This window comes from Spermophilus citellus (genome assembly GCF_964194105.1).
Source record: "Spermophilus citellus genome assembly, chromosome: 6".
Lineage (NCBI taxonomy): Eukaryota > Metazoa > Chordata > Mammalia > Rodentia > Sciuridae > Spermophilus > Spermophilus citellus.
The window spans coordinates 95,142,078-95,286,256 of NC_138187.1; the positions used below are offsets into that span (position 1 = coordinate 95,142,078).

The window sequence follows — 144,179 nt, forward strand, 5'->3', positions numbered from 1 at the left end:
TCTAACAAGTGTTTGCTGTGTAAGCACCTGTCACAGCTAAGCCGCTGACACGGCAGGGACTTGCCTGGGACATGGCTTCTTAGGATGCTGTTCATGGGTAGCCACTGGCCACAGGGGAGGGAGCGCGGCTACTCTAATAGAGATGTGCTAAATTTGGAAAATTTACTATAAAACAATGTAAGTTGCTGTTAATAGCTTTAATTACGTGTGGGAATGATATTCAGATATATAAGGTTAAGATAATTTCCTGTTTCTTTTCACTTTTTTAATATGGAAATTAGAAAATTACATACATGCCTCACACTGTATATTCTCATTTAACAGCAGCATTGCTTCATGGGGTGTGTAACTCGGTGATTTAGTACTTCTGTAAACTTACACCCCTTTAGGGCCTTGCCTCTCACTTGTGGTCTCTGGTCAGCACAATCAATATCACCTGGAAGCCTGTGGGTGACGCCACAGATTCAGATCCTGCATTCTAGCAAGGTCTGCTGGGGGTTGGGTGGGGGTGGGGGGAATCTGCGTGCAGGACGCTTGAGCCGGCTGATGTAGATTATGGTGACTCTTTTTCCTACCCATATTTTTGCTTCACCAATTCCACTGACCAAGGATTCTTAACCTGAGGGTCGAGATCATTCTGGGCCTCAGGAACCTACTGCACTGTGCAATTTTCTTGTGCACATATACACATGTACCTCTTTTCAGGAAAGTGTCCTTTGCTTTTTTCCCTCTAGGATGGCAGCACTTTGGAACCTGTTTGCAATGCAAATGATGGAGGTGGACCTGGCGATGCTTTAGCCTCCCCACCCCTCGCTCTGTGGTCCTGATGTCAAGTTGGTGAACCCCTGAATTAGAGACTGGAGCAACTCACAGCACGGTGGTCTAGTCAGGTGACCAGAATGTGATGTGCCCCGCAATGAAGCTGGCATCATTCAAACTGGCTGCAGAGGTGACGTGAGGGAAAGATGGTAAAATTAACTCTAGAAATGTTGAACTCAATGACATTGGCAAATTGCAAATGTTTCAAATAATCTAACATCAAGGATTTTAAGAAAATAATGAGTTTGCAGTGAGACCAGCCTGAGTTGGAGACAGCTCTGCCACTTACCAATCCAGCAGGTCTGGCCAGTCATTAATCAGTGGCGATTTACCTGCTGTCCCATCCTGTTGAGAGGTCACTGCTTTGCTGTACTAGTTGCAAGATTTTCTTTCTTATTACAAGACTGCTTCACACAAGAATCCTATTTCCAGTTGTTTTTCATATTAAATATTGGAAAGTGGCTGGCCGCTCCCTCGTCTCTAGCCACCGGCCTCACCTGTCCAGTCTGGTCTGCCCCTCTCCACTCCCACCAGTCCACGTCTTCCTGGAGCCCTCTTCCCTCAGCCTGGGGTCAAACACTGTTTAGTGATTCCCATGCAGATATGGGTCATTGCTTGTCGGAGTCTTTTTTTTCCTGGAAAAGCTGTTTTGAACACAATTATTATGCTAAGGCCCAGAATCAGAGTTGGTATCACACAGAGATTTCTAAATGAGGACCATGGATTGAGGAGAAGAAAAAAAAAGACAGCAAAGTGAGGGTGACAAGAATATCCTAGTATCACTGTTGGAAACATACAGATCCTGCTGCAAATGGGACTGCAATATTCAGGCCTGAGCCAGCTGAGCCCAGCTGTGGTACACAAAAAGGATATCCACTGATACCTGAACAGAGGACTCCTACTGCAAACTCATGCCTGCTGACCACACCAGGGAACAGAGAGGGCAGAGAGAGGCTTGGCTGACATGCAGGCACCGCTGTCACCAACACACACTGATCAGCCTCTCCTGCCCTTGTGAGAACTGGTCAGGGAAAATTCAATCAAGTGTCCAACAGTCAACTTAATACAGAGTTATACAGTCAGCCACGACCGCCCACAGCATCTGGTCAATACAGAAAGTGAGCTGCGTTTAGTCTTGGGGTCTGGACTAAATCAACTTATTAAGCCAGTTGTGTTTTGTTTTTTAAATACATTTATTAACCAATGTTAACACATTAAATGAATCTATATATTGCTAGTCAGAGCAGCTTACAAAATGCCAGAATGCATCATAGAACTGGACAGCCACAATGGATAATTACAATGTGCATAGTGGCTAAGCTCAACACCTTGATATAGCTTTATGATTTGCAGAAAATTTTTAATAATGATTCCTAAAACAATCAATTGTAATTTTACCTAAAACTTTTACAAAACCAGGCCACAATCTTTTTTTAATTTTTTTGTTTTTTGTTTTTTTTTTTTTAAACACACAGTTTTCACACTGTAGTAACTGGGAAATGTGCAACCGTGTCAACAGAGACAAAAAAGCCAAAGTAACACGAATCTCACGTTCATGCAGCTATCAGTTAAATATTACATACTCTGGAATGATCTTACACCAAAAATATTTCCACAATAACTTGCTCTCATAGGGGTGGATCGAAGTCTCAAAACTTGAAAACCAACCAAAGAAGGGTAAGCGTGCTTGGTTATGCCATCTCTGTCCGCGCCATGGCAACACCGACCAATTACACAGCAACGGGGAGGGAACCAGGACGCCGAGTTACTGCGTAATGTAAGTCCATCGCGCGCAGTGGGGCTACTGAGTGGTCTGTACGAATCCTGTGCACCATGTGGCAGTAGTTCGTTGATTACCTTGTGTCACCACCATCCGCAACGGCATGGAGACCGGATGGCTGTTTCACAGAAGGCCCGCTGACGTTTCCATCTTTAGAGTGACCCTGACAAACCTGGAGGAAACTTTTTCAAAGGCTTTTCTCCAGATTCTTCCACTTCCATTGTGAGTAATTGCTTTAATAAATATCAAAGGTCTAAATAAATATTTACAAATTATTTCTCTAACCTCAAAAAATAGCTAAATGATAAACGGGAATTTGACTTGGTCTAAAATCAGTCTTGGAAAAGAACATAAATTGTGAGTTTTTTTTTTTTTAAAGAAAAGTAATTTAAGATTTCCTGGCTGTATTTTATATATCTATGTATAAAAAAAATCATTATTCAACTATCGATCCATTCCTATTGGTAATGCTTCTTAATCCAGACATTCCGCAAAATACAGACTTTTTACAAATCACGGCATCTTTAATACAAGAAAATTAACATGCATTATTCTTCATTCTGTATACAATGATGAGTTCATTAGTAGGCAGAGACCCACTACCACAAACATGACTTAGGCTTCTGTGAAACTAAGTGCTTTCTCTCCCTTGTTAACTTACAGACACGAGGTGACACCAGATAATAGGCAGTTAGGACGGCACTGGGGAGGGGAGGGAAGTAGAAAGGAATTTGTATGCCTCGTCTATAATTTCACGTATGGATAAAGGTAGTTTTTGGTTTTTTATTTTTGTTTGTTACAAGCACTCATGTTAGGACAAAGATGAAATGTGCAAACTTTAAAATTTAAATATTCATTTTCTCTAAGATCCAGCTCAGTAAAAGATTACCCCAGTTCCCTGCAATTTTAAACTACAAGATCAAAGCTAATAATTTGTTATAAAAGTTATATATTGAAAAGAAATAATGAAAAACACAATTGGGAAATATTTAAGAAAAAATACGCAGGACTAGCCCTGCTGTGTCAACCCTGTTCCCTAAATTTAATCACATACCCACTGGCATAACCAACAGATAATGCCTTTGAACAGTAAATCAAGCTGAACAAAACCAGCTCAACAAGGTTAAGAAATAAACGTCACATCAAGGTAGTATGTTTTATTTCTGAAACAGTTCTGTAGTTCTTACATTCAGATCTATTCTAAATGTTTCTTTGTTAAACTCACTTGTATTCACCTGTTGTTTTTTAAAGATCTGTTGTTTAAAGGTTAAAATCTCTGTAAAACCTAAAAATGTTTTAAAATTTGCTGAAAATGCAACATATTCTCAATTAAAATTCAGTTAAAATAATACCCTCCACTGATGTTACTTTAACCCCCTGAAAAACTCCGGAGGAGCATTAACAAAAAATTTAAACTACTGTGCAAAATTTCTTCACGAAAAGTGTTTAAAGGCTGGTGCAAAATGGGAAGCAAATTCTAAACAATTTTGGCTTCTTGGAAACAAAAACCGCTGTGTCTGAGGAGTGGCCGTCGGGGCGCTCTGGGAAGGGCCGGCTTCATCTTTTCCGGCGACAGGTGCGCTTGTGTTCTGCGTGCCAGTGCTCCTGCTGACACTTGATGGAGCAGTAGGACGTGTTCCAGCAACAGTGGTACATGGCCTCCTCTTCACAGTTGTAGCACTGCAGACGGGAAGCAAGGCGATGCGTGAGATTCGTGGCCGGGTAAGAAATGGGCCCAGACTGCAGGCCTTTACAGCTGGTTTAAAGCTCTTTATGGCTCAAACTTAAACAGCATCACCAGGATGCTGGAACTGGAATGTGTCCTTTTCATCAACCAGGGGAAGGAAACCTAGGGGATGATGCAAACTCCTGCTCACCTGCAAAGCATCAGCTTTTGTTCCTGTCTACAGGGCCCTTCCGCCAGCACACAGGGGCTATTATCTTTTCTTTTAAAAGCTTCTGCCTTCGCATACCTTTCTAGCTACAACCTATTATTTTGCTCCTCCCAAACTCTGTGAAACAATTGCCTGACTTCCGGTTTCCCTTTATTTCCAATGCTGTCTTGCAACCTTCCAGGCCATTCAGTTTGCTATCATCAAGATCACACTGACCTTGAATCTCGTGGTCAAGTGTCAGTCTTCATCTTACTTGACAATTCCTACTTGACAGTGTATGGAGTATTGTTTTCTTTTCTTTTTGGTGTCATGTCTGATCAAACCCTGGGCCTCCAGCATGCCAGGCAAGAGCTGACCCCAGGCTCATCCATAGGCCTGGAGACCCTTTCAGCTGTCATAGCTCCAGGGGAGAGGCATCGGGATCGAGAGGCCCAGATGCTGCTTGACATCCTACAGTGCACAGCCCTGTTCCCCAACAGCGGAGCACACCCACACGCTCAGCACTGAGGCTAGACTGTGGAAGAAGAAACCATGTGAGAGTAAAAGCTCAGGTTTCAGGCTGGAGTAATATCATAGATAGTCACCCTGTTGAGAAGGAACAGGAATGACCTGGAAGATGAGAGGCTAGCTTTGGATGCAAACCTTGCTGGTGGGTCAGCGGAGACATGCAAAGACTTCGGAGAGATTCATACAGGTACACACACCATGAGATGCAGGCTTGGGGGTTCTGGGAGAAGAGCTCACATTTGGTTGTAAAATTTCCACCCTCTAACTTTGTTCTTGAGTGTATATTTATTTTTTTCAATACTGGGGATTGAACCTAGAAGCACTTTACCACGGAGCTATCTCCCCACCCTTTTTTTACTTTAAGACAGGGTCCTGCTATACTGCTGAGGTTAAACTCAAACTTGAGATCCTCCTGCCTCAGCCTCCTGAGTCACTGGAATTACAAGCATGTGCCACTGCACCTGGCTAATATTTTGAGACACTTTGTGACCTTGTTATGTCAGCAGCTGCAATTTCATTAAGATGCTGTTAGAAAGGTAGAGCACACTTAATTTCAGAAACCGCTCGGATGAATCACATGGTTTGGGATTAGAATATGGGCCTGTACCAATAACTGGCCATGTGACGTCAGTCTGTATTTGGTTAACTTCTATCTTAGCTTGCCTTCACATAACACTTTAAACAGCACCATCCCTTCTCCTGTCTCCCAGGTGTCCTAGTAACTCATGTGCTTGTGCATTTCTGCTTCTCTGTGGATGCCCTCAGACACCATCACGACTCACGCACTCATCTCAGCACCCGTGCTGTGTATCTGGCACACCACACGCTTTCTGTCCTGTGATCCTGTTCTACTTGCACAATAATGTAAAATACAATTTGATAAGCAGAAAAGATTGGGATTTGGAGTTCCAGCTCACGAAGATGAGCTCCAGCTCTACTTAGTTTTAAAATCACTGTGCTGTCCTAAGCCTTGATGCCTCATGGTAAGAAAAAAAAGTATTAATATCAACGTCAGGGGCTGGGGATGTGGCTCAAGCAGTAGCGCGCTTGCCTGGCATATGCAGGACACTGGGTTCAATCCTCAGCACCACATAAAAAAAAATAAAAATAAAGATGTTAAAAAAAAAATCAATGTCAGCTGTTTTACAAATGGCAAAATGCTTAAAATAATAATAATAATAATAATAATGGTAGTATCATAATTCCTTACTACAGCCTCCTCTTCCCATTCCTCTGGCCTTCTGTGGACTCATGGGGGTTTCTTTTCATGGGCATCTAGTGACTGCTTTCCTGCTTTCTGCCTGCATGAAGACATACTATCACAGACCTGGTCTCTGGGCCTTGTTCTGTTATTACCTTGGGCACACCTTAATTCTCCATCTGGTGATATTTACTCCATTGTTCACCAGTCTTTCCTAATAAGTTATCTCTGCATATTCATCTAAATTATATGCCATTTCCTCTTGCCAAATCCTTGTCACAACTTTTAAAATGTTTAATTATTTAATGGAAAGTTTATTTATAAAGAATAATGCAGTCTGGATAAGATGAAGAATTAAAAGTAAACTGTCATAAAACACCACACATAAAGTCATTAAAATTGAAAACACACTAAGAGCACTTCTCCCCACTCAGTGTTGAGGGGGTGTAGGAAGAGCACATGGTCCTGGTGCCTTCTGGAGCTTCCACTGCAGCAAGGACAAGACTGACACCTCCAGTCAGGTTTAAGGGAGTGTAGTTAGAGACCAGTGAGATGCTTTACTATAAAAAGAAAGTAATTAATTTCTTTAAAAAACTCTAATGCATAAATGGCAGGGACAGGGGAATCCGAAAATCTCTATTGCTGTGATACTTATATTCACAATTTGGATACTGTGTCTTAGAAGTCACCAGGTAAAAAAAGTCAGGGCCAGGCCATTTGCCCAAACAAAATACTTGCATAGATGCCAGAAGATACATAAGTTAATTATACTCAACATGTTACGTACTAACATGTTTCACAAAATGACCCTGAGTAGGGGTCTGTAGGTGAGAGATTACAGGACTTTTAATAAAAACGTTAAAGTCAACAATTACATAGTTGATATTCTTTCAGTAATATGCACCACGTATTTGCATATGCCACATATCATTTCTGAGTGTGTTTGTCAAATGGGCAGCACATTTTCAGAGAGAAGGTTCTTTAAAAAAAAAAAAAGTGATATTTACCCACTGCTTCTTCTTGGTCTGAGAAATTAGTTGTTTGTGCTGTGTTGCTAGTTTCTTGATTTCTTCTACAAATTCTTCTTTACACTTTTCCTTTACTTGCTTACATTTTCTGTCCATCTCACCCTGCATGTTGGCTACAGCTTTATTTACAGCTTGTCTTTTTTCTTCTTCCATTTCAGAACGCAGCTGAAAGAAAAGAGTCAACCCCTGCTGCTTTACTTCAATCTTACACACTCAAAAACTCAACCCGCAGTTTCTACTGAAATACGTGCCTTTTCCCTTGATTTCACTAAGGTGTGTAAATGATTTTGGTGAGAAAGTTACTATTATTAATTAAAATATTGTAAAGAATGTTGGTTTGCTACCAGTTTTAACAGCCTCTGTGGGAAACAACTGGTTTCAGCCTGACAACAAACAGCTTTACCTTTTCCAGAGCTTCTCGGACAACTCTCTCGGTCTCTCGCTTGTGGTCTGACTTCATCCGGTCTTTAAAGTCATTGAAAATTTTGGTGTATTTGTCATGGCACATGCTCTGGCAGATGCCATCACTGGTGGTCTGGGTACTTCGATGCAGCATCCTTGGGGAAGAGGCACTTAACTTCTTGGTCTGAGTTGACACCGATACTCTCTCAATTGGCTGAGGCATCGTGGGAATTTCTTGGCTAGAACTTACTGCTTCTGTCTCAGGCTCTGGTTCCTAAAGGGTGAAAAAAGTGTTCAGAGGCAAAATAGGGCAATATAATTCACTAGTTCAAGAACAACTCTAGGAGGATAAAAATTCATAGCTAATAAGCTGCTATTAAAAACATGTAATAAGAGGAGCTCCTGTTGAGTGTATTTTTCCAGTTTAAAATAAATCCCCCCGAACCAACCAATTAATGAAAAAAATGCAGTTAATAGCTATAATAATTCTAAAATAAATATCATTTAAAATTGTATTATGTTAACACTGTGCATTTTGCTTTTATTTTATTTTTTTGCAGTGCTGGGGATTGAACCAAGGATCTTGTGCATTCGAGGAAAGCACTCTACTGACTGAGCCACATCCCCACCCCTGTGCATTTTGTTTTTAAAATAAACAAAAAATTTTGTTAGATAGGATATAAAATCATCACCAACTTACAATCACTTCTTTGGACAAGATTAATAAATTTCCTAAAATCCTAAACCACTTCTCACTGAATATATGGGTGGAATGTACCCAGACTTACACAGCTTTAAAATATGAATAGCTTCATTATAGTTCAATTTTTAACGGTTGCCATAAGTGACTTCCTGGGTAAGTGCTTTGTCTTCAATAGTGTTCTGAAAACCCGCCAGATTCCCAGGACAGGCAGCAATGTGCCCTTCCCACTTAGCAAACCCACCCAGGCTGCTCTAGGAGAACCGGGCTCTGAGCTGGAGTGTGCCAGGATAGTGGCAGAAGACAGGGAGGGAGTCAGAAGCATGGGCTTGAGCTTGATGGATATTATTTGGTGACCATGGAGTTTACGACCAGCTACCAGAAGTGACTGTCCTGACCACCACACTTTGGAAATCTCCCTTTCAATTGCCTGGACAATTGCAAGGTTGGCCACTTACTTCCTTTTTGGGCTCCACACTTTGATTACGGCGCCCTTTCTTTGCTCTTGGTTCTTGAGTGACCTTCAGCTGTGGGCAGTATAAAAGTAACAGCATATTAATCAAGACACCAAAATACCTCTGCTGCAGAAGCCTGTGGAGGACCCCTACAGGGCAACAGCACACCCCCCTTTCTGCCTCTGCTCCTTCAGAAGGCTGAAGGCTGCAGAGGGCCAAGATGCCCTCGAGGACGAGCCTCTACCTTCGCTCCTCGATCAGCTCAAGGTCACTGATGTTTACATCTACTTGTTTATTTGAACTGGTTTCTGTTCTCTCGTGCACAGCACTTTATAAATGTTCGTGTGAAAAGGAAAGAAAAATGTCAAAATCTGTTTACCATAGTGAAGCAAGCACAGACCCGCCCCTACGTAGAAGAACAAACACACAGCGCTCACCCAGGCCAGACCCACCTGCTCATTACTGGTAGAGGAGATGCTGGATTCTGCCTCTTCCTCACCCCGGTCCTCGTTCTTAGACTTCCAGAACCTTCCTTCACGAAGGAAACGCTGGTGCAGCTCCAGCTCATCACAGGCCTTTTTCCAGCCCATGCTGCGCTTAACATGCAGCCGATGCACGTTGACCGTGATGTCTTGGATGTTTTCAGAAGGAATCCAGGCCCTTCAAACAGCATTTGAAGGCAGGTATGGTTAGGAACGCCCACAATGTGGGGCCATGTGAGGAGGCGGGGATGGTGTGGGGTGGGGGTGTCCTGCCTGCTATAAAGCACCGGCTGCTGAGGCTGTGGGCCGGGGCTTGACAGGCCCTTACCACGCAGGAAGGAGGGAGGTGGCATTCTTTTTCTACACATTCAAAGTCATCAGAATTGGAGTGGTTCACAAACCACTCCGTTGGCCCCATTTGATCAGCTTAGCTTGTCATGGTTTACATGTACCTTCTTCACAAATCCTCTTAAAAAGTTGCCTCTTTCTGTTTTTAATACTGTAAGCTAGTAGGACCCAAGCAGCTGTTTTCAAATTAGCACTACAGAATCATCTAAAAATGCACAGAAATTTTCATGAGATATACATGTTATTCCATATAAGATGAGGGTATCTAAAAATTATTACTCAGTTATTTATGCTGTTAATCAATTAAAAAATGGAGAAATGTGTATATTGCTTACCAACAATGTACTTAGTCATGAACACAATTTGAAGTGCCTCTGAATGATGTGTAATATAGATGGTAAACTAAAGAATGGAAAACTATATTTGGTTCTTTTGGGAAGAATGCTCAAACTCAAGAAAAAGTACCTGGCTATTAATCTCTTGCCTGGACTTGAATTACTACCCATGTAGAATGTGGGATCAATTCAAGAGGTACACTGTGCACCAGGGGCAGGCCCCAGGAGTAAAAGGGCTTGACAACGTTGGTTTGGACAGCCAGAGATGTTGCTCACAGGAGGTTAAGGGTAAACCATTAACTAGTGGCAGGAGTCCAGTGAGGTCTGGGGTCTCCTGATGACTGCGATGACACTTCATATACTGTCTCTGTCCTTAAGGAGGCTACAATCTAGCCAGAGAGAGCAAGAAATGATACAATGCAGCACAAGGTAAAGGAGGGGAAGAGGTTGCCACCTGCTTGTGAAAAATCAAAACCTCCGACTTGAGCTCCACCTTGCACGATGAGGGAGAGGTCCCAGACATGGCACAGGAGACAGGAAGCCTGCGGACACCTTGTTGCCCACCAGGTGTTTCCTAGGCAGATACAAGCTGGGACTTGGCCCTGCAAACACACAGAGCCTTGCTCTTCTCAGTGTTCTCCTTCCAGAAATGTAAAGGGTGTCACGAGTTTCATCCTAGGCCTCTAATGATGGAGTTCCAGAAATAAGGGCCATTCTGCAGGAATCTCTTGAAGAGTGATGGCCACAGGTGCCTTGGCCATAAATAAAGACTTCTAATGTGTGCATACAAGCTAAGCTATGTGCTTTGTAATTTAAGAGCACTTTAAAAATAGTAATAAGCTATACTGTTAGATACTAGCAATAGTTAAAATTGTTGCATTTCCATAATGTTCTTTATAAATACTATAAACTTTATATTTATAATACTTTATAAATACTATATCAACACTGCTTCATCTGTTGTGTGGTTTGTTAAAAACTTTAAAGCATACTACATTTTTTTTTTTTAATATTTTTATTTTTTAGTTCTCGGCGGACACAACATCTTTGTTGGTATGTGGTGCTGAGGATCGAACCCGGGCCGCACGCATGCCAGGCGAACACGCTACAGCTTGAGCCACATCCCCAGCCCAAGCATACTACATTTTGAAAAACTTTAATGCAGAACACAATTATGTTTGTGGAAGAGCTCCTTGCCATTGGATTTTGAATTAGTATTAAATTCACTTTTATTTAATGAATATTTTTTTTTGAGCTCCCATTACATAATAGGCAATTAGCAAAAGTGTTTTTGTTCACTTTTTTAAGGTGCACTCTTTTTTTTTTTTTTTGGGTACTAGGGATTGAACTCAGGGTTGCTTAACCACTGAACCACATCCCCAGCCCTTTTTTTATGTTATATTTTTGAGACAGAGTTGTGCTAAGTCCTTGGGGCCTAACTAAGTTTCTGAGGTTGACCTTGAACTTGCTATTCTCCTGCCTCAGCCTCCTGAGTCGCTGAGATTACAGGCATGCACCAACATGCCTGGCCATGGGTTGCTTTTGAGAGAGAATTCTGTTAATAAGTAGTGCTCCCCCTGGAATGAACTTGTAACTTATGAGGGTATTTTTTCCTCTTAAATTAAACCATCTGTTGAATATAATAAAACTGATTCACATCTGCTCTTAAGTCTCAGCGCAGTTCGTAATACACTTCTACTCTCTTTCATTCAATCCCATTACTATGGACAGACTTCAGTTTTACAAAGAATAATGGTTTTTAAGTACCACAAAAAAGAGGTGTAATGGTGCTGTCTATGTATGTGTCAATCCTGAATGCTCTGAACCTATATGCAGAATGAAATGGTCCAATGATCTGAAGTTAAAAGAACCTGAAATGTTCTACCTCCTTGCCTGTTCCTGACTTCCTGGCCCCGGCCTTCCCAGCCTTCAGCTACTTGTGGCAAAGGACTCAGGTTTCTTTAGGCAGTGAGATCTTACCAGGTGCTTTTTTTCTCTCTGGCAGACAAAAATATGCAAATTCGACAAAAATCCCACCAAAGCAACTTGTGTGTGAGTGCAATGGCAGGCAACTTTCATGTTGGAGGCTTAACGACCTGCCCACTCCAGGAAGCAGCAGCATCAGAACTTACAACAGGTGGCTCTTTCTGAGTCCTATTTTTTTGGTGCGTGGAATTACTTAAGCAAGTAAAAATTCATGATTACAATTTCACGTTTGTTTTCAATAAATCAAACATTCTGATAGAATTTTTAATATATGACCTTACCAATCACTGACTTCAAATACTTTATTGGTCATATTGTATCCAGGAAAAGCAAGAAAACTGTTTATACAGTGAAATTGTAGAATTTTTATTTTCTAAAAGTAAAAACTTTAGAGTCTCATCAATGCAGAACTGTTTAGGCAAAATTTTGCAGGAAATAAGAAGCTTGGGGGAAAAAGCCAATGGCAATGCATTTCAGTGCTTTAATTCTCTCTTCAGCTGACAACCTTATACAAAAGGTCTGAGTACACTAGCTCAGATGTTCTTTGAAGATATTCTCTGGATAGTACATGTAAATTAACTCAGGTTATTAAGAAAATGTCATTTATATTGAAAGATATTATAAAGCTACTTGTAAATTGGCAAAAAATAAAAATAAAGAAAAGAAAAATATATAGGTAAAAAAATTCTGATTATCAGATCGTTCTTACCTAGTAATATAGCTTTAACAATTAACTGTGAAGTTTTAGTTTTTATAAGTCATCTGTGTCGTACTGAATGAATTTTTTAAAAAACTAAAGCAAGTCACCCCTCTCCCTCACGTATTTGTGTCGTAAGAGCTGCCCTTGGGGGGTATTCACTCCGTGCCAGATGCTATGCCCATGTCCTTACATATTACACTTTCTTCTACCCTTACAGAAACTCTTCTGAGGTGGGTGCTGTAGAGGTCTGCATGTTACCAATCCTCAGAGCCGATGGGTATGTCCTGGGAGGGCAGAGGTTGGCGAAGTCAGGACACAAACCCAGGGGGCACTGCCCAGCCATTTGTGAGCATGCGCTGCTTCCCTGTGTTGGTGAGAACTCGAAATCAACGAACAGGCTGTACTAAACATGGTAAAACTACTATCTACTCATCAAAGACCAAAATGTCCATGTGTATTGTATTGTTTTATTGTCGCAGTGTTAGCTGGGTATGTATCTATCTATGAAAGAACAAAGAAATTTAAAGTATTGCAAGTTTTTGTCACCTAACTTAAATTAAAGGAAAAGTAAGTAAAAACTCATGATGGGGAGAATAAGGCCTTTCATTTTGTAGATTCTCTGACAACAATGACCAGTACACAGGAACCTCACTCACCTGGCATGACAGGACACACTAAGGGGCTATTGATTTAAATTCTTTTAGATAATGTAGATGCTTTTTTTCACCTTCCCCCTTATTTTAATATATTTGAGTTTTATGAACCAAAAAACTTGATGTGAATTCTTCTGGCGGGGGGGATGCTAGGGATTGAATTCAGGGGCACTCAATCACTGAGCCACATCCCCAGTCCTATTTTGTATTTTATCTAGAGACAGAGTCTGACTGAGTTGCTTAGGGCCTCACTTTTGCTAAGGCTGGCTTTGAACTCACAATCCTCCTGCCTCAGCCTCTAAGATTACAGGTGTGCACCACCATGCCCAGCTTGATGTGAATTCTTGAATCTTTTTGTGGCTTCATTAGGACTCATCAATCTCTTGAGTCCTGGGATAGTCACCAGAGACACTCTAAAATGTGAGTCACTACTAGTGACAACATTAATATGTCAATATTTTAGACTTCCTAAATGTCAATGTTCAATAGTACTAATGCCCTAGTTCACAAAGAAGGAGGTATTGTAATTTCATCGGACAATAGTTCAGCATACTTTGTATATGATACTTGGACTAGGCAAAATAATTTTATGCTAATAAGATGATTTCTACTCTTGGGGTCTATGTGTGTTTACATTATAAATATATAAATTTAAGTTTTGCCATACTCATCTCCCAGAAGGAATATTGTGCAGATATGTATACACCACCCACAGGCACACTTAACACATTAGTACACGTTCCCAAGGTGTAAGATCCACAAGCTCTAATCCCAAACTGACTACTGTTGTCTGAGGTTTAACAGGGTCTTGAAGATAGCTGAAATAGTAATATCTTCACAAAATTGTGAATTAGAAAATCTAAGGACTCTTCCACCCTACTGCACTATTAATCTTATTGCTAATATGCCTCTAAGGATCAATGGCATCAACTATTGAGAATGCCCTATTTAGCAAAGAACATCTGAAAATTATCTGCAAATATAATTTAGAGAACTTATTACTAGCTGCACAGTCAAGTGCTGATTTTATTTATTCCATTTAAGGAAAAGCTTCACACTGTCCCTCACAGAGAAGCCACCAGCCTCAGAAGCACAGCTTAATCAGGGCACATGGTTCCCATATTACCTCTGGTGGTGGTGGCCAAAGAAGCGAACGTCAACTTGATTGTCCTCTTTTTGCATGACTTTGGCTGGCCAAAACCCAAAACCTTTCATTTTAGCCCAAACCAACTCATGATTAGGTATCTGAAAATTGAGGAAAAAAAATAATATTACTAAGGTAAAACATTTTAGGCTTAAATGTAAGTACATATTAATATTTAACTACTTAGTATGATCCATTATTTTTAAAGTATATCTTTTTTACCTTTAAGAAAAACCCAAAATTTGGATTGCATAAGAGTGGCGATATAAACCTTATTTCTCAGAAAGAGCAGGAACAGCCAAGGACGATGGGAACAAGAGCGGCAAATAGAATGCCCTAACTCTGCTTCAAAGAGAGTAGCCTGGGGTCGGCAGCATCAGCATCACCTGGGAATTTATTAGAAATGGGAGGATTTCAGGCCCTGTGCAGATCTACCAAACCAGAAATCTCCATTTTCATAAGCTGCACAGTGACAGGTTTGCACAGTAGTGTCTTAGAAGAGTGGCTGCTAAGGCAGCCTCAGAGGCCAGTGTCACTGGGGAGCTGACCCTGAACGCTTGAGGCTCTTGGGCAAATGCTTGCTGGATTTACACAATCCCAAGCCGACCTCGCATCCTCCACTTTACCATCTGCTGAGGAACAGGATGTCTAGTCTTACTAAGTACCTCATTTTAAATTGAAAAATAAAGAATGATCCATTATTTACCCCATATTTCAGTTCACACTCATGAAAGCTATATGTAGTATGAAACAAAAATATTCATAAAGGATTATATTCTTTAAGCAAACCAGAAATACACTTCCTTAGAGAATCATGTTACACACTTAAGTAAAATGACAAAATTTCACATACGCAAGGGTAGCAGAACCAATTGTCAGGACGAGCATTGGATAAATAGAAGCAGTTCTTGCAAAGTTGTAGTTCATCCAGCTGAAAAAGAAGAGCAGCTATTTCAGTTTACATAAAATGTACTCCCACAAACATTCCCATTTATATACATAAACAGACATCAACTTTGTTCTTTATGTAATCATTGATCAGGTTTTTAAATCTGCAGTAGGTAATAGAAGACCCTGTCACTCTCCTGCTAGAACCAGCCCCATGGTCTTAGATGGCAGGCACATAAAGGGAAAAGAAAGGCCCTGAGAGGCAGGCGGGGTCTGACCCAGAGTTGTGCCCAACTCTCATCAAGGGCATTTCCTCAGAGGGGTCTTCCCAGGATGCCCCTCCTGTTGGTCCCTGGCTGCTTTTGTAGCCTTTCTTTTACAACTTGTGACCGAATGTGTTTTCTCAGTTTCTTGTTCCAGTCTCTGTCTTTAGAAGATAGCTGCTCCCTGAGTAGGAAGCCTTAGCCCTAGTCACCATTTTATTCCTCCTACCATATTGCCTGGTACACAGAAGGCAGTCAATAATCATTGTTTGAATGAATAAAAAACAAACATCAAATTTGAAATCAAGAAATAAAACTTCTTATATGAATTGATGAACTTTTGCAGAGGTAATATGGTTAGAGGTAAGTGTTTCAAATAAGAAAGGCCACACACTCAAAAATACTTCCTTAAATTGCATTTCATTTGATGTACAGTAGGGATGTAAATATGAACTCTTAATTCAAAGAGGTAACATTTGTAGCTGGCCTAATAGAACACATTTACCTGCATTATCTCACTAATATTCACAACAGCTTAAGGGTATCTGAAAGTTACTTAGTGGTCAAATCTAACTCCCAGAATTTCTATTTGAACAGTTTTGCCAGAATTTTTTTTTCCTATTTGCATTATTTCCCATGTATGTCAAAGAGGAAAATAAGTTTACATGTAAGGGAAATGGGTAAGGAAATGTGAATAAGAACAGTGGAACCCTGAAATGTGCTTAGATTGCAGCAAGCCCGATGATCAGGCATAAAGAGTACCTCGTGACATGTGTCTTTGTAGAGCATCCTCGCGATGTCCGCTTGCTCACTGTCTGCTGTAATTAAAGATACGCATGACCTACGATCATCATCTAGAAACACAACTGGCAAGATTAGGATAGTCACCAAGTCCTTTGAACTTCTCAGAAGTGGACATATGCCATTTCAAGCCAAAATATGTATTTTAAGTAAGATTGACGCAGCAAAATAAAATTCAATAGGCAGCTTTTATTTTATATTCAACACAACCACAAATTTTCTAGGCATAGAGTGAACTCTTACCTTTCAAAAATGGGATATTAATAGGGAAACAACAGATTTACTCAAAGTGCTTGCAAAAAACCTCTCAGCTAAGACAAACAAACACATAAAAAATTATAAAGAACAATAGATTTTTATCATTTAGTGTGCTATAGTTTTGCCTTTGGCGAGTCAATTCTATAAGCTACATCACCATATATTCATAAATTTAAATTCTACCATTTCCTATGTATACATCATAAAAATACTTTTTGAATGTAACATTTTATAAAAGACATTTCTCATTAGGGAATGTAAATGACATTTTTTTAAATTAAATGCACACAAAAGAAAAAAAAGATATTCAACCTCCATAGAAAATCACTGTGTTGTGGAGAAGCAACTGAGCATCAGCTTTGAATTCCTCATAACTTCGGTATTTCCCTTCATTCACCTTCTGTAGAGAGCAAGACAAGACATTACTAGAGGAAACATTGTCTGGATCACAGTCATAAGATTAGAGAATGGGACACAGCAGAACTCTTCAGGCTAGTGTCAGGACCACTGCTGTATTACAGGGAACATGTGTAAAGGAAATGGAGACTGTGGCTGTTACAGAATGAGGAGTGTGGCTGATCAGAGACCCCTGCGGTCACCACGTCCTCTACATTAATTTGCCAAAGTGAATTTATAATTTGAATCTCTCATTTTGTAATAATGATACGAACTGCTGCTAAGCTTTATAAGTACACCAAATGCTCTTTCAGAGAGGAATTTCAGAGGAAATCTGAGGGTTTGAGGGCCATACTTTTGAAGAGGGATATGGCCAAATCACCTAGAACTAGGTAGCACATTCTCATCCGACAGGTTTAGGAAATGGGCATGAAGATGGCTTGGAATGCCATTGCCTCTGAAGGTCTTTTTTTTTTTTTTTTTGCCTCTGAAGGTCTTAAGACCCAGGCTCCTTTTCCACCCTGGCTTTGCAATGCAGCTTTCTCCCTGTGCAAAGACCCTGTTCACCGTGGGGCCTCTCCATGAGGGCTCCCCGGCTTCTTCTACTTAGGAGTTTCCACCACCTATCTACATCTATGCCTCATGGATCATTTGCAAATATTAATGTTTGCGTTCCACCCTGAATTTCTGATTGCAGTGGGCTAGCGTAAACTCAGGGATTGGTATTGTCCAGGAGCCCACCCAGATGATCCAATACACACTGTGCCTGGGAACAACTTTCCCAAAGCCCTCCCAAAGCACCTTGTTTTGAGTTTTGTTCTTAATCATGGTCATAATTTGGTCTGGATTGTAAACTGATTAAATCATAAAAAACTCATCTTAATGATTTTCCTGACAATACTGCCACTCATAGTCAGCACAAGGGCAAGACACACTGGTCCAGCCAGCCTTAACCTGGGTCTAGCTGAACCAACTGGGAGAAGGTGAGAAACCCTCACAGAGGAGGTGGCAACTGAACTGGGTCTTAGGGTGTTAGCTGAAGGGAAGCTGCAGGAGCAGAGGCAGGAGCGGGAAGGTGTGCAGGAGGTGGGCTATGCCTGTGGCTGTCTCCACAGCTTTCAGGCTGTCTCCTGGAAGCCAGAGGTAAAATTTAAATTACTTTTTTTGTAATATGAAGAGGCAACTTTAATCTTATGTTGACATAACATAGCCACAGCTGTTCTCAGCTACTAAGAGGATCACAAAATGTGAGATGATTTTAAGTTATTCCTCTGATCTCTCTAGGGTATTAGCTATTATGGACAATGATAAGATTTTAGATTTTCCAACCTGACACAGGAAGTACAAAGTACAAAGTTAGTAATCCAGCAATCCTGACTAGAAACTGACTACAGTTCTATTGGGACTCTACTGTAATTTAAAATTGAATATTAATAAACTCATTAAAAGCCCTCAGCTATAGTAGGTAAAATTAAGTACTTTAAGAGTATCTTCAGTTTTCTAAGCATAATTTTTATTTTGCTTATTTTATTATTTCCCAAGGACTCTAGATCAGTGCTATGTTCTAAGTCCTGCCTGAAAGAAACCCCACAGCACAGGGTAACCCTAGAAAGCCATGTCCAGCAATGAGTACTTCACAGATGAAATATTAAATTGTCCAGATGAAAATACATTTACTTCAATCAACAAGTACCAAAAAGCCTAAGTCATTTAGGATCTGTCCTTTTAAAGATGACAGTGTACATTAGGGTAAGTTACAAGAAACTGACGGGTAATCATGCTTTATCTGGTGGTTACACCTTTTCTTGCTCTGGTGAGAAGTGGAAAGGAAGCAACCAGAATCCTGGTTTCACTGCTAAGTTTTTCTTTAATGTGACAGTTAAGGAAATATATCGTGGGCTGGGGCTGTAGCTCAGTGCTTGCCTAGCATGTGTGAGGCACTGGGTTCGATCCTTAGCACCACATAAAAAGTAAATAAAATAAAGGCATTCTGTTCATCTATAAGTATAAAAAATAAAATTTAAAAAAAAAGGAAAAGAAAAGAAAATGTATCAAAGCACAAGTAAAAGGAACCAGTTTACCTCCTGTATGGTGGGAACATCGACAGCTGAGTGCACCAGCCTTCTGTACATCGGGTGTTTATTGTCTTTCCCCTTCTTATTAAGATCTATAGCCTAAAAGGTTGTTAGATACATTAATTTTAAATGTGGTTAAAGAGAGACAGGCAAAACTTCAATTCCTAAAACTCAATATATTTTTTCTGCCTTTAAAGAGAAATTGTGGGTTGTGTGCAGCTTAGTAGAGCACTTGCCTAGCATGCACAAGGTCCTGGGTTCCATCCCCAGTACACCACACACACACACACACACACACACAAAAAAAAAAAAAAATTCCATTTTAAACAGTAATTGTCAATGAAAATGTTAATTGTGGAAAATGAAAATTTAAAATTGATCTCATGTTGCTAATAAGATGCTTGTGTTAAAAAACAAAGAAAAAAGAAAAAAGCCTAACCAGCCTAATGCAGAACTGTTTACTGCAGAGAAGAAATGTGATAGCATTGGTTTTCACACTTCGTATTGCTATATTCACATTAGTTATTTCCCAGCCATTAACTCTGAAAGAATGAACCAGAGCAAAGTATATCTGGTGGGGATCATGAAAGACTCCCTGAAAGAACTCACCCTCTCCTTCATTCGGGACACAATGAACCTCAGGTACGTGCCCATCTCCTGCTTGTTTGTATTCTTCTTCTTAATGCTCTGTTAAAGAAAGAAGATGCCAAATATAAGGTCTAATAGTTCATATGTCCATATCTGTATAAAAATATATAAAGGATTAGAGTATGCAAAGATTTTATTAAAAAATGAATTACTTCCAATATTTGATAAAGAGCAATGTCTCATATATGCATAGCAGAAACAGCATTTGATGTTACAAAGTGTGTTTGAAAAATACTATGTTGGGCTTGGCATAATATCTGAGAAATGATAAATATTTTCTTTTCTTGTTATTTTGAAACTCTAATTTTCAGATAAAAAGAAATAACAGATATAATGGAGGATCTTTTTTTTTTTTAACCAAAAAAACGAGATTAAAGTCCTTAAATTAGCAATATTGAATAGAAAATTTCAATACAACATTATTCTTTGTTAAAAGGGTTATTTTTAAAATCTGTGTCACATGAATCATACATAGTGCAACTGTGCGCTAACGTATCTATTTTAAAATGTTACAGGTCTGTTCAGGAGCAACTCTTGCTCCTATTAGTCTGGCCTACAAGCTAATTAGGTTCTTCCACTCTCAGAAAACTTGAAAACAAAACAAATAGGAATCTGCCTTTCATGTCATACTTAGTTGGGAGACAAGACACGTGTTTCTATGTACAGAGTCAAGGTCCGGACATGACAAATTGAAGGCAAAGAAGAAATGCTGAACCTCTGAAGGCAAATAGATCCCACTGCCAAGGAACCTAGTTGGTCTGGCCGTGTTTCTGTGGATTTGTAACTTTCTCAGGCTACTAGATTATGATTCTCTGTCTAGTGATACAATTCCTGCTGAAAGAACTTTATACACAGGAAGTCATTTTAATTTGCTAAATACAGCAGAGGAAAGAACAAATATTTCTCATGTAACAGGGCTTCCAGCTAAAGCTTAATTCAACTGATTATACATATACATAACACTAAAATATCTGAATAAGGTGGAAAACAATCTTATTTTCAAGAAACTTGATTTCGGGTGTTTTGTGGTACAGGTGCTAGCTTCCTTCCACTCGAGCTTCTCATTTGGATTCTGCAGGAATGTGTAGGGCAGACACAGTGCTTTTTTTTTTTTTTTTTTTTTTTAAATACAGCTGGACATCACTCCTTGGCACCTGGGCTGGAATTGCTGGAGTTGGGACCTGTGACCTGTTTCTGTTTGCCATTTCCTCATATGGCTCTGATGTGTGGTCCAGACAGAGTACCAATGGCATAGCTATGGAGTTCAAAAAGCAATGAGATTTCCTGGACCCCAGGTTTACAGTCTTTGGGGGAAAATGGTTGATGCAGCTTGGGAATTCTCTCAGTCTTCCCCCCCACCTAAAAAAAGGATAAATGAACTAAACTGAATTTTAAGTGAGTAAACTAGCCATACTAAGGGGAAAGAAAGGATGAACTCAATTTATGAACACAGAATTTGATATCTGGCCATATGTACCGCTTAGAGACATATAGAGCTTGAAAACAAACATCAAACTCTAGATTTTGTTTTTCCAAACAAACACTGCATTAGTGTTTGTTTGGAACCAGAGACTGAACCCAGGGCCTCACATATACTGGGCAAACTCTCTACCACTGAGCTACATCCCCAACCCACAATTCTTTTTTTTTTCCTTAGTTAAAAAAAAAAAAATTGTTTAGACTTTCTGTGTACAACCTGATTTGAAATATGTATGCACTTTGGAATGGTTAAACAGAGCTAATAATCACACATAGTACCCTCACATACTTATGTACTTATGATTCTGTGTGTGTGTGTGTGGGGGGGGGGGGGTCGGGACGCTGAAGATGCTCTGGCTTTCAGTAGGATTCCCTGTTTCTCATTCACACAAGCATTTGTAGACTATCAGTGGCGCCTCCCAGGAGCTGCTTCTTGTACCTCAGGGGAGTGCAGGATGCATTCCTGGGGGCACTGCAGCCTTTTCATTAGTGCTTTTGGGCAAACACCTTTGGGCAAATGTCCTTCCACACATCCTCTCTAGACTAAGCAAGCAGTTTGATGTGTTGTCAGATATGGGGAAGAGAAAAGGTAAGATGATCAGACGTGGCTGCTTTTTACAAGCAATTAGAAAAGTCTATATTCCTTTACAAATAAGGAGGAATACAAACAAATCCTTCCTGCTATGTGCCTTACTATCTTGTCAACTCTAAAACATTTTGGGTGCACTACTGAAATTCAGATATCTACCTTGTCACTAAGTTACGATTTTATGAGTCTTGTAATAAATAGTATCACTGGGGTTACAGTTCTATTAACTGGTAATATATTATTCACAAGAAATATATATAATCAACACTGCTGAAATAGTTTTAATGTTCACTAAATACTGTGCCCACTCTTCTGTCAATTAAGCAGGGCAGAAACACCCTCTTCTTTGGACCTTCCTATAACTCCAGCTAAACTGGAGCAATTCCAAGCCTGGCTCCAAGCTGTCTCATGGAAGAAGTGGCCGTGGAAAGGGTGCCTGTGCACTACTGAATGGCCTCAACCTGGCCAGCTCAAAACCCCAGCTTCTGTCTCAAGGCTGCTATGTGCACAGAAACATGTTTTTCTTTCTGTGTTCTAAGCAGAAGCCTGTGACACGATTTACCCTACAGCTGGTATCTGAGCACTTTGGTTTTAAAGCCTCATAAAACAAAGCAATGCAGGGTTTCTCTATGGGCAAAAATCATGCATTGCTAGAATTGGAATCAGTACCACTATAGCTGCAAGGACCTAAGCAAACTGTTCTTTCTTTGAAACACTTATACTATTGAAACACTCTGCAAGGGAGTGGGAAACCATACTTTGGTTAGGTTTGGGTCACTTGTGCACCAACTTGCTCCTGTGGTTACTCAGTTTAAATGCAGATCTACAGTTCCTGCTGTCCTGAGAAAGATTTTGCAAAATTGTGGAGGTTGCATGATCTCACAAACCTTATTTTGTTTGTTTAAACATTTTTAAATGAATTGTTAATTTAGTGTAACCATGTGCAGCAACATTTCTTTGTTTTGGGGAAGACTATGAATGCACAGAGTTCATGCTAAGGACCTAATTTCACAAAACTACATAGTATAATAGAGGATAAAAATCCGATTTTGAATTGTGTTTAAATTTACTTAGAGCCAGGCTGCTAGAATAATTTTTCTCAGTGGAATTAAGAGGGTGGATCTGAGCCTGGAAAAATGAATATTTCAGCAAAGTGTGAAACAAAACAAGGCCAAATGGACAGAAGCCACCCCCTCCTTCTTAGCGTTATCTGATGAAAACTGTCTACGATACTTTCAAAATACTGCCCTTATAGACTATTCCAAGAATCTCTTATTCCTCATTGAACAAAGTGCTCCTCAGATTGAGATATCCTACTTCAGTTGATCACATTATAACCAACCGGGAAGTCTCTAAAAAAAAACCAATTTCCTTTTATATAAAATCCTAGAACAGGCAAAACACACCTACGATGGAAAATAATCACACAATAGCTGCTGGGAAGTGGGGATAAGCTTGGTGGGATTTGGGTGGCACTGGTATGTGCTCTGGTTTACCATCGAGTAGGACCCGAGGATGTTTGTCAATACAATGAAAACTTCCTCAAAGGAAAAATCCCAGCAACGCCAAGGTGCCACTCCCAGCAGTTCTGGTAAAATTAGCTGAGGAGTGGGGCCCAGATATTCAGTTCCAAAAGCCCCTCAGGTGTTTCTGACATGCAGTTGTCACTGAGAACCAGCACCCTAGCTCTCGAAGACTTGAGACTGCTTGAGTACAGACACACGCAGGACAGGAGTTGAGATTCTAACCGCAGAGGCTACGCCGAGTAGTACAGGGGGGTATGTCTTCAAAAGCTCTCTTTTAAAGTGACCTTGGAACGGTTATCTGAAGTTTGCTCTTAAGTCCTCACTTGCCAGGTTAGAATGTCCTCAGTCTACTTCTGTATTGCTATCACATGTCAGAATTCTAGGGTAGCTATGCTTGAAGGATTTATTAGTTCTTCTCAGTTATGGTTAGAAACTTCAATGATTTTGGCTGTATAGGAGTGACCAGGGCTGGGGCTGGGGCTGAGTAGTACAGTGCTCGCCTAGCACGTGCGAGGCCCTGGGTTTGATCCTCAGCACCACATAAAAATACATAAAATAAAGGTACTGTGTCCAACTACAACTAAAAAATAAATATTAAAAATAAATATTAAAAGAAGATTATTTTGTTAGAAGCTTCCATATTCTTTGCTTTTAAAATTTTTTTTTACTTGTGGCCCAAGACATCTTTTCTGGAGATAAATAAGGGATTCTGTTCCAGGCATTCTCAAGAACCTAAACACACATATACACTTCAGATGGCGGGTGCTCAGTGGCCCTGACCACAGCGCCCGGTGACTGGCCAGAAGCTGGCAGGATCCCTTCCCAGAATCAGGCTGAAGAGTTTCCTTGATGGACTGAAGCAAACGAAAGCAAGGACACAAACAGACACAAAATCACTACCAATAATTTGTAGGAACAAAAGGCTTGCTGTAAGATGCTTTCACATTGGATAAACATGGGGTTTCTTTCTGATACTTGAGTTATATAACTGAGAGATTCAGTACTGCACAAAAGAAATCCGAGAACATTTCACCCTCCGTCCCACGGCTGTAGGGTAAAATTCTGGGGATTTCTTAGGTAGCCATGGTAGCACTGCCCTACAGTTGGTGCCTATCAGCCAATCCAGGCACCCAGAGTGCCTTGAGAGAAAGTGACTACAGCAATGGAGACCATAGGAGTAGCTCTGCAGGTAAATGCTACTTTGTCATCTAACTAAGCTGACAGCAGGGCCAGAAAGACAAAACACAGTGCCCCCCGCAACAGGTGCAGACTGCCTTGGGCCCAGCTCTTCCTCAGGCTGTGAAGCACTGTGCTCCTCTGTGGGCCTTGGGATTCCTCATGAAAGGCCTCCTGTAGAGTGGCTGGTCAGACTCCACCATAACAGGAACCGGTACCTGCTCTGATCACCTGGTAGTCCTCCGGAGTGATTCTGGACAAGATCCACAAGTAAGAAACAAGCCGTCTATGATGTGGCAAAGTTGTTTGACTATTTTAAAATGACAATAATCAACAACTAACTGAAGCTGACTTGTGTGCCTACAACTCCACTAAAATGAGAAAATGAGTTACAGACGGCTTAGGGAGAGGGTGGAACCCTCCTTTACTTTTAGGGGAAACAAACAATAGGAAATCTTGGACAGCTTCTTGAGCAAGGGCTTCTTAACTCAGTGAGAAATTATTGCCGGGCTATGTCCAATCAGATGGTCCTGGGGAGAAATGACAGGCAAGCATGCACCGAGTCACTTGCCACCCTCGATGCCTAGGGAGTTCTGCACTAAAAGACACTATGAGCAACCACTGATCCTGTCAAGACTGATCCATAGCTGACTACTGGTCAAGATGCTCAAAGATCATTATTTGGAGGAATATTCAGGACTAAATGATTTCATTGGGCTGAAATTTTCAACTCTTCCTGAAGACCCAGCTTTCCAGTCATAGAAACATATTTTGGCAGAGACCTGACTTGTAGAAATATTTGTAATTTTAGTACACTGAGTATCCAAAAGTGAAAAGTGAGAACTCCAGATGTCTTTGTTAGGTAATATGTTAGTATTACTGGAGTTCACTATGCCCAAGTCCCCATGTCTGTGATTAAACAACACAGGGTTTTGAACTTTGTGAGGGATACTCAATATCCAGAATGTCATGTCCATACAAACTGACCAAAGACCGGCATACTTGAAGTAAAGGGACACATGACAAATACTATAGTCCTTGCAGCCTCCAGTTAGTCTAGGTCTCTATAACTTCATTCTGCTGTTTTAGTGAAAAGTAGTTTTAAGTGACGCGTCTGTACCCAAGTATGGCCGTGTTCTAACAAAACTTTTGAATACTGAAATTTGATTTTTTTATTATTATTTTCACATCACAAAATTATCTTCTTCAACAATTAAAAAATGTAAAACCCATTCTTGGCTCATGGACTACACAAAAACACAGGCTGGCCCTGGACTAGATTGCTTTGTGAGAACAGAGTCCATAATGGTCAACTTCAGTGTTCTGTGGTGGCCTGGTATGGCTTCTGGCTCACAGTACACATTATGAGCAGTTGAACTGTCAGAAGTCATTAGTAACCAGATTCACTCCTTCCAAGAAAAGCTACTCCATGTGGTTGAACTGGGGCAAGAGGGCTGGCTTGGGGCTCAGTGGTCCGGCACTTGCCTACCATATGTGAGGCACTGGGCTCGATCCTCAGCACTACATAAAAATAAATAAATTAAGGTACTGTGATCATCTACAACTAATTAAAAAAGAGAGAGAATAGGAAGATGGGCTAAGCACATGGCTCAGGTGACAGAACATGCCAGCACACACTTAGTTTCTATCCCCAACACCACACACACACAGGGAAGATGCTCCCAAAATGCAAAGGTTACACTTAAACCTGTTAGTACGTTAGTATATCCTGACTAGCATGAATAACTATGTTTACTTCTAATGTGTGAGCCACTTTATTGCCAGAAAACATTTAAATAATCCATGGCTGCCTTATTTATTTTCTCCTTTTTGGTCTTTTTGTGGTATTGTGGATCAAGCCCAGAGTCTCTACTACTGAGCTATATACCCCCAGCCCTCCTTGTTAAATTCAACAGTTCACTTCGGTGTAAGTGGGCTACACCCATCAGTGGTCCTCACTGGGAAAGGAGATTCCTTCCTGAGCCTCCTCCCCCGAGATTGGGTTAGGCCTCTGGAGGCCTTTAAACACAAACACCATTGATCTGGTGGTACAGGTGGCCTCTGGATCTTACTTGGATAAACACTAATCTGCATATAAATTACTTATACTGTTTTAGAAATCAAAAAGCTCCCCAGATGTCCTCTATAACTGTAACCACAGAACACAAAAGAATCAAAATGAATTTGACCTGCACATAAATTGTCTATGTTGCTATGGATATCAAGAAACTCTCAAGTATTCTCTACACCCACTAGCAACAAAGAAATCACAAAGAATTAGTAAAACCCAATAATCTAGATTTTGAAAGCAAAGCTGGACTAGTGGTGATGAATGGCCCATGCCTACCCTCTCCCCACTCCACAGGGACACAGTAGCCAATCATGAAAATCATTTTTCACAACTATTTCCTAAAAATATACCTACGTTCAATCTTTTTCTCCCTCAATACTGACACACTGAAGTCAAGTCTCATCTGCAAGACGAGGAGAGCTGGGCTTTGGGCCTGCTACAGAATTAACAGAAAGTCTGACCTGACACCTCAGTTTGTACGTGACCTGGTTGAACTGCAGTGGGTTCCAGTGCTCTGGCCTCAATCTCCTGTAGCTCATCCAGCAATACTTATTTGCACTTGAATTTCTGACAACAATTTGTAGGTTTTTAAAATTTGATATAAAAGAATTTAAGTTTAAAAACTTCCTCAAAATTATTACAAATATGCCTTCTTAAGGGTAAAAGCTGGAACCGGGAAGATAATTCAAACTACTAAGAATATCTACAGATGGGTTCGTGGAGTATATTGGCAAATAAAGACTCCACCCAGATCACAAAGAGCCACTTCCAGGTTAAGAAGCTGGTCCTGCAGAATTATTAATGCAGAGTATCCCAAGACCTGCTGGCCCAAGTGGACAAAGATAGCACCTAGTGCTACTGTAGCTGCATCTATATCAATTTCTACAAGTCAGCTCTTGGCTCTCTAATGGAAGTCAGTAAGCTTCAACTGACATCAAGAGGTCAGAAGCTTTGAAGCATCCCATCTGGAGTGATTTAACAACTACTAAAACATCTCTCAAGCTAATTCATTCTCCAGGTCACAAAATCCATGGATTTTCTAAATCAATTTACACCCACAGAGCCACAGAAGTTGCTAACTGACTTTACAGAGAGGGGCATTCACACGTAGAGAGAATTTTATCATTCAATAGCAATATCCTTTTAGGGTAACTGCAAGCCCCATGGTGGCTTGCTGTAGGGCCAGGTATATGAAAAGAATGTCAAAATTTTATGGAGCAGAGAATTTGAAAATACTCATTCTTTCCCGCTTTACATGACACTAGTCTTCAAAGAAAGATCAAGATTGAAAAAGAAAGACAGAATATATTCCTCAGTGAGCTTTCCACTGTTTTCTGAAAATATTTCAAATGTCTGATTTGTCAAGGCACAAGTACCGCGTATTCTTTGTGGCGGCCGACGAGCCTCTAAGGACCCACTGCATTCGAGTCCTTCCCTCCCACCCTGCACACCCTGTGCCCCGCGGCAAGCCACAGGGACCGACCATCTTTTCATCCCTTGAAAGCACTGCACTGCGAACACTGTGAAGGGGCTTCCTATCCATCTGCCCTGAGCCAGAAATGCCTTCCTACAGGAAGCAGCCCCAGCACTCTCTCCCAGTCCTTCAAGGTAAGAGTTGAGTACGATTCTGAAGCTCTGAAGCATCCCATCTGGAGTGATTTAACAACTATTAAAACACCTCTCAAGCTAATTCATTCTACAGGTCACAAAGTCCATGGTATTTCTAAATCTGTTACGCCCACAGGGTCACAGAAGCTGCTACAATGCAACTGACTCCCACTTGACACCAGGCCACGAGAAGACACCCATGAGGACCAAGCACACCACTTCCCAGCATTCTACACCCGTCCCCAGTCTCTCTGACCAGAACACTGTTTGGTTTGTCATGGAAGCATGATAGACAATGTGTATGAACTCTTCTTCCTGTCTGGGTGGGTCCAGGTAGATTCAAGTAGATAAACTGTACAAGCCTGTGGATTATATTATGTTCTGGGTCCAATTTTTTAAAATCATCTGCCTTTATGAGAGTTCCCACTGCTCTTTTCTCTGGCTATCCCTGTGATGAACAGCAAACCTGCTGTGAAAACCTGGTTCACACATGACTTGTTAAAATTAATTTTCTTCTTTTTTTTTTGTATAAAGACAATATGACACAGTTGTCTTTAAAAGGTATAAAAACAAATAACATTCATTATTTTCAATGATTATCTACATTAAAAAAATCTTCCTATTTTACTTAAAAATTGAATCACTTTCTTACATTTTAAGATATGTTTATGTGTCTTAAAAGTAAATGTGTTTTCTTCTGGGGTGAGATTATTAATTTTCCACATTCAGGAAGACTCACTAGTTTCAGAGTGGATATGTAAGAAATTTATGCTTGAAATATTTTCATTTAGCATTTGGTCCCATTTCATTCTGATGATTATATGGACATTATATTTGGAATTAGAAAAAACCTGTACTGCTTACAGACTCAAATGCAGAAGTGAATTCCTATCTCTAGTTTCCAGAGATAACTCTCCTCATGATTCTCCTTCAGCTTCCTCAACGGCAAAGGGTAGCTGTGCAAAGGCCTCTCCAGCTTGCTCTGAGCCAGGCCAGTGCTCACAGTCAGCTCCAGCTGTCCACCTGTGGAACTCCTCTGACCCCCAGAGTGAGCGCTTTATCTGCCCTAGGGACATACTATGCCCCAGGTACAAGACAAAAGGCACAGGAGATTTAACGTGCAATTCATTAGGGCTGGGGATGGAGCTCCTTGGCAGAGCACTTGCCTAGTATGTACAAATTCCTGGATTCAATTCCCTAGCCCTGCAATAACAAAAAAGTTATTTTTAAATGTTTTCTAAAGATTTCTTTCTGTATTTCTATTTTTAAAGTATAAAGTTCCCTACAAAATCTGCATTTTCATTTTAAATGTTTCAAAAAAAAAGGCTGCGGGGGTGGGGAGTTTCAGGCACTCCCGCTGATGGGGAAGCACCAGCAGGCAGCTCCCCTTGGGCCTCAGCAGACACCAGCAGGCAGGAGCAGGAGTCAGAGTCAGTGCTGCAAATTTAGGAGAGTTTTTAGGATCTATTAGATGTGTTAAAAAGGGAAAAAATATAATACATATTATATACATATATATTCAATTTACAAATAAAATTCTTCCATATTCATTCTTCCTCATCTATATTTTCTTATGCTTCTGTATTAGTAGGTTAAGTTAATCCACTAAACAATCTATACATTAACATATATTTTAAATTTGTGGTCCTTAAACAGAGAAAAATGCCATCTGAAACATTTATGAAGGGATGAGTATTTCAAGTTTTAAAAACATACTGGAATGTCCCTATCCATTATCTTAAATAAGTTACTTTATCTTTTGTGACTTGAATTAATTCTTTCATTTAAAAGTCACACTAATGTACGTCATAAATGGGATGTACACTGGTCTGGAATTTGTTAGGTGATAAAAAAGAATATGAAGAAAAAAACAGAAAAAAAAGAGTGTGAATATAAAAATGTTATACATTCAATCCCTGTGGGATTTAGGGGATGAAAGCACATAGCCCCCAAATTAGTGCCCTAAATTCTACTTCCTAAAGACAAATTTGTATACATACAAAAATCACCTGACTTTAAACAGAGGCAGTAACATAAATCTTTAATTCCCTAAGTTATGAAAACAACATGTATGTATATAAGGAACATAACATAGAGCCTGCTGCAGTGACTTTGTGATGGGAAAACTGTTTAATTTTGAAGCAAAATTAAAATGAGATGTCTCCTTTACCCCTAAAACTGGCAACAAAAAGTAGAAAAATATTTTCTACTTTTTTTTAGAAGTGAGGGGAAGGGAGGCTAGCTTTCAGACCATCTCCATTGCTCACGGGGACAGTACCAATTGTGATGTCTGAAAAATCTACACTTATTTGGTTTATGGTTTCTTCCCCTTTAAGTTAATCTTCTGATTTTTTCTGAGGTATTACACCTGGGGCAAGTGCCCTGCTCCTCAGCTATCAGAACCCTTGATCTGTGCAGACAGAGCCCGCTGCAGAATCAGCTGTGCACACTAGGAGGGGAGGGCAGCAAGGAGCAGTTCTTGCAGAGTTCTTCCAAGTAATGACTATGGCTCGAGGGATGACAAACACCAACCGCTATCATAAGGCAATGGTTATACCAAAAGATGCTTCTTCTGGAAAGCTGAGGCATTTAGAATATGAATGTTGTAAGACTACTGTCTCTACAGAAGTCACAAACCTCATGACAAATTCAGTTCTCAGTCCATGTGACTCATCCAGGGGCTCAACAGACCTGTGTGGTCAGTGGTGCGTGGTGAACAGCAGAGACCATTCCACCACCATAGACGACCTGGACCGCACAGCTCTAAAAGGCAATGTGGTGCCACCCAGCAGGTGCTGTGGGCTGCTTCTGACAGACCCCTTCCTGTGCATTCACATGTCCAGCAGTCACCAGATAGGCTGCACACGCCACTTGCAGGCCTCGGGGTCAGCCAGCCCGCAGAGCACACTGTGCACCCACAGACACGCGCATAGACACACGTGCACAGCCTGCCTCCAAGGGCCTCAAGGAACAGATTGACTTTGTAATCGGAAAACTGTTTGTGAAAATGAAGCAAAATTAAAATGAGACGTCCCCTTTACCCCTAAAACTGGCAACAAAAAGTAGAAAAATATTTTCATGTGCTGTGGTGTACATGAGCAAAATCTTCAGAAGGACTAATTGGTGATTTTTGTCAAAAATCTAAACGTGCGTATCCTTTAAATTTGTTTTTGTTTTTGTGGTGCTGGGGATTGAACCCAGGGCCTTGTGCATGTGAGTCAAGCACTCTAACCAACTGTGCTATATCCCTAGCCCTATATCCTTTAAATTTAAGACTCCTACTTCAATGAATTTATCTTCCCAAAAGTTATCAAATATATAGATGTATGTAAATTTTCTTTTTATAAAATGCAATGGAGGAAAAAGCCGAAATGGCTGCCCCGAGGAAGCCCGTACCAGGTAGCTAGTGAGGGTTGGGGAACAAGCTTCAGTGGGAGAGGGGGAGGGGGACTCTAGGAAGACCTGTTGCAGGACCATCATCCCCCAAGCCGCACAGGTTCCAATAACAGCCATCTCTTACTATAACTTTTAAACTGTATTTGGAAAAACACTGGCCAGGAAAAAAAATGATAAAATTTTTCCTTATGGTGAATAAACAAGGCCAGACCCGACTTTCTAAGTACTCTGAGCATGTGGAGATTAATAAGCGTATACTTCTGGAAACAGAAGTCATAAAGAGCTGTCTCTCTCGATCCAATGAACAGTGCTCTTTCATATTGAATATAAGGATTTTAAGCTGATATATCGGCAATATGCAGCTCTCTTCATTGTGGTTGGAGTTAATGACACTGAGAATGAGATGGCTATTTATGAATTCATCCATAATTTTTTAGACGAAGTTTTAGGCAAGTACTTCAGCCAAGTGATAATGTTTAATTTGGATAAAGTACACATCATTTTGGATGAGATGGTGTTAAATGGCTGCATTGTGGAAACTAATCGGGCAATCTACAAATTCTCAATGTCAGAAAGCTGAATAGAAGGCTCTGCCAGATAGCATCGATTCACAGGAAACGAGAAGACCATTTAAAAAGAATCTGGAAGACTAACAAAATGGGGTACCCTTCCAAACAATATAAATAGGTAATTTCCACAGTTCCTAAATGGAAAATAAAGCTATTTTAAAATATGTACAAAGAAAAATCTTCTCTTAACTGAGGCAAGTTTTATTTTCAGTAACTGTAAGTATATTTTTTCCCACTTCTTCAAATTTTGTTGAGTACCTAAGAAATCCTCTTTGGTCTCTGCTTCCCTTTGCAAATTAAATTCAGGAATAGTAGGATGGTGGTAAGAAGAATGTGTGGCAGTTATCTATTAGCCAATAAAATTTGTAAGTTGACTTTTAAAAAAAAATGCAATGGAATACACTGTGTGTAAGAGGTATTTTATTTCTATAAATAAAATCTTCAGAGCAGTTTAAACTAAAGGATGTAGTTTTCTCTGTTCTTCCTGGAAAATTGATGGCCAGGTCAGGAAAATTAAATTCAAAATAATACAAAATATAAACCCCAATTTTATACAGCAATAAGTAACATAGAAGAGTTTCCTTTTCAGAAGTCGGAAATGGGGCATGATTTTTTTTTTGACATAGCAATATAAATGTCACCTATGACAGAAGACTTCTCCTTCAGAAGGGTGGAAATGACACAGTGCATTAGTGAAAAACTGGTGAAATAAATTAGTATATGCCTTGTAAATTATAAGACGTGTGGGAGGCTATAGAGAACAAGCCACAGTCAGCGCTGCATGTGCTGCACGAAAGGGGGACGTGCCATGCAGGGCCACCCCAGTGACATGTACCTCCCACCCAGTGGGTCTCTGGGAATTCCAGTTTTCGTATTTCTCTCCTAAGCATTACTCGAATGTTTTAACAGCAAATATTTTGAAAATAATTTTTTTCTTATTAATGAATTCTCAGTAACAAGAATATAAAACTGGACATTTCACAAACTTTTCTCAAAGCCAAACTAGAAAAGATAGTCATGGGCTGCTTTTCAATAACAATTGGCTATGTCTGCAAATTAAAGTGTAATTTTTAGAAAGGCAGATATTTCAAAGAAATACCCTCAGAGTTGTGAAATTCTTGAGATTTATTATGAAAACTGATAAAAAAAATTTCTGAAATATTTCTGAAATTTTTAGAGAGGAATAATAGGTATTTTCTCAATGAAAATAGTAAGACATATAAGATAAAGCTGCCCGGGCTAAGTCTGGCCACACATCTGGTAGTTGGGACAGAACCTATTCTCAGTGACGATTCCAACACTGCAAGGGACCAGAGGTTCCATGAGAAAAGTGGTCTTCTAATCACCACAGAAATATTAACAAAGTGCTTATTTTAACTTTAATTTTTTTGGTGGTAATGAATGGCTTCATTTACTATTTTTACCTGTGTTGAAATTTGGTTCTAGCATCTTATCTTCAAAATTTTTTATTAGTCTAATTAATCTATATTCTTTCCAAACACTACTTAAGGAAAAAAAAAAAAAACAAGTAGAAAGTCATTCTAATTTGGATTTACAGATCTTAAGTTTTAGTCTGTATTCCAAGTTCTCTTGGTCCAAGAGAATTTAATATGGTTACTCATTCTTGTGTTAGATTAGTAAAGATGGCTTAATTGAAGTCTTGGCATTTTGTTTTAAAAATCAAATCAAGCCAAAACTTCACATTAAAGACTTTTAAGTTGCATTAAAATTTCATTATTTCTCCCAGGAAACAAATTCTTAGCACTTATGATTTTCCTAAACATAACTATTAAAACAATAAAGTGAATCTAACGCAAGAAACAACATAGAAATAACCACTTCTTTGGAAGTTATAAAGCACAATGTCAAAGGAGACGTTGAATCTTACAAAGAGTAGCTCACAGACTAAAATGAAAGCAAAATTCAGATTCTGTACTGAATTATAGTATCATTTCATTAACCATAATTACATCCTTATATTGTGAAGACAGCTTGATTGACAAAGGCAAAGGAAAGCCAAGGAGGATACAGTGATTACTTTTCTGTGTGAACCACTAACACTGGGGTGAGGGTGGGGGGAATGTTATCTAATCAGAAAAGAGCAATATATATATCAGGCAGGTGTGGTAGTGCACACCTGTGATCCAGCAACTTAGGAGGCTGAGGCAGGAGGATCCAAGTTGAAGGGCAGCCTAAGCAACTTAGTAAGATCCTGTCTCAAAAAATAAAAAGCATCTGGATTTTTCACACTGGGGATTGAATCCCCAGTGTGAAAAACAGAAAGAAAGAAAGAAAATGGAATCAGACAACTTCAATAGTGAATTCTGATGGAAATGTTATAAATTTTCTTTAAAGGCATAATTGTTCAATTTCCATGCTTAATATAAGAAATGTAAAATATCTACAATGAAAGGTAACCTCTTCTCAAATTTCCCCGAATTTTTATTTAAATTCTTTACTATGACAATAGTAACTATTAAGAAATAAGTAAGAAAATAGTAACTAATAAGAAAAGGCTCCCACCTTAAAGATGCAGATTTATCTATACCTGTATTTCCTAATCCCCACGTCCATAGTATGACCTCCAAATTGACCAAGGACATTGCCCCCTTTTTTATTTTCTCTCTTATATTTTCAGTCCTTTGGTGCTCTTATTCTTAAGGTCCCATTAATTTTTTTACCTTCCTAGTGTAAATGTTTATCTGAAAACAGGAGACATGTTTGCCTTTAAAACACATGACCCAAATCCATGAGAAGACATGAGTTCTAGTGCGGCTCCTCTGCTCAGAATCTCGACTATTTAGACCACTGCTCACACTGATTTCTTGAAGTCATCATGTTTTTGTAGACCTCAAGGAAAAGGTTTAAAACTTGAAAACTGATACTGATATATTCAGACTTAGAGACTTGCCATCACTTTATCATTTAGAGATTTGTCATTATCACTTATCTGGTATTTAATGTTTAAATGTGTGTGTTTTTTGGGGGGCGGTATTAGGGATTGAACTCAGGGGCACTCGACCACTGAGCACACAGCCAGCCCTATTTTGTATTTTACTTAGAGATAGGGTCTCAGTGAGTTGCTCAGGGCCTCACCATTGATCCTCCTGTCTCAGCCTCCCAAACTGCTGGGATTACGACATGCGCCACCATGCCAGTTTAAATGTTTTTTTAATGCTATTCCAACTGTCTTTTTTGTCTGCCTATTAAATACGTACAGTGTTGGTTAGATTAAAGAGACACTGGGAATACAAAGCCACATTGAGGGAAGACAAAACCAGACTAGACTCTGTATCTTGCTCACTATGCTGATAGGAAGTTTTTAACTGATGTCAAGGTGGGGGAAATAGTGCAAACAAGTCTTTGGAAGATTAAATGAACATTTAAGTTACTCAAGTATTATAAGACACATTTGCAAACTGAGCTCATGGGTAATCTGGGAAATTTGCACAGTTACAAATAGGTAGTTTCATAAAAACAAATACAAAACAATAGAAGTTGAAATCAAATAACTGTACTCATTACTCAGTGCCATATGTAATGCTATGTTTAGTTCTTATGCATCACTCAAATACAGACATACTACATTCTGCAACCAACAGTCACGGCATGTATATTCTTCAGTGGGGAAAATAAATTAATATAATTGTGCGAAGCACCTATTTTACCTACCGGGAAATTCACTTTGCTTTAAGTAGTCAGAATTCTTTATATACAACTGTTTCATCCCTCCACCCTCCAAATAAAATAAGCAAAAAATAAGCTAACTCATGATGACAAAAATAAAGGCAGTATTACATGAATATCAAATGGAAAGGAGATAAAGAATGCTTCCAACAGTGTGCCTTTTGCTCATGTGTTCTATGAATAACATAAATTGTACAGTATATTATAAAGTAGGTATTGAACAGATCTCGGTATGCTATTTCTTATTTTGAAAGGCAATCCATTAAAGTAGTCACATAATCTAGAGGAAGGTGTAAAGAAAGGGAAGAAAGTATAATTTTGTGATTACAACTTTCTATAACCCACACCCTGAATGGTATGTGTTCTGTGGTGTCATTATGAGTGCTCGTGTTCATTTACCATCATTTCAGCAAATAACCCCCACCCCCCAGTACTTCACCATTCACCTGGCAAGACCACCTGGGGCATCTTTGTGAAGCTATTATTAATGAATTTCAACCCTCTGACCAGCACATGAAAGCTCATAGGTACTCACCCTGCAAACTGGGCACTGCCAGTGACTACTGCTGTCTCTAAGCCTGAACTCATCAGACAAACACTTGGAATGATACACACGAAAACACAGGTCACATATCAACACCTCTCCAGGCAAATGGCATTCAAAACAATACCAGTCATGATTTTCTGTTTCCCAGTCCTACAAAAAATACAAAATAATTTTGTATGACATTTTGTCAATATCTGCAATGACTAAGAACAAAATTGAAACTGAAGTCCATCAGAAGTTAGGCATTTTAAACAATTTTAGACATTTACTATGTTAAAACAAGAGGGAAAATACCTAGAAACTTCTTTAAAATTTAAATTCTTTCCTAAACAGTATTAATATTCAGAAATACCTTAAGGTGATCTGATAATAAACCAATCCAAAATGAAGTAAGTCCAAAGCCAATCCCAGATCTAACAGTATCTTTCAGTCTTAAATATAATCTAAGAAATAATTTCTTTAGTAAGCTGAGTACCCCCATCCAACTTGTAGCTTAGTATTTCAAACAAACAAACCTTGTTCAGTTCTGCTATTTAAAAATTGTATAATAAGTTCCTGGTACACTCTATGAACAGAGAGAAGAGTAACAAATGGTGATGCTCACTATTCTTATCTTCTCATCCATGGTTTTGGATATTTTACTGAAAATAACCATTAATCAGAATATCCACGTTCTGATAGGTTGCCAAATTTTCAGGGTCTGTTGAATTTGGAAAAATAGAATGAAAATGTGAAACTAAAGGTTTAATCACATTGTTCATAAGATTACCACAGTAAAAAAAAAAGGAAGCAGGCTAATTTCCTGCTGCAGCCTCCTGGTTGTAAGAGAACAGGGCTGCAGCACAAGGTGCTCCTCAACTGCGGCTCCTCACACAGCCAGGACCACGGCAGTGTAGCAAGACAACTGTGAGAGGTTCTCCTGCATTAGGGTCCATGCTTTATAAACACCACTCTTAGTTTCTACTATAATTAAGAGTGATGGACCTAATCCTCAACCTTCTTTTATAGACATAATCACCCAATGTGTTAGAGAGAAGCCCACGGCACACCCACGGCCACTTCCAGTGGGGACCCTTACTCCACGTGTGGTCTCTGTCATCACTTTTCTTTTCATAAATCATTATCTACACTGTTTCCAAAGTGGTGCAGCTTTTTCATCTCCTCTGATGTCAATATTCCCCCAATAAATGGGCTTCTACGTTGCACTCAGGAAACAGTGACTTCTTAAGCAACTAGGTCCAAATATGCTGCTTGACCGTATCTGAGTGCCAGTCACTATTCCTTCAAAAGGATGGAGAATCACTAATGTTCCAAAACTTATGTATTCTAGTCCACATCCAGAGCCACAGTAGTAAATCCTGCAGGAATATAAGCTTTGGTTTGCTTTCCATTAAGAAATTGGAGGTCTTCACTCTAGGTACTTGCTGCAGATGTTTATACTTTGCAAACTCACTTTGGAGGAGTAATTCAGTTGGACTATAATCATAAAATTTTGATTTTTATATAAAATTCTGATTGTGTATGGTAGAAAAAAAATTACCCTGCAAAGTTTGATCCAGTGGCACCATGCAGGCACGACATATGTATGTGGTGCTTGGCAATGAATACTCACTGGTGCATCTGTTTCAGATAGCTCATAGGTACCTTCCATTTTAGCTTCTTCAATTTTTGTTTCAAAATCTTCTAAAATAAATTAGGTTTTAGTAGAGATAAAACTACTGTTATATTTTTAATTAACAGAACTCTTCCTACGTTTAGAACAAAGTATTTCAGAATATTTTCATCATAACTGTTTAGAAACATCTTAAAGGATTTTGGAAACTGCCCTCGTCTATCATTTGAATATTTTACACCAATTCATCTTTATGTGATGGTCAAGATGATAGTTACTAGGAGAACTAAGGGAAGGAAGGGCTCAGCTCTAACCTCTCCATATCCCCTCCTGCTTCTTCCCACCCTACTCTTCCCCCCATCACCTAGGAAAGAAAATGAAAATAGATCTGTTTTGATGGGGTACTTAACACTAGGCTTAGTGTTTCATAATAATTATAGAAATGAAAGTATAATTTGCATGAAGAGCAGAGCCATTTAGATATATATATTTATATAATGGCACATAACTAATTCTGTTATCTGATACAAAAGAAATTATGGGTGGGGGAAAGCAGTGCTAGTCACTCTTTAAATCATGGCAATAACTGTTCAGAATAATCATGCAAAACTGACTTCAAAAGTTATTAGATTCTGAATCTAGGTCCAAGATATATATGCTAGGGGCACATTTACTGCAAGCCAAGTTGCCTGCAGTTGGCCTTTTGATAAAGGTAAACCATTTACGTAGTGCTTTTGACTAATTCTTGCTCACATGTGCCAACAGTCTTAGTTTGCATTTTTAATGGATTCCACCAGATGTCACCAGCTACTCTAGAAAGCTTGCTTTAATAGCATATGTGAAATGCTACTTCAGAACAAGAAAGCTTTCACAAAGCAAACCTATTAGCACAAAATTCAGAGCTAGAAGCAGTGTAAAGATAGTACAATTTTAACAAGTCTATCAAGAGTTAACTAAGCAAGCCTGAAGTAAGATAGAAATGTATTACCAAAAAAAAAAAAAAAAAAAAAAAAAAAAGGCAGAATCAAAATAAAACAACATAGTGCAAAATTTAGTTCACCTTGTGTGAGGTTGCTGTCCTGGAGAAAGGCTGCATACTGTAGGCCTTTCAAAATAAAAACAAAATAATCTTGGTCTCTCTACTATAATTTTGCTCAATATCAGGTAATATACAGGGATAAAGGGATTTCACACATAGTCAAACTGTTTATTATTTGCTTATGGTTTATACTGTTTTTCAGATGACATTGACTGATACTCTACCGACGTGTAATTACTTGAGAAAAGACAGCAGCATGCACACTGAGGAGTCAACAGAAGAAACTTCCCACACTAACATGAGAGTCACAAATGGACAGAGAAAAATCACTCTCTAGGAATTCATGTGCCCTGAAACCTATGATATTAAAAAATTATTAACAAATAAATTCAGTGTTGTCACACATTTGCACAATATCATGAATGTGTGTCTCATCTGAAACCAGTTCACACTGGATGTTTTGGAAACTGGAGTGATGACAGTGAGTGGTGCACCCAGCACCTCACCACCCTGTGACATGCCACCCTCAGAACCTAGCAGGGAAATGGCCATCATTCAGCAGCACCTACTGCTCTCAAAGTCTCAGTCATCCATACAGCATTTGGGTTAAGACTCTGGAGCCAGACTAGTTGCCCCGCCACTCATGGCTGTGTAATCTTGGGCAGAATGCTTAGCTTCTCTGTGTATCATGTAGTACCTAGTTTATAGGGTTTTCATACAGATCAAATGAGTTCCTGTGTATATATTTGTAGAAGAGTGCCTGGCATGACAGGAGGCTCAGGAACTGTGACCAGTGCTACAGCCTATTTAGTGCACAAAACAGGAACTGACCAGCCAAACATGAACCATGCTCATGACCACATGTGGGTGCACTCCTTTCCCCAGCACTTTAACATGCACCATCACATCTGATTTTCACAACATTTCTCTAAGTTAAGTGGAACAAGAAATATTATTAACTCTAGTTTAGAGAGAAAACTGAAGCCTGGAAAGACAGTTGTTCCCTCACGTAGCAAGGGGGGATGTGGAGAAGGGTTGAGTGAGTCTCTGAGCTCCCATCCAGCACTTCAGCATCCTGAGGCTGCTCACCTCTCCAGGTGGCTTCCTAGATCCACCCAATGAGTAGATGAACATTTCAGTACCAAGATGTATTTAATGTAGATATGATGTAAAATTTATTCTCTGCAATTCTACATTTGGTTAAATTCTATTAGTCAATGAAGTACTCATTTGAAGAGCAGAATTGAATGGTTAAATATTTCTAGTAGTTTAAATATGATTTATCTTTAAAATAAAAATCTTATAACATTCCTTAGTGAAAAAGAATTCAGACAAAAGAAGAAAATAAAAAGAGAAAGAACTCACACACATGCACACAATCCATACAAGTAGGAAAGAAGACACAGGATAGCATGACCCCAAAATGTTCTTCTGAGTAAAATGGAAATTCTTTACCAAAGCAAGAATAATTTCTGAGTATATTATAGTTTAATTTCACATAGACCCTTAGCATATAATTTGTTTCTAATTAATTAATAATCACCAGTACTTTACTTAATAATTAGTAAATAATTATATTTTTATAACTGATATTGGGAATGGACACTTGGAAAGAATGTACAGCATAGAATATAATAAAAAGAGAATAATATATATTTCACATTTTAAAAAGTAGTATCCAAAGGCATCACATTTTGTACTTAAGTTATTTAAAATACATGATTGAGCCAGGTTTGGTGACTCACACCTGTGATCCCAGCTACTAGGAGGCTAAGGCAGGAGAATGGAAAGTTCAAGGCCAGCCTCAGCAACTTAGCCAGATTCTCTCTCAGAAATAAAAAATAAAAAGGCACAGAAATAAAAATAAAAATGTAGCTAAGTGGTAAAGTGCTTGCCTATCATATGTGAGGCCCTGAGTTCAATCCCCAGTACCTCCAAAAAAAAAAAAAACAAAAACAAAAACCCATAAGACTCATTAATTGATGACAAAGATCACTGAAACAAGAAAAAAGCAAAAATCTAATCAGCTTTTTAAAAATTCTTACTTGCCCACTTATGAAATTCTCACCTCACATTTATTTTTAAGGAGGGTCTAGAGAGTGAAGACCGGTTTGATGGTAGGTCTGCCTTGATACTTTTCAACAACAAATCAAGGAGCTATTTCTTGTTATGGTTTCATAAATGCTATTTCTGAAGTATAAGGAAATAAATTCCATCATATCTCTTATCTAAAAGATGAGAGCTTCTCTAAATTTCAAGAGAAACATACACCAAGACTTCTTTTAGATTGATGGTTTGAGTTGGCAGAAGCAAATGACAGGAAGTGAGCATGTACCTGCTCCTCTGCAAGGAGTCAAGAACAAGAGAGCATGTTTGTTTCTTTTTAAACCAATATGTGTTTTCACTAATTACACTCTCTTAGAAGTATCAAAAAAACTTCAGTAAATGAGAAAAGACAAAAAATACAAAATGGCACCTCTTCATTTCAAAACCCGCCCCTGAGACCTGCCCAACAGAGGGGCGTGATGCTGCTCTGGGCAGCACTAACATCTCACACTTGCCAAGAAGAGTGGACAGACACAGGTCCGAGCCTGGGAGCATGCTGCGATCATGGCAGCAAGGTGGACAGGGAGAAGGACTTTACTAAAACAAAAGCTGTGGTTCCTAAATGAACATGATTGACATGAACTATGAAGGAAATGAGACCCAGAGTGGTAGGTACATAGAGGGAGAAGTCGTTTTATATAACAGATTTTTAAAATAACACTTTCAATTCATCCTTAACATTGGTGACCAAATTATTTAATGTCACATTAAAATCACCTGCCAAATAATTGTGTAACTTCATGCCAGGGACCTTGAGCAAAGTTGGAAGTCACCAAATAATGTTAACTGCCTCAGTTTCACAATGCATATTTTACATGCTTGACCTGCAAATGATCCACAGCTCAAGGTTAATTGCTTTCCTATATTAAATACTTTGGTAAGACCTTCCCGTGTTTGGTGAGCACCTTATAGGTTGAAATCAACTTAGAAGAGACTAATTTATATTTATTACAAAAAGCTAGTAAACACCAAACTTAACTCAGCCCAGAACATGGTAAAATTCCACCCAAGAAATAAACTTCTAAAGTTGTAAGAATAAAGGGGATAAAATACAATGAAGAAATATAGCTCAAATGCAGCCATCCAGGTGTATTTCTTTAGAGCGAGCAGACAATGAAGCAATCTATGAGCCTATGAAGACATGGAGCATTTCTTTGAAAATAATAAAAGGAAAAACGTCTCCATATAACAAAATGTTGAATGGTCAGACAACACAAAGTTCCTTTCATGCTCTGGACTAATGGCCTTTTACTAATATAATTTCAAAAGCTATGAAAGCCATCTTTAAATGAACTATCTGGACCCTCAGAGTAAATGTTAATGACACATCAAAAATTTGAGATGACCATAAAAATTTTACAGGAGTATTTCTCAGGTTCAGTTAATTTGGCATTTAAAAAACTAGGTCGTGCACATACTTTTGCTCGTTTAAGGTTAATGTTTAAGTAAACCATTTAAAGTTGAAAGAAGCCTCATTTTTAATACTTTTCACTCTATGATCTCATCTGGACATATAAAAAATATCATCATGAGGACGCTTATTTCTTGCCTAATTTTGCCACAGTTTCTTCAAATGAATTCCTCTGACATAGGGAGCTATAGTGATTGAGATCAGAATCACAAAATGTTTAAACAATTGTTTCAGTCTGGTAGAAGGAATTTCAGTAACATGGGGGCATCTGCCTCTGACAGATTTCCTCAAAGACAGATTATTTATAACTATAGCCCATATATTATAGTTAAGCTTTTATTTTATGCTTGCAGGACTTAAAAAATAAAAATAACAATGTTCAAGATATGCATGTTTTTTGATTGCTTCAAGTTTGTAAAAATAAGCATTAAAAAAAGAAAAAGGTGGTAATGGGGGAATAAAAATGTGATACCAACAAACTCTTGAGTTTCAAGCTCTATCAACTATAGCCAGTGGTGGAGAGGAGACAATTCTCTGGTCTACCTTCACCTTCTCAGCATGAAGGGAGGAGTAATGACAAGCAGCGCCATCTCTGCTGACATGCCTCTCAGGAAATGTCACTTGGGGGACCCACCAAGAGAAACAACCTTCTGCCCCACCTCTGATTCCACAAATACTGTTTTTAGAGGAAATAGAAGAAAAAGAAGAGGGACATTATTACCTATTTTTAAAATGACAGAAATGCAGAGTAAAGACTATTAAAAAAAAAAGTGTTCAAAAACAAGTAACACCATATACCCTCCCTTCAAGGCCACAGATTCTACTTGACTACTTCTTTTCTTAATTCTGAGTCAGAATGACAAGATGAACAATAACATGCATATTTCAACTTAGAAACTCACATTGTTCAAGGAATCAAAGTGATTCATAGTCCACTCCAGGTGGCGAAATTACAAAGGAAGGGGGCCCATATTCAAATGCTGCCATGCAGAATAGTCCCTGGCCACAGAATATCTTTGTGCAAATGACAAAAGGTGACCTTGCCACAAGATGTTCTTGTTGTATACTCATTTTTATTAGAATAATACATTCTAATGTTTTGCTAGAGCTCTGTCAAAATCCAAATGTACTGCATCCATGATGTGAAAGGTGAGTCCTGGGGAGTGTGGCTCACAGGTCCATTCTGCACACGCAGGCCTCACAGTTGACACAGATACACAAAGCTGGCCGGTGTGAGATGCTCCTACTGTGCCCAGGTGATGCAGTTAATAAGTGTGTATCCTGCTACAGTGTCATTAGGGCATGACAACTGCAGCTTGCAAACAGCCCCAAGGTGGGCATGTGGCACACTGGCCAAGATAATGGAACACACTTGTAATGAGTCTCAATATTTTATAGTTATAGGTGCTTAAATGAAGATCAGGGGCTTTGTGAAGGAAAGTCTCTAAGAAATATGTGTGCTTTTCCTATACTATAAATAGGTATTTTCTTGTTTTAAGCATTTTAAATTTTTATTTTGCTTTTAATTGATAATAACTAGACATTTACAGGGTATAATGTGATGTTTTGAAACATATACATTGTAGAATAATTAAATCAGGTTAACTAACATATCTATTACTTCAAATATTTAGTTCTTTGTGGTGAAAGCATTTAAAGGTTTATCTTCTAGCTATTTCAAAATATACAATATTATTAACTATAGTCACCTTGCTAATCTACTATACCTAAGAATGTTTATTCACTCATCAAAAACCTGCTTTGCATATTTAATCTATCTATGCTTTAGGTAGATAATTTTGTTTAATCCTTAATCAAATGAAATAGAGATCAATATGCCCATATTATAGCTGAAGAATCAGTGAGGTTTGGAAAGTTCTTCAAGATCACATAATTAAGTACTTAAGATAGAATTGAGACACCTGTTTATTTTACTATGTATGACCTTATCTGTTCCTATGTGTATGTGTGTGTGTGTGTGTGTGTGTGTACAAACACATTACATTATCCCTGAACTGTAAATATTTACCTATTTTGTGGTCTAAAGACAATTTTGATATACTCAGTTGTACTTATATCATACTTGCATAGTTAGTATAAAATGTTTGTAAGAACCAATTGGAATTAAAGCTCTACACTAGTAGTTTGATATACAAGTAAAATTTCATCTAGAAAAAAGAAAAAGAAAGGATGAGGTAAATATATGCAACAAGAACATGTAAAAATGAACAGAATATAGAACTGAATGCTGTGAACATATAATAGACTAATTATGTGCTTGTTGAATTAAACTGAACAAAGAAACTTCAAGTTGAGGACAAAGAAAGTATATGGAACAGCACAAATCTTATGAAACAGTAAAGAAAAATAAACTCACATCCATGAAAAAAAAATCTACAAAAACCCTCAAGCCAAAATCCTACAAATGAAGCTGGACTTATTACTGTACAACTCTAAGGAATCAACAGGTTGCATTCCTGGATCAGTAAATTTCTGAGTACTTCAGGACAAGATATTCTCCGTTATCTGGATATTTAGAGTAGGTGATGAGCTGCCAGTTATTGTTTTTGTTATCACTTGGCACCCAAAGTTTCTTGATTAGCAGCACAGCTATATTTTTCTGTAGGGAAATGCAACAGAAAATTTGCTCTCATATAAATTTACTCTACTTTTAAAGAAACTTCCAGGACACAAACCAAATGACACCAGTACAAGCAAAGGCTTTTGTCTTCTATGTTTTCTTTTTGAGAAAAACGAGCTTTCTTTCCTGAGGCTTTGAAGCACTAATTAAGTTGATGAAACCCGTGTTAAACCTGGAGCCTTTCCTAAGCCTATGATGTATCATAGTGGCTTCTGGAAGCAGCTTCCCAACTCTCAGACTCGGCAGATTAATGTGTCTGTTGGCTCATCTTCTCTGTAGAGCCAAGAAAGGAAAGGAATTCAAAGTTTCTAGAGAATGTTTCCACAATGAACCGATGTTTAAGATTTTATGTCATTTTTGTGATTTTTAGAGAATTCATGATAAAACAATCTATTCTCAAAAACTAACAAAATTTACATCTGTTATATTTGAAACCTATCATTTAAATGATATTCCTTCATAAAAATTAATGATTAGAAATGTCTTTCAGTAGAACACAAAATATTGCACATGAAACCAATCTTCACATGAGAAAAAATATATCTCTGTACCTATCTGTGCCTCTCAGTATAAAGTTGCAGACTGAAAATAAATAGTAAAATGCCATTGCTTAAAAGGAGTCAAAATTAAAACTAGCCAAAAGTATAAAGAGAATTAACTTTCAGTCTTTCCTGCTTGACTTCTGTTCCGATGCACAAATCCTGCAGTAGTCAGTTAATGAAGTCAGTGGCCAGGCGACTCTAACCTTTGGAAACCTTTGTTTTTTACAACAAAACTCCTACTGATGTGTGGCTGCAGGGCCTGATGCCATCCAAACTGAAGGGAAAGTGCTTCCCTAAGAAGACAACTGGTCACGTTCACTCTGTCTAGACAGCATCAATATTATCCTGCGTTAAAACATTTTTTACTAATATTTACCAAAGAAAACACATCAGGGTGCCATTAATTGGGTGTACATTAAAAGGGCTGTTCTTCTCTTCAGATTAGGGTAATATAGACAGAAAAAGCAGGCTGTTTGTAAAAGTGCATTCTCCTAGAGAATAAGTATCTCTTCTATTAACATAGAGCATTAATGTTGATAAAAGTGTTAAAATGAAAACTGTTGAATTTCTGAAAATGAATTTCTATAGATCATATCTAACTAATGTTCAAAAACTAAAAGTCTGCAACTCTAAATTCATCAAATAAAATATACTTACAATCTCATCTCCTGGTAACCAATATCCTTCTTGTTCAATGCCAGCTTTTGAACCTTTGCAGCCCACTGTGAGAGTCTCCACAATAAGACCATCTTTCACAGCTAAGCTCAGCTGGCGGGTGGTCTCTTTTGGATGCATACCGTGAACTCGAGACATATACCTGAACACAGAGGAAAAGCAAATTGAGCAATCCCTTAATACTCAAAACTAAATATGAGTAAAAATAAGGAAATAAGTAAGGGTGATCTGTTTCTCTTCTCTTATTACTTGTATTTATTAGAGTCCAAAAGAAAGAAAGAAAGAAAGAAGGAAGGAAGGAAGGAAGGAAGGAAGGAAGGAGAAAAAGAGAGACCCAAATACATAATGCTATCAATTATCATGGTATTTTAAACCTAAATTCCTTTCTGTTTGTTTTGAGAAAAATTTTGTCAACAGTCCTAAACCAGCAACTTTAAATCACTGACTAGACTTCAGGAAAATGGCCCATTTAGCTCTAGCCTCTGCAGCAACTACTACTGACCCCTACTCTGCATGTTCTAAAGCTAGAATTACATAAGGCTAGAATTATAAAAGCATTCTATAATACTTTTGCTAAAAACTCAGAAAATAACAATAGAGAAAATGAGGTATTACATAAGTGGTTGTGGATATATGTGCTTCTCAGCTGGGCACTGTGGCACAAGCCTGTAATCCCAGCAGCTCAGGAGGCTGAAGCAGGAGGGTTGCGAGTTCAAAGCCAGCCTCAGCAAAAGCAAAGTGCTAAGCAACTCAATGAGACCTTGTGTCTAAAACAGACCTGGGAATACAGCTCAGTGGTCAAGTGCCTGAGTTCAATCCCAGTACCAAAAAAAAAAAAAAAAAAAAAAAAAAAAAAAAAAAAAAAAGCTTCTGAACCAAATAAATACACATTGGACTGAGTCACTAAAGCACACAGGCATTCCCTGATTTACAGATTTATGTAATTTTTAAAATAGAATTTCAAACATACCCTGGACCACATAAAATAGTACAGGTTTCCCTATATTCACCACCACTTAACTTTTGCTAACATTTGACTTATCTGCTTTATACCAGAACGGTATTAATACCTAACTATATAGGGTATTTTTGTTTGTTTTGATTTGATTTTTTGGTGTGGGAATGGCAATCAAATGCAGGGCCTTGTACATGCTAGGCAAGCACTCTACCACTGAGTAAATCCCCAACCTTATTTATTTAGTTTTGTTTAAGTTTTTTATCTTGTTTCTTAAAGTTACAAAGTGTTCTATATACACTTGAATTTTTGCCATTTTCTATTCCTCCACAAACAAACCTAACCGTCTTTTTTTATAATAAATGACTGGACTTCAAAGAACCCTTTGCATATCCAGATAAAAACACATATTATGAGACAAATCACACTGGCCTTGGACTTCTCTAGGGAAGTATTCCAGGCTGGAAGAGAGGGGAGTAAGGCCTCCCAGGTCCTCAAGGAAATAAGATAGGACACGAGAGTTTAGATCTAATTAGCCTGTCATTCAAGTATCAAAGCAATGATAATGCATTTTGAAAATGCATTGAAGTACCTTCTAAATTCAGAGGATGAGTTTTAACAACAGCAAACAAACAAACAAAAAAATAAACCAGAAAATCCCAGCAAAAGAATTAACAAAGAGTATTTGATTTTTAGAACATGGAAGATAACTCTTTTCTGTTTAGGAGACAGCTCACTTTTTAAAACTGCCTATATTTTCTGTCAATCCAGTTAAATAAAGAACTAAGAGTAAAAGAAACATGGGGATTGCGGTTAGAGAGCAGAAGAGAACACTGAACACTGAGCTTGATGGTGGAGGCTCTCAGGTGGTGACAGCACAGGAGACCACAAGGAAGGTGTCTGGGCTTATGTGTATCTCACCTTTCCTAACCAACAGTCTTCAAATTTAAAAAAATATTTTAGGAACAAAGTATATTATTTATTTATGTATTTTTTTTTTATTTTTGGGGGGTAGTTGTAGATGGACAGCATGCCTTTATTATTTACTTTTATGCAGTGCTAAGGATCGAACCTAGTGCCTTATGTCTGAGGAGCAAGCACTCTGCCACTGAGCTATAGCCCCAGCCCCTGAAGTACACTATTTAGATTAGTAAAAGTAACCCTTGGAACACAAATACTTCTACATTATCTGAAGAAACTCATACAAAATACATCATGTTGAGAAACAGGAAAGCAACAAAAGAACAATAAAACAGAAAGCACTGTTAAATGTGAGGGGTGCCCCAAACCACTTTTGCCTTTTCAATAAAGTAAAGCGTCTAAAAGCCATAATTTAAAAGAATGAAGAATAAATCACACTGAAAACAAATGAGCAAAGGCAGATAATAACAATGTGATCCAAATGAAGCAGGGATCCAGGCTGTAATATGTGGGATCTGAAATCTAGGGCAAGGAATCTTTTTTTTTCTTCTTTTTTTTTAATATTCTAACTTGTTGTATGTGATAGCAAAATACATTACAATTCATATTATACATATAGAGCACAATTTTTCATTTCCCTGGTCTTTGTGTCTTCATACATGTTCTTAGGGTAATGAGGACCATCACATTCCACTGTCTTTCCTATTCTCATTTCACCTTTTTTAAAAAGATAAACAGGGTGTAGATAGTTATAATGCAAAAACTGTAAGAAGTAAAGAAAATAACTGACAGAAATAGAGAATTATGAGACTTTAATTCACTTCTCTCAGTTCATTCTCACACACACGCTCAGGCAAAAATTACACATGGATAGAGAACACCTAACCAAAACAGACCCAGTTGATTTATTCTAAAAGCAAAAAAACAATTTTTAAAAATACCTTCAACAGGTACAAGGAACCATTTAAAAACTGACCACAAAGATGACCTTACAGACTCCAAAAATGATACAGACCTATATTACGGTGAAATGAAAACAGATATTAAAACCAAAATTGGGGAATTCTCATAAACAACCATTGAGCCAAAAACAGTTACCTAAAAATTGCAAAAGACTGAAAAAAAAATGACTAAAAGGCTAAAGTAGAGCTAGATAAAGAACAAAAGTCACAGAAGTAACAAACATAAAGCTGGGAATTCCTTCTTTGGGAAACGTAAAAGAGCATCACCAACTAATCCCATCAGCGGCGAAGGTCCGCAGTGCAAACACCTACACCAAGAAGTGGCTGCAGGGACACAGGCCTAAGTGATGACTCTGTGCAGTTCTACGCAAAAATAGAAGATGAAACTATGGTTTTTCTAAGAAGATTTAAGTGACTAAAACTTAACCAACAGCCTTTAAAAAGGCCAATTTCCACAGAAATAAACGAAAGATTGGCACAGAGCTTTCCTAGGAACACACCAGTGTTCATTCATGAGGTACCTCTGTCAAACTTCCAGGGATAACGCCAATGCGACTCCAACTCTCCCAGTGCGCGACAAAGAAGGAAAGCAAGGACTCCAGCGTAGGGTGTTAACAAACCCAGTGTCCCACAGGAACACTGATGTAAAAATTCCCAGATCAAATATTCAAATACTCAGTCTAATGTCAAATATATTAATAAATATTAATATATTCAAATATCAAAAGAATATACCATAGCCAAGTGTGAAATTCTAGGAATTCAGGGATGATTTAATAGTAAGAAATCTAATGATATAATTCACCTCATTAATAGATCAAAAATGAAAAATCATAAAAATTGATACATATTAAAAAGTGACTTAATAAAATTCAACACCCAGCCTCTAAAAACAGGAATAAATCTTTCCTTATGTTATCAGGAATATTCAAATATATCTATTGCTATCACTTCAACACTTCACAATAGTAATAATCAACATAGCTGAAATAGGTAAATCATATATTTAGAAAGCCTTACAAATAGTTCATATGCTATTTTTAAATTCATTCTTTTTGGGTACAAATTAAGATAGTAAAATTAAAAGTATTTGTATATCAAGACTAGCGAAGAGATTTATCTATTTATTTTGGTGCTATGGGTTGAACCCAGTCCTCATGTATGCTAAACACTGAGCTTCACCCAGTCTCAACGTAAAAGATTGAAAAGACTACCAGACTTTGCCGGGCTCAGTGGCACATGCCTATAATCCCAGTGGCTGTGGAGGCTGAGGCAGGAGGATTGTAAGTTCAAAGCCAGTGTCACCAAAAGCGAGGTGCTAAGCAACTCAGTGAGACCCTGTCTCTAAATAAAATAGAAAATAGGGCTGGGTATGTAGCTCAGTTGTCAGGTGCCCCCTGAGTTCAATTCTCGGTACCAAAACAAAAAAACCACTGGATTTTAATTACTTAAAACAGCAATAAGAAAAACAAAATTATTAGTAGTAAATAGAGAAGTGACAAAAATCTGTATGAATGAAATTCTGAAATATCACTGATAAAAAGAAAAAGAAGGGCTGGGGTTGTGGCACAGAGGTAGAGTTCTCTCCTACCATGCACGAGGCACTGGGTTCGATCCTCAGCACCACATAAAAATAAAGATATTGTGTCAACCTATAACTAAGAAATGAATATTTTAAAAAAGAAGAAAAGAAAAGGAATAAGTGGGAATTTTATTATAATAAAGGTGGCAGAAAGTTTACAATGCATGGTATTGGGACAACAGGCTACCCAACTTGGGGGATGAAAGATGGAGCCCTACCTCAGTCTGTACCCATACATACATTCTGGATAGATCAGATTTAAATATCAAAAACAAAACCAAATATTAGAAGGAAAACAGTGGAGACTGTTTTCTCACAGTGGTATGAGAAAAACCTTATAAGTATGAAATAGAAAAGAGAAATGATATAACAAGAGTAAAAAGTTCACACAAAATCAGCCATTAGGAAAAAACACAATAACCAAAGTTAAAATACAAATAACAAGCTAAGAAATATATTTATAATAATATCATAAAAGACCTATCTTAAGTCCTATATATTCCTGATATATAAAGAACTTACACGGATGCATTATCCCTATCTGAAATGCTTGGGGCCAAAGGGTGCTAAATTTGAGATTTTTTTTTTTCAGATTTGGAAATATCTGCATACGTTTGAGATATCACAAAAATGGGACCAAAGTATAAACAAGAAATTCCTTTATGTTTCATGTTCACCTGAAGTTTGAGACCATATTTATAGTACACCTGTGTTTGGACTACAACTAATCACAGGAGGTCAGGTAAGGAATTTTTCCACTTGTGCCATCATGTTGGCATTGAAGACTCCAATTTATCTTTGAAACAGGAATTATGGGTCCAGCAGCAGCCATCAGGTAAGCCAAGATGAGCACATACAAGTACACCCAGGAGCTATGAAGGAATAAGCAGTTGGATATATACACTTTCTTCTGAGGGTCCACTGCCAGCAATACTGCCAGCTTGCTGTGCTCCACAGGCTCCCCACCCAACTCGGCTGGATAAAGTGCGCAGACTGGGATACAGGGCTAAGCAAGTTTATGTCATATACAGGATCGTCTGCACCGTGGTGGCCGCAAACGCCCACTTCCTAAGGGTGCCACCTATAGCAAGCCTGACCATCATGGCGTTAACTAGCTAAAGTTTGCCCGAAGTCTTCAGTCTGTTGCTGAGGATCGAGCTGGACACTACTGTGGGTCTCTGAGAGTCCTGAATTCTTACTGGGTCGGTGAAGATTCCACATAGAAATTCTTCGAGGTTATCCTCATTGATCCATTCCATAAAGCTATTAGAACAAATCCCGACACCCAGTGAATCACCAAACTAGTCCACAAGCACAGGGAGAAGCACAGCCTAACATGTGCAGGCCGCAAGAGTCGTGCCCTTGGAAAGGGCCACAAGTTCCTTCCTATTGGTGGTTCTCGCGGGTGCAGCTTGGAGAAGACGCAATACTCTCCAGCTACACCATTACCGCTAATGTAAGTATGATGTTTGTAAAGTTCATACCTAATGAACAATTTAGGACATTCGTGTCTGCTTAAAGGTGTTATTTGTCTGTTAAAACTAGTCTGCAGATTATTTCACAAATGCTTTTTCAAACTATGGAAGTTAAAGTGCAATAATGTTTGAAGACAATATGATGGTTTATCTTGTTTCAAATAAGATTAACTTCATCTTGCTTTATCTTATTAGGCAGTTATATGTCAGTATTTAACATATGCTCTGTGGTATAATGTCAAAGAAATTCTTTAAAAGAGGAAAAAAGGAATTTTATATAAGAATTTTTGATTGGTAGTATATGTTGAGCAACTCTGTTAAATGCTCATTAGTTACGTTTGCAAAATCTATTGAACTTTTCTTATTGAGTCATTTAGGAACATACACACCATAGGTAGGTAGAAGTAGTAGTATCTGAAGATGGCTATTGGTGAATATAATCTATTAGCATAAGTTGCTAAATGTAAGCACTAATATGTTGCTTGCTGTGGGATTTGGGAACATCTTTTATTGAGGACACTCCTCTCGGTTCCCAGTTTGCTAAGTTAGAAAGAATGCTATTGTCTTTCATTATTCCTCAATACATTTCCATCCATGGACTTGTGCAGCAGACTGGTTTTTCTATGCCATGGACATGCTCAAACAGCTTTAGGGCCTAGACTCAAACACAATGAGGAAGTTTTACTTTTTCTCAGTAATGGCACACTGGGCTCAACTTTCTTAGTTCAAAAACAACTGAAGTTGGTTAAAGCAATGTATTCTGGACATCTGGCCCTATTTTTGGCTTTACAAGGATTACAAAAGATGTCCACAATGACAACAGGCTAAAATCAGGGAGCCCCTTTCACAGGGATCAGGATCAAGAGAGTGTACAGCTGAAGATCAGTTCTGCCCTAAAACACAATAGCAGCAACGGTGCCAAGAAGAGTGCATCTTCCTCACAATGACTGTAACAGCTGTTGGTCACTGGTTCTGTTTTCTGAATGGAAAGCTGGGTTTAGGCATATCAGCATAAAGAGAAAGCAATCTAGTATGTGTTGGAAGTGTCATCTGAAAGCTAAGGACCATGTATTCACTATTTATAATAGAGGTAAATGTCAAGAAATACATTGACATTAGCTCTGGGCTCATCTGGAGAAGAGTAGGTCCACACAGGCACTGAAAGCCCAGCTTCAGATCATGCCAATGCAGGATCAGATCAAGATGATCTGAAAATTGGTAGTACATCAGACACCATCCTGGAGCCTATCCAATCTAAAGTAGTGCCCAAACTTGGTGAATTGCTTGCTTTTTTTCTTGATCATTCTTCTATCAGTTTTTTAAAACTGATTATGTTCTTTTAAAGATAAGTTCAATTCTCGCCTATTTTTCTTTAAAAGTAGATAAAAAGCATAGATTGAGCAAGAACACTATAACTATTAAGTAAGTAGAGGAGTGATGTAATTCTTTGGAGCATTACAGTCCAAGTATATTTGACAAGATTTAAGGCTGGAAAATTCATTATAAACAAACTGTGAAGGTAGAGAATGGTCCTTCAGATAGCACAGTGTCCCAATCCACCATTAATTTTCTCAGTTCACCAAGTACTTAGGTTTGTTCCAGGTGAAGGTACTGTGGCTAACAGTCCAGGTGAAAGGCACTCTGTACTTAAAATCTCTCACTTTCTTCAGAATTGTTTAATCCATCCCAGGGCCTTGCCTTCTTCCAATAAAGAAGCAAAAGTAGTAGTCTGGGTTCAAGATATATTCACAGAGGCTTTCTAGTTTTCCATTTTAATTTTATTTAATAGCAAAGTTACAAAACGGTGTGTACATGTCTAATATTTCAGTATTAGATTCAATTTTTCTGAACTTTTTCAATAAACTTTCTTCTTTTTCTTCATCCTACCCATTTCCATTCCTGTGATATTCCTCCTGTTCTCTGGAGCCCCAAAGTGCTCCTCTTGCTCTTGAGATATGACTTCCAATTGTTGCCAAGCACCAAGGTGCATCCATGCAACAGGCTATAAAACTCCAAGTTGCTTTATCTCCCTGAGGTAATTCTACATGTTCCAAGACAACATATATATAGAATTAATGGTAACAGCCCTGCTTACTTAACATTTTTGCAAAAGTATGAGCTCTCATGAGTCATAATTTCCTGAAAGTAATTATCTTTCAACCTTCTAGTAACAATTCAATCTCAGAAACTTCTGGCATCTCATTTGAAATGAATGTATTGGGAAATGAGCACACTAATAAAAGAACAAACATGGCTACATCCTGTGGACCGAACTGCCACAAAACAGTGGTATGTTCTGTTAATTAAAACACGTAAGAAATGCCTAGAATGTCCTCAAGTCCCTTACAAACAGCTTTGCGCTATTCATAGAGTTGACAGGTGTAAGAGGATTTGACGATTTTGATGGTAATGCAGCAAGTTCATTTCCACTCTCTTCTGCACTGCTAGGCACTGCCCCATATTTCAGTGCCTCATGGTGCCCAATTGGCCCCAGTGGCTGGCTCGCTGGGGCTGAAAACAGATGATCAAAACTTTGCAACATTCAAGATGGAAATTTAAGCAAACACTGATTAAAATCTTTTGATGTTAAAAGATGTTCTACATATAAAAGCTATGGAAATTATGAGAAGATACAAAACATGACTAGTAAGAAATGTGGGATTTCTTCATGAAATACACATCAGAAACCCACTTTCTTCTAGCCTCTGTAGCAATTATCACTAACTTCCATTCTGCAAATTAAAAGCAAATAATAAAATGGAAAAACATTTATGACAAATATAACAACAAGCTTACAGCCCTAAAATACAAAACTAAAACAATTAGAAAATGATTTCCCGTGTTACAACAGCAAGATGCTTAAAAATCATTAATCTCAGTGCTAGTAAAGGCACATCGAGATGGCCACCCTCAATTAATCACTGCTTAAGTATTTTCGAGAAAGCATTTTGGCATTAAGTATCAAGAACTTTACAAATAATCCTACCCTTCAATAGTAATTCCACTTCTAAGGAAAAAATTGAGATGAGGCACAGGAACATAGAGAAAAATATTTCTTACATCATGAAATTTTATAGAATCAAAGGATTCACAATCATAAGTTACCTTATGCCCTCCTAATAGAATACTATGCAGCTTATAAAATTAATATTTCAAAACACATAATGGTTGGGGCTGGGTTGGGAATCCTCAGCACCACATAAAAATAAATAAGTAAATAAAGGTATTGTGTCTAACTACGACTAAAAATTTTTTTTGAAAAACCACATAATGGTGTGAGAAAATGCTCATGGTATAATATTAAAAGGTATTTAAAATTCTATATATATACTTATGCATATACATATCATACAAGCATAGGGTGGGGGGAGAGAAAGTGTGTACTGCTAACAGATATAGTTGATTGGGTTTATAAGATTAATCCTTCCTTTAAAATTAGAAAAACTAAACAAAATATTAAAAATTATTCATTTCATTTGAAGAAATTCTGGAAGAATCAACTAAAATGCTCCAAAGCCAAGCAAAGTTTTCATAACCTTACAGGGTGAAAGATAAAATCTGTCATTCAAGTGAATCAAGAAAGAGAGCCTTGGTAAAATCCCAAGGCCTCTGGGATATTCCAAAGTGCTATATACTCAGGGCTAATCTGAAAAGAGAGAGGTCCACACAGGTACTGAAAGCACAGCTTTAAATCATGCCAATGCCTGAATAGTGAGCTGAAACTGATGGTACATCAGAAACTACCCTGGAGTCTACCTGCCTTTAATTGTATTGCCAATGGATAATCGTAGTGGACAGGCACATGAGAGACCTAAGAGCACGCACTAGATAAGCCATCTTGTGTTGAAGGTTCTAGAGTGCTCCCAGCCTTCTTCCAAACTCTGTCCCACTCTCTACTATGCCTGTAACTGCTGACTCATTGCACATCTTCATAGTGACTCATTAGGGAAAAAAAAACAACAAAGACAGGTGAAATTTTTAGTAGATTTTCTAGTACCTGCCTTATAATTTCTGCTTCATCATAACAGCTGAGTCAATTTCCCTCATTTTGGAAGTAACTAAAAATAATTTCCAGTGTTCACTGAATACAGATACAATGTATCAATTTTATGGGGATTAACAGAAACCCTTCTTTTCCTTAGTTTTCACTAATAGTAAAGGTGTTACAAACACTTTTTCTTAACTTTCTGTTTACTCCAAATGTCTCACTATAAAAAATTATATTTTGATATCATTTATGCAGTGACTTAATTAAAATATTGGTTAAGTAAAACATTTAGTTATTTTAAGACTAGATAAAGACTGAGATAATACTTCCATGGGCTAGGGGTGTGGCTCAGTAGTACAGTGCTTGCTTAGCATGTGTGAGACACTGGGTTCGATTCTCAGCACCTCATATAAATAAATAAAATAAAGGTCCATTGACAGCATGCATATGTGTGTGTGTATGTGTGTGTGTGTGTGTGTGTGTATGTGTGTATATATATATATATATATATATATATATATATATATATATATATATTTAAAGATAGTATTTACATAACAGGACTTTTTCATTTATTTTCCTTGATACACATAGACTCCTTTGTTATAAAAAGGGAATGTTTTCAATTCAAAGTCTCAACTTCATAAGGATGAACCATACACTTTACAGCTTGCTCAAATCTTTTTACATTATTAAATTAGGCTCATCCCAAAATTTAACCAACTTTTTAAAAACTTACTTACAATTCTAAAATAATGATACAACTAACGAAAATGATTTATCTGTGTAATGATACAAAAATCACCATAGGTTCAAGAAAAATGTAGTTGATTCATATCTGAAATTGAAATATATTGTAAGTTTTATGGTCAATTTCCTGTGCAGCTGGAAAAAGCACAAGCAATACAGAGTCCTGTGTGGGGATACTCTTCATACTTTCTACTACAGTAACAATCCAATTGAAATTGCCTCTGAAATCTCAACTGACCACTCCAGACAGAACTATACTCTGCCCTCTGACAAGAGCTTTTCAGCAATTAGAAAGTGCTTAACTCTGAAAATCCCAGGGATAAATTTCTTTCTGGTTTTAGTATTACCAGAAATAACCATAGCTTACTTCAGGAACTAATTTACTTTGAGGACATTATTAACGTCCTAGCTTAACCTTTGTATCAACTCCGAGACAAATGAAAGCCAAATTTGTACTGATCCTTAACAAGTTCTAAGACTCCCTAGGAACTTGCCTCTATTAGCTCTATACCTCATTTCACTTTTTCTCATCCTTCTCATAATGTCTAACTCTGGTCTATATCCTTTTTGCAATTGTTCCCCACATTTTGGGGGACAAATGAAGCTCTAATAAAATACACATTTGTTTGATACACATACATGAATATAATGCACACACACATGCAAACTAAAAGCTGTGCACCTTCTGCTTCTTCTTCACCAAAGGGAGACCCTGTGCTATGCAGCCTGGTCTGTGTTCTGTGGGCAGAACTGCTAACAATGCCCTTCGTCCTCAGCCAGCTACAGACATTCTCTTTCCTCCTTTTCCTCTATTTCCATGCAGTTGGAAACATGAATCAATTGAGGTCTTATAATGAAATAGGATATTTCAAATTTTTACATTAAAATTGATTACTTAAAACATTATAAACTTTTTCTTTTGATATACAACTATTAGCCTTAAACCAAATCTAACTTTACTTTCTACAGTGCTTAGTATATTATTAGGGTTAGTATTATTACTACACTATTTCAATAGAACTCTGGGACAAAATCTCAATGATTAGCAAACATTTTGATGTATAACCTGCTAATATTGTTGTGTAGACTTTCTTTCAAAATCATGTAATTAAAAATCAGAATATAATGTCTTCAAACTATATACATTTTTTTTTTTTTGGTGGTACTCCCCAGCCCTCAGAGCTCTGAACCCAGAGCCTTGTGCATGCGAGGCAAGCACTCTACCAAATGAGCTATGTCCCCAGCTTTCAAATCATATACATTTTTAAAACGTCTATTTTTTAATCTCAATTATAAAAGAGGTTACCACAGTTTATTGGAAAAAAAATAATGAAAAGCAAAGTAACTAGGCCTTCTTTTTCAATTCTATATAAAAGTCCCCCTGGTAACACTAGTTTTCTGGCCACAAACGCCACCTAGCAGAGTGCACTGGCACTGCTATAGCAGGACAACTACGAGTGCCATTATTCCCAGGCACTCAGGATGCCACCTTCAGCTCCACAGCCTGGCACAGGAAAGACTCCCGGGGAAGACGGGGACAGCAGCTACAGGAACAGAAGCTCCCGTCTTCCCCGTGGGCATCCTCTCTGCACACATCTGTAAGAACGTGCTGTTCGTGCTGCCTGCTTTTCTTTACAGAAAGAGTCACACTAATGTACTCTTTGTATTTGATCCCTTTAATATTATTGCTTCAATTATCAGAGTGATGTGAGAGGCTTTGTTTTTACTGCAGACAGTGGCTGTCATGACCACCCATCCTGTGGCTGATGATTAGTGGTACTGCTTCTAGACTCTGCAGGTGGTGTTTCGGTTGCTCTGGTCTCATTTTTTCCATAAATCAAACATCAGTTTTGCTTTGCATAGCTAATGCTTTCATTTTGCCCACATTTATTCACCTTTGCTCACTACTCATTTCATTTGTCTAAATTCTCTCAAGCTTGTAGAAAGGCAAGTCCTTCCAGGCCAAGAGTTAGCTTCTTCTGAACTCCTTGAGGCCATTATCCCCAGCTCTGGCTTGGATTCCAGAGCTGCTTGAGAAAGCGGTGGAAAGTCTAGTACTTCAGGGTTCCCTGATGGCATCTTAAAAAATCTCTGGCTATACTTACTATCTTCACTTTCCCTCTGGTGAGTTCTGTAGTTCTCACTACCAAATGGCTAAATGTGGATATCTTCTTAATTTGTTCTACTGTGAGCTTCCTGGATCTGAATGTTAGCATTTTTCAACAACTAGAGAAAAACCTTAGCCAGTATTTCCATCAATGCCGACTCTCTTTCCCTCTGTCATCTCACTCTGGAACTGTGCGTACAGGGTCTGTCAGTGACTGGTATTCAGAATGTACGACACACTCCACAATACTTCAGTAGTAATGCTGTGGCATGTAGTAAAAATGGGCAAAGGATTGAAGAGATACTTCATAAAAGGAGACATAAAGGGTCAGTGAGAATATGAGAACAGGCTCTACATCTCTAGTAATCGGGGAAATTAGCAAGAAGATGTGGAGCTTGAGATTTTCAGCACATTTTTGATTTTCAGTTTTTGGATTGGGGATGCTCAACCTCTACTGTCATAAAAAGCAAATTCGTGATTGCCTAGAGCTAGGGACAGGATGAACTAACCATGAAAGAGGGCAGGGAACATTTGTGAGTCATGAAAACTTCCTGTGTCTTGACTGAGGTGGTAATTACACAAGGCATTAATTACAGAGGAAGGAAGAAAAAACAACTTCCTCAAGAAAGCAAAGCTAGTCAACAGCAGAGCTGATACGAGAACTAGTCTAGTTCCTTAAAGATTTTAAGTTTTCTGTTGGAAAGACAAACTGGCCACAGGAAGAGACTGCACTCACCCGATATACTGCTGAAGACTGTTAGTGAGTAGCACATGCCAGTCACTGGCGCTCAGTGCTGGGGATAAACCCAAACACAAGAGACCCTTTTCATAAAGACCATGTCATGGTGGGAGGGGTTGCCAGGCAGAGGGCGGGCAAAACATGGTACTGCTCATAAATAATTCAGTGATATCACAGGCTACAAGGTCTCCTAAAATATCTCCTACAAGAGTTTTTGACTCTCGAGTTTAGACTCTAAAGAAGTAGATTCACTACAGAGAGAAAAATAAAGTTAGATCTTTACCACATAACGAGAGCCAAAAATGGATTAAAGAGTTAACTGCAAAAAGCAAAACAATAAAGTTATAAAAGAAAATGTGGGAAGGAGGGCACAGTAGTGCACACCTGCTATGCCAGCCACTCGGGAGGTCGGAGCAGGAGGATCTTGAGTTCAAAGCCAACATGGCAACACAGTGAGACTGTCATACAAAGAAAATGTAGAGAACATAATGGTAACATACACTACAGTACTGCAGTGAAAATTAAATGAGAAATCATATAAAATATTGTCCTTGTCACAAAATGAGGAAATAGGGCTCATTTAATATTATAAATTATTATAACCCTCCTTGAAACAACTTTTACAGTTAAATATTTATTATGATCATGATTATGATTTTCTCTCCCTCTCTCTCTCTGGGGGAAAAACAAAGGGCCTGGATAATTCTAGGCAAACCTTCTATTACTGATCTTCATCCCCAGCCTGAATATTATTATTTATGTCCGAGCTACTATTTTTCACACTGACACATGAAGATAACACAGGAAAGATACATTCTCTATCCCTAAGGTGCTTATAATCAGCAAAATAAGCAGAAATATTTTTCAGAAATCATAAGATACTTTTTAAAAATAATAAAATTGAATTTTAAACATATTACTATGATAGCAAATAGAAAAGGGAATGGGGTTAATGATACAGAGGACTGTATCAAAATCTGAGAGGAGATTTGAGATGAATCTTGAAAGAATGGGTGTGACTTTGTCCATAAGTAAAGAAAAATCACATAATGAAAAATCCATAGCCTGCTCAGGTGATTGGGAAAGGCCTCACCAGACAGGCCACTGAGTTGGGAGAGACTGGGTATGAAAAGGAGAAAGAAGTCTTTTTTTTTTTTTAAATTATTTTATTTTATTTTTTTTATTGGTTGTTCACAACATTACAAAGCTCTTGACATATCATATTTCATACATTAGATTGAAGTGGGTTATGAACCCCCAATTTTACCCCCAAATGCACATTGCAGAATCACATCGGTTACACATCCACAATTTTACATAATGCCCTATTAGTAATTGTTGTATTCTGCTACCTTTCCTATCCCCTACTATCCCCCCTCCCCTCCCCTCCCATCTTCTCTCTCTACCTCATCTACTGTAATTCATTTCTCTCCTTGTTTATTTTCCCATTCCCCTCACAACCTCTTATATGTAATTTTGTATAGCAATGAGGGTCTCCCTTCATTTCCATGCAATTTCCCTTTTCTCTCCCTTTCCCTCCCATCTCATGTCTCTGTTTAATGTTAATCTTTTCTTCCTGCTCTTCCTCCCTGCTCTGTTCATAGTTGCTCTCATTATATCAAAGAAGACATTTGGTATTTGTTTTTTAGGGACTGGCTAGCTTCACTAAGCATAATCTGCTCTAGTGCCATCCATTTCCCTGCAAATTCTATGATTTTGTCATTTTTTATTGCTGCATAGTACTCCATTGTGTATAGATGCCACATTTTTTTTTATCCATTCATCTATTGAAGGGCATCTGGGTTGGTTCCACAGTCTAGCTATTGTGAATTGTGCTGCTATGAATATTGATGTGGCAGTATCCCTGTAGCATGCTTTTTTAAGGTCTTCAGGGAATAGTCCGAGAAGGGCAATAGCAGGGTCAAATGGTGGTTCCATTCCCATCTTTCCCAGGAATCTCCAAACTGCTTTCCAAATTGGCCGCACCAATTTGCAGCCCCACCAGCAATGTACAAGTGTACCCTTTTCTCCACATCCTCGCCAGCACTTGTTGTTGTTTGACTTCATAGTGGCTGCCAATCTTACTGGAGATGGTATCTTAGGGTGGTTTTGATTTGCATTTCTCTGACTGCTAGAGATGGTGAGCATTTTTTCATGTACTTGTTGATTGATTGTATATCCTCCTCTGAGAAGTGTCTGTTCAGGTCCTTGGCCCATTTGTTGATTGGGTTATTTGTTATCTTATTGTCTAATTTTTTGAGTTCTTTGTATACTCTGGATATTAGGGCTCTATCTGAAGTGTGAGGAGTAAAAATTTGTTCCCAGGATGTAGGCTCTCTATTTACCTCTCTTATTGTTTCTCTTGCTGAGAAAAACTTTTTAGTTTAAGTAAGTCCCATTTGTTGATTCTTGTTATTAACTCTTGTGCTATGGGTGTCCTATTAAGGAATTTGGAGCCCGACCCCACAATATGTAGATCGGAGCCAACTTTTTCTTCTATCAGATGCAGAGTCTCTGATTTGATATCAAGCTCCTTGATCCATTTTGAGTTAACTTTTGTGCATGGCGAGAGAAAGGGATTCAGTTTCATTTTGTTGCATATGGATTTCCAGTTTTCCCAACACCATTTGTTAAAGATGCTATCCTTCCTCCATTGCATGCTTTTAGCCCCTTTATCAAATATAAGATAGTTGTAACTTTGTGGATTAGTCTCTGTGTCCTCTATTCTATACCATTGGTCCACCCGCCTGTTTTGGTACCAGTACCATGCTGTTTTTGTCACTATTGCTCTGTAATATAGTTTGAAATCTGGTATCGCTATACCGCCTGATTCACACTTCCTGCTTAGAATTGCTTTTGCTATTCTGGGTCTTTTATTTTTCCATATGAATTTCATGATTGCTTTATCTATTTCTACAAGAAATGCCGTTGGGATTTTGATTGGCATTGCATTAAACCTATAGAGAACTTTTGGTAATATCGCCATTTTGATGATGTTAGTTCTGCCTATCCATGAACAGGGTATATTTTTCCATCTTCTAAGATCTTCTACTTCTCTCTTTAGGGTTTGTAGTTTTCATTGTATAAATCTTTCACCTCTTTTGTTAGGTTGATTCCCAAGTATTTTATTTTTTTGGAGGATATTGTGAATGGAGTGTTTTTCCTCATTTCCGTTTCAGAAGTTTTGTCGCTGATATACAGAAATGCCTTTGATTTATGCGTGTTGATTTTATATCCTGCCACTTTGCTGAATTCATTTATTAGTTCTAGTAGTTTTTTTGTAGACCCTTTTGGGTCTTCTAGGTATAGAATCATGTCATCTGCAAATAGTGATAATTTAAGTTCTTCTTTTCCTATTTTTATGCCTTTAATTTCTTTCGTCTGTCTAATTGCTCTGGCCAGTGTTTCGAGAACTATATTGAATAGAAGTGGTGATAGAGGGCATCCCTGTCTTGTTCCAGATTTTAGAGGGAATGCCTTTAACTTTTGTCCATTCAGAATGATGCTAGCCTGAGGCTTAGCATAGATAGTTTTTACAATGTCAAGGTAAGTTCCTGTTATCCCTAGTTTTTCTAATGTTTTGAACATAAAGGGACGCTGTACTTTGTCGAATGCTTTCTCTGCGTCTATCGAGATGATCATATGGTTCTTATCTTTAAGTCTATTGATGTGGTGAATAACATTTATTGATTTCCGTATATTGAACCATCCTTGCATCCCAGGGATGAATCCTACTTGATCATGGTGCACAATTTTTTTGATGTGTTTTTGTATTCGATTCGCCAGAATTTTATTGAGGATTTTTGCATCTAGGTTCATTAGAGATATTGGTCTGTAGTTTTCTTTCTTTGAGGTGTCTTTGGTTTCGGAATCAGGGTGATGTTGGCCTCATAGAATGAATTTGGAAGAGCTCCCTCTTTTTCTATTTCCTGAAATAACTTGAAAAGTATTGGTATTAATTCTTCTTTAAAGGTTTTGTAAAACTCCGCTGTATACCCATCCGGTCCTGGGCTTTTCTTGGTTGGTGGTCTTTTGATGGCTTCTTCAATTTCATCCATTGATATTGGTCTGTTCAAATTGTGTGTATCCTCCTGACTCAGTCTGGGCAAATCATATGACTTAAGAAATTTATCGATGTCTTCACTATCTTCTATTTTATTGGAATATAGGTTTTCAAAATAATTTCTAATTGTCTTCTGTATTTCTGTAGCATCTGTTGTGATATTGCCTTTGAGAAAGAAGTCTTAACGACTGTAATTGTGAAGAGCTTTGTACACATGCCCTGCTTAGGTATTTAGATTTCATGTACAATGGGAAAAACCAAGAGGATTTTAAGAACAATTATACCTAAAATTTAGAAAACTGATAAACTGTGAGATTTATGAGATGACAATCAAAAAGGAAGTCTGGAAAGGGCATCACAGGCAGAGGAGGGAAAGAGTGGACCTACCAAGTGCCCAGTGCTCTGGAGCGCAGCAGATGATGCAGAGAGGCAGGCAGACATAGTGACATGGGCAGGGGAAAATGTTCTGCAACAGCAGAGCCCACTGACCAGAGATGCTCTGCAAGGGGACACAGGAGCAAAGAAAAAGGTTTGCAAGAATGAAGCAACCTGATGCAACAACGTCTTGGAAAACCCTGACAACAATGACGGGCAGACGGAAAGCAAGGTAGGGTGGGCAGAAGCACGGGGAAACAATGAGGCAGAGAAGAGCAGACTCGAGAGACACTGAAGAGGACCAGACTAGCTGGAAATGGAAAAACATGGGTGGGTTTTACTTTAACCATTTCTTTATTTTAGAAAGCATCTGCTTTTCCCCTCCAGCTACCAGTTAAAAATCTAAGTGCTAGCATTAAAGGTCCTCCTAGTGTAGCTGTACTCTCTTTCCAACCACTTTCCCTTCAAATCCTACAGGCTCTTCCCTTGATCCAAACAGTCTAAACTGAGACTCTATTCTGCCTGCCCAAAGGATTCTGGACTCTCTTTGTGACTCTCTCAAGAAGGTCTGTAACATAACAGATTAAGATGCTCTAGCACACAGTAACTCTCAAAATCTGGTACCACCGGGCATGGTGGCACATGCCTGTAATCCCAGCAGCTCAGAAAGCTGAGGCAGGAGGATCACGAGTTCAAAGCCAGCCTGAGCAAAAACGAGGTGCTAAGCAACCCTGTCTCTAAATAAAATACAAAATAGGGCTAGGGATGTGGCTCAGTGGTCGAGTGCCCCTAAGTTCAATCCCCAGTTCCCCTCCCAAACAACAAGAACAAAAAACTCTGGTACTGCATCATTTACTTAATGGTTATTTAGAATCCTATGTGCTTCCTCCATGTCTACTTCACGGAACTGCAAAGAAATGTCAAAAACAAACAAACAAACAACACTGAAAATCCAAGGCAAGACCAATGCCAAAGAATCTGCATACTTGAAAAAATCACTGGGGTATAGTTCTGTAGAATCAGTTGCTTCTCTTTAAGGCTCTTAGCACGTGAATGGCATAATAACACCTGCTCGTCTACTTCCACAAAATGGGAGAACAAATCAATACAAACTGAAGAGGGAGTGCAGGATGGGTCCTGTGAGGGTCCTCAGGGCTGCACAAAGGCGTAACTGTACTGCTCAGTAGTTTTTTTAACTAACTTCTGTTTCTAAAAAAGGTCTTGATATAATGGCTTTTCTCCTCCTCTCCAGCAATTTAAAAAAGTGAACAGAAATTTACAGACACACAGAAAAATTTAACTTGAATAAACAATTCCTGGGAATTGGGCTTCCTAACACTACACTCTAGCATGTAATGAAATTGTGTACCTGGTCTCCAGGGCAGCCTGCCCACGAGGACTTCCAGTCTGGGTCTATACAGACCTGTCTGTAACGACAGGAGGCCTCCAGAGAACTCAGAAACGGCAATGCCAAGCATGCCCCTAAAGATCAGCGGTCCCACTTTCTAACTGGGGTTTGACCCTAACTGTATTGGTTTTACTCAAGACATGTAAATAATGGATGCCCTAATTTGAACTAGTAATGGGACTAGTCTTGCAATCCAATGTTAGTCCGATGATACCCGTCACAAAGTACTCACTCCTAGAAACAGAATTGAATTCACTCAAGACAAGAAGGAAACCGACAGAGCCACTGCTTCAATTGCTAATTCCAGTAGTCAATTAAAAACAAATTTATTTCCTCCAAACATACTACCTACTCAATAACTCCTGTAGAAACTAGCACAAGATCCAAACTTCTTTCACAAGCAAGTCTTTAAACTATCTTATAACAACTACTTAGAATAATTACGAACCTTGAAGACCATATTATAATTATTCAAAGTAGATGTGCATAAACTGCATTAAAGGGGAAAAGGAGGTGGTGCCTACAACTTATTTTTACTGGACTATAAAAACATTACTGGTGTTTAAAGGAATAACCTGACAATGGGCTGCATCACATGCGACTAAAATCTCAAGCGTCACTCATGCCACTGGCTTTGCTGTCACATGGTTCTTCATCCTTGCTTCCTGAGCTAAGAGCTGTAAAACAAGGGCTAATGTCATCGAAACATACAAATACTTCATAAATATTTAACATGCATATTAAGTAAGGAAGTAATTCAAAGCTTTATTATAACTATCCAAATTATATAAAATTAATGAATCCATGTGCCATCTAAAATTTAACATTTATAGATATGTGAATTAAAAAGAAGATATTCCTTTGCTTATCTTCAAAGACAACCCTGACCAGACTACTATATTTTTGCTTTATGATAAAATGACTCATTCATTTCACATTCATGATGATGAAATATCACAAAACATCCTTCAGTTTGTTTTTGTTTGTTTGTGGTGAGGATCTGGAGCTCAAATGCTTTAAAATGCCACAAATTCTACTTACAGAATTCCTTTCTAAAACTGCGACACAACTTACTATGTTAGAAGAGAGGAATATATTACTGTGCATTCCAATGTATCTAGAATTACAGATATTAAAAACGTTCCTTAGATTTGCCTCTACTAGAAGGTATTTTGTTTTGTTTTATTGCCATAGCTCTTTTTTTGAAAGAAAATGGTGCTTTTTTTTCTTTTGAAGAAAAATCACAAGACTCTTGTGAACTTCAACATAAGAAAACATAGTTCCAGGGGGAAAAAATAGGGATTAAAAAATAGAGAAAACCCCAGGAAACTTCAGGAAGTAAGAGTACACATTTTTGGCAATTTATAAAAATGGCATAAAAGGGAGCTTTAGAGACATAAGCCTAGGGAAAGTACTTAGAACCACCTTCCCTGTTGCAAGTTTAAGAAAACTGATTTTACATCAAAACAACCAAGGGAAAATACTGGCTGTCAGAGCAGAATCACATCTGTACAAGCAAAGCACACAGCAAAGATGCTGACAGAAGTGGGCATGCCTGTAATCTCAGCAGTTTGGGAGGCTGAAACAGGAGGATTGTGAGTTCAAAGCCAGCCTCAGCAAAAGCAAAGTGCTAAGCAACTCAGTGAAACCCTGTCTCTAACTAAAATACAAAATAGGGCTGGGCATGTGGCTCAGTGGTCGAGTGCCCCTGAGTTCAATTCCCAGTACCAAAATAAATAAATAGAAAAAGTATTTTTAAAAAGACCCAAGAAACCATGATCTGCTGCTCCAGAAGAGACGTGGAAAACAGAACAAGATCTGAAAGCTATAGAGACACTGCAAAGTCTTGAAATGAGTTAAACATCTGAAGAAAATCACTTCAGAAATGAGGTACAAACTAGCAGGCATGCATAAGTGAACACATAGCAGATAACACCACAGATAAACAGCAGACACAAGAAGGGAAACTCTAAAAATCTCAAATTAAAAAGATGAAAGTAATTCAAGAGAAAATTAGAAATACAATGAACAGGGAAACGAAATCTAACATACTAAGAGAAGCCCCAAACAATAAAAACTAAGCAATGAGGTGTGTATGTGTGTGTGTGTGTGTGTGTGTGTGTGTGTGTAAAATAAGGGTGATGTAAAATTTGGATTGAAATATATTCAATTTATTTAAATGCATGAATGAATTCCATATGCTACTTTAAAAACTAATTATTTCCAGTAGAGGGTGCTATTTCGAACACTACTTTTCCTATACAAACTATGCCACAGGGAAACCAAAGAGCAGATGATGGGAAGCTTGTACTCTTTACAGAAGCATATTCCAGTTTAAAAAAGAAAGACTATTACAAATTTTTAAGCTTTAGTGATTATCAGATCTAACAGCAATGGCGACAATCAGGAAATGAGAAGCAGTCAACATCGTGTGCCTTCTTTATTTATTTATTTATTTTTTAGTTGTAGTCAGACACAATACCTTTATTTTATTTATTTATTTTTACAGGGTGCTGAGGATCAAGCCCAGCGCCTCACACGTGCTAGGTGAGTGCTGTACCTCATTGCGTGCCTTCTAATAGGATCCACCATGTCCCTGGAGCTGTCAGACCCCACCTTCAAGCCTGAAGGCAACTCAGTACCTTCCAAATACAGGACTGAGCAATAACTCAGACCACAGCAAGGACATCAGCAACACTAGACCCTGAGAAACCAGAACAAACAACCCTGTTCCTTCATAAGTAAATGCCAAAAGGAAAATATCGAAAAAAAGATGAAGGAGAAATTTATAGATTAAAAGAACAAAGACAAGAAGACTCTAACCAGCACATCCAAGTAAGCCACAAGGAGGATGTGCCTGCCCCAAGGGCCAGTCGCCTAGAAGACCTTTGTTCTATGATGGAGTCACTCATCAGTCAAACAGTGGAGGAGATCTAACCACTACAGGACTCTTTACAGCCTGTGGTGGCTTAAGATATTTTTAAAGTTTAAAAGACACCTCTGAGTTCAGCCTTGACTGGACTAAGCAGTGCAACTTGATTTAAAATAAAACTAAGGCTTGAAAAGTGTTACCTTTAAGAGTGCATAATATGGGGGCTGGGCTGTGGCTCAGTGGTAGAGCACTTGCGTGGGACAGGTGAGGCCCTGGGTTCCATCCTCACCACCACATAAAGATAAATAAATAAAGGTATTGTGTCCATCCACAACTAAAAAAAAAATATGGGGGAAAAAGAGTGCAGAATAGTAACATTAGGCTTTAGAGCCAAAGATCTATTTCCTGGCACAGTCCAATACTGCTTTCTGAGCTAGCGCAGGCAAGGGGAATGGACACTGGCCGAGAAGCAAGGGCACTAGGTGAGGTGACTCCCTGGGCAGCTCCTCATGGGAGCTGACTGAACAGCAAGGATATAATTGCAACCAAGACTGATGTTATGCAAGAAGCACAGGATGCTCTACAGTGAGCTGCCATAATAAAAAGAAATATGGCATCAGACCCACTCACATATGTAAGCTGTCCCTCTCTGCCTCCCTCCCTCCCTTCCTTCTTTTCTTTCTATCTTCAGATGAACCAACAAAATCATGGCCATTTGGTAGGTAAATACATTTATTCATATTTGCTTTACGAAATATGAACCTTAAGATATGAAGAAAAATGTGATTCAAAGCCATTTGGGCCTAAATTAATGGAGAAAAACGGTTGCTTTATCAACAATCCATAATGCAAAATGAGTGTGATCTTATTTATCAATCCTTTACTACAGTTTGACACCGGGCTTATGCTATGTAACACTAACTCCCACTACTGAGGGGCCAGCTCTCTCACACCCACTCAGCAGGCAATTCTAGACCAGGGACACTCATGCTGGGGACTCGGAGTGCTTCTAAGATAGAGATGCAGAAGAGAGAGAAGTGGCGGTCTGAGAAACCAAAATAGCTCTGCCAAGCTTACATGATTTTAAGGTCAAATGTAATCCAAAGAATAATATATCTCAAAATTCTTCTGTAAGCAATTTTGATATACATAAACTATGGTTTTTAAAATATCTCACCTAGAAGAAAATACTGTTTTCTTTGGCAGTAATGGGGGTCTTAAGCATGTTAGGCAAGTACTCAACTACCTGGCTACATCCACAGCTCAAGATCTTTAAAAAACTGTTTTATACTAACATCACCTTCCTGTAATCTGTTCTGTATTAGTTCCCATGCCTCATATTATTTGCTTCTTTAAAAACTTAATAATTAAAGTAAGTATTACTTGTGTTGTTCTCATTTTCCACAGTGTTTCCTATTCTCTCCTCTACTGCAGGACAGGAGCCAGGAGTTGATGGCCAACCTAAGACACTCCCCTGAAGGTACACAATGAGAGCAGCTCCCAGCCTCCCCACTCCACCCATTCCCCAGCCTCCCTCCCTCCTGCATAGCCTATAATCTTCGCAGAACACCAAGAAGGAACAAATATACATGGAACTCAATTTTTGTTACTTATTAATAAAGGTAAAAACAAATAAAGCATTTATGGAAGTTAGCTTTTATAAGTTAGCTGTTTTCCATTTTCATAGACAGTATTTAACAAATGTGGGAGGGAAAAATATAAAGAAATTCTACCAATTAGCAAAAAACTCATCCAAATGTTTAAAAAATATATAAATTTGGCATTATTCTTTCAAAAAGTGCCCAGAGAAACAAATGTAAGAAAGCAAAATCAAGTTCCAAATTGAAGACTCCCTTATAATTAGTATAGAACAGGTAAACAGTATTCATCAAGTAGCTGGATTTTTTTTTTTTTTTAAATCCTGAATCTTTGGCTACCAAGATAAATGGCATTAGAAACGAAGGGGAAAAAAAGAATGTATTTTTTTTTAATGGGACATTTATTCAATATATCTTCTAAAATACAGAATGGCATTGTTACAGATTCTGTTAGTAGGTTACGAACTAAAAGTTGCCTTTTACCACACATACCATGCTCATCCTATATTGAAATGACTAATGAACGGCAGGGTACTGTTAGCTTCATGTATAAAGCAAGTGACTGACTAAAAAGCCTTTTAAACAAGACTTAGTTTCTAACAATTAAAATAGTTTATAAATAAAAACTTGAAAATAGAACTTATTGGTATTTTACTTGCCTAATATTTAACAAAACTTCTAAATACAAGTTCTTGTACATGTTTCTGTAACTGTAGATTTCTACAAGGCAAAAAGTGACTTCAATCCTTTGCAATATGTGTTGACTAGCAGACTAAGATCAGGAATTTTTAGACATTTCCCCCAAAGTCTTATATGAAATCTTACAGGGATATTTTTGTTTAAACTTACTTACTTAGTAATTCGGTCAATGTTGGCAATTTGCTTCTGGTTCCTTATAATCTCAATAGCTGCCCAAAGATGCTGGATGGCTTTTGTATCCGCCTGTCGTCTTTTTGTTAAACGTGCCATGACCTGTTTACTTCTTTAGCTGCAGTAATATACAAAACATAAGGCAAAAAACATGGATTACAAATTGAATTACCACCAACACAATAGTCAGGAGGTGCCGACTATTGATGATAATAATGTAAGCTGTAGCATGACCGACTGTTTATTTTCTACCATCCACATCACTGTGTATTACTTCACTACTTCGTGAAGAATAACATTCTAAAATCCAAAACGCTAAAAGATACTCTTTCCAAGGACAAGTGGCCACCTTGTACCAGCTTATCAAAAATAAACAAAGAAACCTTAAGTTTTATTCTAAAACAGACATTATCTGATAAGATTTCATTTTTAAATACTACACTATGTGAAATTTGACTAATATAAAATGGGATTTAGATGTCCTAAATGGTACTTTAGTTTATTATAGTTGTGGCTTTTAAAATGCCAAATTTATGTATATGAAAACAACATTAAAAAAAACAACAGAAAATAAAAGATAAGTTACTTTGGGGTGAGATTTGACAGGCTGGGGGATAACATACTAGATAATTCTAAATTGTTAGAAATGAGCAAATTCCTAGGATTAGATGTTAGTTGGATGGTATTTGTTGCATTCATTAGGAAACAACATTGCTACTTTATTCAACTTTTAATATTCTGGGTAAATTGAGGAAAAGAGTGACCACACTTCCAGATAACTCTCCAGCTGTCTCTGGGAAGGCTGGGATCACCACCTGCATACCCGATGGGCACCACTACAGAGGAGACCTCAGCCCTGAGCCAGGGTCTGCCACGGTGCTGCAGCCGCTTCCTTCTGCACCAGGGTGAGCCCTACACTGGATACCCACCGAAACATAAGCCTCTAAATTACACGGTGATGACGCTGTTTACAGTCTACAGGCCCAAGGTGAATATCACAACTGGAACTGGAGGCCACCATCTTGACCTGACCTGGCCTATTCTCTAAAGGAAGAGGATGAGGGTGTGAACTTGTTCTTGGCACTCTCCTCTGCCCCACAACTGGCTCAGAGTCATGGGTATCACCTTTTTCCCTCCCTCGACATTTCTTCTCACAGCCATATGTCCCACTCTTTCTCTGACAAACCTGAATAAAACCTGCAGCTGCACAGAAGCTTATCTTGACAAGACTCACTTCTGGTGAGTGTGGGATCGGGCAGCACCCAGAAGGAGGCCTGCTCACACTTAACACACCCAAAGGTGTCTCTGCATGCCCTGCTTCTTCCCCCCTTGACTTCTGATAGTTCCTAACTTTGCTCCATAGAGAGATTAATTAAAAAATAATGCCCGTGTGCAAGTTTTAAAGAAAACTAAGGACAAATCAGTTGGTTCTGTATGAACTCACACATATAACTAAATGATAATAAAAATTACAATTTACAAATGTCTCTGTTTTAGGGACTTAAAATATATAGGAATGTTTCAGATTAAGTGTGCTTATACAGGAGAGTCAACTTCCAGAGCTGGAAAAGCATAATGGCAAGGAATAATAAATAATTCTAATTTATTTGTATAAATTAGAAAGTGACATCCAATGGTAAACTATAGTAATATAACAGCTCTGACAGATTGCACAAATAAAATTTCACATTGTTCAGATAAAAATAACAAAATTTCAATTATTCTTATAAACTTAATAAGTGCCCACTTTGTGTAATGCATTGTGCAAGGCATAATGAAGTATTTTAAAATGTAAGAGCTGGGTTGTGGCTATGTGGTAGAGCACTTGCCTAGCACATGTGAGGCCCTGGGTTCAATCCCTAGCACCACATTAAAATAAATAGATAGAGAGATAGAGATAGAGGTATTGTGTCAATTTACAACTTAAAAAAAAATTTAATGTATAAATAGTAATCCTTGCCAAAAATAACTTAAAACTGGCAGAAAAATTTTGACATGTACGTGAAATTTTTAACTATGACATACAAATGGTCGATCCAGCATGTGCTCAGACAAGGGACACACTACTTCCAGCTTAAAAATAATCTTTTTTTTTTTTTACCTCTAATTACTTTATTAATTATTTATCTGCAAAATTTGAGCAGAAATTTAAATAAAAAACTCTGAAAAATGGTAAATACATGAGAAAACATGAAAGTCAATTTATTTTCTTAACTTAATGTCTTAATTTATTTATTTTCTCAGTTTCTTTAAAAGATGATTGTTTAAAATAAAGAAAAGTAATTGATAGGTGTCTTTAAGTTCATAACATATGTAGAAGTAAAACATATAACAACCATAGCACAAACAGAGGAGAGGGACTAAAGAAAATCATATTATAAATTTCTTGTATTTGGTGTGAAATAGTATCATATTTATTCAAGTGTAATTATGGTAAATTAAGGAAGCATACTATAAGATGTAGAACAAACACTAAACAATATTATATACAGGTATAGGTAATTTTATATTTAACTTACAAATTATTCTTTCAAGATACATGAATGAATTTTAAAATACCAAAATAAAATAAATAGTTCATTCAGAGCTATAGAAAACATAACAGCAAAACAAACATTTTTAAATAATAATAAGTATTTACTTATAAATTTATATTTGTAACAATCATAAGAACACAGTGGGAAGTCGGACATAGTGGTGCACACCTGTAATGGCAGCAGCTCGGGAGGTTGAGCCAGTAGGATGGCAAGTTCAAAGCCAGCCTCAGCAACTTAGGCTCAAAAAATAAAAAGGGCTAGGGATGTGGCTCAGTGGTTAAGCAACCCTTGGATCAATCCCCAGAACCAAAAAAAGAAAGTAGTGGGCACTAAGTAGCAGAAACTATAAAGGTGATGTCACATTTCTAGAAATCATTAAAGTCAAGATTAAAGGATGAAATAATGCTACATCTCAGGAAAACAGACATAAGGTTAAAGTAGAAGATTCCGGAGATGAACCAAGTGGTAGACAGCAGACAGACCCTGGATTCAAGGTACACCCTAAGGGGACAATCACTAGTTACAAGGATTCAAGCAGAACACCGAAAACTCAAGAAAGCAAATGCAACCAGGTGAGTGGCAGACCACAAGAGTGGTAGAGCTAAGTGGCCACTGAGACAGGTCTCTACAGGAGGACCAATCAGAGTCTTCTGGGAAATCCAAACGTGCTCATTCACTTAGCATACACCTCAAGCCTACCTGTTCCTACCAGGCCCTCTTCTACTCCCTAGGGACACAGCAAAGCAATCCAACAAAATTCTTTCAAGAGTAATGATATGGCTGGATAGCAATTTGGTGTTCCTCAATAATGAGAAAAAAATCTTAAGAAATGAGTCTCTTAGATCCTAAATACAGAGAGCTAGTCATTTAAGGGCCTTGCTGATACAGCAAAGGAGACTTTTCAATCTATTTGTACCTGAACAATTGTTACATTACTAAGAAGCTGCATGGTTCACAATTCCCAAAATGCCCCAAACTTCACCCTTCTAAGCCTTTGGTCAAGCAATTCTCTCTCTGCCTGAAATGTTCTCCCCTGCCTCTTTATTATTTCTCTGCTGCTTTAGGGTTCAAATGCAGTTTACCCTGACCAATCTTTCCTTCTGGAATTAAACTCAACTGTCTTTTGTATGCTAATAGTAATTTGTTTATATATCTCTTACATATTTTTTGCTTGTACGAATAATTATAATTTCCTCAAAAGAATTCTTTAATTTAACTAAAAAAAGACATGTCTCATTTATTTTTACACCTACTATCTTTCAAGGTGCATAGTATAGTTTTGAATATGTAAACTTTCAATATGAAGTTATTAAATTCAAGTTTTCCATTTATATTTATGTAAATAACAAGACCCCAGAGTGAGCCTTCGTTTATGTTTTATCAAAGATTGAGACATCAAAAAGAAAGATCAGAAGACTCGTAGAAATCATTAATACGACTCCCGACCTTGGCTCTGCCCCACACATCTTTCAGGAGAAGTCACTCCTGAGGAGGTGAGTCTCAAAAGGATCGTTGAGAAAAAAAACAAGAAACCAAACAAGACTTCAAGTGAACCTAAGAAGTCCTGGGGCCACTGGGGTCCACTGGCCCCACCAGCCCAGGTGCATTGCAGTCCTCACTCACACCACCCCACTTCCCCGAGCAGGAGAGAAGAGAGCAAGCAGGGGAAACCTGAAAATAAGCAAAATCAATGCTCTGCTCGGCGGGTATGTGCACAACACTCTTGGAATTTGAGGGGACAATAAATGCTATATCTGGGAAAAGAGAGAGCTGACACAGCAGGGAAGAGGCCGGAATAGTCTTTCTCCTACACCAAACGTATTCGGATGTCTTGTGGCACTGGGTGCAAATGTTACATAAAATCTAAAAATAAATCCTATTGTTTTAATATTTCACGATGGCTCAGCAATAAAACTTTCCTCAAAAGCTTGTGATTTTAAATTATCATTTGACTGTATACTCATACCATTTTACCATTTATGTATTCTCGGTATATTAAGGTTATTTTCTTAAAATATCTTGGGTTTTAATGTATATTAAATGATGCTGAAATCCAAATAATCACAATTGCTTCTCTGATTACAAGTCCTTCACACTCGAATCAGAGAAATAATCAGTTGTATTTTCCTCTTTTTTTATAATTTATTTTTAACTTACCTCAAATTACGTTTTAGAAATTATTATTATGAACACACCTTTTTTAGGGTAGTTTTAGATTCACAGCAAGATCAAGCAGAAGAGATGAAGTTTCCACATATTCCTTGTCCCCACAGAGGCACAATCCTTGCCACAATCGACATTCCCACATCATGGTTACCTAGTTAAAATCCATGGACCCACTCTGGACTCGCCTTGCCCCCAAATTTACTTAAGTTTACTTTAAGATCCACAGTTTACTTTAAGATTCACTCTTGGAGCTGAGGGTGGTGGTGCATGCCTGTAACTCCAGCAACTCAGGAGGATGAGATAGGAGGATCCTGAGTTCAAAGCCAGCCTCAGCAACTTAGTGAGGCACTTGCAACTCAGTGAGATCTAAATAAAATACTCTAAATACTAAAAAGGGCTGGAGATGTGGTTCAGTGGTTAAGCACCAGAGTTCAATTCTGAGTACCAAAAAAAAAAAAAAAAAAAAAAGATATACTCTTGGTGGTGAACATCTGTGGGCTTTGACACTTCTGCGGTGACAGGCGGGCATCTTTGTGGCACCATCTTATAAAGCCTGGGTGCTGAGCCCTCCAGCCACTGACCTTGCTGTCTGGTCCTGTGCAGCCGTGTCTTGACTGCAACTCCTCCCAGGGGGTTGGTATGGAATCGTCCACCTGTGGTGTCACCCTGGTGCCCATGAGTTTCAGATTTTAGAGCACCCTGAACAACAGATTTTTAGATTATTGCCTGTTGTTTGAGGTAGTGCTCATTGATGAGAAAGAGCTAGCCGCAGAATGGGGAGAGCATGCGTAGGCCAAGACCAGGAAAGAACTCAGGGTGCCTGAGGTGCAGAAAGAACAGTGGCTGGAATATAGTGAATGGGGAGAACTACAGTAAAATGAGGGGGACAGGGCTGAGATCAAACCTTGCAGCTCACAGTGAGCACCTTGGATTTCAGCATAATTTCACAGACACCAATTGAGGGCTTGCAGACTGCAATGGGTTGGGAGAGGTAACCCGGACTTAGGTAAATAAAATAGGTGAATACCAGATGCCTGATCCCAGGCACACACAAGAGGCCTAACAATCTAAATGACAGCTTTCTGGAAAATTTAGGGATTCTAGAGAAAGGACCTTCAGATGTTCAGATGCTGATGTCTGAAGGAACGTGGCAGAAAAGCCAACTGGCCACCTGACATCTTGGCAGTGTGGCCCACACAGAGGACTTCTAATTGGCTTCCTAGTGTCTCACCTTTAAATAGAACAGATAGCCAAGGACCACTAGACATTCAGAAAATGCTACTTAATAAAAGAGAAAGATGGGCTGGGCTCAACAATAGCGCACGTGCCTGGCATGAGTGAGGCACTGGGTTTGATTCTCAGCACTACGTATAAATAAAGATCTATCAACAACTAAAAAATAATAATAAATAAATAAACAAGAGAGAAAGAGGCCTTATCAAGCAAACAGAAAAAGGGGTAGGCAGGAATTCAAATCAGAAAATACAGGAACAGTAAAAATTTCCAGATGAATATCATGCAAGAGTTAAGACACGGAATTGTATCCATAAACCATAAATTACATAATATAAACATGAGTATTCAGGAAAAATTTAAATATGACAAATAAAGCATTCAGCTAAAGGCTTGAATATAAAGTTGAGGCAATCTCCCATGAAGTAGAACAAGACCAGAGACACAAGAGACAGGGGAAGGAACGCGGTGCACTCTGTGAATAGAAGAGTTTCAAAAAGAAAATGGAAAGGAGACTGTCATTCAGAAATGACTCAAGAAAAGTAATAAGACTGAACAACAAGCACGTGCGAGTGGAAAGGGCCCATCAGAGGCCAGCACATGCAGAAGGAAAGCTAGAGCACAGAAGCCAGAAGGCCAAGACTGGGTTAAAAAAAAAAAAAAAAAAAGAGCTTCCAAGCTTCCATGGTGGCATCCATGGTACCAAGGACATGGGTGAAATAGTAACCCGCGTCCTAGCAGCATCATAGAAGCCACAGAATGATGGACATCTCTTGAACTTGGAGGGAAAACTGTTTCACCTAAATTTCTAATCCATCCAAATGATCAATCAGTGCAGGCTCACTAAAGATATGCTCATGCAGATACTCCAAAAAAAGACCTGACAACCTGTCGTCCAGGACTCAGGACTCAACACAGGAAGGAAGCAAAGGGAATTCCCAGATAAAAGCATTCTAGCAGACCTCAAGAAAAGCCCAGTCTATGTCTGAACAGAGAATGATAAGCATCAGAAGGGGATCTCCAGGAAGCAAATACTGCATGGCAGAGATATTAAATTCAACAAAAACATTGCTATGCCAGAAACGCACAAACTTACACATAACAAACCACTAATGTCCATGTAAAAATCTTAAATTAGATTTTGGCAAACACAAACAACACATTAAAAATTTTAAAGATGCTTTATTCCAGGAATGCAATCACAGTTCAAAGTTAGGAAGAATATTAACATAATTAATGAAGAACTAATAAAAGCATGATTACCTCTGAAAATGCTGAGGAAGTACCTAAAAATTCAACATATGCATGTAAAAACTAATAAGTAAGAACAGAGGGATACAGCTTTTATATACAGCCTTAAGATTATTAGATAACTTACTAAGGAAATGTAGAAAAATTTACCAATATAAGGAAAAGACTAAGAATCCTCACTATGTTCATTCTAAATACTGCCCTAGAAGTACTACAATAAGAGAAGGGAGATAATTAAGAATTGGGGTGGGGGGAGATAAAACTACCTCTCTTGCAAATGACATAGGCAATATGATTATGTATCCAGAAAATTTAAAAGAATGAATGAAAAATACAATCCAGAGTCAGAAAAGTTAAATTATGAAGAAGCGGGCATAGGGAAATGCCTTTAAAGTCAGGGAGCAGGGAAAATATTTTTTCTGACTCAATACCCAGAAGCAAAGTAAAAGGGGAAAGTCTAACAAAAACACAAAAATAAATAAGCATGCAAGATTAAAACCTTTGCATGTCTAAAATATATTATAAACAAGGTAAAAATGTAAGTGACAAATAGGTAAACACATAAGAAATTTTGCAGTTTAAATAACAAGTTAAAGGCTAATATCCCTAATATATATAAAGAACCTCTAAGTTTTCAGAAAAAGCCCAAAACCCAGTAGAGAAAAAAATGAGCAAAACATATGAAGGGGTAAAAAAGTACTACAAAAGACCTATAAACTTAAGCAAAGTTGCTTAATTTCTCTGATAATTAGAGAAGGGCAATTTTAAACTACAATTAATACATCATTTTTTCCTTTTTATTTAATAAAATTCTTTTTTAAAAACTTTGCTTATTTATTTTTTTTCTGCAGTGCTGAGGATCAAACCCAGTGCCCCACATATGCGAGGCAAGCATTCTGCATAGTAGACACTGAGCCCCAGCCCCAACCCCAGCCCCTAATACACCATTTGTATGCTTCTGTCTAGGAAAACTCCAGAAGCCTAGCAATGCTGTCACTAGGCTGAGAGAAACAGGCATTCCTCACATATGGTACTGGTGGGAACAGAAAATGTCACCATTGTTGGAGTGGAATGGCAATGACAACCAAGATTACATATGCATTTACTCTGACCCAGCAATCTCACTGGTAAACATGTATACAAAGTCATTTTTTGTAGTACTATTTGTAATAGTAAATAAATGAGGAACTGCTTGAATACAGTACAGGGCCTCCACACAATGGAGTATGAACCAGCTATAAAAAGCAAATAAGGGGTCACATCAACATGCAACCAAAGAAAAATAAGCTGGACTTCATTAAAATTAAAAGCTTTTTATTCTTCAAAGGATACCATCAAGAGAGTGAAAGGACAGAGAATAGTCAAAAATACTTGCAAATTACATATCTCAAAGAGGACTTCTATGTGAAATATATAAAATTCTTACAACTCAATAAAAAAAGACAACTCAATTAAAATAAAGTATTTGAACAGATTTTTCCCAAAAGTGATATACAAATGGCCAATAAGAGTTAAAAAGATTCTCAAAATCCTTAGTCAGTAGGGAAATACAAATAAAACCATGAGATACCACTTGACAACCACTAGGATAGCTACTTTTAAAAATAAAATAAAAAGACACTGACAAATATTGATAAAGACAAAAAGAAACTGGTATCATCATTCACTGCTGATGAGATTGGAAAATGGTAAAACTGCTTTCAAAAACAGCTTGTGAATTCCTTGGAAAGAAAACATGGACTCATATGTCCAGAAATTCCACTCTTATGCATATTCCCAGTACTAAAAGATACATCCCACAAAAACATGCATGATACATATTTGCAGCAGTAATATTCCTAATGGCCAAAAAGTAGAAATAACCCAAATATACTCATTAACCCATCATGGATAAACAAAATGTGCATATCCACTGGAATAATATTCCTACAGTGGAATGTTATTCAGTGACCAACAGAAGTGAGGATTCACACATGCTGCAACATGGATGAGCCTTTCAACATTATGCTAAGTCAAAGCAGACTGTCACCAAAGGCCACATACTATATGATTCCACTTAAACAAAATGTCCAGAACAAGCAAATCCAGAGAGACAGGAAGCAGACTGGTAGCTGCCAAGGGCTAAGATGAGAAGGAACAAAGAGGGGATGCTAATGGATCTGGGGTTTTCTTTGGGAGGCAGTGGAATGTTCTTGAACTTAGATGACAGAAATGATTGCAACAGGGCTGGGGTTATAGCTCAGTGGTAGAGTGTTTGCCTCGAATGTGTGAAGCACTGAGTTGGATTCTAAGTACCGCATATAAATAAAATAAAGTTCCATTGACAACTAAAAAAATATATATTTTTTTTAAAAAAGAAAGAAATGATTGTGACACCTTGTGAACATACTAGAAACCACTGAATGGCACACAGGGAAGTCACCAGAGCCAATTTACATGTCACCCTGCTCAAGTAAGGAGTCAGCAAAGGATTATTTTATAGCTCCTGTTAAAATTATCTACTTATAAAGTAGTTTCAAGTGATTGCTGCTGATTTTTAAGCGTGTTTCCTATTCCCTTCTGTGACACTTTCTGCCACCTCTAGGAAAGGAGCTGCTGTCTGTTTTCACTACTGATACCACTATTACTAACTTTTAAAAATAACTGCACAGAAAATTTTCAAACATACAAAAGTAGAATTATATGAATCTTCTGTTGTAATCAGATTAACATTTTGCTATATATTGAAAATCTAAATTATATTCTGTAAATTCCCCAGATCTAGGTATCAAATGTTCATAGTGATTTAAGAACAAAAAATAACAATGCACAACTGTAAATTACAAAATTCAGTTTAAAAACAAACTTGACTCTTTCTAAAACTCATTCTGCTGCCATCAGAAATATCAGAGAAATCAGAGCAGACCTTGGCTGGCTTTCAAGACTTGCGAGGAGGCCTGTGCCCAGCTAGATCAGCAGGAGGGAGTCTGTTTGTATTTTCAAGTCGGCTCCTCAAACTTTTTTTTTTTTTTGCTTTTATTAAATAAGTATTCTGACTCATGATCTGGATGTTTACAGAAACTCAGATCAAACAACTGGAAATTCTCTACTCCACATATATGTTACCTCTTAGAAGAATTCACTAATCTATATCCAAAACTTTGGGTTTCATATTATCTGAAGATCAGGAATATAGTTGTTTTGCCTTGTTTGTACTCAATTAGTAGCTTTTAAGCTAAAGTATATGGTATACTATGATTAGATATTTAAGTTAAAGCATGTTTATGCTAAGAAAGTATATTTATACTAAGAAATCAATCACATGAACAGAGGAAAAAGATTTACCATCAATAACCTATACAGTTATGTAAATAAAGCACTAAAACACAATAATTCCTGACATCCTGATTTAAAAGTATGCTGTCAAAAAATAAACTTTCCAAATAAGTGCTTTCTTTAAGCATTAAATAAACATTTCTTAAAATCATGTGGTTGGGAATCTAACATATGTTGGAAATGCCCATATCTGCTTAATCGTAGGTAGTAGGCAGTGACCATAATTAACACCCCAGAGTCCCCACATGCAAGGGTTCAGCCTATTTGTTCTTACACAGGGCTGTCTCTCTACCCTGGAGATTTCCGAGGCTGATGGTTCTTGGCTTGGGAGCCCTCCTGTGAGAAACAGGATGATGAGCAGCATCCCTGACCTCTACACCCAGTAAGTGTTTATGGTAACTTTGTAGAACATAACTATGTGAATAATAAGAATCGTAATCATAATAAAGGAACAATCTTACTTTTTAATGCATTAAATATTCATATTCATAGCATTATAAAATAAACATTCTGACAACCATTCTAAAGAGGTAAATGAAGAAAATGGAAAGTTTTTGTGATTCTTCCAGTGAGACATAGACAACTCTAGATAACTACCCACGTAGCAGAAGGATCACGGTGATCCTGTAATCTGCTCATAATACTATTTCCTAGTGAGTTAGTTAAAAACGACATGACCACTGTCTTCTATAAATTTAAAAATCTAAAAGATAGTATATAATTATTTTATTGAAATTTAATTGGCCATTCATCATATAGCTACACTAGTCTATGCTAAATTAACTAGAGTCCTTTATTTCTGAAATATTTTTTTCAATAAGAGGCTGTCATGACTTATACATTACATAACAGTAAATCTGAAGTCTAAAGAAAATGCCAAGTAACAATCCCATACTTCCAAAATGGTGGAACATGCACTCCTTGGCAAAGGTACTAACATCATGCTATGTGAATTCAAAGGCAAAGAGACAACAGGAAGTCAATCTGTTCGGATGCAAAGAGCTTACACTACTACATATCATATATCTTGTTTGATAAATGTTCAGATGAATTTGAAAGGCAGAAAGATAATTCAACTAAAATTAATAATATACTATTACAAACCTCCGAGTGATCAACACGTACTCTTTTTTTCTAATACATTTACTTTTAAATCTTTTTTATTTAATTTATGAAGTCAGAGCAAAGAAAAAGTTTGCAATTGAACTTTATCATCATTTAGATTTGATACTGTGATTACCATACTTTTTAAAACCAATTATTTACCACTCCACATAAAAGATAAGACTATAATGAAGGACAATGTTTCATTTTGCTATATATAATGAATGAGTAACAACAACAAAGAACTAGGAAATTATACCATTTCTAAATCAAGCAGAGCAGAAACATATAGGGGGTGAGAACCAGCAGCAAGAGCTCCAGGCTGCTGCACCCACTGCAAGTATGTCCAGACCATGACCTGTTTAGGCTGAAGTTCAACTTCTGGGAGGGTCTGGAGAATGCATAGTCTCATCCCAGTTTAGATTTGGCATTTAAAATATATATATATTTTTAGTTGTTGCTGGACCTTTATTTATTTATGTATGTATGTATGTATGTATGTATGTATGTATGTGGTGCTTGCCTAGCAGGTCTGAGGCACTTGAATCAAACCCAGTGCCTCGCACCTGCAATGCAAGCACTCTACCACTGAGCCACAACCCCAGCCGGAGTTTTGGCATTTTTTAATTAATGTAAATCTCAAAGCTTTTTGGAAATGTTAAAAATATTTTACTGAATATGAAATACAATTTGAAATCTTACAATTACCACACACATTCTGATGTGTTAGCAACAGTGGACATAGGGAACAACAGACGTTGCCAAAATGTGCCAAGAAATCTCACACTTTCTATAGCTAAATCACCAAATGCTACTGTTACTGCAATAAATGCTCCTGCAGTCTCTGAGTTTTAATTTGATTGAGATATGTTTCCTATAATTTTGAAAAGTAATGTCAAACAGGACTGGTCTCATGTCACATTTCTAGTTCATTTTGTAATGACTGCCCAGGGTGCTCTGTTGAGAGGGTTCTGAAGTCCTGGAGAGAACGTAAGGGGCTGGGGATGAGGAGAAAGAATCAGTTTCCAGGAAACTAGAATATAAAATTATTAATCATGGTTTATGAAGGAAATTTATTTTCTAAAATAATCCCATCTCATCAGCATTAAAAATGGCCACTGCCCAAGACATGAATAATCTCTAAAACCTGCCAGGATGGTACTGGGTTAGCTCATATCTGTCACACTTTTTGGCTAACTGGAGATAAATCCTGGCAACAAGTTCCTACAGTCTGGACTTCACTTCTCAAACTCTCTCCTTCATTATTTTTGAAAAAGAATGGCAAGGTAATAAGGAAAGCCCAGATATCCCAGGAGAAGAAGAGAAAGCAAAGTAAAAATAACTCATTAGACTGTTGCAAAGTTTCTCCTCACAATAGAATAACTGCCCAAGTAATCTAATGTTAAAGCATAAGACTTAAAAAGTTAAAATTAATTTTCATATATACTGAGACATACCCAGAACATACAAATATGAAAAATAGTGAGCTAACTGAATACATATATTTTACTATGCTGTTCTTCCAAATGTAAACTCTATAAATACCAACATTTTATAAAAATATTAACCTACTGAAATAATACATATGCCATTTGAGCATATACAATACTTGTTTTAACCATAATTAACTCGTAAGGCCATTTTTGGAGCTCCATACCATCAGTTCTCTTAGTTATTCTATGATAGAATACCCAGTCTACTTACTCAATTGGCCAACATTTATTTGTATTAAATATCAATTTTGTTTGTTTTCAGTAGAGGCTACAGGAGCTAATGATGCTAGGGAACAGCTTAGGCTCTGTTATCTTACTTGAGGGATTAATACAGGCTTCCCTGAAGAACTGACAGTGAATCAGAGGCCTCTGGCACACAACATAGGCCAGCAATAAAGACTGCAGCCCCAAAGTTGACAAGCTGCACGGGGACCAGATTACTGGAATTTCATAAACCACTGTAAAGGATGTGAGACTTTAAAGACAACACAGAAGTTACTGAAGAGGAAAGTGATAAGACCCCAATAGCTACTGAGTTCACAAATCTAGCCTGTACCAATCCTGAGAATCCCATTGTCTCTTTTTCCTGATCCAGCAGCTGCCACAGAATTCAAGGAGGGAGTACTAGGGATACTTTTTGGATGGGTTCCCTATCGTCTAAAAATTATCCTTCTCCTCTGAATGTCACTGGCTCTAGATGTGATGCCCAAAACAGATAGTGGCCACATGCAACCCTGAGGGAACCAGCCTTAGACTAAAGCTGATGCTGAGAGTGGCAGAATGAATGCGTGGACCTCTGAGCTGTGACAGTATTACCTGGATTCCATCCTATCTCTGGACTTCTAGTAACATGAGATATGAAGTGTGTGTCATGCTCATTGCCCATCTAAGTGAAGGTTTTCTGTAGGTTGCAGCTGAAAACTTCTTAGCTGCTATAATAATTATCGTGTTGGTAGTAGCTGAAACTCATAACAGAACGAGATTCTGAAGGCACAAGGAATAAAGAACAGAGTGCCAGGGCAGACCACGGAGGCCCTTGACATTTAATTCCAGGTACAGAATAGGATTCTTCTATGCAAACACAGAAGCAGCCAAAAGGTTACAAAGCAAAGTAGAGCAGAACTACAGAAATGAACTCAAAAGGAGTGTTTCAGGGAAGGGTCAATGAGAAGGGAGAGGGGTGGAGCTCCCAGGTAACTACCCAGAGCTGTTTCAACAACCTCATGGTGGTAGGCATTGAGAAATGAGTGAAGTACAGAAAATAGTCAAAGATCATTCTTTTGATGAGTGTTTAGAGAGGAAAGAGTCTGAGGGGAGAAAAGAAAACCCGAGAAATGGGTAGAGAAGAGGACAAGAGTCAAACAGCAGAGAGCCCGGGGGAATGCTCTGGAATACAGGTGACAAGAATAACAGGTGTAGGGGATGGGGTACAGGTGTGCATGCAGTCAGGGGTAAGGTATGCTGCTGCCCCATGACAGCTTCTCTCCTCCTGAAAAGTGACTGGAGCTGGCCCCAAAAATGAGAGATGGAGAGAAAGGTGTGAAGGAAGCCATTGTAGAAGCAGAAGAGGGACCTAAGAGAGCATGCCTGGACCAGCTGACCACACATGCTGGTTTCCAGGACCTGTGGTGGTACTGACTGGCTCCACAGTTATTTTTCTACCAAGCTGTGAACAAGGATACTGCTGAGGTTAAATTCACCCAGACCCCGCATTTTGCCCTCACTGTATAGGCACTGCAAAGACAAGGAGCTAATTCTTTTGGCTCACTCTGCATTTAATGTGACCCAACTACTTGACCTGTAGCACTTTCCTAGGTATTTTAAAGTCAGTGTTCTCAGATCAAGGAGATGGAAAGATAATTACAAAGGTAAAACTTAAATTATAATAGAGGCAATAACAGAGTAAGAACTAGTTGAGGCAAAATTTAAACGATGTACAAATTAAACTGAAAGATCAAATCTGTGGGATGATGGCAATAAAATGGAGAAGATGAATCTTGACAGGAACCTCAAGTGCCCACAAACTTTATATTGAATACTAAGCAATTATTTAATATACCAGTATTAATTGTGCATTCAAAAAAATAGCTTAAAGAATAAACAAGATGATTGGATGAAGTAAGCTAAATTCAGAGACTAGTGGGAGATAACTAGAAAGTGAGACCAGAATGGATCCTAAAATGTTCTGAAAGAACCATAATCCCTGAGGGAAGGAAAACCAATGTGCAGAGCCTTCCATTCATCTCTGGCTACTGCCTGGCAGCACGTTCCAGGCCACAGGGCAAGACAGAGAGTCCAAAAGGAGCCTGTGATCTCACCGAACTGATGAGACAGAGATCAGAGATTGGAGTGGCCAGTTGTCAGCCTTTTTTAAAATTAGAATTTCAATTTTTCCAAATTAATTACATTCTGTGACTCAGACTTCAGATTGTCTTCCCTTCCCATTATTTATGACATGCAGGACCATTCTAGGAAATGCTGCTTCTGCTTAAGAACAAACACTGACTCCAACAGTATTACCCATCTAGAACTTTCCACCGTTCAAGTTCCAATTTTTAAAGAATAATCTCTTTAAAATCCAAGTCTAACAGCAGCAATTAAGAAGATAATTGTTGAATGTATCTGACAATCTAAAATTGAAAATTATGGATATTCAAGAAAATATGACTACTCCCTTTAAAAACACAGGGAACCTGCATGCTTTCCTGCAAGGTGTAGCTGGGGTAGCAGGAACACTTATGCCAGCAGGGACCTAGCCACCAGGCTGCATACAGTCCCCGAAGAGTGAAGAGCGAACCAGCTGGCTCAGACCCCGCTGACCACAGCATCAGCAGTGCCGGTCACTCCTGAAAACTCCACATCCCTCCTCCTTTAAAAGTCATCTGCCATGTACCTTGCCTTTTGTAGAACTGTCGGGAGATTATGAATCTGAAAAATCTGTGTAAATTACTAGGCCTTGCCTGGGTCCTGGGAAACCCTGGGAAGCCCCCAAATGCCTGTGTGAAAAATGCAATCCCTGGGGAAGGAAAGCAGCCCCCTAGCTGTGGCTGGAGCAGCTGGCTCTGGGCTCAGGGATGAACCTTTTCCTACAGCAAAAGGTACACCATGCTCCTGTGGCACTGGGCTCAGAGCCTTAAAGTCCTCCTGCAGCCATTCAGACGCAGAAATGGCACTAAATCACCTTAAGTCCACACAAAGACCCAGGATGCGGAGGGTGCCAGCCAGAGAGCCAGCGGGAGCTGAGAAGCTTTTTCCTGTGGTCTCATTGTCAATGGCAGAGGTGACCCCGAGAGGGTTTGCCCCACTGTCTAGGGACATCTTGTTTTTCTGCACCCTATCAAGATTATGAGGAACACCAATGCTAGTCAAATCATTGGAACACTCCAACTGGATGGCGGCTGACCTCCTGCCTGCATCTACCTCACCACGTGCAGGAACCTGTAGCTCCAGCTGTTTCCAAGATCACTGGGAACATCAAACCTTTGATAACACTTTTCTAGATCCAGTACAGTAGCAATACAATAGCATGCAGCAGAAACCTGAAATGACTTTAGGCTTTTTTAAAGGATGTATTTCTTTTTTAGATCATTCTGATTATTCTCTTCCTTTAGGAAACATCATAGATCTGACCACTACCACCTCTGGGACTGCACCCAGGGCCTCCTATATGCTAAACACTCTCCACCACTGAGCTACAGCCCTAGGAGGTCGGGCTCTTCAGAGAAAATTTCTGATGTTTAAAACTAAAGGACCCATGATATATGATTTTCTATAAGTTTTTGCAAAAGAAAAGTTTTTAAAGTTACATATACCATTCTACACTTAATAGAAATTTTTAACTTGAAATGTTTTTTAAAAATGTGGAACTTAAGAGATTCTGATTTAATGTTTCTGTACATGTGTAAATATACAGACAGGTTGACTTCAGATGTTCAACCATGACAGAGAACAAGTATGCTAAATCATTCTTGATTCCTAATGTGAGTTTTATAGCACTGTCATCTAAAATCTCAAAGAGCTTATTAAAAGAACAAATGGAAGTATAATACATAGTAGTATAGTTCTAATACTACCATAAACAAGGCGTACATTTTCATCAACAAGTGAGCCAAGGAAAAAATATACAAATAAGCCAAGAGAAAGTCTATATTGGACAGCTGATTAACTTTCAATTTAACTGGAAGTAACTCAGCCTAAAACCAGTTGCACTGAGCAAAACTAAGAAAATAAAATTTAACTTTCAAATGATTTACATGGCAGTTTCTCATCTGAATATTGATCAGAAGTGAGAGACTTTTTAAGATTATATTTGTATGTATATCCGTGCATTTGTATTTGCATATATATGTGCAGACTGGTAAAATGTATAGGAATTTCAAAACAAATATCTCAGTTATTTTTATAGTATATGATATTAAATTTGATGGGTACTTTTCCTTTCCTTTCCTCTTTTTTTTGGAATATACCAAGGGTTGAACTCAGGGGCACTGAACCACTGAGCTAAAGCCCCAGGTCTTTATTTAATTAATTAATTAATTTGAAGACAAGGTCTCCCTAAGTTGCTTAGGGCCTCGCTAAACTTCTGAGGCTGGCTTTGAACTTGCAATTCTCCTGACTCAGCCTCCTAAGTCATTGAGATTACAGGCATGCACCATACCCAGATAAATTTGATGTTTCTAAACACATAAGAAAAGTGCTAAATTTCTAAATTAATTTAGGATTAATTAAAACAATTAAAAATTACTTTAGACTTTCTAGCTCTATACATTTTAAAAAAAGATATCTCTAATGATTAATACTATGCCCCCCAAAAAAAGTATTCTCATTTTTTCTGCTGTAAAAACTGGGCAGTTAAAATAGATGTATTTTATATTAATTGGGGAATCCTCCATGTCAAAATTCAATAGAAAATTAAGGACTTGCTCTCCTAAATAGCACTTCTCAGATGGCTGCTTTGAGATTAAAAAAAATAATAATAAATAAATAAAAACTAAACAATTCATAATAACTTTCAAGTTTAAGAAAGCTTTCCCATGATTAGCCTTCACTCAGAGATTCTTTGAAAAGCCCTTATCCTAGCTAATAAATGAGAAGACCATGTTTAATACGCCACTGCAACATCACCACCCACGATTGCTTGGATGACCTGCATCTGTAGAAACTACACCTTAACTGAGCCCCTCCTCTTTGCACAGAGGCTTCACATGAAACTCTGCTATTCTATTTTGAATGACAGTACATACCCTGCAGAAATCTGAAGCCTTAGCACTTAGTCCAGCTTTCCAGAAACTAGCTATTTCAATCCAAATTGAACTCACCCAGCAGAAGGACTGTTAATAGATTTCTCCAGACAATGACTCTGCCTTTCCAAGACAGCAAGAATTCTGCAGTGTTGGAGTTTCTTCTAAACATTTTCTTACATTCACATCGAAATGGAGATTATAAGTACTCCCGACGTGTTGCCCCTAAGCCTGAGCCAAGTTATCTTCATAATGTGAACTGCCATAGCAACAGAAAGATTACAAACTGTCTTTAACTGTGAAACTGGAATTAACCAGAAATTTATGAAATGTTCTGAGTATCAGTTTTCTAATATTTCTTTCCACGTCCTGCTTTTGCAAGTAAAGTGATCACAGCTTTACATTTTGTTAATCTTACATAGTTTTGTAGATTTATAAAGTACATTGGGAAGATGTAGGCATATCAGTTCAAAGATTTAAGAAGTTTATGGCTTTTAGGGAGACAGTGGAATAATTGACGATAGGTTTGGTACTCACACACTTGAATTTCAGCCAATTTGATTATGTCATGTGACTCTGGGCAGCAGCAACTTAACTCTTTGAAGTCTGTTTTCTTACTATGAAATTATTATGATAATGCTTCCATAATGATGCTTTTGTGGGGACTGAATGGAATATTTGAACTGCCTTAGCACAAAAAGTGCTGGACAAGTCGGGGCAGCCAAGGCAACTCAATTTCCTCAAGTTGCTTACAGAGTAGACCTGCAGAGCACCCTAGAACATACAGCACATTAAAATGCAAGTCCAATTCTCCTGCAGTAGATTACAGTATCTTCCTGGTTTTTTAAGTAGGATTTTTAATCCCAGATATGAGAGTTAATACTATGTGGCAAGCTCTCAATAGAAATCCATTTAAAAATATCTGCATAAGCGCCTCAGATGTAGCTCAGTGGTAAAGTATTTGCTTAGCATGTACAAGACCCTGATTCTATCCTCAGCACCCACTATTAACAATAATTATATATAACACGCATTTAATAAATACTTATAAAATATTTATTATATTTTTATAAATCTGGTCACATAGCTAATGCTTAAATTAGGAAAGATATTTCATTTTTTAAATTATACTTCAATTTTACTTAATATACAAGAAGACCCAAGTAAAAACAATATACACTAAAACTTTTAAATGGGTCTACCTTTCACCTACCTGGAGAACATAACAGGCTTGACATTTATTACAGATCTACTTTCAACAGAGTAGTGTAAAAAAGTACTCATCAGAACAAAGTTGCTTTTAAAAACTACAGATGGTTAATACAGTCAATTGCAAAGCAACAAATTAAAGCAAATTTGAAATCCTCAGCAGTAAGACTTCACAAGTAATGGTAAATACTATGTATATTAACTTGTACAGAGTTCTACAGCACCGGGCTGACTTCACTGCTATAATTTCCTGCACGGGCTTCAGGGAACTGTCACTCAAAACTAAACTCTACAAAGACAGAACCCTCTTCTCTTTTTCTCCTCAGCACCTAGCAAGCATCTGGCAAAGTTTCAATAAATAGCAATGTATTAATAAGTGAAGTAAAGATACTAAAATTGCACATATTCTACTTGCAACAAAATACAATATGTTAGCATGATCTTATGAAACAGATTAACAATGGAGTAATTTGAACTGCAAAGTATTTATCTAAAACAAAACTAATTTAACTAATAAAATATTATCCTATTAATAAAAAAAAATTTAAAACACTTAATGTACAAGTCTCCAGCAACTCACACGCAAAATAATCTGATCTGTCCACTCGTCCCTCTCATTTCTGAAGATCAAATAGATAAAAGAGTCTATGTGGTCCCTTAGAAATTCTGATAAACCGTACTTCATTACCTTTGGCATTTCCAGTTTTTAATGCCTTATATAAAGTCAGTCAAATTTTAGCCAGTTAGAAAGCAAACACTGTGACACTTATGAGCTCTACACACCCAAAACAACTACAACTTTACAATGACTTGATAGTGTTACTTACAAATCACTCATTCACATAAGATATTTCTACTACTAATGTACTGAACACATGCTAAAAGATCTTATCCTGCCTTTTATTATGAAAATGTTTTCCTATATGCTAAATTTCCTTTAAAGAAACCTAAGTCAGGCACGGTGGCACATACCTGTAATCCCAACTAGGGAGGATGAGGATCACAAATTCAAGGCCAGTCTCAGTTAACTTCAGGAGACCCTCAACAACTTAGCTAAAGTGTTCCCAGTATCAAAATAAATAAACAAATAAAATGAAATATTAAATGTCTAAATTATCTGTTGAATTAATTTAAGTTTCTAATATTTATAAAATATCCCTACTCAAATATATAATGGACTAAACACATTTTTTTTCAATTTTCCAAACAAATATTGTATTTTATAGACTATTTTTTGCATTTTTATGTACTTTTGATATTAAATCTTGTATAGCATTTTGTAAGAGAAACTTTAAAAGAATTTTCTAAGTGGAAAAACCAGTAACGTATCTATCTCTCCCTCCCTCCCCCCATTCCTCCTTAAAGCTGTAACTCATTTCTCCATGTTTTGAAACTATGGCAAAGCTATGATTATCCAAAAACACTGTTCTATTGGGCTATTTAGGTTTAGATTCTTATCTCTCTCTCATTATCTTCTTTCCACTCATTTACCTCTTATCAAATCTTTCCTATATAGATCACATTCTCTCTCAAAACACCTAATCTGTCCACTTTTCTTTAGTGTGCACATGCAGGTGCAGGTGGATAGCTGCACAGAGGCTGAGACATGGCAGACACACTCTAGCATCATGGTTCTCATTACACTACAAAATGGTGGACACCAACACATCTGGAAAATCAAGACCAAGGAAGGCAGAAGACTGACAAGCTGAGGAAATCTCCAGGTCCCTTACACCCACACAGAGTCACTGCACCAAAGCAGAGCTACACCGGTTCTGAAATCTGACAGCTGGCACCACAAGAAGACAACTGAAAGTTACTATGTGAAAAATGATGGTAGAAATAAAGCTCCAAATTCCTAGGAGAAAATATAGGTGAGGAATTAGTTCCCCAAATAAGCAAATGAAGAGGTGGCAAGTCGATTTTTCTATTCAGCTTATCTGCTTCAAGCAAATATAAAAGAAATAACTTGAAGCAGCTTGGGACAGATGACAGATATTAAAAAAAATATATTAATTTTAAAATCAACGGTTAAAATAAGAACTCTGACTCAGTGTAATTAGTTATTTTTATTACTTAAGAAAGAATAAGAAGTAATGATACAAGAAAAATGTTTAAACTTGTTTCAGATAAACAAGTTCTGATGAGTATAACAAACATTTATTCTCCAACTTTCTACCTAAAGGTGGGGGGGGGGGGGAAGCAGGCTAGGCATGGTGGCACATGCCTGTAATCCCAGCAGCTCAGGAGACTGAGGCAGGAGGATCATGAGTTCAAAGCCAGCCTCAGCAAAAGTGAGGTGCTAAGCAACTTGGTGAGACCTGTCTCTAAAAAAAAAAAAAAAAAATACAAATTAGGGCTGGGGAATGTGGCTCAGTGGTTGGCGCCCCTGAGTTCAATCCCCAGTACCTTCCCACGGCCCCAAAAGAAGGGAAAAAAAGCAGAGCTCCCAGGCTATCATAGCTGAACAGAGAGGTGTAGGTGAGCACACCACACTGCCAGGCATTCTTTCCACACTAACTTAACTACTATTGCCTTGAATGGAAACTGACTTAAAAGCCACTGTGAGCACTTCTTCTGTATATGGCAGAAGAAGTTTTATTCTGTTTTATTCTTCCTCTGATCTCTGTATGACTTGAATGAAAGACAGAGAAAGCCACACTAAGAGAAGAAAAGCAGCAACAAAATAAAAACTAAAACATAGAAAACTCTGCATATAACTTCTATTGTGGAAACAAAAATTCAAATCCCTGACAAATGAGGTTTCAGAGTATCTGTGAATTTCACTGAAACCAGTACTGTGGGCACCTGAGTTCTCATATTCAAAAGTACATGGTACTTGATCTGAATGCCAAAACTACCAGTTCCAGGGGACAACTTACATACTGAAAGCTTTTTAAAACTACAGATGGGGTATGCAATCTACATAGTCTTACTTGTACCAGAATAAAGAAAACAGAGTAGGGCTGGGATTGTGGCTCAGTGGTAGAACACTTGCCTAGCATGGATGAGGCACTGGGTTCAATCCTCAGCACTGCAAAAAATAGAAAAAGAAAAAAAAAGTAAAATAAGGTATTCTGTCTATCTACAACTAAAAAATAAACAAAAGAAAGAAAGAAAACAGAGTAAATACTTTTAAAAAGAGCTCAAGAAGACAGAAGATACCAAGTTTTGTCCAACCTAGATCACTCAAGCTTAGAATTTCACTAGGAACACAAGACAGTCTAGCTCAGGAACTGAAAACTATTGGTGAGGACCTGTATTTCTTAAATCAACACGAAAATAATGCATAATAATAAGGGACTCAACTAGTGTTAACATATCCTTGTCATTCTTATTAAGAGCCACTCATTGTTTCAAGAGTTGTAAGAACTCATCGAAACCCCTCCACAACCCTGTGAGGTTAGTGCAATTTCTGTCATCCCTCCTTTCCATACAGGTAAATCTAGCAAATTGTAATTTGCCTAAGATCACTTTCCTAGAGAATGACAGAGGTGAGATTCAAACACAAGCTACTGGGCCTCAGTCTGTGCTCTCATACATTTTGCTATATGCTGCCTCTCTAATTACCAAGCCAAAGCAAAACAAAGCCCCCAAATTAATCACCCCAGGAAAAAATTCAATGTTTAATCCAAGTGAAGGTTTTTAAACAGTGAAAAGTATTTAGCCATTGTAAGATTAATTATCACTGTCCATTTTCTCCTTACGTTTTTTTCAAGATACATCCTCTTTGCTTAAATGTAATCATGTTCTCCATGTAGAATTCAATTGAGTGCCAACTAAAGTAATGAAAATCTGATGCCAGAGGGTTGGGGCTTTAAGTAAGCACTGTTAGAGAAGCATATTATACTTTTGTTAAAAATTTTAAATTCTTAGCTCCAATAATTTCTCCATTAAAGTAAGCCTGGAGAATATAAATGCCTCTATTATACACCATATGAACCACCCTAAAGAAAAAAGGAGGAAGGGTTACAAAAGGGTAAGAGTTCAAATAAACATATGTCACTTGCTGAAACATGCAAAATGACATCCTCTCTCAGGTCCAACATAATGATACTCTAGGAAGATTCAGCATGAACTAAAGAGCTCCATTTTTACACCTTAATTGATTTTTCTTTGTAAAGTTGGAAGCACATACATATATGTTTGTTTAAACACCTTCTAAATGTTAAAGGCAAAAAAATTGCTCAACTTAGAAAATGTAAAAAGGGGGTCCAGTTTTCACATGAACAATACAGAAAAAGGTAACATGTAAAATATGGAAATCCTTCTCATCACAGTTAAGCAAGAAAAATACTGGCATTCTATGACAATTATACCCATGATCTTCCATTCTCTAGCCTGAAGATTAGAAGAGTCAAACAAAATACTGATACAATGTAACCAACTATCGGTTAGTCAAAGACAAGGAAAGTAATAGCCTATGCAGAAATCCATGTTTTATCTCCTACTTGAAAAATTACAAGAGGTGATCTTGCCTACCAGAAAACAAACTTTTAAACTCATATACAACCAAATACTATCTTTCTGATAACTTCCCATCATTAATTAGAATCAATGACCTCCAAATCTTAAAAGGGTATGCATCCATAATTACTAAGCCATTTCTCAATTTTAAACAAAGTAAATATTTACTTTCTGACTTTCAACCAATTAAATTATTTTTACTACTACTGCCTCCGTGCCACACAGCTTACTGCAGGAAGCAGAACTTCCAGATGAGCAGAGAGGACCTGAGACCTTGGGAGTGAGGTAGTCCCTAAAAAACACAAACCCCTGTCCTCCCTACTGCCTAGGGGTGCCTTTCCTGAATGGGCTACCTGGGTACTCCTGCAGTACACCATGTCCTATGTACAGAAGCATGACACCAGGTACTGTGTACACACGGACATGGGTTACTATACTGCACACTGTAATGACAAGGATACTGTGTAAGCTACACACGACCCGGGATAGATACTGTGCACACTCTATAGGAAGCCACTTAATGTGCATACCCTGTGGAACACACCGGATACTGTGCACACTGTCTATGACACTGGACACTGCGTGCAAACATACTGTGTCCACACAGTATATGATACCAGGCACTAGGGCATCTATCATACACGACACTGGATAGCGTGTGCACACCGCACAGGGCACTGCTCAGGGCGATGAGTACTATGAGCACACACTAAAAGACACCCGGTACTGCGGACACCCCTGGAGCGACACCGGGTCCCGCAGGCATACCGTCAACGACGCTGGGTACCACGGGCACACGGCAGGCGCCCCTGGGCTCGGCCCAGAAAGAGGGTGAGGGAGCTGTGCAAGTGAAAGTTCGAGTCCCGCGTCCCCGGTGGCCTCCCCATCCTAGCCGCGTCCATCGCAGATTCCCTCCAGGGCTCTGGACGCGAGGAGGGCGGCGAAGCCCAAGCACAGTGCCCGAGGCCCGGGAGGACCTGTTGAGGCGCCTGCGGCCTCCCTCCCGGGTCGCCGCGGCCGCCGAGGGCTGGCGGAGCCTGCGAGGGCCTCGGCACGGCCCTGCCTCGCTGCCGCCCGGCTCGCACACGACGCGCCGCGTCCCTCCGGCCCCGCTCGCGTTCCCCGCCGACGGCCATCGCGCAGGGCCCGGGAGGCCTGGCCGGGAGCGCGGCGCGGGGCCCGGGGGGCGGCGCTCACGCGACGCCGCGGCTTCCCGGCCCGCGCAGGCCCCGCGCGCTCCTCCCGGGCCTCCGCCGCCGCCTCGGCCAGTGCGCCTCCGGCGGGCGGGACGCGCCGGCCCCGCAGGCCCTGAGCCGCAGAGTCCCCGGGCGGCGGGCCCACCCCGGGGCGAGCGTCCGCCAGCGCCCAGAGGCCGCGGCCCAGCAGGCTCCCGCGCGGGCCGCCGCGCCACGGCCGCCTCCGCCCGCCCGCCCGTCGCCCCGCCGCCCCACCACCCCACCACCCCGCCGCCGCCGCCGCCGTGCTTCCCCACCATTATGCTCCGGCTCCGCCGCCGCCGCCGCGCCCGGCCCTCCCCTCGGTGCCGCCTTCTTCCCGCCGCCCGGCGCCTCTCGGGCCTGAGCCGGCGACGGGCGCGGGGGGCGGGGGGGACGCGCAGGCCGCCGCCTCCTCCTCCCCGCCGGCCTCCGCCCTCCTCCCGGCTCCCCCCGCCCGGCCCCGCCGCCGGGTCGGCGCGGAGGGCTCGGGGCTCGAGGGGCGCCATGTTGACGGCCCTGCCCAGCCGGCGCCGGGGCGCGCGGGGCCGGGAAGGCGCCGCGGCCGGCGAGAGCGCGGGAGGGCCGAGGGCGAGGTCCGCGCGCGCACTTACTGCGTCTCCTCGCCGAGCCGCAGGCCTGCGGGGCCCGGGGGGCCGCGGCGGGGCCGGGCCGAGCGGCGCGGGGCCTGCGGGCGGCGCGGGGCCGGGCGGGCGCCCGGGAAAGTTGGCGTCCCTGCGCGGCCGCCGCTCACATGGCGCAGCGGAGCGGGCGGCCACTCGTCGCTGCGGGCCCCAGGCCCGCCCGCCCGCGGCCCCGCTCCCGCTCCCGCTCCCGCTCCGGCTCCGAGTTTATTGTGTCTGGCGGAGTCTCCGGCGGCCGGGCCGGGCGAGAGGGCCTGGGCTGGGCCGGCCGCGCGCGGGGGGCTCTAGTGGCGGGCGCTGGACTTGCGCGCGGCCGGCCCGGCTCGCGTCCGCCTCCCGCCCAAGGCCGGGGCCGGTGCACGCCCGCTCCTACCTTCCCTCGTCCTGTCTTCGGCGCCTCTATCCAAAATTAGTTTCAGCATATTCTCATGTATCCACACACGAACTCCATATCAATACACACGTGAAAGCTACGTACGTGCAAGCGCGCTCGAGCCCTGAGCGGTGCGCACCGAGCGCTCAGACACGAGGGCAGCATTGTTCGGCTGGGCCGCTCCCGGCCAGCGCAGCGTGTGAGTGGCACGGACCTGCTCCGCGGTCTGCGGGGGCAGATTGCAAAGGCTGGAGAAGCACCAACTCCCGTGTTGGCAGAACTGGTAAGGCAGCTCCAATGTCTATCGCGAGGATGTCCAAGTTCCTCTTTCCATACACAGAAATAGGACTTCCAAAAGAAACGGGACCAACCCGTTATCGATTTGGCAAGAGCACCACAAATTTGTGAGAAGACGACTCTCTTACTGTAGTGAGTTATTCTAGACCTAACCAGGGAAGAGACCTTAAGTTGTGGGTGGCCTATTGCAAACCAGTCTCAGATAAGTGCACATATAGATTTCATCTATGTCCCTAATGACCTTTCTCCGCTAGGAGTTGAGGAGGGAAAATTTATTTTTATTCTCTCTGAACATAAGTACCTGAAATCACTGGAGAGAGACTGTCCTAGAAATTTGGGGTTTCTTACCCAGTTTATCAATCTGCTTTCATAGCTGGTCTTGAAGAACTTAGAAATGGGTGGTGTTGAATAGATCTCTAATGTATACCTGTCAAATAGGCATTCTTTCAAACTTTTAGCCCTGGTTCCGATACATACATCTCAGACTGTTGTTTTGCTATTTGAAAGAACTTCACAAAATAATTTAAATGCATTTAAAGTATAAATGTTTTCCATTAAAATTTCAATCGAGGGGTTGACTGCCAGAAAAAAAAAATCTAGTCATACCTGTTTGCTAAACAAGGAATTTTAATGATCACCTTGTATAGTGAATCACCTTTTAAAAATAAAGTCTGTTACTTTATCTATAAGATAAAGTTCTTCGTGGTTCTCTGTTTCTCAGAGACCACACTGTAACCAAGAGCTCCGTCCCTGTCCCCAATGCCAATCAATGACTATTTAATGAGGACACAGTTTTGAGGAAAAGATAAAGGAAGGTTTATTGCTTTGCCAGCAAAGGAGAAACACAGGGGACTCCTGTCCCAAAGGTTGTGACTCTCCTGATCAGGAGGGTTAGGGAGTTTTAAAGGAATTCTTAAAGGGTTACATCCCAGGTGTGCTCTGATAAGGGGGTCCCAGGGCACCTTGCTGGCATGTTAAGATTCACTTGTTGGTTTGGGAGATCCTCGGCAGGCATCTCCTTCCTGTAGTGGGTGTGTTCAAGGGCAATTAACTAGGGGAAGAAAAGAACACTGTGTCCCTAATCTTGTTAGGTAGGGGGAGAGGGAAGAGAGAGAAAAAAACTTTTTTTTTTTTTTTAAATAAACCTTAGAGCAATGAGGGCTATAGTCAGAAGGTGAAGAGACAACTGTTGCAACCCAAATATGGCATTTATGTGTAAAAGGAAGCTTACCTTTTAGTAAAGAGATGACTGTGTAATTCCACATTTTCCTCTCCAGTTATGTTTTGTAGGCATCAGATTTTATACACAGATACCATCTCATTTTACGTAATGTAAGTTAGATAACTTGTCCCTGGATTTCCTATCAGTGTTGTGTTCAGTTTAACCCTGGGCTCTTTTGCCCCTTTCCCAACAGTTACTTTTTCCTCTGCTATCCCTCAGTTGAGTAAATATATGTGTGTGGGTCTGGGGGCCAATGGCTGGAGATTTGAGGACTCCTGGCCACTCAAGTGATTATTTCCATGCAACATAAGACAGACCATGAATTTATCCACCAGATTGTGAAGAGGGGTTAAAGGGCACTAAGGTGTTGAGGAGAAAGGAAGAATGGTGCAGGGACAGCACCTGCTGAGAAAGGGCATCCCAGAGTCTTCCTGGCCTCTGCCACGTGCTAGTGCTATGCTTAGTACCTGAGAAGATCACTCCCCTCCACATTCTGCTTCAGAAATGTCATGTAACTAGAGAAGGCATGCACTACTGTTCAACAAATTGGAGTGGAGGATTTGTCTCTTTAAAAAACAAATATGACCTTATCCAACTGCACTTTTTTTTTACAAAGTTCAAATGAACCAAATAATACAAAAACTGAAAATTTTTTCAAAAACTAGAAGAAAATATAGCTGAATTTTTGCAAGATTGCAAGCAGAGAAGAATATCCAAAACCTTAGAGTAACCGGGTTTGGGGGAAATCACACACACACACACACACACACACACACACACACGACTGATAAATTTGACTATAAAATATTATAAATCCTACATGTAAAAAACAAGTGTAGTCCTACTCTAAAATCTACCTGGAAGTTCTTTCTAATACTCTCCCTCCTACTCTCTTCACATAAGGCTCAGTTAATGTTTCTTGGGACTCCCTTGGAGTCTTGTTGACTCCTCAGAGTGTTCCTGGTCTGATAATCACACGTATGTGGCAGTAATAAACTTATGTACTGCCGCTCTTGAAATGAATTGTTTTTATTTATTTTGCCTTTACTACTATGTTTAGTTTTATGTTTTAGTTTTGCATTAAAGGCTGAATTAACATAAACATTGAATATTCTATGTGTGTTTTGTTCGAGAATGTAAGAGTACCATGGAGCACAGCTATGAAAAGCTCCAGGGATGCAGAGGAAGAGCACATTGCAGAGAAATGAGGAGCAGAACGTGCTGCAGTGTGCCATGATCACGAAGGCAAACTAGGGAAGCAAACAGGTCCATTTCCGGAGACTTGTTAAACATTTATGGGATCAGAAACAGCATTGTTCCTCATTTAAAGTAATAGTAACTTCATCTTCAACTAACAGGAATGTTTTGCTTAGCAACAAATGGTCCTTCAGAGCTGAGGAAAACTCTACAAGTAAAACACAAAGCAGAAGACAATTTATGCAAGATTTAAAAAACTATAATGCTGGTCTTCAAAAAGTCATGTCACATCAAGAAGATAAACACCAATAACTCCCCTTTCCCTGAAAGACAAACACCATGCATAATCTACCAAAGAGAACAAGATGATTAATCAACACTGACATTTACTTTTGTGTGTGTGTGTGTGTGGTGCCAGGGATCAAGCCTTGTGCATGCTAGGCAAGCAGTCTGCCAACTGAGCCATATCCCCAGCCCTAACATTCACTTTCACTAGTAATAAAATGACCAAATAACACGGACTGCTTCAAATCACAGGATTCTTTTTCAATGGGGGAGCCAGCGAGGGCCAGAGAAACAGACACACTTATGCAGTATTGGAAGAAAACTGAATCAGTATGAACTCCCATGAAATACCCAGAGACTTAAGAATATTTATATCTTTGATGCAAGAAGTCCAAGTTTAAAAATCTACCTTAATGGTATCACTGGAAAGACCACCAAAAACTTATAGACAAGAGTGTTCAATTTGCCACTCGACTTAAAAGTCTTTCAACAATTTTCTGCTGCATTTAGAATAAAATCTAAACCCTATTCCCCAAGTCACAATGACATCTGACTTTAACATCATCCTTCAGCCTCCTGACTTTAACATCATCCCTGCCCTACTGACCTTTGTTCTATCCTAGGACATCTCAAGGGTTGTTCCCTCCTGAAAAATCCTCCCCACCTTTTCCTACTCGACCTTTAGGCATCCAAATGTCACTTTAACAAAAGACTTCATGAGCCCTGATATAAATTATATCCTCCCTGTATTTTTTTCTAAAGCACAAGATAATTTGTAATGTCATATTTATGTGTGCATTTATAGACAGGGGGAATTTGTGCTCCATGATACACCCAGGTACCTGATATACACATTGTTAGGCAAAAAAGTGCTGCAGATAAAATTGGTGGTTTCTTGTGAAATCAAAGCACTGTAAAGATTTTTAAGCATTTTGTTGTTAAATAATATAATACCAAAGACTCTGTCACTCAGGTATTGCAGTTTTTCTTAATGCATCTTAATTAAAGCTACATTTTAATTGGATCACGTTATACTTAGGTTAATAGCTTAGGGCTGTAAAGTAAAGGATCTTGTAAGGCAGGTGTCCCCAGCCCTGAGAGGAGCCGTGGAATGTCCTCTCTGCCTACAGCCAGAAGAAATATGTACAACTGGGTGATGTTTTTATTTCAATCATATGAACATATATGTGATGTCTCTAGGTAGCATAAAACATTGGTGGCATGGAGGGCATGACAAAGTACCAAGGGAAAGTTAATGTTCATCTTTCAACACTCCAGAAAAGACTGTGCAAGACAGTGTGGTTGCAAGTAATGCTCAGTTACTTTCTCTCTGTTTTTAACTTTTTTTCAGCACTGGGGATTGACCCCAGGGCCTCATTCGTGTTAGGCAAGTGTTTTACCACAGAACCACATCCTCAGCCCTTTTTGTGTTTTATTTTGAGACAGGGTCTCACTAAATTGTCCAGGCTTGCCTCAAGCTTGCAATCCCCCTGCCACCGGTGTTTCTGGGATTTCAGGTGTGCCCAGCGGTTTTCAACATATTTAGAAGTAGGTCTGGCCTAGTACAACACTGAATTTTACAACCCAAGATGGAAAATGGGAACTAAATGGGGGAAAGAAGTACTATGTGCCAGGCAAGGTGGTGCACATCTATAGTCCTAGTTGGATTGGAAGGCTGAGGCAGGAGGATCAGAAGTTCAAAGCCAGCCTCAGCAATTTATTTTATTTTATTTTTTTCTTTTTTCTTTTTTTAAATTATTAGTTGTTCAAAACATTACAAAGCTCTTGACATATCATATTTCATACATTTGATTCAAGTGGGTTATGAACTCCCAATTTAGTAAGGCCCTATGCAACTTAGTGAGTCTCTGTCTCAAAATAAAATATAAATAAAGAGCCAGGGATATGGCTTAGTGATTAAGTAAGTGCCCCTGGGTTCAACACCTGGTACTAGAAAGAGAAGGAGAAATACGAAGTGTGTTATCACCAATGGTTAGGTACTTCCCCAGATATTTTCCTCATCTGTAAAATGGGAATATTACCATTATCCTATTTCATAGGACTGAAAAGAGAAAAAATGCAGGCATGATTCTTATAATACAGCATGATCATAGTAACTGCTCGGTATTGATAGCTATGTTGCTTTATCAGTAAAATGTTAGCCAGAGATATTAAATGAGCTAATGATTGTCAATTGCCTGATAGAAGGGGCTCCCTTTTTACCCCCTCCTGCATTTGAGAAGACAGGACAACAAGCTGAGGACACCTGAAGACACAGGATGCTGGTGGCTAATCACAGGTACTTTTCCACCTCCTCTCTGATCCCTCCTGTCTAATAGGGGGCCCAGAAGGGGATCCTGGGGATTACTGCCAGGTTCCTCATCCCCTAGCTCCAGGCTAGTTGCCATGGTCTGGAACAGAAAAACCTTGAACAATTTCAGCCTGCGTCGACTCCTTAGTCAAAGCTGCTGTTTCAGCAGCTGCTTCACAAGCATTGCCTCTGACCAGTTACATAACTTTTGGCAAGTAGCAACTTCTCTGTCATCAGTTCCCTCTTCTGGAAACTTAGAAGGGTTACTAATTGCCTTTAAGTTTCCCATTAGCACAAAAATGTTACACAGTGCTCCCAAACTCCTGTTGTTTCCTTGCTCTATTCCCACCCAGCCTCTTCTCAGGTCCTCTGTAGAAGCTCTTCTATTAAATATTCTTTCTGGTTCTGTGCTCTCTACCTCTGGATGCCTTTTCTTCTTTCTTTCTTGGCTTCTGGTTGGTTGAGTTTAAAACTCTCATCGCAAGTGACGATTCATGGCCCAGAGGCCATAAGCAGTAAGACTGGTGATCCCCTGTGCCTAAGCCTGCCACCAGTGTGGAAGCCAGTGCCCTTTGAGAGTCTCGTTCTTGGATTTACAACATGCAGAGGCATGTAGACAATCTCGGCTGCATCCTAAAAAGTTCTTCTCTTCTTCATTTAGACACTTAAGGCAGAGGAAAGCAGACTTAAGACTCCTCCAGAGATAGAGAAAGCAACAGATGCCTTCCATTTGGCTTCCCAGAGTGTCATGGAAGACTCTTAGATTCTCCTGAAGTCAGCCTGCAATGTGTCAACCAGTCCTTGCCCTTGGAGGTCTGCACTCAGAAAGCAGCCCACCACCTGTGCTCTGGATCAGAGGTTCACGTTTGGATGATTCTTGGGGATGAATGTTGGGAGGAGTTAAGGGCCTCACAGCTCAGAGGGGTCTTTCCACAGGAAGAAAAGATCAGAGGCTGACACCTGGCCCAGGCAGAGATGACCACAACATAGCAAGACAACCCTGGTTCACACCTACCCCCGCCCCCAGGCTTCTACAGGCTTCTTGCCCCTCCCTGAGTCTAATATTCCCATGCTTTAGGCATGTAGTAAACTTTGTGACTTCTTTTCCTACATCTTAAACCTCATGTCATGGATGCCTTTATAACATTTTGTCACTTTTTAGGAGGTCAAAACTTAAGCAGACACTGCACTATTACCACTGATGAATCCCACGTGGAGCCAGTGGAGCTGGAAGAGACCCTTTTTTAAAACCCAAGGGAACAGGAACATGTATGTTAACTCCAAAGCCATAGTTTTTTTTTTTTCAAAATTGTCTTCAAGAAAGAATAACATGTAAAATATGCATTTGTGTTTCTACCTTCTATTATTTGAAGGATATTATCTCCCTAAATTGCCAGGTGACAAATTCCTTAAAGATCTGAAGGAAAATAAATAAAACCTTTTAGATCTCCCAGATGAGATGTGGGGATATAAAAATCTAGGGGTAAAACTAGGTGTGGCAGTGCGTGCCTGCAATCCTGGTGGCTCCGGAGGCTGAGGCAGGAGGCTCTCGCAAAAGTTCAAAGCCAGCCTCAGCAATTTAGCAAGGCCCTAGGCAACTTAGTGAGGCCCTGTCTCAAAATAAAATAAAGCACCAGAGATGTGGCTCAATGGTTAAGTGCCCATGGGTTCAATCTCTGGTACCAAATTAAAAACAAAAACAAACAAAACAACAACAACAACAACTAGAGGTAAAATTAAATGAAAACTAAATTCAGAATTAAACTATGCTACTTACAAAACTATTACAGTCCAAAAACATTCCCTAAATCACTTGATCATCCTCTCTTAATTTACACTTTGGTTCCTTTTGCTTGTGTACATTTCTTAGATGAAGTCAGAGAAAGCTTTGAGAGCTCTACTTCCTTTTTTTTCTTTCAATTCGACTGCTCTAAGAATTTAAAGCACAGGAAGTCCTGTGTCCTCAAGGTAAAACCTGATGCGTGTCTTTCTGCCTCTGCATGGTATCCTTCCATGGTCCACTTCCACCCTCCTTCCCTCTGGGACAGCCCTTGTTAAACGTTCACACGGTGCTAGTCAGGGTTGATTTGTGTTTCTTATTTGTATTCATTTCCCTTCTGATATTTATTTTGAACATGTATCTAGAATATGAACAAAGAACGTGAAAGAAAAAGTGAAACTCAGCACATTTTTTTAAAATTAGTAATTGTATTTTTTAACAGGACAGCTGATGATAGAGGTAACTGAATATAGATTACAAGACAGAAGGATAATTATGTCATTTCTTACACATTTACCAATGTTCTGAATGCTGATTGTAAAACTGGTTTTGTGCTAATTGCTGTTTTAAATGCAAATGTGTTTATTTCTGTTTAATACTTAACTGAGAGTTCCTTTTAGAGGTGTTTTGTTATTATGTGTTTATCACATCTTAAAATCCTCTATGTAAGTAGCATATTATGTGATCAAGGTATTTTATGCCCTCATACACAATAGAAGCATGGCTAAATAAATTATGATTTATCCATAGGCTAGGATTTATGTAACCATTTACAGAAGTTGCTTACAAAGGTTATTTCCCTGTGTTAAGTGAAAAATTATGATATATATTACAGAAAATAATCACACCATATAAAAATGAACATGCATGTTTACCAGAAAAAGATCAGAGAAAACATAAAATGCTGAATAGATTAATCTCTGGTAAGCTATGTGTGATTTACTTTCTCTGTTTTATAATTTTATCTTCTTACAAGGTTATCTTCTTACAAGGCTGAATCATCTTATACTTCTATAAAATGGTTGTTATTAAAGTGAGATATTGATTTTTAGGAGATTGCTCTATAACTTTAAGTTTGTATTCATTCAGTTCAGTGTCCTCAAAAACACTGCGTAACGTAGTTAACAGAAAACTTATTTCCAATTAAAATTTCTGTGAATACATTTAGTCTGTCAAGTGAGGAACAACTCCACTGTTCAGAGTAATACCAAATTGGAGCCATTTCTATACATCAAAGAAATTAAATATTGGCATTTTTACATGGTTCTACTTAACAGCGTTAGTGTTGGGATTTCCTGAGTGGGATTTTTGAAAAATAAAAGTAAAGGTGAAGCCAGACATAAATTGTTTTTCAGGAAAATGGTGATCCAGTGGAATAAGTGGGAGTCCTGGGAAAGAGAATGTTTGCTGTGCACTTCCTGAAAGTCCTGTGAAACTCCAGAGACCATCACTACACAGCAACATCAAAAGAACTTGCCAAAATGGAGTCAGGGCAGCACCAAGGGCACAGGAGTCATGCCCATGTGGTGATGCTGCCTGAGAAGGAGACCTCTCTCACTGTACCCCTGGGCTGCTGGCATCTGCAGTGACGGGATCATGAGGCTGTGTCCAGAGCCCCCTGGTGTGCATCAGGAGGTCATCCACCCTTGTTTCCTGGACACACTCTACTGTTTATGTGTGTTCTTCTTTCTATTTCCCATAGGTAGCACAGCCCCTGTCCTTGACGTCTTCCTACACAGGAATTCCTAAAACATCTGCCCGGCAGGTGAATCCTGCTCCCGCTCCCAGCCTCCTTCCTTACACTCATTCAGAGCGATATATGCACATGCTATTCCAGAGATGCTAAATAAAGTGCTTTTACAGTTTCAGGGTTTGATTGACAATTTCCCCTCAAACTCAACTTTTAGAAGTCAGTTCAATATTCTATGTTGAAAATTGTAGTGATGCTGAACTCAGATGGCTCAGCAAGGCAATAAACTCTTTTACGGTGGTGAGGATCTGTAGTTACAAAGTTCATTTCTTCTGTTAAACCCCGCACATAGTAAGGTCAGTATTCATAAAACTCCAGTCTTCGGAGCACTAGGACTAATGAGCGATTGCCCTACACTGCACCAGCTCACCTAGCCCCGAAGACTGCAAAACTCTATTGCTCACATTACACTCAAGAGAAAATGGAGATGCTGAGAGACACAACGTCTTGCCTGGACTCGAGCTGGCAAGTAGCCTCGCTTAGACATGAACCCAGGATTATCTACTGACAAGATCTGAAGACTCAGCTTTTTGTCACTACTTTCTAGTTAAGTCCATCATCTTAGAATACATCTATTCCTCATTTATTTTAAAGAGTAAACTTTTTAATACCATACACACACTCAAACCTCCTTGCCTCATATTAAAATGTCTATCCATCAAAATGAAAATTTAGAATTTTTCTAAAAAAGATGCACACCAGTAAAAAGGCTTTTAGATACTTGAAAAACCTTAAACCACACAAGCAGGGCTGGGGTTGTGGCTCTGTTAAGAGTGCTTGCCGAGCACGCTTGAGGCACTGAGTTTGATCCTCAGCACCACATAAATGTAAAATAAAGACATTGTGTCCACTTAAAACTAAAAAAATAAATACTTAAGGAAAAACCCACACAAGCAAAAAACAAAACAACATACATACATACACACACACACCCTAAAATAGTATTTAGAGTCACTCAGAGTGTGAAAAAATCCCTTCCTTTTTACCATCTTTTGATTTGGACCATAGAGTTCAAAATTGTGTCCATCTTGGTTCTTTTCACTTATTTTTCCTTGAAGAGATCTGATTGCTCAGATTCTACCTCCATGAGATTCAGTTGATGATAGAGAATTCCAAAGTATGTTCAGCTGGGAGACTTACAACTACGATGTTCTTTTAATGACAGTTCTTTTATCAAAGTACTTGCATCAATAATTTAGCCTGAATGACAAGTTTTTAAGTTGCAATTTGAACTGACATGCTTTTGGTAGTACTAGTTTCATAAAAGCCCTATCATCTTTGTGTGGGACTGTGTGACATACCCCATATTCACGCTGGAGAGTTTGGTTCAGATTTGGGTCTACAGAGTTAAGTGCTTTCATAGAGATTTGTCAAATTTGAGAGGAAAAGGCAGCAAAAAAACTATTCTAAAATGAAAGGTAAAGTCAGAAACAATTTAGTATACACACATCATTCATAATCAAGCTGAAGAAGTGCATTAAAGTCATTCCTATACCTATTAAACTCAGTTTTTAAAATTTATTCTTAAAAGTCGATGTAAGGGTTCTGTTTCTAATCTCACAGATAATAGTGATGCGTGCCTTTGTTTGATACTTGGATTTTATGAAGTATTTTGGAACTGTAGATTTATTGGTACCTTCTCCCTCCCTATCTCTCTTTCCTTTAGCTCATAAGAATATTTTTCTTGCCAATTGCTGAGAGGTCAAGTAGGTGAAAGCAGACGGGAACTGTGGGCTTACTGGTGACCTTCCCTTGAATAGTTTCTCTACTGGAGTGAGGTGAGGCCAGACTGGGGGTAGATTACTAACTTCTTTCCTTACTTCAGAAGAGAGATTTAGGATTAAAAACTTTCATTTATTTGAGAATGGTCTTTGTCAACAGGGAGATGAGGTCATAGGGAAAGGTTTCAGTAAAGGAGACTCAGGATGCTATTCCCAATTCTTTTAAGTCACAATTTTTTTTTATTGTGCAGATAAACCATAGTCTGATAAAGTAACATTCGATTTATTTCACCGTTACTTCTAAAATCTAATTTTTTGGTATTTATGTGTCTGTTCTCCTCCATTACTTTGAGTGATGGAAAATAGCATCTCTTTCTGTTCACAACAGTATAATTAAGGCAGCAATGACAATGTCTATTTGTTGAATAATATGCAATGTGTATGTAATATAACATATAAATATCAGCACTGATATAATGTGCATTTTTATGTTTGCAAATTTATAATAAATATCTTTAGAGGCAAAAACTGGGCTTTAGTCTTGAATGTCATGAAGCACAGAGAGGACCCAAAGGTGCTGAGAACACCAGTGTGTACAGACAGACCTCAGGCATGTAACATCTGCGCACACCTGTAATTCCAGTGGCTTAGGAGGCTGAGACAGAAGGATCACGAGTTCAAGGCCAGCTTCAGCAATTTATCGAGGCCCTAAGCAACTCAGTGAGACCCTATCTCTAAATTAAATACAAAATAGGGCTGGGGATGTGGCTCAGGGGTTAGTGCCCCTGGGTTCAATCCAAAAAACAAACAAAAAAAAGAACGTAACATCTGAGCTTGAATTTGCTCACCCACCTGGGTGATTATAATTCAAGTGTAGGTCAGGGCCTAGCCTGTCACTCTGTGGTGTGTACTGGGGTAAGAACATGCCTTTTCTGTGATATGTAGCTGTGTCACGTACCTGGCGCTCACGAGGTGCCAAATGAACAGTAGATCTTAGAGTTCCTGGGTACCTAGTCAGTACTTAATAAAAACTTCCTTATTTGAAAAGATGATAGACAAAGTGACATTTTATTAATACCCATAGATTTCATTTCCCACTAAACTAGTTAGGGATTGCTTTGGTAAGACCCACCTTAATGGGGCATAGGGAAAATGGAGAGAAAAGGGGACTCCTTTGCATTAAGTTCCATGTCTCCATGTCATTAAAACAAAGGCAACACTCACAAAGCTAAGCCAAAGGTTAAACATCAGCATACTTGACACTTGATGTTTTAAAGGCCCAGACCCCACACACAACCACATGAACACCAAGTGCAATTTTTGCACTATTTAAATTAATTAAAAGCACATGATTCAATTTAAAAATGTAGGAAAAAAAGCACATGGTAAGTGACTTTCCCCCCAAATCCTGCTTTACTCCTGTACAAAATGACACCCAGCAGGGATGACTAGTTTCTTTGACCTGTTGAGGGTGAGAGAATAGGGGGCAGGAGTATCCAGCATTTCTTGATTCTCCCCAGGGCTTTGGCCATCCTGTGTGAAAGCCACGGGAGGTCTTTGCAAGACACCGGAGCCACATTTCTGCTACGTTAAAGATGTGTCTGGCTTGGGTGGGAGATGGTTCTCCAGCTCTCTTAATCCTGGTACTCTCCCTTCTAGATTTCTTACTCAGATTCTCAATACATGTGGTAAATTCCTCTTATGTCTCAATGAAAATTGAAATATAAATAAAATAAGCATAACGAGTAACATAAGTGCACAGGACTATGTACTGACCACTTTAGCAACTCCAAACCCTGGTGGTGCATTAATTCAGATCCTGTGGTGAAGCCCCAGCAATCACAGGTTCTTTTCAGTGTGTTAATAGCCCTCAAAAGGACAACAGTGGCCTTCAAGCGACATGTTGGTGAATAGGGAGGAATGCTGGTCATTTACATCATCTTCACACTGCGCCCACAGAAAGACTGGAAGCATGCTCATGTTTTAGCCAATTGGTAGCAACAGGGCATGAAGGATTTTTCTAGCATATTGTTATTCCTATGTGAGAGACTTTGGAACCTAATGTTGTATTTAAGCACAATGAAATACAACAAAATCAATTTAGTAAGGTTGCATTTCATCATTAGAGTCAATTAAGTTAGAAATGAATTTTCTCTCAATTTGCAAGGTTTACTTTCTTACAAAATTATTCTTTCACTTCTTTGCAGTGACATTCTAAAGAAGTAATGGCCTTGTGTTTCAAAGACTGATGTCATGCAGTTTCTTTGTCTCAACACATCACCGCAGATAGGGGAAAAAACCCACAGTATGTATTCTTAGTTTATTCACTTTAATTTATTATTTTTTACCAGTGGTTGAAGCAGATTCTGAAATCCTATTGGATTTCTAGGTTTTTTTTTCTATTTGTTGAAATTTTTACTGAACATTTTTCTACTCGTGGTGTTTTGGACACAAGTGGACACATCTTGGAACAATTCAGTTATTGAACAGCTAGAGAGACACTTGGAGGGAGCTAGAAGAGTGATTTGAGGTGGACACTTGATAAGACTTTCAGTTGCTACAATTTCATAGTAAGCAGGTATTCCACAAGTAAAAGTGCTTGGCATAATATATGGGAAAGAGATTTTTGTACCCCACCCTGCCCTTTAAATACACACCTGCATATTGTTTATGATGTTAGTTAACAACAATTTCTCTACCCTTTCATGTGTCAACCTACAAAGTAAGCTATGAGTTTGGAGAAAGACTAATAGGAAAGAAGGAAACCTTTCTATAATTAGATTCTAGAAAATTCAAAGGTATTAAAAATTCTTAAAGATAAATTATTTAGAATGTATTAGTTTGTAATTTTATAAAAACAAGACTGAAATTTAATAGGTGATTCCCTTTTTTTTTTAGCTCTCTCATTCTCTCCCTAGTGGTTTTCTTTTAGTACAACATGTGGGACACCAAGGAGGAGCAGTTTGTGAGAGGCTTGTTCAGGTGGGTGGGCAGGAAATGTGGAAGAGAAAATGTTAGTTCATTTTCGGTTGCTATAATGAATTACCTGGTGCTGGGTAATTCATATAAAGAAAATAGGTTTACCTAGCTCACACAGTTTGAAGACTTTAAGCGCAAGATCAGATGGCCCCATCTGTTTGGCCTCTGGTAAGGATCACATGGTAAATGGCGTCACAGTGATAGAAGTGCTGACAGAAGAGAACATCCAGCAAGACAGCCCGAGAGTCAGGATTGCTCACTTTATGATAGCCCATGGAGTTTTACACTGGTCTCTTCCAAGAGTGATGTCCCCAGTAACCTAATTACCTCCCACCATACCCCACCCCTTAAAGATACCACCGTCTCTCCACATTGCCACCCTGGGGACCAAGCTTCTAGCACATGAATCCTGGGGGGGGGGGGCGGGGGGACACACTCAGATCATATCCCAACCACAGTGGAGGGTGTGAGAGGGTCAAAGCTAGTATGGATGTGACCCTTGCTGTGCCCAGTGTGGCAGGAGACCAAAGCCCGCCTCTGGATACTCCCCCAGGAGGCCTGCACAGATGCCCTGCTCATTTGCCAGGTTTCCTATTAACACTAAAGTAAGGACATCATCACATTTACATGGACAAGAATTCCAGGATGCACCTTCCTATAAACCAGAGAGAGGAGAAGAATACTTTCCTTCTGACTCTCTTCCTGCTTATCTTTTTCTTGTTATAAGATGTTGCACTTTGTTAAAAGCCTCATAATGCCCAAACCTGAGGGGACCCAACCAAGAGCATGGCAAGTATCCCATTCCATAGCTGTGGTGTCCTCTGGCCTTCTGCCTACAGCCTTCCCTCCACCCTTGATTCCCAGCATAAGTGAGAATGACCTCCAACACAGCCTCTCCTGGCTCTTGGCAAAGAGGTCATTCTCAAGGGCATCAGCATCTTGTCCTCTTTGGAAGAGATCATCTCACAAAATAAAATCCACATCAGAGAAGAAATCTCCTCCTCCTCCTCTTCCTCCTCCACTTCTTCCTCCTCCTCCTCCTCCTCCTCCTCCTCCTCCTCCTCCTTATTCTTCTTCTGGTACCAGGGACTGAACTCAGGAGCACTTGACCACTGAGCCACATCCCCAGCCCTATTTTGTATTTTATTTAGAGACAGGGTCTCACTGAGTTGCTTAGTGCCTCACTTTTGTTGAGGCTGGCTTTGAACTCAAGATCCTCCAGTTTCAGCCTCCCCAGCCGCTGGGATTACAGTCATGTACCACTCCAACCGGCCAACTCTATTCATTTTTACCAAGGAAAGTTATTAGTCATTTAAAAAAATAAGTGCTAAAGTTTAAAAATCAATATAATTGTTTCACAGGAAGCATTTAAAGAGTACTTTAAAAATCTCTTTTTAAAATGTAATCAGTGAAATATTTTATTACTTGCTTCTTTCCCCGGAGAATGTATAATTTAAATGATTTTTATTGGAAAAAGAATAGTAATTGGTCTTAGCAGCCTTGTAAAAGTAGTATTAGCATGAAGGAATATAAAAATTTAAATTTCAACGTATGAAGATTCATAATCCTATATAGGGTATAAAATAAGAAATATTTTTTGGTGAAGTAAGAATTCTAATAACTTAGAATAGTTAGAACCAGGTTGGAATAACACGCCTGAGGAGGTGTCCAAATATATGGTTTATGCAGTACATTTTACTATTTCAGAAAGTTATATAGCACTTTCCCTGTAAATGCATACAAAACCCTGTTCCAGTTGAGAAGCACATTTCCCTTACATCATTTCTATAGAGAAAGATACCGTTGCTAAGTGCCACTGGTTATGGAATATAGAACTATCTTTGTTTTTTTTTTTCCCAGAAACATTTTCTAAATGATCGACAACATAGTGATATGCAGAAGAAACAAATTCCCACATTTAAACTGACTATTGGGAGAAAGAAATTCTCTATGCCTTCGTGAGAAGAGATAAAAGAAGTTGCTCTCCTTTAAAAGATCGCTGTGATTGATTGTTAATTGCCTAATATTTCCTCGACCTCATCAGAAGCTTCTCTTTTCTCTTTTGTGAGATTTTGATAGCTGGTGATCCTTTCATTAGAGTGAACAGCTTAGATCCCATGTAGCTATTGAGGGCTCCCTTTCCAACGGGGGTCCTGATTGCAGGTGCAGAAGTAACCTGTCACCTCCCACGTGGCAGTCATTTCCTGCAAAGGTACAATACCTCTGCAGAAGGAGAACGGGAAAGCTTTTCTCTGCTAAGACACATTTTCATCAAACCTTATCTCTTAGAAGGAGATAACAGATGTGCTTGTCGTGTATATTAATATATTTGGGTAAAGTTGTAGTCCTTGATGGGAAAGAAATCACTAATTAGGGCCAGGTTAGCGGATCTGCTTAACCCTGGGAATAGATTCAGTAATGGACTCACCAAAGGCAATGGAATACAGTATGTATACAATGATGGCACATTAGGAGTCCTCTCTGCCAGAAGGCACTAGCTCTGCATACTGTAAAGAATTCCCTCTTTTGATTCCCTGTGGGTCTTGGTTACATGGGCTCCAATTGTAACCATTAAACAAACCTCCTTGTGTACTCGGCCTGTGTTTTTATGCCTGGCTGGAGGGGATAATAGCCACAGAGCCATTGCAGCCGGCTGCACGGTTGCTGGAGAGTGGATTAGCTATGCCTGTTTTGATTTTGAATGAATATACCCCCTGGCAGGCCATGCAGCCAAAGGAGTTTCTTAGGTGGCAAGATCACCCCATTATAGAACTGCCCTTCACCTGCCCCATCCACCTGCGGGGCTCAGTGCTCCCTGTCCAGACACACTCCCACCTGGGCATAGAATCCTGAACCTGTGTTTCTTGTTTTGCCTCTTATCCCCTCTCAACCTGTCCTTCCTTCTTCCTCTCTTTTGGAACAAGAGAATCACATAAGGACATGTCAATGTTGCCCTGCTCCTCTCACATCTCCAGAAATATCAGACCAACTGGTTTATATAAATTATCCATCACAGAAAGTTCAGGGAAATCAGCTGTCCCTGAATTTTGCTCTCCATGTTTTATTCAAGAGCAAAATATTTGCCTGTAGCCTTTGCCTAGCGGTTGCACTCTCTGATTCCCTCTCTATTGCTTGAACGAAGGTGTGGCCATTTCTTGTTTACATTCACGGGCAGGGAAAGGTGGGTGTCCTCCAGCTCCTGGAGGGAGAGCAGCCAGGGTCCCAGGTCCTGAGCCCACCAGGAAGGAGCCGGCTCCACCAGGTGTGGCCAGTGAATCCCCAGTTCTGTGCACGGGGAGTTGCACTTCCTTGTCTAGAGAGCTGTCGCCCTGTCCCAGGAGAAGAAAATAATGTTGAATCACATAGGAAAAGAGATTATTGAGGAAAATGAATAGCTGGTATAGTTAAAAAATTCAAAGTACCAATTCTAGTAAAGAATTACTCTAAAACGCTTCTCCTGTTGCCAGGTGCTGATTGCCAGAGATGGGGGAGGGTTGTGGTTTTCTTAAACAAAGAGCAGTGTGTGTGTGTGTGTGTGTGTGTGTGTATACATGCTTATTTAATATGTATTGTACCGATTATACCATTTAAACCAAGGAAATCAGCAATATATTTACATGTAAGAAATGGTTAATTCCCAGAGGGAATTAAATGTGTCAGATCTTTTCTATTTTTATTAAAGGAGAAGAAGGCAGAAATCCAATTTCAACTTTACTTCTTTTTTTTCTTTTTCTCCAAGAAAAATGTTTTTTCTTTCATTTCTTTCTTGTAATACGCACCTTCTTATTATTCATTTTCCTCCAGGTCTCCATGGGTGCTATCTACCTATTCACTTGGTTATTTTGGTCTCTGACTTCCTAAAGCCAGCCAGCAAATGTGGTTGATTCCTTTCTTTGCCCTTGACACTTTTCTAGGGATGAAGCTGCACAGGTGTCAAGGACCTGTATCAGTAAGTGCAGAAATCCATTCTAGCTGGACTTTGACCTCACTTTCATTCACATATGCTGATATATTTGTGGACACTGCATCCACACAGGAACTTTCAGGGATATTTTCTATTCAAAAAGATTTGAATACTTTTCTAAAATCCAAGAACTACTTTTATAATGAAAATACATCCCCCCTAGCTTATCTAGCAGTAGGATAATAAATGCACTCTATGACTCATATCTAAATCATTCTTCATAAAATCATTAAAGACTCTATATCAGGGTGTAACAGTAACCCCTTCATCTCTGAATGTAGCCCTCATTGCTCTAAGGTTTATTTTTTTAATGTTTTTTTCCCCTCTTTTCTCCCCTCTCCTCTCCCTAAAAAGGTTAGGGAGACAGTGTTATCTTTTCTTCCCCCTGTTAACTGCCCCTGAACACACCAACTAGAGGACTGAGATGTCTGCTGAGGATCTGGGAAGTGAATGTCTCCCAAATTAACCAGTGAATCCTAACACGCTACCAGGGTGTCCTGGGGAAAGTTACTGGAAAGCCAGTAGACGAGCAAGTGGGCCTCGGGTAGAACCAAACCAGAGGGGCTATTCCTCTGGTAAAGGGAGGGACTGAGGGACTCCCAGTACCTGCTGAAGCCCCTTTGCTTCAAAGAACTCCCGCCTTCCTTACTGCACTGTAAAGATTGCTCCATCTTGGTCTACTTTGAGAAAAAGGAAACTGAATGCAGTCAAGTCACGACCTCTTGGCCATCTGGTAAGCTCTCCTGGTGTGCACACCGAGACCCTTGATTCTACACTTCTGGTTCCCCTTTATGGGTGTAAGTTCCTTACTTAGCATCTGGATGGCCATCTTAAGTGACAGCCTCCAACTTAAGAAAATGTTTTGCTTTTCCGCCCAACAGCCTTTCTGAGAAAGGCTCACCACTCTGTCATACCAACCCCACCCTTAACCTTGGCATTAGGATCTGCCCAGCTCTAATCCCCGAGCCTGCCCTAGAAAAGTCACAGAACCCAAGCCTGTATTGTCTCTCTCCATCTATGGAGAGATGGCCTCTATTTGTCAGCTCTGACAAATAAACTGTCCTGTGTATCTCTGCCTGGTCTCTATCTTTCATTTCTCAGTTTCCCATCTCTTGGTTCCTGGCTTTCCTTTTATTGGTGCCAAAACCCGAGATGGGGTTCTCTGGTGTGCCCGCTACCCTCTTTGAGGGTCACTGAGCATCCTCAGACCCCGACCCAAATTCCATCAAGGGACCAGGCCCTCCATTCTGCCAAAGGCCTTCTCTGCACCCATCACCAGACATTTCAGTTAAGACTCCTGTCTCCAGTAGAGCTAAATGACCTATGGGGTCCCAGGAAGTGACTGTTAATCCTCAGGCACTCCCAAAGTTACCATTTGGTTGGGGATGCCCCCAGCCACAGCTTTCACAGCTACAGCTGATCCCTACTGTTGACTGGGTCTATAGGTGGTCTTTTATTTGGATCCTGGGGTTTAAGAAAAACCACTGAGAGTGATTGGGAGTTGTTCCTGGTGAGACCTCTTGTCCTTGGGTTAATCTCTATGGCTTCTACCCCTATGTAGTCCCAGCCAGGGGCCCAAGTGCCTCTAAGGAGCCTGCCCTCAATGCTTACCCAGCAATGGTGACAACCTCCTGAGTGTTAACTGTCCTCTCTACTGGGTAATACTAGAGACTGGGGGACTCTCCACCTCTAAACTCACCTCTTACGTCTCACCATGGGCTCCTCATCCATTCCCTTCCATAGTCCCCTAGGCTGCCTCCTGCTAACCTAGGGTCTCTCTCTCTCTCACCCTGAACCTACCCACCCCCCCAACTTATCCATTTGTGCAATCAGATCTGGCCTCAATACCCTTTGGACTCTAAATGCCGCTTAACGGCATAGCACTCTAGATCTCAATATTATCAGGGGTCTTTCAAGTATTGTGAGCGTTTGGGAAAATGGAAAGAGATATCATACATTCAGGCCTTCTCCTCTCTACTTTCTAAACCCTCTCTCTCTCTGCAACTCTTGCTCTCCTGCACAAGTCCTCTTAGCTCTCACCTCCCCTATGCCTGCTTCCAAAGGGACAGAAGATCCTACCCAGGATTCCTCCTCCTTCTATCCAGCAGATGAGCCCCCACCATACCACAATTCTCTTTCTGATGAAGCTGCCACAGCAACTGTCCCCTCATCCCCTCTGCTCTTACCTCCTCCCACCACAAGCTCACGGGCTGCCACTGTCCACCTGCATCTCTGTGTCCTCTACGCCAGATGGCTGGGGTAGATGGTGTAATCCAGGTTCATGTGCCTTTCTCTTTGTCAGATCTTTCACAGACAGAAAAGCTGCTTGGGTCCTATACTTCAATCCCACCACATATATCAAAGAGTTTCAATATCTGACCCAGTCATATGATTTGATCTTCCATGATGTCCATATGATCTTGTCTAACACTCTCCTGCCAGAGAAGTGCAGGTGAGTTTGGGAGTAAGATAGAAATTATGCTGATGAGGTACGTCAAACCTCCCCTGTCCATCCAACTGGCACTAAAGCGGTCCATGGTCGGGACCCCAATTGGGATTATAATTCACCTGGAGGAGTAACTAGTGGAAACTAATTCATTACTTGCCTCATGACAGGACTCAGAAAGGCATCCCATAAGGCCATCAATTTAAAAAGCTCTAGGAAGTCATCCAAGATAAAAATGAAAACCCTTCAGCACTTTTAGATTGCCTGACCAAGGCTTTATTACAATATACTAATCTGGACCCTGAGACTGGAGAGATGTACCTTTATTTGTCAGCTCTGACAAATAATGGCACATCTCGTGTGTACCTCTGCCTGGTCTCTGTCTTTCATTTCTCAGTTGCCCGTCTCCTGGTTCCTCACTTTTTTTTCAGTGGGAGCATCTGGTCCCTCCACCCCATCCCGTGGGGACATCTGTGGCACCACTGCTGTAGAAGTCAGGGTTAAGTGGGAGTTGGGAAATTAGGGAGATTTCCCCCCTAGTCTGTTTTGAATGTTCCCATCTGTTGGCCATGGTTTGGGGATCCTGTTTGTCTGTCATTATGTTTTCTTGTTTGTATCTTTTTCTGGCCCTTTAAGACATGGGCAATAGTGTGTTGATCCTATAGGTTGTTTCTTGGGAAAGAAACAATGGGCCACCCACCTATAGATGTAAACATGTCTAAGAAAAAGATGACAGTTTACTGTAATACTCTGGTCTTTGAATGGTTTTCTGAATTATTGTACAATCTTGCAGTTGGGAGTTGGTCAGTGATAAAATAAGCTTTTTGTAGTACAGGCATGTAGGCCATTACATAATAAGGAGTCTTAATGGTGAAAAACGGAGTTGGATGTAAAAGGTACTGCCTCAAATGCGTGAGCATAGCAGGACACTAAAGGACAATTGAAAAAAATAATTTTTTTTTCCCTTTCAACCCTGTGCTGACAGTCTGAGCACCACTTCTCAGTCTGGCCTCAGGCAACTGCAGATCATCCTGGGACACTAGTTCTGGGATAAAGAAAAAAAAAAAAACTCAAAAAAGCTGCCTGGTCTATAGAGAAATGGGTCTGGTCTATAGAGAAAAGAACCTGGCCTCTACTCTGCTTTTTAGCCACTCTTTGCCCTTGGGAATAACATTGGAGTTTGAGAACAGGGCTCTGTTTGCCACTTCTGCAGACAAATGAAATGCAGGCTGTAGATCTCACTGATTTTCTTTCTGAGTTCTTGTCTCATGAGTTCAAAGAATGAAATCCATGGATGATGGCAGAGGATAAAAATTTTTAAAAACTTAAAATTAGTTTTGAGTGAAAAGAAAAATAAAACTCCCCATCATATGAGGGGGAAACTGGTGGAAAGCTTTTCCACTTGAGTATAATATTCTGGGGACTTAAGACTTCGGGATAAAGGCACTGATCAGAGTCCATGCTGGACAGATATTAAAAGCATAGGAACTAATTGTTGGAATCTACGCTGTACTGATGCTGTGAAAGGTGCGAAAGCTATTGGCTCAGCCCATGACTTTCTATTTGGCTGTATGCTTTTAGTCCTATACTCTGAATATTTTTGCAACCTCCATTTGGCTCCACCCCCACTTCCATTTTCCTGGCCACTGTGGGGATAAAGGAATGGACTGGAATTCTTAACCTCACAGGGTTGTCTTTACATTTGGAAAAAAAATCTTATCTGGGGCCCATTACACTTATTGTCTGATGATTAACTAGCCTACCTTAATGGAGGGTAAAACAAAATAAAACAAAACAAAATCTGCTAATCACAAGGAATGGGGCAAGGGGTTCTAGTATTACTAAATAAAATAATAACATGGGGAAAAATAATCTCCTCTTTTTATGATCTGACAGGGTGTCGTATCTGGCCAGAGGACACTTCTGGATGCAGCCCTACCTGTTGCCCCAAAAGCTAAAATACAAGGGCCTCCTCGAGTCTCAATGAATTTAAGCACCCATGTCTTGGCCCTGCTGATTTCTGCAGAAAGAAGTCCCTAGATATTGTGTGGTCCATGTGAGCTTCATTGGACAGAATGCCCTAGATACATACAATATATAAAGACAGAATCTCTGGGTGCAATTGACAGTGGGAACTCACTTAAAGTTAATGGCATTATGATGATGATAAGGGAGACTGGTTAAACAACAGTAACTTGTGTTCCAACCTCTTGAGCACAAACTGGAAGGGAAAAAGATTTAAGAGGCAGTTTGTTTTTTTAAATATGCCAGACTGTCTGATACCTCTCTTGGGGTAAAATTGGTTATATGAATTAAATGTACAGATAACAAGCTCATGCCCAAAGTAACAACTTCCTTTGCAAGTGCCTTCCAGGAAAAGAAAGCAGAAGCTGCTCTGCTGGAGGTCTCCTAGAAATGAATAAGGCCTTTCAAGCCAGAGGGACCCTGAAAAAAGTGGTCAATGTTTTCTTTCATTTTTTTTCTTTTCTTTTTTTTTTTTTTTTTTTTTTTTTTGTGGTGCTGGGGATTATACCCAGGGCCTTGTGCATGTGAGGCAAGCACTTTGCCAACTGGGCTATATCCCCAGCCTCAAGATCAATGTTTTCTTAACCAAGATTTTATTTTAGAAGGAAATAACTTGCCCCCAGAGAGGAGGGGATAACCCCTTAAGAGAGACATTAATAGGGACTCTTGGGCTTCATTCTCTTCTGGACAGTTGTTGAAAATGTGAACTGAGTCAGCTTTTCCAGATCTCCTACTCTGTCTATCCTGCCTGTTTAAAAAAAAAAAAAAAAAAAAAAAAAACCCACCTCACACTGATGAGTAACAATTGGTGCAAGGCTTGAGTGCTATAAAATATTAAAGTCCATTACTTTTAGGATTTTTCTTTGTTAGAGAAACAGATAACTTACAATTTTGGCCAGGCCTGATTTTTTTCTTGAATAACCTGAATATATGCGACTAGAGATATGTACACATCTGAAACTAAATATGTTTGTTTGAGTCTTATCTAAATGTTCTGTAAAAGTTTATAAAATGAAAGTTCATATAGGCTTAACCAATAAGTGCTGTCTTTAATATATTGCATCTGGCATAAAAGGGCCACACTGCCATTTGAGAAACTGATATAAATCTGTCTTCTTTAACTAAGTCTAGTTCTGATCATTAACACTGTTCCCTAAATGTATAAGAGATTTAAAGCTATTCTTTGATTTTTGCCAGTACTGCTAAACTCTGCAAACCTATAATGATCAATAAATTCTAAATTTTACCATGAAAAACTTATGGTGATGGTGACTACTAGTTCTTTGCATATTAAGTATACTCATGTTCTTCTAATATACAAGTTTTAAAATATAAAGCTAGGAAAAGCACTTTACCAAGCTAATATCCTCCAAATTAAAATTATCCTAAATGGTAATTTTAAACTTAAAGAAATAACAAATTTAATTGGAGATTTATTAATGTCATTTAATGTTCTGTAACAGGGCCTGTTATCAGTAAGATGTATATAAAATTTTACATTACTTTTTACACTGGGGTAGAAATTTAAATGTATTTTTAGAAGATAATGAGTGCCTGATGGGTTTAAAAGTAGATATTGTAAAACATGAAAACATTTTACCACTGTCCCACAAAAAGACTTAAAAGCTCTCTAATCTCTTCTTTGATACATATTTGAGGTGTAAAAATGTATTGTGTTATTTGTGAAGAACCTCATCTTATCTGAGACAAGGCTCTGTCTCCCACCTTTTTCCATGTTAGAATGGCTCAAAAAGAGGCTAGACTTCAGCTCATTTAAAATTGTGTTCAAAAGATTGATTTTTTTTTTTGGTAAAGATTACTATGATCTCAAACAGGGGATATAATGTGTAACTAAGTAAAGGTTCAAGATTTTCCTTGTAAACTTCATAAGTGTTGCCTGTTTATGTTTTGCAGAGGTTCTGCTTCTAATAGAAAAAGAAAAAAAAAAAACAACTCAGATTAATTGGGGAGAATAAGCCATCACCTACAGGACAAACAGCATATGATGCTGACTTGCAGTACTAATACTAACCCAATTAAAAGAAAGGGGGGAACTGTAATATTACAGATATTAAAGCTATAACCTGTTACTTCCTCTCTAAGACTGGTGAAACTGACTTACTGGTGTTTACAACCAAAATTTGGAGACCAAAGTCAAGGAAGTAAAAGGCAAAGGAAAAAGCAGCCAATATTTGACTCTTGCCCTCTAAGATCAGCCAGCACCCAGAGAATGATGGGACCCCTCTAAGGGCTCTGAAACCCAGTGAGTCACCTGATCTGCCAATAAGGGAGATCAGGAGGACCCTAGAGAACAGAAAGTCAACCAGTGGTGCATATTCTGTAAAAAGGAGGGTTACTGGAAAGTGAAATGCCTGAAGCTTCCAAGAGAAGCCACAGGTGTGGTCATCAAGACCCCGAACTGACCATCCTGGCACATGACACCACTGATAGAGGAAACCTAAAGGAGCCAGGAGGCTTCACACATGTCCCCAAGAGTGATCTCTGACGAATCTCAGCTGACTCTTAAGAATAGATAGGAACAAGGTCAGTTTTGACCAAGTTGGTCTTGAACACCTGGCAAGAGAGTCTATCCTGAGCACAACTCTACATGGACATTTAAAAGGAAAAATAATTTTTTTTAAAACGTAGCTTAAGATGTACACTTGTGTCAGCCCGACCAAAAGTAAGTAAAGCTGGAGGCTGTAAAGGAAGGGTACTTAGGACAGTGCCTAAGATTTAACCATCGCAGGGGACTCCAGAGACACAAGGCTGACCTGCATTCCAGAGACTGGTTGAAATACTGATTGTTTTCATATTATTTATTTACCAAAAAAAGTAATACTTTGCTGTCTTGTTTATTATTGTCCTTGCATAAACTTTGTGTATGGATACTTGTCCAGTCACCTGCCAGCTGCCACCATGGAGCTCTGGACTGCTGTGATGCCGAATACCCTTCACTGTCCATGCCCCACCGGACAGAAAACAAGGACTTTGGGTCACTTTCCCCGAACTTCGCCCTCTCTTAGCTCAAAGTAGCTTGGAGATGTCGTCGCCCACTTTTCCATAGAAACGGAAGGTAGAAGTTGATGGAGGGAAAATGTAAGAGTGGTCCCTTCACTTTCTGAATGTAGCCCTCATTGCTCGAAGATTTTTTTATTTTTTTCTCTCTTCTCCCCTCTCCCCATCCCTAACAAGGTTGGGGAGACAGTGTCATCTTTTCTTCCCCTAGTTGACTGCCCCTGAACACACCCACTACAGACAGGAAGGAGATGCCTGCTGAGGATCAGGGAAGTGAATGTCTCCCAAATTAACCAGTGAATCCTAATAGGAGGTCAAGGGATGTAACCCTTGAAGAGTTCCTTTAAAACCCCTGCTGTCCCTCCTGAGTCACAGCCTTTGAGACAGGAGTCCCCCGTGCTTCTCCTTTGCTAGCAAAGCAATAAAACTTCCTTTTCCTTTTTCTCAAAACTGTGTCCTCATTATTAAATTGGCATTGATTGGCATTGGGGACAAGGACCGAGCTGTCGGTTACAAGGGCAACCCACTCGGGACCCCTCTCTTGTGGGAGCTCCACTTCCTGTTTCAAAAGTAAATTCTCTTATTTTGCTCTAAAAAGAAATTTTCCAATCAATTTCTTTATAATGCTGGCCCCCCTTTCTCTGTTCTAGATGTTTTAGTGCAAACATGTTTGTTGGTCTTCTCTTAAGTCCTAAAGGTTTCAATTAACACATCTTTTGTTTCCTCTTCCTTTTCAAAAATGTTTGCCTATTTGAACATGTATAGTAGCAGTTTAAAAAAAAAACACCTTTATCTTTCATAAAGATATCTTTGAAAGTTATGAAGTTTATTGGTAACTTTGTGTGTGTGTGTGTGTGTGTGTGTGTGTGTGTGTGTGTGTGGGTGGTGCTGGGGATTAAACCCAGGGCTTTGTGCATGCGACGCAAGCACTCTACGAACTGAGCTATATCCCCAACCCATGTTGATGCCTTTTGAGAAGTGAGTCCACAGATATTTAAGAGCCCGCAAAATTGTAAAATTAAACTTCCCCCAATTTAGTGAAGCTAGGTTAGCTCTGGCTTCATCCTTTAGAATTAATTGCCACAACTGAATGCCAAGCCTGTTGGAGTCTCTGTAGTGCATCTAGCAGTGAATGCTGAACAGCATGATTCAGTCCTTCAACTGAGTTTGAGCAGAGGACAGGCAGCACTGCTTTCAAATTCTGAAAAAAATGAATTGATTCATCTCCCTCTTCCCAAATTATGAGATGGAATTGATAAAAATAAAGCTCAGCTGCACACTGTAGAAGAGAGTCACTGGGCTCCTCTCCATGCCCCTACCCCCAGCTCCACGCCTCATCTACCTATTTCCTTTGTTTCTGCTGGTGTCTCCCGGAAGGAACAGTGCCAAAGAAAACCCTCTGAGATGATGGATATGTTGTGTCTGCACTAGTCACATGTGGCTCTTGAGTACTTACATGTGGCCATTGCAATTGATGGAGTAATTTAATTTAAAATGTAAGCTGGGCATGGTGAAAATGGTGGTCATGCCTGTAACCCCAGCAACTCTGGAGGTGAGGCAGGAAGATTGCAAGTTTGAGGCCAGCCTCAGCAATTTAGCCAGACCCTGTTTCAAAAAAAAAAAAAAAAAAAAAAAAAGGGCTGGAGATGTAGCTCAATAGTAAATTGCCCCTGGGTTCCATCCCCAGTACTTAAAAAAAAAAAAGTTTTATTCAAGGTGTAACAGTGGTCCCTTCACCTTCAGAATATAGCCCTCATTGCTCTTTAAAAAAAAATATCGTTGTCTCCTCTCTCTCTCTCTCTCTCTCTCTCTCTCTCTCTCTCTCCTCCCTTCTCCTCCTTCCTAACAAGATTAGGGAGACAGTGTCATCTTTTCTTCCCCTAGTTAATTGCCCCTGTTGAGGATCTGGGAAGTGAATATCTCTTAAATTAACAAGTGAATCTTAACATGCCAACAGGACTCCCTGGGATCCCCTACCTGAGCACACCTGGAATATAAATCTTGAAGAATTCCTTTACAACCCCCCTGTCCGTCCAGATCTGGAGAGTCACAGCCTTTGGGACAGGAGTCCCCTGTGTTTCTCTTTTGCTAGCAAAGCAATAAATCTTTCTTTTTTCTCAAAACCATGTCCTCATTATAAAATTGGCATTGATTGACATTGGATGGAGTTTTCGGTTACAAAGGGAATATACATTCTGTAAGACAAAAATATTATCTATTTTTGAGATAAAAGTGCTGTAATGATCATCATTGTATATCGAAATAGGATCGATATATCATGACATCACTGATATTTATTATAAATAAAAATATTTTGTTTAGCAAATCTCCCTTTATTTATTCATGAATCTTAGAATCAATTCTTTGTGAGTTACAGATTCCCCCTACTGTTTCTCTTTGCTGTAGCATGGCCTTCTCTTTTTATCTTTTTTGAAGACCTAACATGTTGCTAGGCATTGTCAATGTCACCAATGAAATTCAGTCTTTGTCTTATTGAAGCCAGAATTATAAAACCAGTAGTCAGCAGAGATAGATTAATTGGGCCAAATTGAATAAAACAGAACAAACTGGTTTGGGTCCAAAAGTTGGGAACTGTGCCTGTAGGAGACTGAAAGGTTAATGTCCCCCAAACCCAACCTATACTGACCATCCTAAAGACTCGTTAATGAAGCAACTCCTGACCAGATGGGGAACTGCTAATAAACTCACCCTAGCCCCTCCAGCCCACCTGTTCCCACCTGTTGGCCATCCCTCCTCCGGGGCTAGACCCAGAAGGACAGAGACGGGAGGGGGGGGGGGGAGAAGAGACGGGGAGAACAAAGGAAGCCTATAAAAAGCCAGAATGCCCTTACTTCTTGGGATACCAGGATACCAGTTGTGGCCACTTCTCCTTCCCAGAGAAGTCTATGTCACCCTTTTTAAAATAAACCCTGCTTTATATGTTTGTCTCCACGTGCTTCTCTAATGTTCAAACTTCAACCTGTGAGGAAGCAGGTTACCAGTAACTGGCGGTATCATATTTTGAGTTTCTTCCCTATTAAAAGATAGCTTATTAATACATTGCAAGAAGACATAAGCCTTAGCATTCTGTCATTTTCCATATTCTAAATACAGTGATGAGGGAACAGCACTGGCGGCAGGCTTGCTGCGCTCCAAAGAAGACCTTGCCTTGTCAAGATTTAGATTTTGAGTAGGGCACGGTGGCACACACGTGTAATCCCAGCAGCTCAGGAGGCTAAGGCAGAAGGATTGCAAGCTCAAAGCCAGCCTCAGCAAAAGCGATGTGCTAAGCAACTCAGTGAGACCCTGTCTCTAAATAAAATACAAAATAGGGCTGGGATGTGGCTCAGTCTTCAACTGCCCCTGAGTTCAGTCCTCTGTACCAAAATAATAATAATAGTAATAGTAATAATAATGATAATATTTAGGTTTTGTTATCCCCAAGGCTGATATGTGTTCCAAACAATGTCAAGTAACCTTTTCTCTCACCAAAGCCATTCAGCTGCCAGCTCTAGATGCAGGCATTGTGGGGAGGGGCTTAAAATGGTCAGAGGAAACCCTCTGGGAGAGAAAGTGGCAAAGGCAAAATGGACTCCTTGTTGTGATTGCTCCTCCCAGAAGGAAACTCCTGCCCCCGGCGACTTTCTCCAGGAACTCTGCAGTGAAACCCACAGTGCAGTCCCCTGGCAACGAATGGAGGGCTGGTATGCTGGAACAGCCCCACGTGGGGCCACAGGCTCACAAAGGACCTAGCCTGTCAATGCTCTGTCCACTGAAATAATAATCCCAGCTGCGCTTTGAAGGCTTTTCCCTGAGCAGGAAGGGATTGAGCAGAAGCGCCCCTCTGCCAGGTGCATGCCATCTCTGTGTATCCTGCCGCTTCTGTGGGTTCTGTCTTGTCAAATCTTCTTTGTGGGTGGATGGGTTCTATTGTGCATTACTGGTTTTTTTTTTTTGTCTTTAATTGAAAAAAATGACAATTTTATCTTCAGGGCTCCTGTGTGGTTACTTGGCATTCTTTAATTTCCCCATTAAATACTTAATTGGTTAAAAGAGACTTCTTAGCGAGCTTTGTTGACATAACAGCAGTGGATACAAGTTTTATGTACACAAACTAAAGTCAATTTAAGAAGCCACATGAAGAGCTACTTATGGGAGGTTAGCGTGAACTCATTTAATTAGCATTATGAATTTATTCACCTAGTACTGTATATACTTGTCTTTGAAATTCAATGATAGTGAAGGAGAAATATCTTCCAATATAAAGGTCCATTTCTTTTCTGACCCTGAGTATTTAAGGTCAGTAATCGTCCCTTCCATATTAATGTGTGTAGCATTTCATTCTAAAACTTTATAAGTGAATATCAAAAGTCTTCCATATTATTCTATACAAGGTTTGTCAAAATCTGAAAAAGAGCGACATCTTAATTTTTTTAACAAGATATTTTATTTCAAGATTTAATTGGCTTTGGTAGGTATTAAATTACTCCTCATTGGTGAGTTAATCTATGGCCTTGACTTTTTGGGTTGCATTGTGACAGTAGCAGATGAGCCCTGCAGCAGTGTAGGAGAGATACAATATATATTTGACTATGCTTAGGAACTCCTTTGCATAATTATGGGATTATTAGGTCTCCTAACACATTTCAGTCAATACAAGACAAGATTCTATGATTTTTTTTAGTTGTAGTTGGTACAATATCTTTATTTATTTATTTTTAATATTTATTTTTTAGTTGCAGTTGGACACAATAGCTTTATTCTATTTATTTATGTGGTGCTGAGGATCGAATCCAGGGCCTTGCACGTGCTAGATGAGCACTCTACCGCTGAGCCACAACCCTAGCCCACTATTTATTTATTTTTGTATGGTGCTGAGGATCAAACCCAGTACCTCACATGTGCAAGGCAAGTGCTGTACCACTGAGCCACAACCCCAGCCCCTGATTTTTTTTTCCTTTACAATTTAGAAAGCAATAACTTCTTAGCACCTTCATATCCGCAAACTTAGGTGTGAAGCTGGGATCAGTTTTTCTTTCCTACCAATGCTGACTTATTTTTGGCCACAGAAATAAAATTTTACCATATTCATGAAAATGAAATTAATTGGGAGAAAGACTTTAAAAATGAAAACATTCAAAATGTAATCTCTGTAAATAAAATTTGAAGAGCTAGATTCAGATGTCACACATTCCATAAAAGTGTCTGGAAACCCTGCCTGTTTGAGAACAAGCTGGACTAAGAGGTCAGTTCCAATGAGAGCCTCTTTTTGAATAAAACAGGCAGCGGATGCTGGATTTTTGTGTGGAGGGCAGGGTTTAGGCATGTAGTGCCCGAGGCAATAAGGCCTTGCTCTGCAGCCAACTTTTATTGCTAAATAGTTTAAACATCATAGTTCCTCTGAATTAAATCCTTTCTGTGAAGATGACACAGCCATTTTTTTTTTGGCTGAATTGTGGGTTAGACATGGTTACCCTTGTTTTACACAGAAGAAGTAAAGTTCAGAATGTGTAAGTGGGTTTTACAAGATCACACACAAAGTGTCTCTGAATCCAAGGTGTGTGTTCCCCAGGAAAGTTTATCTCTGCAGCCCTATATCTTGGGAGAACAGTAGAGGGCTAAGTCAAAGATGCCTTTTTCATCTAGATTCACCTTAATCTTAGTAAAACATGAATTATTTTCCTAATATATCTAAGATCTCTGAATAACACAAAGTTAGCATTTTGGGCTGGCATTGTGGCTCAGTGGTAGAGTGCTCACCTGGCATGCGTGAGGCACTGAGTTCCACCCTCAGCACCACATAAAAATGAAGAAATAAAACAAAGGTATTGTGTCCATCGATAATTAAAAAATTATTAAAAACAACAAAGTTAGCATTTAGGGAGGCAACTTGCCGACAGGCAGTTATTTCCCCTTCTTGCTGCTTCTTTTTCTTCTTCTGCTACGAACATGGCTTTTTCAACCAGAAGTGTGGAAAGTTCAATTGATTGATGCCAGTATTGATCAAAGACTAGCTTGAGGAAAACCATAAAACATGAGTAAAATTTAGTTATTTTGTAGAATTTAGTTATTTTGTAATAACTTGCCTATTGTTATTAATCTACTCAGGCTGCCACAACAAAACTTCAGAGACTAAGTAGCTCAAATGACAGATATTTATTTTCTCACAGGGCCAGAGGCCAAGAGGCCCAAGGTCTGGTGCTGGCCAGCTTGGTTCCTAAGGCCTCTTACTGGATTACAGATAGCTGTCTTCTTGCTGCATCCTCACCTGATGGGGTTGGGGATGGCTCTGGGTGTCTCTGATCCTATTGTATCAGAGCCCACCCTTACAAAGGTCACACCTCTGATACAGTCACGTGGGGAGATAGGGCTTCAACATATGGATTTTGGGGGTGGGGGTTACAATCTATTCTTTATAACTTACCCAGTCTCAGGTTTTCTGTTACAGCATCATGAAATAGACTGAGACTGTGTGTGTGTGTGTGTGTGTGTGTGTACATGGACGTGTGCAAAAGAGAGAGTTTTCTTTTCTTTCTTTTTTTTTATTGTTGGTCGTTCAAAACATTACATAGTTCTTAATATATCATATTTCACAGTTTGATTCAAGTGGGTTATGAACTCCCATTTTTACCCCGTATACAGATTGCTGTATCACATCAGTTACATTTCCATTGATTTACATATTGCCATTCTAGTGTCTGATGTATTCTGCTGTCTATCCTATTCTCTACTATCCCCCCTCCCCTCCCCTCCCCTCCCCTCCCCATTTCTCTCTCTACCCCCTCTACTGTAAATCATTTCTTCCACTTGTATTATTCCTCTCTTACCCCTCATTTCCTCTTATATGTAATTTTGTAAAACCCTGAGGATCACCTTCCATTTCCATGCGATTTCCCTTCTCACTCCCCTTCCCTCCCACCTCTCATCCCTGTTTAATGTTAATCTTCTTCTCAAGCTCTTCGTCCCTACCCTGTCCTTGGTTACTCCCCTTATATCAAAGCAGTCATTTGGCATCTGTTTTTTAAGGATTGGCTAGCTTCACTTAGCATAATCTGCTCTAATGCCATCCATTTCCCTCCAAATTCTATGATTTTTGTCATTTTTTAATGCAGAGTAATACTCCATTGTGTATAAATGCCACATTTTTTTTATCCATTCATCTATTGAAGGGCATCTAGGTTGGTTCCACAATCTTGCTATCGTGAATTGTGCTGCTATGAACATCGATATAGCAGTGTCCCTGTAGCATGCTCTTATTAGGTCTTTAGGGAATAGACCGAGAAGGGGAATAGCTGGGTCAAATGGCGGTTCCATTCCCAGATTTCCAAGAAATCTCCATACTGCTTTCCAAATTGGCTGCACCAATTTGCAGTCCCACCAACAATGAACAAGTGTACCCTTTTCCCGCATCCTCACCAGCACTTGTTGTTGTTGGACTTCTTAATGGCTGCCAATCTTACTGGAGTGAGATGGTATCTTAGGGTGGTTTTGATTTGTATTTCTCTGACTGCTAGCGATGGTGAGCATTTTTTCATGTACTTATTAATTGATTGTATGTCCTCCTCTGAGAAGTGTCTGTTCAGGTCCTTGGCCCATTTGTTCATTGGGTTATTTGTTATCTTATTGTCTAATTTTTTGAGTTCTTTGTATACTCTGGATATTAGGGCTCTATCTGAAGTGTGAGGAGTAAAAATTTGTTCTCAGGATGTAGGCTCTCTATTTACCTCTCTTATTGTTTCTCTTGCTGAGAAAAAACTTTTTAGTTTAAGTAAGTCCCATTTGTTGATTCTTGTTATTAACTCTTGTGCTATGGGTGTCCTATTAAGGAATTTGGAGCCCGACCCCACAATATATAGATCGGAGCCAACTTTTTCTTCTATCAGATGCAGAGTCTCTGATTTGATATCAAGCTCCTTGATCCATTTTGAGTTAACTTTTGTGCATGGCGAGAGAAAGGGATTCAGTTTCATTTTGATGCAAATGGATTTCCAGTTTTCCCAGCACCATTTGTTGAAGATGCTATCCTTCCTCCATTGCATGCTTTTAGCCCCTTTATCAAATATAAGATAGTTGTAGTTTTGTGGATTGGTTTCTGTGTCCTCTATTCTGTACCATTGGTCCACCCGCCTGTTTTGGTACCAGTACCATGCTGTTTTTGTTACTATTGCTCTGTAGTATAGTTTGAAGTCTGGTATCGCTATACCGCCTGATTCACACTTCCTGCTTAGCATTGTTTTTGCTATTCTGGGTCTTTTATTATTCCATATGAATTTCATGATTGTTTTATCTATTTCTACAAGAAATGCTGTTGGGATTTTGATTGGCATTGCATTGAACTTATAGAGAACTTTTGGTAATATCGCGATTTTGATGATGTTAGTTCTGCCTATCCATGAACAGGGTATATTTTTCCATCTTCTGAGGTCTTCTTCTATATCTCTCTTTAGGGTTCTGTAGTTTTCATTGTATAAGTCTTTCACCTCTTTTGTTAGGTTGATTCCCAAGTATTTTATTTTTGGGGGGGATATTGTGAATGGAGTAGTGAGTTTTCTTTTCTTTTCTTTTCTTTTTAAAGATTCTGTTGCATCTGTCTATTTGGCATCTATTACTCATAAAGCCAAATGGTCAAAGTCATTTATATCTCCCTGTAATCCAGCTTTTGCTAAGGTACAAAAGTAATCATATCACAAACCCTCTGACCTATCCTGAGGGTGCTTTTTTGCTCCTCTGACCCCTGGTGTGTCCCATGTGGTCCTGGTTGGCCTGGAAAGCCCCCTTTCCTGGGGGTTGTAGTAACAAATTCCTCTTCTTTCAAAGGTGTTTGTCCCTCCTGGTCTGGATGGCTTTAGCATGTCTCCCAAGGGCTCACGTGCTGGAAGCAAGGCCCCCAGTGTGATGATGTTGAGCAGCAGTGGAGCCTTTAAGGGGTGGGGCCAGGTGGGAGGAAGGGGGCACTGCCCTCAGAGGGGTCAGTGGGGCTCTCCTGGGTGAGCTCCCTCAAGAACGGGCTATTAAGAAAGAACAATCCTGGCCCTTGGATCTGCCTGGCTTCCTGTCTCACCAAGTGGTTTCATTTGCTCACATTCCCACCATTTGATGCCATCTACCATAATGTTGTCACCAGAGGCCAGTCCACGGGGGCCACCTGATGTTGGACTTTCAGCAGCAAAACTGAGCTAAATAAACCTCTTCTCTCTCTCTCTCTCTCTCTCTCTCTCTCTCTCTCTCTCTCTCTCTTTCACGCATCAGGGATGTTTTACCACCGAACTACACCCCCAGGCCTTTTTATTATTATCATTTTTTATATTGAGACAGGGTCTTGCTAAGTTGCTGGATCTGCCCTTGAACTTTCGATCCTCCTGCCTCAGCTTCCTGAGTGGCTGGGATTATAGGCGCACACACACACACACACACACACACACACACACACATGCAAACACTTGGTGCATACTATTAGTAGCATTCATAAGGCTTGGGAGCACTTGTAAATTATGTTTTCCTTTAGATCTCCTTGTGACGATCACTAAATTGCTTTTCTTCCTTTTTATTAAAGTTTTTTCTTCTTCTGGTACTGGGGATTGAATCCAGGAACACTTCACATCCCCAGTTCTTTTTAAAATTTTGAGACAAGGTCTCACTAAGTTGCCCAGGCTGGCCGCAAACTTGTCATACTCCTGCCTTCCTGGGATTACAGGTATGTGCCACCACACTCTGCTTTTTTCTTTCCTTTAAATGAAGGATGTTCAAAGAAGTTTGTCAGAGGATTTGAGTAAATCTTCTGTTCTATGCAAACATAGCTTTAGGGCCTTGAAAAGATTAGTTCTAGGCATAGAAAATTCTGGTTAGAGAACCGGATATCAGGTCAGAGGTAGAGTCAAGAGGGAGTGGTCAGGAACAGAGGCACAGTAGCTCCAACAGCCCTTGTCCAGGGAAAGGAGTATGGGTGGGCTGTTGTGCTTTTACCTTCAGAGGGGAGCTTCTGAGAATAAAAGAGGTAGTTTTGGGATTTTTTTTTCTTAATGGCACAAATCTTTGATTTTATTTTTCTTTAACAATTCACTCTCATTCAGTTCAAGGTCTTTCACTGAGCAGCAGAGTTTATATCCCCAGAGATTCAACATTCGAACCCAATTTCCTGACATAGTGTCTATAGTACTTTATTTTAAACTAAATAGTGAATAACATGTCCTAGGTTTTCCTTACTCCACTGATATTGTGATTCTACCAAAGAAAATATAAGTATTAGGCCTGGTTTATTCTTTAAAAGGTCACCTTTGTTTTTAGTTTAATTCAATTTCCTGAAGATTTCTACTACACATAATTTTACTAAGGTCTTTAAATTGTACTCAATATAGCATTGTTTTAATAAAACTCTCCCTTTTCTCACTGTACTGCTATATACTTGCTTTTCAGAAGCCTTTATTTTTTTCTAGCACCCAGTAATTTAAAAGATAACTGGGGCTGGGCTATAGCTCAATAGCCGTTCACATGAGGCCCCTGGGTTTCATCCCCAGCACCACCAAAAAAAGCGGCAAAACTTTAGATTGGTGTTGGTACATAAATAGACTTCCTCAAGTCTTTAATCTATTTTTGGTGGTGGGGGGGTGGTACTGGGTATTGAACTCATAGGCCCTTGACCACTGAGCCACATCCCCAGCCTTATTTTTGTATTTTACTTAGATACAGGGTCTCTCGGAGTTGCTTAGTGCCTCGCTTTTTCTGAGGCTGGCTTTGAACTAAAGAACCTTCTGCCTTAGCCTCCCAAGATGCTGGAATTCTAGGCGTGTACCACTGCACTCAGCAAATCCTTAACCTTCACAAAGATGCTTTCCTTGTCTGGAGTTTGGGTTGGCTCCTGAATCTTCTAGAAGATCATCTGCACACTTCCTTGTAAGATCCAGGTTTGGCCAAGAGCCCTGCTAAGTCATATTGTCAAGAAGCAAATAGCCCCCTCCATACCTGCTCAGGCTCCTTATTCCCTACCACCCCCAGGTGATGTCCCATCACCCTGGACTGTCTTCAGCAAGAGACCTATTAGGGTGGTTTAGCCAGAATGCCCCTCACCCCTGCTGTTTCCTCCTAATTTTCCATCATTGACCTCTGTTCTACATTTCTGCTAACAATTTCCCCTTGCCTGATCTACATATGGAGTTCAATCTCTCCTTCTCAGCAAGATCCCCTGGCACAGTGTTCCTGAGAAAATTTTCCTTACAATACTTTAACAAGTATCACTGAATACTTTTCTCATTAACAATCTAAATGAAGCCCCTTTCTGCTTTTGGAGAATGGAGTGTGTGTGTGTGTGTATGTGTGTGTGTGTGTGTGTGTGTGTGTGTGTGTTTAAATCAATATACTACCATTCCCCAATAAAGTTTCTTATTTATTTTGTTTGCAACTTTTAAGAAAGAAAAATCACTGAACTTTTCCATTTCATTAAGTCACAACCTTTTTCATGGTTAATCGGTGGTCTTTCCCCCACTCCAACATTAATTCAGTATTTTGTATTGTATTAATTTTTCTCAGGAACATTACACCATCCTACATCTGTTTTAATGCATTCTAACCACTTTATTATATTTTTTTGTTTAGTTGTTTAAAGACAGTCTTCAAGGAAAGTAGTTTGAATTTTTTTCTGATTTATTTTTCTCTACTTTTTTCAATATGGAAAATTTCAAACATAAAATTCAAAGAAAGGGGTGGAGTGATCACTGCTCTGTTTTCATTATCGAGCCCGAACAATTACTAACACATGGTCAGTCTTGCTACATTTTTGTTTTTACTTTAGTTGGCTTGTTTTTTTTTTCCTTGCATTTCCTAAAAATACTCTATTTCCTATTGTTTTAGCATTTTACCCTATTTTTTTAATGTATAACACTGGCCATATTTCTTGATTTTTTTTTTTTTTGTGTGTGTGTGTACTGGAGATTTTTCTTTTCTTCTCCCCCTGCCCTTTTGTTTTCCTTATGCATGCTAGACAAGTGCTAAACCAGAGCCACATCCCCACCCTTCTTCATTACTGCAAAACAACAGAGTCTCTTTTGCCTTCTTCTGCCTTCTCAGGCCTCATTTATGTACTTGGTGGTGGTGAACTTTTGGATAGCACTCAAGTACTCTTATTGGTGTCAGCAACAGAACATTTCTGATTTGGGCCTATGTGAATAGGGGGAAAACTGGTTAAGCCAGTTTGGCCAATATAGGAAATGTGACTATAAATAGTACATTTTTCAAGTTCCTTGAAGCTTAAAACTAACGACTTAATCTTTGCTAACAGTCAATTCTATTCCTCTGCCCTCTTTCTTTTGTTACGTTGAAGTAACAATCTTTAGCTGGGAGAGAGTCAGATTATACTTCTCCAGGTTCTCATTTTCTTATTCTTTCAAGTGTCCAAAATAGTCTGAGGATATTAAAAATGTATTAAGGTGTTCACTGGCCATAGGTGACTGGTGAGTGTATCTACTGTAATGAATTAATTAATGGCTTGAGTGGCGCAATGCAGATTACTTTAAACTTAAGAGCAGATATAAATGCATCATATCTGAATATATATTAAAGACTCATGAACTTTAGCCGTATTAAACTGTGCTATCTAAAACTTTCTTTCACATTTGCCACATACCCAAGACTTCCTTTGAGTTTGTGGTTATTTCTCTGCAAGATCTCCATCTGTCCCCTGCTATCAGGACTCCTGTGCAGAATGCTCTGGTGGGAGGCTGCCGTCCAGCTAGAGACCAAGCTTCCTTCCTTCCTCGGCTGTATCTCTAGCACCTAACACAGTGCTAGGTATAGAGTTGATACCCAATAAATACCTGTTAAATTGATGAATGGCTGCTAGCCTACATGCTTTCTGTCTTCTAAATTTTCTCAGATTCCGACAAGTGCAGCAGGTCCTGTTGATACTATGCCTGTTTTATAAACCAGTGTTAATGATTCTTCAAAAAATCAAGGCATTTGGGGCTGGAGTTGTAGCTCAGTGGTAGAGTGCTTGCCTAGCATGTGTGAGGAACTGGGTTCAGTCCTCAGCACCACATAAAAATAAGTAAATAAAATAAAAATATTGTGTCCAAATCCAACTTAAAAAAATTATGGCATTTTGAAGTTACATCCCCCCTCCTGTTGCCAGTTTTCTTCCCTGAAAGGAGAGGGACACATTGTTGCCAGTGTAACCAGATGAATTTTTGTGTATTTACTGTGACAGAGTCATTGAGAACTCAAATACTGGCTCTTGTTTTCTTGGCTGTAGGACATCTGGAAGAGATAAAATGGTGCCAGTGGGTCCAGTTGGCTAGTCTTTAGAGGGTGTTGTACAACATTTGCTCTTAGAAGTTTCCAGTGACTAAAATCAATATATTACATGAAATACCCTAAACTAGGGGATTCCTCATAAGATGGCTTCCAATGTTTCTGATAAATTAATTTGCAAATTAATTGATTCTATTTGTAATACAATCCCATTGAGCTAGATTTCTGAGCATCGAGGAAGACAACAGACACATAGAAGTTGTACAAAATGAACTGATGCATCCTGGCAGGTACTTAGTGCTCGCAACACAACCTCAATTAACAAGTTAAAACTAATTTGTTTATATGTCTGTCTCTATGTTGAGTCCGTAATACCCTCGAGGGCATAGCCTGTACCTTATTCATCTTTGGATGTGCCTGGTGAATGGAAAATTCCTGTCTCAGTGAGTAAATGAATGAAGAGATGAGTGTTTTGTATATAATTTGTGCACACAAAGTCACTTATTTAGAGCACTTAGACACAGCAAACTTATTCTGAGAAAGACACTAAGCCATAAAAGAGTGATGATCTTTGTAAATTTTTGAGACTAAAATTTGAGGGTAATAGCTGCTAATGTATATTCCATACCTATTATATGTCAGGCATTGATACTCTAAGTATTAAATGCACAGGATTGAAAGAGCAATAGTATAAAAGGACCACTTTGTGTATTGCAGATAGATTAATCATTTTGAGGTATCTGTCACCTAAAGTGAAAGCATTGTAGCTATTTATATCTTCACATAGCTCTTAGTTTAAAAGAGCTTCCTTTTCCAAAAGATGTGGTCCAGGGATTATTTGCTAAGATTTATTTTTTTTCAAAGCACAGAAAGGAAAATATTTTTACTGATGCAACAATAAATTTGTTTCCTATTGGGTGAAGCTTTCTGGAGAGAATGGTTGCAGTGGGCACATTAGTGTCAAGTTACAGGAAAAAGGCTGAGTGCCAGGGATGAGATTTCATGTGTGTCCCATGTGTCTGGAAGACAGTTCTGGAGAACAGAAATAAGACACCAGAACGTTGCCAAGGTTGTCTAGAAACAGTGTGTGATCTAAAAACATGAGCGTTAACCTCAAAACAGCCTTTTAAAAAGTAGCATTGATATGGAAACTTGGAGAACTAGATAGTTTGAATAACTCTGTAAGTTAAGTTGCTTTGAAAATGTTTTTCTAGAATATTAAAAAAATGGAACAACCCTTTCTCATTTTAATTTTTTTTCAATTCCCTGGACCTGCTTGCAAATAATTTATTTATATTTACATGGGCATATTATAATTTTTAAAAGTTACTTACCATGTAAAAATATGTTTCTACTTTGTATTTTAATGTAAAATGACACATCATCGGTATGTCGTCGTAATTCATTGGGGATGCCCTGCTGTCATTTTAAGATTAAGAAGCTGCGAATTATGAAAGCAGAAATTCAAAGGAGATTTTCAGTGAAACTGTTCAGGAAAAAAAAAATCATTTTTGCATCATATTGAAGGTGTGAATCTAGAAGAGCAGTGTGAGGAGGTAGATTGAGACTGAATATTAAGACTCCTTTTTCTGTGTAGATCAGACTATGCAGTCCTTGCCTCTGAGCTGTCCCTTGCAGGGGTGCAGGTTCCCTTCAGTACATAGATTGTTCATCATGGCCTTGTGACTCTGTGGCCAGCACTGCATAGAGCCTCTATCACCTGCTGTGTCTCTTTCCTAAGAGGGTGTTTATTCCTGTGCATCCTGGGTTCTTCTCCAAATGTCTATCTTGTACATAGAGGATGTGGCCTCGGCAGGGTAGGTCCTCTGGATGAAAAAGAGGGAGTTTCAGACCCTCTTCTGGTGGGAACAGCCTGGGCAATGTCTCCTGAGAAGTCCTCCCCCTCCAGGTAACTATAGGTAACCCTTGAAATCCACTTCGCTGAAAGTTAGTCTACGCAGTTCGAGTCTGAGGACAGGTTGGTTACTTTGCTATTGGTATGAAATGCCTGGGTGAGGGACCACAGTGGCTGATAAAGTGCAGCGGCGTGAAACCTCTGTTTACAGTGCACACGTGGCCAGCTGGAAACCCTACAACCCAAACAGCACACCCCAGCTATCATTTTAATTTTTTATTTTTTTTCTGGCTCTATTTCTTACGTGTGAATGGACTTCATGGACCAATGGTGTTAGAAGCCATTTTAAAAGACACAATATGTGATTTGTGTCTTTGGGGGAGGGCCTATGATCTAGTTTAGAAATGAAATATTAAAGACAAATATGTGGTCCTGGCACGGGAAAGCATTTATTTAAACAACAACAACAACAACAACAAAATGACTTGGAATTCCAGAGCAGGACATGTTCACCACAAGCTGGACTTTTTAAATTGTGGGGAAAGAGCCTCGGAAGGACTTTGGAAAGCTCCTATGATTTATCTCAACTCTTTGGAAGAAGCTACAGACATTGAAATGTATGGAAGGAGGAGGAAACTAACTTACTACACCTGAGGGCTTCCTGGAAAGCGGGGAACTGAAAATTGGCTTGTTGGATCTTGCTTCTGTCTTGCATCACGAAAGCCACTAAAATCTGTCCAATGAGCTATGGAAGATGCCAAGGGAAACCCTCTCAGGTGAGTCTAGGAAGAGCCAAAGCGGGTATGGGAAGAGTCGGTAGCTCACAACAGAGGTCAGAATCCTAAAGTGCTGTTAGATAGCCAGGCCTGCACCTGCTCCCCTTATTGCATGGAACACTGTGGAAGCCTGGTGATCCTGAACTCAGGACATACTGGATATGGTCATTATTAGGGAGCTGCAGTCCTTGCCTCTGGCCAACTTTTTTTGGGGGTGGGGGGTACCAGGGATTGAACTCAGGGGTACTCAACCACAGAGCCACATTCCCAGCCTGATTTTGCATTTTATTTAGAGACAGGATCTCACTGAGCTGCCTAGTGCCTCGCTTATTGCTGAGGCTAGTTTTGAATTCATGATCCTCCTGTCTCAGCCTCCTGAGCTGCTGGGATTACAGGCGAGCAACACCATGCTGGAACTGTGGCCGACTTTTAAATGTCCCTGACATTTAGAAATGTGGGTTTTGCTGTTGAAATTTCATCATCTTTTAGGACTAGAGATGATCAGGATGTTTCAGAGAAAAGAGGCTGAGTCCAAGCTAGGTACAACAACCATCAGAGTCCTTCTATTTTAACAAACATTGCTGCTTTATTACACACTTAATGAATGACATTTGCACATAGAAGCTTGCTTTCTCAAGTTCATCTGCAACAGACCATTAAGTATCTACAGACATGCCTTTGTGCTTTGATAAAGGGAACATTGTTGAATTTGGTTAATGAAACTCTGGCTCATGTTTTTGAAGAAGCTATTTGAAAATGGATGAAGAAATCTGTCCTCATTCTGGATGAGGTTTGTGTTAAAGCATGTGTACATAGGGTTGAGCAGGAACACTTCCCTGGTCCAAGCGGTCCATATTTTCTCATCTTTCTTTTGCTTTAATTGCAAATAACAATGAACTTTCACATCCTACAAAACCAAAACAACAAAAAGTACAATTATCCTGATGCCATGGGCCTGGACAGATGGATAGAAATTTGGGACAGCTTAGACATAATTCAGAGGCTTCAAATAAAATTTGGGGAATTTTGGTGTGTGATGAATTATTTTTAAAAAGTAAGACTCTTTAGATAAATTGGCTAAGCTGTTTCTGTTGATATGCAGAAGCATGGACTCGAGGAAACATTTAGATCTTATAATATCTTACTTTGCCTTCCTGGTAGGGTCACATAACTTGGGAACCAAACAGATTCTGCAGTCATTTTTTACATAAATAGAAGTTTTTTTTTTCTTCCAGTGACACTATTTTTTTTCTAGCCTAAAAACCAACTAATAATAATTGATCAAATTATTTGTCTCAAATCCAAAACTTTGTTCATATTTTTCACATTATAATAAAAATTTAGTGAAAATGCTAGAAAATATGGAAATTAAAGTCTCCATAGTCTCTCAGTGCATTGTAAGCTATAATTTAGTAGCATAACTAATAATTACAAAACATTTAGCATAGAACATTGCATTAGCAGTGCTAAGTTTATACATTGCTCAAAAGGTGTTTATACAAAAACTAAGGATTTCATCTAACATTGTTCTTATCCACTTAGGAATAATATACATTAACCTGTCACAACTTACAAATGCACGACAGATCATTAAAATAAAAGAGTGAAAATACTATTTTAGGTACAATTTATACACTGAAGTCATTTCTTTGATGCTGAGAAAATTAAGCAGGGCTCAATGGAGTGGCTAATGAGTGTGGCCGTGTGCAATGGGTGTTGAAAGTGTTGGCCTTGAGCTTCGCGTCTCCCTGCTCAAAAGAGCGTTTTATTTTCTTCAGACATATGAAATTATTTTGGATTAGATCCACATGAGAAAGTCTGGGGAATGTAGTTGGCAGAATTTCCCAGAGTCCATGATCCAAAAATAACAGCAGCAGTTTGGGCGAGGGGATATTAATAATGGCACCGATATCCTGGTGGTGAGTTTCAGGTCCTCTGAGATCGCATACCTGGTGGGAAGGCAGGTCCTCACAGTCTGGGCCTCCCCCCGTCCTAACTCTTCAGAGTTTCCCATAAAAGATGTCTTGTTCAATTCTCAGCTCACAGAAGAAATGGAAGGCTCACCCAGGCCTGCTGGCTCTTGGTCCAACATTTTTCCTGTGCTGTCTTTGAAAAATTACACTCGCATAAACCTATTTTGCTTAGAAATGATTTAACGATGACTAACAAGCATATTAAAGAGAGTTGGTAATATTAATTTTACAGAAGATTCTCTCTTGTGGTTAGACTAAAAATAAATTCACTGGGCTTTTGTCTTGGGCCTTCTATTTTGTAGTAAATATGATCATTTTTTTGGAATCGTGCTTTGTGTGTGTGTGTGTGTGTGTGTGTGTGTGTGTGGTGGGGGGTTAGGGATGGAACCCAGGACCTCACACGTGGTGGGTGAGCACTCTCATACTGAGCTACACCCCCAACCCCTGAATCATGCATTTCCCTGAAAACTACTTAAAAATTAATATCTCTGACTTAGGAAACCATCAACTAAGGGATAACAGTCTAACCCTAAACCTTAATAGCTTTTGTCGTGATGCTTTAAGATTTACTTTCAGGAATTCACTGTGTAAGTCTGACTAATGTCAGAGAGGCTCTGTTGAGACGGGCTTTTAGAAAATGCTGGGTGGAATGTGCAGAGCTGGGAAGAGTTGCTGGAGGAGAAGCTCTTATTACCACCCAGACCAACCTCCTTTATGTTGAGAAATTCACAGGATGGGGCTGGTGGTGACCTTCCACCTTTCTTAGGGAAAACTTGGAGGTCTCAAGGGTGGGATGCTCCGCAGACTGAGCTCATTAGTGCTTTGCTTCAGATGTTGCCTCTGTGGAATGGTCTTTCTGAGGCAGATGTCTGGTGAGGAGTTAGTGCCCTATCCCCCGCCCCGCGCCCCACTCCTGGAGATGGGATTTAGTGATGCAATGCTGGTGTAACACTACAGAGACTGCTGGTTACTAGCAACACACCCTGCAGTCCTTCTGTGACTCTTGGAGAGAACCAAGAAGCTACTCAGGGTGGGCTGAGACTGATGGGGAACAGCACGTGATCCTGAGCTGCTCTCTGAGGGGCTGTCAGTGTGTTTCCTTTGGTAGCTGTGAGGGTGCAGACACCAAGGGCTGGAGAGGAACCGTCCAGGCACTAGAGTGACTTTAGAAGCAAGTTAGGGAAGAGTGAAGGAAGGAGGTGACCGAGTGGAGATGTGTAGTGAGAATGAAAAATAATTAAAAAGTCAAAACTAAGGTTTTTTTTTTCCCCTTTAGCATCTCTATAAACCATGGGCATTTTGTACTTTTATGCTAATTGAAATCGGTTATGTCAACAGACTTGGTAAACCTACTGGCCAGGGATACAAAGCTCAAAGCATTTTTCAAAAGGTCAGTGCCTACTTGAGCAGTGTGTTAGCACTTTGACAGGAGTATTGGTGGCTCTTTTCACTGCATAGAAGCCCCCAGGCTGCTCCATCTTGGTGTAGTGCCAGAGCCAACAGGTAAGCCAGGACTCTACCCCAATCCTGCATTGACTAGATGATGTGCTGCTTCTTTCATTGCAGCGATTGGAAGTAGCTCAGGTGTACGTCAGTACCTATTTTTCTGTCTTGAGCTCGCTTATGGAGCAGATTTCACAGAAAGATTGCAGAGAATGGATGTGCTAGGAGATTCTAGCTCATCTCTGCTCAGCGTTGCTATACTGTGTCCACAACAGGGAGCTGGCACTCCCTAAACTAGTCTATGGTCATAAATGCTGAGGCTTATTTTATTTTGAAAGCCTAAAAGAAGTTGTTTATTTTTTATATCTTAAAAAAATGTTATTTTTTAGATATACACGACAGTAGAGTGTGTTTTGACATATTCTACATTCATGGACTATAACTTACTCCACTTAGGATCCCGTTCTTGCCCTTGTACATGATGGGGAGTCTCACTGGTCATGTATTCCGAGTCATTCTACTGTCTTTTCCTATTCTCATCTCCCCTCTCTTCTCTTTGTTCCTCTTTGTCTAATCCGACGAACCTCTGTTCTTCACTCCCCCCTTATTGTGGGTCAGCATTCACATATCAGAGAGAATATTTTTTTTTTTTGATACTGGCTTATTTCACTTAGCTTGATGGTCTCCAGTTCTATCCATTTATAGGCAAATGCCATAATTTCATCATTCTTTATGGCTGAATAATATTCTATTGTGTATATACACACATTTTCTTCATGCATTCATCTGTCGAAGGGCACCTAGGTTGGTTTCATAGCTTAGCTAGTGTGAATTGAACTGCTATAAATATTCTGATGCTTATTTTAAAATAGCCATCTGTGTCCATTCAGTGTTCAAAGATGATGACCCCAATTCAAAGAAAGGCCTAAAATCAAAGTGTTTATTGAATGCGTACCATGTGCCGCTCTCCCTCCTAGGTTCTGTTGGCAGAGCAACGAACAAATCAACAAGTTGCCCATATTTGCTGAGCTTGCAGTTGAGCAGAGGAAGATAGAAAAGAAACGTGAAAACAAATAGGTAAGATGATTGGAGACATTGGTGACTGATGGGAAGAAAATAAAACAATACAATCAACAGGGGCGTGGAAGGGGCTGGAGCCGGTGGGGTGCTCACCAGACACGCTCCTGGCTCTGACTCACCATTAATTTGCCCATCCCACTCTCTGCGATGTAAGATATTTGCCTCGGTAAGTTAACATATTCCTGGAGGATTCCTCTGGAAACGTCTAATGCATAAATTAGTTGATATATGGGAAAATAATTTATAGACTGTAAATTCCTGGGCATGTGCTACCTAATAAAAATGCTGCCTTTCTTTTAAGACTTCCATTTTCACTTTTATGTCTAACTATAATGTACCAATTAAATATAAATGAATAGAGGGAAGGCCAACAGAGTAGTGGAAGAGGGTGGGGGGTGGATAGTCCTGGGGATCAAAATGGAGCAAATTGGGTTCTATGTAATGATGAATGTGTCAACAATGAACCCCACAATCATGTATAACTGTCATACACTGATAACAAAGTCAAAAACTCCATCAAGTCAAGGCTAGGGCTTCTACTGGACAGACACCCAGTTGTAAAGGAGTGATTACGTCGATTCTGGGCAGCAGCACTCTTTTCCTGAAGCAAAGCTGTTCCATGAACTGCAGCTGGGTGGCGGTTTTCGAAGGGGATACTGTTTAGTTACTTTGTCCTTCAGTGAGCACATTATGTATGGGTTAAATATTTATTCTCAGCGACCAGACACTAAGCAGACATTTTTCAAAATCTCATGAACTTCGGTGCAGCCTTCAGCGTTTGAAAAGACTGCACTTCATCCACTGTGGAGGAGATGTGTGCACCTCCAGGGCCTTACCCAGGTGGTCACTGCACCCCACTGTCTCTCTGCAGCCTGACACCAGGCTCTGATGCTACTGTTTGGATTTCCTCTCCCAAGGAATTCCCAGCCTTTACTGGTTTGATTCTCCCTGTAATCCGAGGAAGCCAGCAGTCTCGTTCCTGGAGGGCTGCAACAAAGACAGTTCTCCCGAGGTATGGGGTTTTCCCTGTAGTGAAAACAGTCAGGGGGTACATACCAAAATGCCGAGTATTAAAATCTGATGACATTCAGCCTTAAGTAAATATTTTTTTGGTACCAGGGATTGAACTCAGGGGCACTTAACCACTGAGCTACATCCCCAACCCTATTTTGTATTTTATTTAGAGACAGGTTCTCACTGAGTTGCTTAGGGCCTCACTTTTGCTGAGGCTGACTTTGAACTCGTGATTCTCCTGCTTCAGCCTCCCGGCGTGAGCCACCACACCCAGCTTTTAGTAAGTTTTGAACTGGATATCACAACATGCCAAATTTATGTAATTTTTTCCTTTGTATTTTCACTTACTCTCTTCTGTACAGGAGTTACTCTCATCATTATGAAATGCTGTTGGTATCACATGACTCTCTGACAGAGTTTTAAGATTCCACTTCCTCCAAAGCTCTCCTTTTCTT

At 39.4% G+C, this 144,179-nt stretch overlaps 1 protein-coding gene and 1 pseudogene across 15 annotated transcripts; one reads left to right on the top strand and one right to left on the bottom strand.

Moving 5' to 3' along the window:
• Positions 1–1,993: 1,993 nt before the first annotated feature.
• On the bottom strand, positions 1,994–97,587 carry ZMYND11 (zinc finger MYND-type containing 11). Of its 14 annotated transcripts, none has more exons than XM_081297430.1 (16): positions 97,455–97,587; positions 71,087–71,221; positions 46,421–46,580; positions 39,085–39,129; positions 36,401–36,562; positions 19,726–19,803; positions 19,123–19,215; positions 16,958–17,045; positions 16,349–16,452; positions 15,289–15,366; positions 14,418–14,536; positions 9,240–9,447; positions 8,791–8,859; positions 7,634–7,906; positions 7,210–7,395; positions 1,994–4,279 (listed from the first exon to the last, which is right to left on the bottom strand). In XM_081297430.1, exons 2-16 carry the CDS (start codon positions 71,200–71,202, stop codon positions 4,157–4,159), a joined length of 1,902 nt encoding a protein of 633 aa, XP_081153556.1. In that variant the 5' UTR covers positions 71,203–71,221; positions 97,455–97,587; the 3' UTR covers positions 1,994–4,156. The 14 variants fall into 14 exon arrangements, with proteins under 14 accessions (XP_081153556.1, XP_081153557.1, XP_081153555.1 ...); XM_081297431.1 differs by having other exon boundaries at positions 97,350–97,476; XM_081297429.1 differs by lacking the exon at positions 97,455–97,587 and adding an exon at positions 96,947–97,323.
• LOC308650906 (large ribosomal subunit protein eL15-like) lies at positions 51,507–52,313 on the top strand (annotated as a pseudogene). The gene has a single exon. The product of its transcript is annotated as a large ribosomal subunit protein eL15-like (transcript).
• Positions 97,588–144,179: the final 46,592 nt, after the last annotated feature.

Excerpts from the sequence above, each read along its gene's own strand:
- ZMYND11 (XM_081297430.1), bottom strand. The coding sequence starts at position 71,202 with ATGGCACGTTTAACAAAAAGACGACAGGCGGATACAAAAGCCATCCAG. Across the intron at positions 39,130-46,420 it reads GGTTACCAGGAGATGAGATT|GCCTACAGTATGCAGCCTTT; the intron begins GTAAGTATATTT and ends TTATTTTGAAAG. Across the intron at positions 14,537-15,288 it reads ATTGGTTCTGCTACCCTTGC|ATACCTAATCATGAGTTGGT; the intron begins GTATGTGAAATT and ends CTCAATTTTCAG.